This window comes from Dipteris shenzhenensis, chromosome 4, assembly GCF_047967505.1.
Source record: "Dipteris shenzhenensis isolate YYH24624 ecotype China chromosome 4, Dip_SZ_1.0, whole genome shotgun sequence".
Classification (NCBI taxonomy): domain Eukaryota; kingdom Viridiplantae; phylum Streptophyta; class Polypodiopsida; order Gleicheniales; family Dipteridaceae; genus Dipteris; species Dipteris shenzhenensis.
In genome coordinates this window covers 12460499-12602310 of record NC_141599.1, presented here as the reverse complement: position 1 = coordinate 12602310, position 141812 = coordinate 12460499, and the positions used below count along the sequence as shown (strand labels likewise).

At 44.4% G+C, this 141812-nt stretch overlaps 1 protein-coding gene across 1 annotated transcript; it reads right to left on the bottom strand.

The window, feature by feature from the left end:
- Nucleotides 1-33010: 33010 nt before the first annotated feature.
- Nucleotides 33011-123204, bottom strand: LOC147902470 (Pseudouridine synthase family protein). Its single transcript, XM_087373599.1, has 20 exons — nucleotides 122864-123204; nucleotides 92250-92328; nucleotides 91948-92157; nucleotides 91588-91838; nucleotides 91407-91479; nucleotides 91256-91312; nucleotides 85892-85971; nucleotides 85723-85785; nucleotides 85469-85556; nucleotides 85290-85392; nucleotides 81095-81198; nucleotides 80887-80960; nucleotides 80496-80560; nucleotides 42220-42395; nucleotides 41806-41873; nucleotides 34733-34793; nucleotides 34531-34568; nucleotides 34332-34400; nucleotides 33945-34230; nucleotides 33011-33587 (listed from the first exon to the last, which is right to left on the bottom strand). Exons 1-20 carry the CDS (start codon nucleotides 123142-123144, stop codon nucleotides 33549-33551), a joined length of 2265 nt encoding a protein of 754 aa, XP_087229725.1. The 5' UTR covers nucleotides 123145-123204; the 3' UTR covers nucleotides 33011-33548.
- Between the last annotated feature and the right edge of the window lie 18608 nt (nucleotides 123205-141812).

Sequence of the window (141812 nt, the reverse complement as noted above, 5' to 3'; positions counted from 1 at the left end):
GGATGTGGGCTACATGATGTAGAGATGTGGATCAAAAATATCCTCTAAGGAGAGATGTGGATCAGAGGATCCCACAGATGTTGACTATTCAAAGGGCACTCTCTATATGAGAGGAGGCCTATCCTGTATTGTTGATATAGCACATTGCAATAGATTGAGTATTGCCTACCGCATGTCTCTCTCATGGAGTATCTTCTATGATTTGATCCCCCTTGATCTTTTGCTAATTTCATGTTGCACTAAGAGAGCATGATCCGCACTTTCACATGGTATCAGAGCCTAGGTCTTGCTCTCATAGCTTAAGTTTTTAGTTCATTGTCTCTTCATCAAGATTGCTCATGTTCTCATTCTTAGAGATGAAAATCTTGAGAATGTGCTTCCTAGAGTGTTCTTATTGAGGTCTTGAGATAGAGAGGAGAACCACGACATGGCAAAGCATCTTGCAACAACAACGGGTTACATCAAGTGATCTCCCTTGATCCAAAGAAGCAATCGCGACACACAAGCAACACCAAGCAGAGAAAGGCTATTGTCGACGCTACCGAGCGTTGCAACTGTCAGTGAAGTAGATCTAGAATCGTCATCCATAATGGGCACAGGATAGCTGCTATGTAACCTTCATTCCTCGTTGCTGCCATGTTAGTATCTCCTGCTGTATTACCTCTAAGCGAAGGTCTGGAAGATGTAGAAGAGGAGGAAGAGAGAGAAACATCTAGTTAGTGAGGCTAAAGGAAAAGTCTTGCAGCTGAATGGTAGAGACTGTTGGTGAGGAGTATCCACCATAGCCACAGAATAGTTCGGTCAAAGCTCTTTTCATACTTGGCCGAAACGATTTGCATTTGTGTTCTATTTTTTCCAGCGGTTTCTCTGTTGGCTAGGAGTATCAAGCAAACTCATAAGCAACACCTTGTGGGAGCGATCTTCAAGGTACATCATTGAGCATCAGAGGAGAAGCATATAAGCAAGTGAGGGCAGAATGATAAACATGAAACTGGTGGTGGAGGTGCTACATGCATCGAACTTATCACCAAAGGATGGGGAAGGATCAACGAGTTCGTATGTGGAGGTGACCTTCAACTCGCAGAGGTTGAGGATGAAGAAAAATGATGGGATATCTCAAGGTGTATGCCCCAGGCACACCTAGGTTTCTATGTGTGTGTGCTAGAGGCATAGTTAGGTGCCCATAAGCACTGTTAGGTGGTGGTAGAAGCCACATAGGATGATTGAGAGAATCTAGGAGCAGATTGAGGAGATGATTGTGGAGCTCAGAGGTCATCAATGATGTCAGTGATCATGTAAGAGGTGCCTACTTAAGGAACTCACCTTTCTTCATTCCATAAGCAAGAATTCTCAGTTTGTGGTGGTAGAAGCCACATAGGATGATTGAGAGAATCTAGGAGCAGATTGAGGAGATGATTGTGGAGCTCAGAGGTCATCAATGATGTCAGTGATCATGTAAGAGGTGCCTACTTAAGGAACTCACCTTTCTTCATTCCATAAGCAAGAATTCTCAGTTTGTGTTCACTCCATGCTTTCCTTTTAGTTCACCAACATGGTATCAGAGCACTTTGATCCTCCTTGAGCCCACTTGTGCCACATCATCTTCTTCTTCACCATCTTCTTCTTCTTCATCTTCACCATTTCTTCCATTTTCTCCCAAATCTTGCTAAAGCTTGTTCTCCCTCGGTTCTCTGCCATTAGCTATACTAAAGACGAGGCTTTTAGTAGGTTCAAGGAATGGCATGTAATGGTCGAGAAAGAAACATGCCAAGAAAAATGCCGCAGAACCAAAGGATCCTAGAGACAAGAGAAATTGAGGCCGAGCAATTGACTATGTAGGATGCAGGTGCAAAACACCTTGATGATTAGACCAACAAAGAGCTAGTAATAGATGGAATAATAGAGCTTGTATATGCTTGCTGGTCATAGCTAACACCTTGTGACTTTGGTGTGCAATCTGAGATGCAGTTCTAAAGCAAATGGTGGCAAAGATATATGACTCCTTTGAAGGAAGTTTCGTGATGAGCATGTGTTAGCATTGGCTAAATCCCATATACTCACGGTGTACTAGTGTGGTTTTGTCTCACAAGATATCGATGGTTGATCATGCTGAGAAGTCAGATGGTGTCTTACTCTTGCATTGAGCTTGTGATAATTCTTGAAGTCAATGGTTTGCTGACCACATAGTTACTTCAAAGCTTAAGGCAGAGGCCTTTAGTTAAGTAGGTACTAGGTGCTAGCTACAAAGACCTCGGCTATGAGGATTTCCAGTGTGCTATGACATGAAAGCTTGACTCGATAGGAGCTCGTGGCAGATAGTATAGCTAATGAAGAAGAGATTGGGGATGATATACTTCTTGAAGACTAAAGACGAGGCTTTTAGTAGGTTCAAGGAATGGCATGTAATGGTCGAGAAAGAAACAGGAAGGAAGGTGAAGAAGTTGAGATCAGATAGAGGTGGAGAGTTCAAATCAACTGAATTCGAAAGTTACTGCAAAAGTCACGGAATCAAGAGGCAGAAACCCCTACCACATACATCACAGCAAAATGGAGTCGCAGAACGCAAGATGCGCGTCATCTGCAAAATGGGTCGGAGTATGATGAAAGGGAAAGATTTGCCAAAGACTTTCTAGGCTGAAGCATGTAACACTGCAGATTACATCCTAAATCGTAGCTACACGAAAGCTGTGAACGGGATGACTCCACTGCAAGCCTTTTTTGGTAAGAAACCTTTAGTTGCATATTTTAGAGTTTTTGGATGTGACTGTTTTGTGCATGTCCCTTTTGCTACCAGGACCAAATGGGAACCAAAGAGCTGGACGTATATTTTCTTGGGCTACAGTGAAGAGGTGAAGGGTTACCATCTCTATAACCCTATTACCAAGAAGGTAATTGTAAGTCACGATGTGGTCTTCTCACAACAACCGCATCAATTGGAGGAGGATGCTTCCTTCCCAGACAACCAGGACCAGGATATCCATCCAGTACCACCACCAATAGCAGACCGAACTCCCCCAATGGTGCTTGGGAGGATTCAAGACAAAGAAGATGAAGAAGAGCCTACAGAACCACAACGGCAATGGCTATTCTTGAAGTGGGTAAAGCAGCTTTTGGATGGTAGAGAACCTCCAGCCATTGAGGAGGAACCATCCGAACACCTCCGGTTTAAGAGATTAGAGGAGCAAAGAAGGGCCCAGGAACACTTGGTCAACTATGCTTTGATGACAGAAGTGATCAGTGCTGATGAACCCAAGTGTCTTGAAGAAGCATAGGGCGATGATAGGTGGATGGAGCTATGTAGTCAGAGTATGGCTCCATAATGAAGAACAACGCTTGGGACCTTGTGGACCGACCACCAAAACGCAAGGTAATTGGAACCAAGTGGGTGTACAAGACCAAGTACAAATCTGACAGCACGTTGGATAAGTACAAGGCTCAGCTTGTGGCAAAAGGATTTGCATAGGTACATGGTTTTGATTATCAAGATACTTTTGCTCCCACAGCTTGACTAACCACAATTCGCAGTGTTCTGTCTTTAGCTGCCTAGGGAAGTTGGCCCGTGTTTCAGATGGATGTGAAATCCGCCTTTGTGAATGGAGATCTCAAGGAGGAGATATACGTGGAACAACCACCAGGTTTTGAGATCCCCGGTTCAGAAGGTAAAGTCTGCAAACTGAAGAAGGCACTTTACGGGTTAAAACAAGCCCCACGAGCGTGGTACCAGTGAGTTGATGCCTACCTTCAGCAAAACGGGTTCAAGAGGAGCCCATCTGATACAAATTTGTATATCTTCAAAGAAGGAGGCAGGTGTATGATCGTGGTCCTTTATGTGGACGACCTTGTCATAAGAGGGAACCATGAAGAGGAGATCTCGCAGACGAAACATTTGCTAGGAAGAGAGTTTGAAATGACAGGTGCAATTCTGTTTGGGGATTGAAGTTTGGCAGGAGCCAAAATAGATCTTCATTTCACAGCTAAAGTATGCTAGAGAGATACTGAAGGCATTTGGCATGGCTGAGTGCAAGACAGTTGGTACCCTATGGAGGTTGACGCAAAGTTCTCAAATAAGGATTCTTCACCACTGGTGGACAAAGCGAAGTACAAAAGGCTTCTGGGCAGCTTGATTTACCTGTGCAACACACGGTCAGACATCAGTTTTACGACTGGTGTACTAAGCAGGTTTTCCAATAAGCCCCGGGAGAACCATTGAGGGCAGGGATGTAGGTGCTAAAATACATCAAAGGCACACTTGATTATGGCATCATCTATACCAAGGGCAACATCTTGACTGGATTCTGTGACTCGGATTGGGCAGGAGACGTGGACAGCATGAGATCAGTGACAGGACACTGTTTCTCACTTGGATCTGGAGTTTTGTCATGGGTCAGCAAGAAGCAACTTACAGTTGCTCTTTCTTCTATCGAGGCCGAGTACAAATCCGCATGCTTTGCTTCTTGCGATGCAGTGTGGTTGAGGAGGATTTTGGGGGACATGGGTGCAGTGCAGAACAAGCCTACGTAGTTATCATGTGACAATCAGAGTTGCATGGCGATTGCAAAGAACCCGATGTTCCACGCTCACACAAAACACATTGAGATTCAATATCACTTTGTACACGAGCTCATCATGGATGGAGAGGTCGACTTGGTGTATTGTCCAACTACAGAGAATGTTGTGGACATCTTCACGAAGGCTCTTGGAAGAGACTTGCTGGAGAGGCATCTTCATCAACTTGGCATTGGGCCGAAAAAGTAAGTTCACTTGCAGGTGGACATTGAGGGGGGGTGTTAGATATCAATGCTCCACTCTCATGTAACTATGTGGGAACCAGCTAACTCTACTTGTAAGCCCCCCATATGATGAGAAGGCATTTGAGTAGCTCGGTTATTCGGTAGGTCCTGGTTTGGACACCAGATGGGGGCCATGTGTGGCTTGATGGCTAGATGGGTTCAGATAGAGTTGGCACACTAACAACTAGGCTACATGCAAGTGTGGGAAGGCATCCCTTGATCGACCGCACTGCGGGTAGATGGAGCATTTCCCAGGGCAGCCCACTCTCGGGTTGTGGGGCCCATTTGGAGCCTCAGATGATCTCAGATGGCTCTGGGCCAAACGGAGACCGAAGGTTAGTTGCTCTGTTTTGCACACCGGTTCTATCGTATGGTCAGTGGCCTATTTCGAGACCGAACCCCAGTCGGCCATTTTGGGCGGACTGGGTCGGTCACCCAATTGAGCCTAACTAACTATGACTAGTGGCTATATAAGAGCAAGCTCGTGAAGCCCATTTCATCACTGGCTACAGCAACCTTGATTCCTTAGCATCCAGCCTCCGTCTTCTACTGTTTCCAGCACACCATCAAAGCTTCTTTCACAGGAGCGCACGGTTGGGAGGCAGCGCCATCTATTGTATCAGTTCTACAGTAATCAAATTTTTGATTCTCCATACTATCTTGTTTTCTCTCTTGCGTACGAGATCTTGTTATCTGTTGAGCATAGACATTGTATTATTTTCTTATAATTATATCAAAATCGAACCATTTAATCCAAATAATATAAGATGATAGACATCTTTAATTAAATTTTAAATCTAAAAACATGTTTACTTTTAATAAACCTCTTCTATGGCCATGAACTCCATATAACTACCTCTATGAATATCAAAATGAGATAAATTCAAGAATTGGACTAACATTGTATAAAAATATAGGATTTTTTAAAGACAATGCATTCCTTTAGGCTTATGGATAGCACACTATGTATAGCATGCATTTTGGAAACATGTATTGGTATGGAACTTATAGTTAAGGGCAACATTGTTACTTCTATGGAAGTACATTGGTATAAAACTCTTTCAACAAAAGTGTTCAAGGGAAAGTATGATTGGAAGATGCTCAAATAAAGGCAAAAATAAAATAAAAGTGAAATTCATCAATGTCTGGAAATGTTTAAACTGCAAGGTATAGAAATTCTTGTGTATGGATTTGAGCTAAATTTTTTTGGAAAAATAAAAAGGTTGAAGGACTTTCCTAGTTGAATAGAAGAGATTCTTCTCCTTTATAATTAGTTGTTTTCCAAATTGTAGGTTAGAATACTTTTTTTAATTCATAATATTGGACGTTTAAATGTGTATTAGAGTAAGATGCAACTAATTTTTTTCCCACAAAAGTAGTTATTATAAAAAGATGTTCTACATAAGATTGTGTATTTTGTCTCCATAGTTTGTGAAAAATGTATTTTAAAAAATCAAAAATGAAGTTGTATTATCGTTTGCATGATTTTATTGTCATTTTCTATTACTCCCTATGGATGTACTCTTTTGTCCCCATATGGGGCTGATGGGGCCTTCTATAGGCCTTGTTAGTTGTTGATCCATTTCGCTAATCCACTCCTTATGAGGTCCTTTTTAGTACCAAATTCCCCTAATGGCTAATGTCGAGCTTAACGTAGATCAAGCTGCCAATGCAATGCAAAAGCACAAGAGACGAGCAATAGACCAACAAGTTCTACACACACATCTACAGACAACACATGCAAAGCAATTAACCAATAGACAAACAACTTAATGGACACAATGTGGGATACACAACGTAGATAATAGAAACACACAATAACCCACCAAAACAAATCCAAAAAAACCAAGAACCTCGATCGACACACAGTGAAAGAAAAGCGAGAAAGAGCTACAAGTTACAACTACAAACAAACGGGATCAACTACAACTAAAGCTACAACTCCTCAAGCACAGGCAACACAACAGCAAAGGTAGATGTGATGTGAAAACACTCGGATAACACATCTATATATGGCACCATTGCCATCTCGTTTTCTTCTCCTCCTTCAAATGTATTCATCTCCACACTCTTCACAGCCCTTCATATAATTAGCTAGCCACGTGCAGGTTTTAGATAAGGTTAGAGTTAGGTCAACTGGCTACCATGTGTCAAATAGTCAACAATCATGTGCCAACCTACCACATCATTAGCAATAGATGTTATGTCACTAGGCTACAACCTTAGCAAGCATGTGGTAGTGGCACATTATCATTGCCAAATGATAGCCTAATAGTCAGCACATTGCCACATGGTACAAACACATGTAACATCATAACTTCTTGTTAAGCACAATCATTATTTTGCATGTGAACACATAGTCCACATATGCACCATGCTTCATAGGTACACCACTACATAGGCACATTTTTGTAAGTAGCATGTAAACACACACTACCATGTGATCACATCATGTGATCACATAATGCCACAGAATCATTTTAATCGTTCTTCTTGATCATTTCAACAAGGCATAACTTTTGATTGCATATGATCCCAAAAGGAAACATGAATGATTTTTTAGAAATATGTGCTCACACATCAAGAGCATTGTATGCAATTAGACATTGCCAATATTAAAAGAACTCAATTGGTAAATTGCTCATCTATTGAGAGGTTTAATGGGAAAGGGATACACTAGTGACTAGGCCAAGTACCCATTACAAAAAATTTAGACTCAAAAAGGGGCCCTATAAGAGAGCCCTTGGGCTAGTGACATGGAAGGATAAGGTGACTAAAACTGAGTAAAGTATTGGATAGTAGAGGGCAATAGACTATTGGAAATGGCTTGACTTTTCTATTTCTTTATTTAAAGGTCCAAAGTTTGATGCAATAGGATTCCGACTTGTTGCCTCCACTCTCTGATCACGTTTTTGAACAATAACCAAATTGAAAAACCTAGTCTCTCAACCAAACTTGTACCATTTGTCCTAAAACCATATTCTCCCATCCCAACTACCACATCCTTTCATTCTTTCTCATTCCTCTTTCCTCTCCCTCATTTCTGAGATCCATTTTGAAGTTCTCTTGCTCCAACCCTATTTTTAAATCTACTCCTTTCTTTTGAGGGAGAAGCTTTCCTCTCTGTTCTTCCTATCATGGGATGGAATCTCATGCCAAAATCTCATCATTTCCCTTCTTCACTTTATTTTCCTCCCATTTTACTCTCATTCTTGCAAAACTTTCAATATTTTTGAAGGAGATTCACTCTACCTTCTTCTTGCTCTATCTTGGCTACTTTTCATTCAAATCACATCACTTCTTCTCTGATCTAAGATTTTGTTGCGATATCAAATCATTTTCATAAAGAAATTTGAGGCAATCATTGTTCTGGATGAACCATGAATGATGCAAGGTGTTTCGAGCTTAGAAGGAGCTACTAAATGCGATTCTTTGAGAAAGATTGAAAAAAGATTGATTTTTAGGCTTAGTTGGCACTTATGATGAGATGGCATTTTCACCTAACCAAACTTAGCTAATTGAAGGCTAAATAAACTTAATCATGGTAGATTTTAATCTACGTTGGTTAAATAATCTAACCTAGGATTTAAAGCCTTGTAGGCTAAGGTTGCGGGAAGAAACGGTAGCAGAAATGCATCCTGAGGCGGCATAGACACATCGATCGTGAATTTGAGTCCTCGTCATTCTCGTCATTGAAGGACCCGGGCGTTGCAGAGTCTTTTGCATGCTGTGGGAGGATGGCTGTGTGGCGAGGTCATGTAGAGGTGCTTGGAGACCCATTCGATGCAGAGAGGCATCTAAGTCAAGAGGCCGTTGAGTCGTTTGTTTGGAGTAGCTTCTTAGTAGAGAGCCCATTGGCTCTGATAGGTTGATTGTTTGGTAGGTAGAGGCATGGCCTTTTGTGTAGTTGAGGGAGCCGTAGGAGCTTGCATTGATGAAACTGCAGTTCCTCCTTGGCTTTTGTTGTTGGTGAACTGAAAGCAAAGCATGGAGTGAACACAAACTATGAATTCTTGCTTATGGAATGAAGAAAGTTGAGGTCCTTAGTAGGCACCTCTTACATGATCACTGACATCACTAATGACCTCTGAGCTCCACAATCATCTCCTCAATCTGCTCCTAGATTCTCTCAATCATCCCATGTGGCTTCTACCACCACCAAACAGTGCTTATGGGCACCTAATTGTGCCTCTAGCACACACAGATAGAAACCAAGGTGTGCCTGGGGCATACACCTTGAGATATCCCATCATAAACCCCCTCAAAGGAATGCCTCAAGCTATGTCAAGGATACATCTAGTCTCATAGTTTCTCATGCCATCTCATGGTGGTCAAGGATAAATCTATGGCTAGGTTCTCATGCTAGCAAGGGGTTCCCAAGGGTGTGAAGTAAACAAAAGGGATACAAAAGACCTTCCAATGGTTATCTCCCCTGCATGTGCATGCACACAATGTCTGCAGAAGCTACCATTGGTGACTAGAGGTGTTTACAAAAAAACACAATACTTTATTTCATTCATTTTGGAGGACTATCCAGGCTGAGTACCTTGATTCAACAAAAAGAGAAATCTGGAGCATACATGGAGATGATTTAAAAAGCATATTCTTCATAGGATGCCTCATCTTGTGGAGGCACATCAACTAAAAGTAGATTGGCAGTTTCTGACTTTGAAGTTGCTTCCTTTTTGGCTCTACAAAACTTTTCATGGTGATTGTTTTTGCCACAGTGTTTGCATGGATTGATTTTGAAGCTATCTTTTGAGAGGTGATTAGTTTTCCCACAATGTTTGCAAGGTGAAAACTTGCCATTCTAGATTTTTATGGCATAGGCTGTGTCATTGCCTCTTCGGAGTACCATGTGCCTTTCTTCTTCTTGAAGAGTAGAAATAAGACCTTCAAAATTAGGATTAGGAAGATTTTTCAAAGTGGTAACAACATGATCATAATCTTCAGGCATACTCTTGAGCAACATTGCCATTGCATCATCTATAGTGATTGGAGAGTTGATAGAAGCAAGTTGAGTCATGAGGCTCCTCATGTAATTGACATGGGTAGCCAAAGGAGTGCCACTAACCATCTTTAATTCAAAGAAAGCAATCTTAAGTGACAATTTTGAGATGTGAGAGCTAGCACCAAAAATAATGTCAAGCTTCTGCCAAGCTTCTAAAGGAGACTCCAAATCAGAGATGTGATGAATATAGTCATCTCCTAAGGCAAGAGCAATGATGCCATAGGCTTTCTCCTCTCTAGCAGGATCTCTTGACGGGCGTGTCAGAGTTGAGGATTCTCCAGCATTGGAGGCTATTGAAGAAGAAGTTGAAGTTGGTTTGACAAGCCCCTAGAGGTTTTCCCTCATCAATGCAAACTTAACCTTCATCTGCGATGTGTGAAAGCCCTTACCATTGAACTTATCCATATTCATGATGGTAGCTATGAGAGGGTCTAACCTAGAATGGGCAGTGTCTAGTCTCTTACAAGGCTAGAAAGAGTTGAAGAGCTTCAAAAAACAAGCATTTAGAGTAGCAAAGGCTTGCAACCAAAATACATACTGCAAATCAATGATGCTTTCACTTGCATGCTTCATAGAGGTGACTAAATGAAAGTATTCCAAGCAAATCCAGGTATAGCAACTTAAAAGAAAGTTGTAGCCACAATTGTACTGATGCTTTTCAATACTTTAAAATATCAAAAATGCTAAAGTAGCATCTAATGTAGCATCAAACTCATAACCTTGTGAAAACTATCCAAAACAGAGGCCTGAACTTGGAGGGATTGTATCTCACTCTTCAAAGCAAAGAAAATAGGGCTTTTTGAGGCAAAAGAAAGCTCATATACCAGAGAGAAGATCCAGCATAGAGGTGGGGCGAAATGGCATGCTGTTTTGCCCAGGGGAGTTGTTGGAGGTTGAACCTATGTTTTGATGTTTTCTCCTTCGTTACTAAAAAAAATGGGCTACAAAGTGACTCAAAATGTTCGTCTTGAGGTCGCCCCTCTACTCCTAAGAGGGCTCGAGCAATGGTGCAGCAGGCAAGTTGTATTTTGCAACAGAAGAATGACGAAAAAATGCGTTGTTTAGAGAATGGCAACCAGCAAAGATGTCTTTTCTTCAATTTCTTATAGGTGGAAGTTTGCCCAAATGAGGGGTATCTCCAACAGGAAGGGCTTGGAGAATGGAAGAGAACCGAGAGAGAACAAGCTTTAGCAAGATTTGGGAGAAAATGGAAGAAATGGTGAAGATGAAGAAGAAGAAGATGGAGAAGAAGAAGATGATGTGGCACAAGTGGGCTCAAGGAGGATCAAAGTGCTCTGATACCATGTTGGTGAACTAAAAGGAAAGCATGGAGTGAACACAAACTGAGAATTCTTGCTTATGGAATGAAGAAAGGTGAGGTCCTTATGTAGGCACCTCTTACATGATCACTGACATCACTGATGACCTCTGAGCTCCACAATCATCTCCTCAATCTGCTCCTAGATTCTCTCAATCATCCTATGTGGCTTCTACCACCACTAACAGTGCTTATGGGCACCTAACTGTGCCTCTAGCACACACACATAGAAACTAAGGTGTGCCTGGGGCACACCTTGAGATATCCCATCATTTGTCTTCATCCTCAACCTCTGCGAGTCGAAGGTCACCTCCACATACAGACTCGCTGATCCTTCCCCATCCTTTGGTGATAAGTTCGTAGCACCTCCACCACCAATTTCGTGTTTGTCATTCTGCCCTCGCTTGCTTATATGCTTCTCCTCTGATGCTCAATGATGTACCTTGAAGATCGCTCCCACAAGGTGTTGCTTATGAGTTTGCTTGATACTCCTAGCCAGCAAAGAAACCTCTGGAAAAAATAGAACACAAATGCAAATCGTTTCGGCCAAGTATGAAAAGAGCTTTGACCGAACTATTCTGTGGCTATGGTGGATACTCCTCACCAACAGTCTCTACCATTCAGCTGCAAGACTTTTCCTTTAGCCTCACTAACTAGATGTTTCTCTCTCTTCCTCCTCTTCTACATCTTCCAGACCTTCGCTTAGAGGTTATACAGCAGGAGATACTAACATGGCAGCAGCGAGGAATGAAGGTTACATAGTAGCTATCTTGTGCCCATTATGGATGACGATTCTGGATCTACTTCACCGACAGCTGCAACGCTCAGTAGCATCGACAATAGCCTTTCTCCGCTTGGTGTTGCTTGTGTGTCGTGATTGCTTCTTTGGATCAAGGGAGATCACTTGATGTAACCCGTTGTTGTTGCAAGATGCTTTGCCATGTCATGGTTCTCCTCTCTATCTCAAAACCTCAATAAGAACACTCTAGGAAGCACATTCTCAAGATTTTCATCTCTAAGAACGAGAAGAACATGAACAATCCTGATGAAGAGACAATGAACTAAAAACTTAGGCTATGAGAGCAAGACCTAGGCTCTGATACCATGTGAAAGTGCGGATCTTGCTCTCTTAGTGCAACATGGAATTAGCAAAAGATCAATGGTTATCTCCCTTGCATGTGCATGCACACAATGTCTGTAGGAGGTACCATGGAGCAAAAACAGGTACACATGGCTTACATCATATGGTGACCATAGGTGTTTACAAAAAAACACAATACTTTATTTCATTCATTTTGGAGGACTATCCAGGCTGAGTACCTTGACTCAACAAAAAGAGAAATCTAGAGCATACATGGAGATGATTTAAAAAGCATATTCTTCATAGGATGCCTCATCTTGTGGAGGCACATCAACTGAAAGTAGATTGGCAGTTTCTAACTTTGAAGTTGCTTCCTTTTTGGCTCTACAAAACTTTTCATGGTGATTGTTTTTGCCAAAGTGTTTGCAAGGATTGATCTTGAAGCTGTCTTTTGAGAGGTGTTTAGTTTTCCCACAATGTTTGCAAGGTGAAAACTTGCCATTCTAGATTTTTATGGCATAGGCTGTGTCATTGCCTCTCCAAAGTACAATGCGCCTTTCTTCTTCTTGAAGAGCAGAAATAAGACCTTCAAAATTAGGATTAGGAAGATTTTTCAAAGTGGTAACAACATGATCATAATCTTCAGGCATACTCTTGAGCAACACTACCATTGCATCATCTGTAGTGATTGGAGAGTTGATAGAGGCAAGTTGAGTCATGAGGCTCCTCATGTAATTGACATGGGTAGACAAAGGAGTGCCACTAACCATCTTTAATTCAAAGAAAGCAATCTTAAGTGACAATTTTGAGATGTGAGAGCTAGCACCAAAAATAATGTCAAGCTTCTGCCAAGCTTATGAAGGAGACTCCAAATCAGAGATGTGATGAATATAGTCATCTCCTAAGCCAAGAGCAATGATGCCATAGGCTTTCTCCTCTCTAGCACGATCTCTTGCCAGGCGTGTCGGAGCTGAGGATTGTTGTCCAGCATTGGAGGCTGTTGAAGAAGAAGCTGAAGATGGTTTGACAAGCCCCCAGAGGTTTTCCCTCATCAATGCAAACTTAACCTTCATTTGCCATGTGTGAAAGACCTTACCATTGAACTTATCCATATTCAAGATGGTAGCCATGAGAGGGTCTAACCTAGAATGGGCAATGTCTACTCTCTTACAAGGCTAGAAAGAGTTGAAGAGCTTCAAAAAACAAGCATTTAGAGTAGCAAAGGCTTGCAACCAAAATCCATACTACAAATCAATGATGCTTTCACTTGCATGCTTCATAGAGGTGACTAAATGAAAGTATTCCAAGCAAATCCAGGTATAGCAACTTAAAAGAAAGTTGTAGCCACAGTTGCACTTATGCTTTTCAATACTTTAAAATCTTAGAAATGCTAAAGTAGCATCTAATGTAGCATCATACTCATAACGTTGTCAAAACTATCCAAAACAGAGGCCTGAACTTGGAGGGATTGTATCTCACTCTTCAAAGCAAAGAAAATAGGGCTTTTTGAGGCAAAAGAAAGCTCATATACCAAAGAAGATCCAGCATAGAGGTTGGGCAAAATGGTGTGCTGTTTAGGTTGAACCTATGTTTTGACGTTTTCTCCTTCGTTATTGAAACAAATGGGTTGCAAAGTGACTCAAAATGTTCGTCTTGAGGTCGCCCGTCTACTCCTAAGAGGGCTCGAGCAATGGTGTAGCAGGCAGGTTGTATTTTGCAACAGAAGAATGACAAAAAAATGCGCTGTTTGGAGAATGGCGACCCCTTCTACTGTAGTCATCGATCATCGTCATGAAGTAGTGGGAACCACCCAAAGCTTCTGTCTCCATCTTTCCACAGAGGTCCGTGTGAATGAGCTCTAGAGGAGCCTTTGCCCTACTAGCCTCTTTAGGAAAGGGATGCCGATGCTGCTTGCCCATCATGCAAGCTTCACATACATCGGGCAGATCTGAAATTTCTGGTAGGTCTGCAATCATTCCACTTTTATGCATCTCCTTCAAAGAACTAAGGTTTAAATGAACGAACCTCTCATGCCACAGCTTAGTGTTCTTCACATCTGCTTGAGCACTGAAAGCTGAGAGTTCATAAATGTTGTTGCACCATGTACCTTTACCAATGACCTTCCCTTGAAGATCCATAATCTGTGCACCATTCTTATCAAATTGAACTTTGAGGTCCTGATCCGTGATCGCGGAAATGGACAACAAGTTCCTCTTGATATCTGGCACATAAAGAACATCGGACAACTGTTTTACAACTCCATCTGACTTGAGAGCAATCATACCTTTTCCTTGTGCTAGACATTTTGCATCATTGCTGACTGCTACCAGGATGTCATTCCCTATCGACTGTAGAGAGGTATACCAATCCTTCCGAATGGTCATGTAGCACGATGCACCACTATCAATGATCCATGGTTCATCAGCAGGTACATGAATTGCCTCCGTGCAAATCTCCTCAATTGCGATGAACTGCTGTACTGGTACTGCCTGTGCGATGTTGCTGGACTCTTTCTTTACTCCATTCTTCTCATTTGCAATCTTCTTTCGGCACTCATTCTGCTTATGCCCTGCCTTGTTTCAATAGAAGCACTTGATCTTCTTCTTTCTTTTTTTATCATCAGAAGAAGATGGGTTACCAGAGTCCTTACCCTTACCTTTCTTTGATCCGGTCCAGAAAGCTGAATCTTCTCCAGTCCTCGTCTTTTGATGCATCTCCTCCTCCAGAAGCATCGCACTGAAATCCTCAAAGTTGAGGGGCGGATTTATGTTTTGCGTATTCAGCACTATAACAAGACCATCGTACTTTGGTGGGAGAATCTATATGTACCTTCGTGCTAGATTCTCGCTGGTGATGGTGATGCCAATCGCAGTCATCTGATCGCACAGATTCTTCACCCTGGTGATGAACTTCTCTATCGCTCAGACTCAGACTTCTTCTCGTTCGCGAGTTGAGTCTCCAGATTCTGAATCCGCATCTGATTCGTGGTCTCGTACTGATTTTTCAAGACTGTCCATGCCTCCTCCACTATGGTGACATGTTGAATTAATGCCATGATGGAATCACTAACACTGCAGACAATAGAACACAGCACATCTGCATTTCTTCTTGTCCACGCAAGAATCTCATCCGCAGTTGGTACTATCTGTTGTCCTGCATTGGCTGGATCCGGTCTCGCAACCGGCCTCACATCCACCCTAGTAGCAGTGTCCTAAAGCTCGTATGCGCTTAGGATGGTCTTCATTTAGAGCCGTCCAACTTTTCGCTTTCGCCAAACGGTGGGATTCGCAGTCTTGCGGGCTGTGCCATCTCTCACAATCTGCTCGCAAACAGAAGCACACTACCAAATCTTCTTGCTAGAGTCCAGGCTCTGATACCATGTAAGAAAATAATACAACGTTTGTGCTCAACAGATAACAGGATCTCGTACGCAAGAGAGAAAACAAGATAGTATGGAGAATCAAAAATTTGTTTACTGTAGAACTGATACAATAGATGGCGCTGCCTCCCAATCGTGCACTCCTGTGAAAGAAGCTTTGATGGCATGCTGGAAACAGTAGAAGATGGAGGCTGGATGCTAAGGAATCAGGGTTGCCATAGCCAGTGATGAAATGGGCTTCATATAGCCACCAGTCGTAGTCGATTAGGCTCAATTGGGTGACCGACCCAGTCCGCCCAAAATGGTCGACTAGGGGTCGGCGAAATAGGCCACCGACCATACGATAGAACTGGTGCGCAAAACAGAGCATCGGTTCCATTTGGCCCAGAGCCACATCCGGGATCATTTGAGGCTCCAAACGGGTCCTGCAACCTGAGAGAGGGCTACCCCGAGAAATGCTCCATCTACCCTTAGTGCGATCAGTCAAGGAATGCCTTCCCACACTTGCATGTAGCCTCGTTAGCAGTGTGCCAACTCTATCTGAAGTCGTCCAGCCATCAGGCCACACATGGCCCCCATCTGGTGTCCAAACCAGGACCTACCAGATAATCGAGCTACTCAAATGCCTTCTCCTCATATGGGGGGCTTACAAGTAGAGTTAGCTGGTTCTCGAGTAGTTACATGAGAGTGGAGCATTGATATCTAGCAATAATGAGTGAGATTTTAAGTTTATCAAAATTTTAAAATTTGATCTAGGCCATTATTCTAGGATTTGAAAATTCATGATTGATTGATACTTTCATTGACAGAGTGAAATTTGCATCCAAAAAATGGGGGAAAATGATGGTCCAAAAATGAGTGAAATCTCACTTTTTTCCAATGAAAGTTTCAGTGCTAAAAATTCCCGCCGATACTTTCGTGAAACAGACAAGGACAATCTTAAAATGAGTGAAATTTCACTTTTTTCCAATGAAAGTTTTAGTACTAAAAATTCCCATCGATTTAAATAAAATTGTCACAAAGTCCCATTGACGGAAAAATTTCTATCCGACAAAAAAAATCCATCGACGGAAATTTTTCCCATCATCAAAATCGAGATTCCGGAAACCAAGTGGATTCATAGAATCCACTTGGATGGAAAAAATTCCATCGATAGAAATTTCAACCCATCGACGAAAATCTCAATCCATTGACAAATTTTTTTCTTAATTTACGATTCCATAGTAATCTTGATTTTGATGATGGGAAAAATTATCCTTGATGGAGTTTTTCCATTGAATGGAATATGTTTTATGTTTTTGTCAATGAGACTTTTTGACAAAAAAAAATTCCATTCATAAAATTTCGATGAAATATTAGTGTGTCACGAAATTTGAGATTGCAGAATCCAAGTTCACATCATTGTTTCCAACAATAATTATTGTTGTTTTCATGATTTAAAATTTAACTAGTTGATGGCCTAGATCGAATAAAGTAAATTGATAAATCTCAAAACTTACTACTATCTAATTATTCACTATTAGGTCAAAATTGAACCATTTGTTCCAAATGATGATAGATTGTTTTACTCACTCATCTAAGATTTTACCATTTAGATAGTTTAGCTTATATCTAATTCTAGAGGCATCTTTAGTTTTAATAATCCTCTTCTACAAGCATGGAATACCTACACCTATTTATCTTAACATAAAACTATGCTCTAATTCAACTATTGGGATAAATTACAATGATTTAGATGAAATTACTTAATTTCTTATAGAAGATAAAGGATGTATTATACATTACATACTTATACATGAAATACTAGTAACTCTAAACATATTAGATCTTGTCATTGACTTGTTTTTTTATTTTTTTATTTTTGACATGGAAAGTGAATTTTTTTTAAAGTAATGTCTACATGTTTAAAAAAAGTTTGAAACTATATTTAGTCTACAAATTTTATGAAATTAGTTCTCTTTCATATCACAAAAATATTGTAAAATGGATGAATATTTAGGAGTAGCGAAATATCTAGATAACATGTTGCAAACGACAACTCATGACTCATTGTCATTTTTTATGACTCCGTGATTTATCTCCCTAGGCACTTGGTGGTTCCAAAAAGTGCACCTGCCTCTCCCACTTGGAGGGGCCCCCCACTTTAAAAAAGTTACCTCTCTTTACACCCCAAGGTGGTCACCATTCCCAAAAAGTATCTCACAGGTACCACTCATAAGAAAACATCAATATAAAAATGGAAGAGCCCCATAATTGTACAAAGTGCCCATCATCATCTTAATATAAGGTGTTGCAAACTATAAAATTATTATGGAAAGTAATTGACAAGCAAATGCCAATACATAATGGAGATTAAGGTAAAGGCTCTTTCTTTACTACCTTCACTTACCGGTTGAAGTGTAATCCCAGACTCACTAATGACACTTCTTTGTTTGCAATCATTGCCAAGGTATGATAATAAATCGTGCTTGCACTATCCTGCTTGGGTTGTGGTTTCTTTCAACTCTCTCACCTTAGAATCATATGCATATATCTACCAAAATGCCATAATATTTGTTTCGGTGTCCTTTCTTCTCTGATGTCACCCTAAAGGATTTTTGTCTTATTGACTTTGGTTGCTCTATAATCCCTGCACTCTTATTCTTGGTTGTGTTTGTTAGCACTGGCTCTCTTAGAGACAGTGCTTTAGGATTGAGTTGAGTGGGAGATTTGTGATAATTCTTAGTTTTTTATGAATTTTCATTAAGAATTCCTAATCTTAACTTGTACTAGTTCTAGATGGTTGTTGGCTTTTCAACTTTTAGCTTGTGTGTGCTATTGGTTTTTCAGCTTTTACCCCCTCCAACATGGCTATAAATCAATTCAGGGACTCCACTCTCCCTCCATGCTTGAGCTCTCCCTAGAACGATTTCCTTGGCTTCCTCTAGCTACAAGTCTTCAAGTCACTTCAAGCTGTTCGACCGCTCATCCAAGTCTCGCGTGCTCATTTGTGAGCAAGGTGCTAAAGCCGATTCGCCTATTAATTGCTACCGAAGCTGTTGCCTGGGAAAAAAATTTGCTATCCAGAAAGCCATCTGCCAAAAAAGCAAGTTTGCCTATAAAAAAAAATTCCATTTTCTTGTTGAAAGGGCTTTATGCCAGCCCCGGGGGGCCCACTAGGGTTTATCATATGGTACCACGTGAGTGTAAGGGAGGGGGGTTGTATAAGGGAAGGAAGGTACATTTTATAAGGTAAGGTCCCATAAAGAAGAGGTAGATAAGGGGAATTTTCATATATTTATTACACGCAGACGACGTCTCCTTATTACTACTAGTGAATCCCCCGTGATGCCAGCCAAACGGGCTTTATGCCTCCCTAACGAGCTTTATGCCTGCCGATGAAGAGATTGTTGTCTATTAGATCTATTTATAAAAATAAAGCCAAAAAAATCCTAGAAAGTTAACATCAAAACTTTATAGGTATCATTCGTAAAACCTTCAAGGAAAAATAACGTTGATTTACCTTTCGGTTTTAAATTATAGTTTTTTAATAAAAAAAAGGTAGTGACTTTGCAGTGAGTGTGAGAGCATGCAAAATAACTATAGAAACTTGGCAAAGCTTAATGGATCTTGTGAGTCCTCAAAGCGTTTCTTTTTTATTATAATTATTTCTTACTAAACAATCGATAGTGTTTAAAGACTCGTAAAACCCACAAGTTGGAGCCAAGTGCTCTCATGCATACATGCACCCTTGCTAATTTATGAAGCTAAAGACAACCAAAGATGCTGGTCCTCTTCTAGAATCATGTCTACTTCCCCCTTCGTATGGGTTTTACTTATGTTGCCCCATTTGTTAATGTAATCTCTTCAAGCCAATGACCTACAATCTAATCTACCATAGGGAGATTTTTGGTTCTCACATGTTTCTCCTTCTTGTCCTCTACATGGATTCATCAAAGTATGCTACAAAAAGTATGATCGGTTCACATTTGTGTTTTAGTAGATAGTTTTGTTTGTATGGCATCAAGCAAGCACGTTGGTATATCTGTTGTTGGATCTACATACGGTTTTTAACAGGACGTTGTACTATCAGCCTATTGTTATTGTTTCATTTTTCTCATGAACGTTATAAGATCTATAAGTGGAAAACTAAAGCACAAAGCTTGGTTTTCATGATCTATAGATGGTGATTATTTCATGCTCTATGCTAAAGCCTAATTTCTCTAACTTTTTGGGGCTTCACTTCACTTGTTCAATAAATTTAGTGCTGAATATGCTATAAGAAACCATTATGGGTTTCGGATTCACTTGTTTCAAATCCGGTCTAGCTTTTGTTCCGGTTTTAAGATTCACTTGCCCTAGTCACTTTTTTCAAGGTTTGGGTTCCTAGGGCACTTGATCTCGGTTCAACATTCTAGGTTTGGCTTACTTATGTATTACCTCTTGTATCTCATACCAAAGCATCAACTTGATCTTCCTCCCTATACTCTTGGATCCACTTCCTCATGACATTTGTTATGTTGTTGGGGGCACCCCAATTCACATACCATTAAGCATCGACTGGATGTATAATCATGTTACTTTGGACCTCTTCGTGTTCTGTACAACTTGCAAGATGTACCTGGGCCATGGGTAACCAACCATCAGGGATCATACATAAGTGGAGCTACTTGCCCGATTTGAAAAACTGTAACTAAGATCTGATTCATGAAAAACATAAAACATATCAGAACGAAGGACGTGTGGAGCACTACAAGACAAAGCACCCATAGACGCACACACAGACGCGTTTACTGAACTAAATAAAAAACTTACGGGCACGTCTATTTGCTCATCTATTTTCATGTCTGGAGACCTGCGTCTATCAGCACGTCTATATATTAGACACACGTGCGTATAGACGCACACTTAGATGCTTAAATAGATGCACTTATAAACGTGTTTATAGATGCAAATATAGATGCTTCTCGAACAGACAGACATGTATATAGACGCGTTTATAGATGCACTGATAGACGCGCTTTATTTTATTTTTTTTTAAATTTACAGAATGCTGTGTATGTTGTGTATGCTATATAGTTACAAGAATCCCATATCCACATTGTGTACTTCAATTCTTACAGCCAACTGCATTTTAATTACAATTCCAAATAAAACATTACAACTCCAAAATGCCATAAAATTGAAAGCTCAAAAAGTGCTTGTATATACATATAGCACGAAGCTAAGCCACGTCATGTGGCTTCAAGTACAAAAAATAAGGAAGCTAAGCCATGTCATGTGGCTTCAAGTACTATTAGCCGGAAAAGAAATCGAGACCAGAGGCTAGAGGCTAAGCATGGCGACGCTCGAGGGCCATAGAGAAAAGGAGACCATGAGGGCGAACCGTTGTCATAGGAGGTTAAGAGGAATTAGAAGTGGAGGGAAGGAAGAGGGAGATTATGACACAAGGGGAAAAGGAGAGGGGGAAGAGAAGCATGTACATGATTGGAGGAGGAGTGTAGAGATGGAGACATCAAGGGAAGAGAACCATACTTTGGATGAGAGGGAAATATCAAAATACTAGCTAGGTGGCTTTACAAGAATGAGCGTGTCTCATCAAGGAATAGCCCCCTCCTTTTATAGCCAAAAGAGGGGGTCTCTTCCCATTAATGTATCCTCCCACATGCATGGTGTGTGTGGAAAAGTCTCCCATGTGGGCTAGGCAGTTACGCACTCTCAATTGTGTGCGACAACCCTTTGCCTCAATTTTCCACATAAATCAAGCCCCATATCTCAAGTCTATGATACTCCCTTGGTCTCTTTCCAATTTTATAATATGTTCAAACCTCTAGGCGGACAAGTGGAGGGTTGGCACAAGGAATCTTGCCACCTCATCCTACTTTCCCCATTATTTGACTTGCTCTCTTGGACCTTCTATACCTCCCCCACATGGGCCTATCCCATATGGAGGGAATAACTCAATATAATATCCATCTCCACCTATATTGCTTCTCCCATGGACTTTGAGCCATATCTCACTAAATGCAGCCTAGGTGGAGGGGTGGCACATGGAGGAGCCATGCCACCTTACATTTTATAATATTACTATCATGGATTATGTACAACACACCTTATGGGTCCTCTTACATGGAAGAGTGGCACATGGTCATGCCCTGCCACCTCAACCTTGGGCCCTATGCACACCATATTTTATTATACTATTGCCACATATACAAACACACATACATATTAATGCCTTTTTTCTTAGACAATTTTATCCATAACAGTTCCCCCCCCCAGGCAGGGGATGCACAGCATTTCCATGCCTGGGTCCATCACGCACAAAGAAAGGCTTGAGGTAACGCTTGTTGATCACCTTCTTGCCATATGGTTCATGCAGCTCCTAAACTTGTACAGACCCATTGCTACATTCCTTGATGACTTTGTATGGACCAGTCCACAGTGGCAGAAACTTCTTATCCATTTGGTGGTCCAATTTGTTATCAAAGCATAGCACAACATCCCCCTTAGCTAAGTGTCTTTCCCATCCCTTGGGAATCTTAGCATCCAAGCGGGCCTTTTGTCGATTCTTTTGGATCTCTGTTTGGTGTAGTGCAAGGCATCGGGTTTCATCTACTTCTCGAGTTGTACCAATCTGGCCTCTACATGTTCATCTTCTATCATCCTCTGTTCCTGTGCCAATCTCAAGGCCGGAATCTCTATCTCTAGTGGTAAAACTGCCTCAGTACCATACACCAACTCAAAAGGAGTGTGACCTATGTTTTATGAGTGATGTTGTAAGCCCACACGGCTTCAGTGACCTTCTGATCCCATTTGGCTCCTGTTCCCTGTGGCCATTTTTCCCATGGTTTTACAAAGGAGGCCATTGGTACGCTCTGTTTGACCCATGGATGCTAGATAATAGATGCTAGAAGTGTGATGATCAATACCCATGCGATCCATGAGTAACTCCACTGCTTCATTTAAGAATGGGCTCCCATGGTCAGAGACTATCTCCATGGGTGTCCCAAACCTTGTGCAGATACGTTCAAATATGAAATTTGAAACTGCCTTGCCATTTGCAGTAGAGAGGGCGATAGCTTCAGCCCACTTAGTGACATACTGAGTGGCTACCAAAAGATACTTCTTTTTGCGGGCAGTCATGGGCAAGGGCCCGATAAAATCTATTCCCCACTTCTGAAACGGATGGATGGACATCACTGGGTGATGTTGCCCAGGACGCAAATCCTTCCTACCAAAGAATTGACATGGTTCATAGGTTGTGCAATACAAAGTGACATCCTTGAACAAGGTCGGCCAGTAGTATCCAACATGTAAAATCTTCTTAGCTGTATAGTCACTGGCATAATGGCCTCCACAAAATCCATCATGATAATGCTTCAATACCTTAGGCATTTCATATGCATCAATGGCCCGTCTTAGTACCCCATCCATGCCTTGATGGTACAACACTCCATCAAGGAGGGTGTAGCGCCTACTATCTCTGTGGATCTTCTTTCTCTCATAGCTAGTACTTTCTGAAGGAAAGGAGAAAGCAGTCAAAAACTTGTAGATACCACCATACCAAGGATCCCCAACTTCTATGGCTGCTACAAGGGTTACATCAAGGCACTCCTCTAAATCAATCAAAGCATTCTTCAAGTTGGAACAACCCCCTTTTACAATTTTGAAAGAAAAATCATATTCTTGTAGAACTGCCAACCATTTGGCCAACCGGCCCATGGGATTTGGTGATTGAAGAACCTGCTTTGCAAGACCAGTGCCAGTGAGTATAAAGAAGTACTTTCTAGCCACATAATGCTTAAATTTCTCAATGCAAAACACCAAAGACAAGGCATGCTTGTCAGCCTCTGAATAGTGTCGCTCAGTGTCGAGCGAGAAGAAAATCGAACGGGATACATGAACCGATCCTCCCCTTGCTGGAGAAGAATACCTGCCAGAGTGTGCTCACCAAACCCAGGATTGATATAGAAGGTCTTTGACTAGTCTGGATTGCATAGAATGGGTTCTGAAGCCAGAGCATTCTTGATTTGTGCAAACCCATGATCACAATCCTCATCCCAAGAGAAATCAACCCCATCTTTTAATAGCATAGTCATGGGTCATGTCAAAGCAGCATATTGATCAATGAAGCGGCGATAGTATCCTGCTAGATTGACAAATGAGCGTACCTGACGTTTGGTTGTAGGCGGGGAGAGCTTGAGGATGGCTTCTACCTTCTCGGGGTCAGGCTTGACGCCCTCGGATGAGACAACATGTCCCAATAACCTCCCTTGAGTGGCTCCAATGGTGCATTTCTCAGGGTTGAGACTGCCATTTGCATCATTGACCCTTTGGAAGGCCAATCTAACCTTCATGATGTGCTCCTTATGTGACGAGAATATACAGAAATCATCTAAAAACACCTCCAAGAAATCCCCCAAATAAGAAGCAAACACCATCTGCATAAATCTTTGAAAGGTAGCAGGAGCATTGGTGAGGCCAAATGGCATTACTTTGAATGCAAATGTCCCCCAGGGTGTGGCAAATGTGGTTTTAAGCACATCTTCCTCGGCAATTCTGATTTGATAAAACCCAGAGTAACCATCACAGAAAGTATACATCTCATGACCACTTACCTTCTCAAGAATGAGGTCTTGAAAGGGCAGAGGATGATGATACCTCTTGGTGGTGGCATTGAGTTTCTTATAGTCGATGCAGACCCGCCACTTGTTGTTTTTCTTTGGGGTGACTACCACTGGTGAAACCCATTCAGTATTGTGAACCGGAACAATAAACCCAGCCTCTACAAGCTTCTACAACTCTGAGTGCAAAGCATTGGTCTACAGGGGCCCTAATCTCCGATACTTCTGAGCCACAGGCTTTGCATCAAGCTTCAGCTCTATCTTGTGCTCTATGGCAGTCACATGGCGAAGGTGGTGGTAGCTACTTGCAAAGAGGTCAGGGAAATCTTTGAACATTTCTAGAAACTCATCTTTCTCACTTGGAGTGAGGTCTGGAGAAAGCATTGATTCGAGCTGTTGAGGACTAGCTGTTATCTTTTCTGCAGGTGGCAGGGTTGGAGACACCCCCATCATGTAAACTTCCTCCTCTGAGAATTCCTCCCCCCCGTTTGATTCTTCCATGGACTCAAACGCTGAGGATGAGAGAGTATCACTGTCATGCTCCTCTTCTTCTTCCGGTTCCATGGCACCAGGTTGCACCGGGATCTTCTCCTTGGAAGCACCAAAAGACATGTGTCCTGTCTTCCAATAGCTGACTGCATCACTCTTTCTCAACCATGGTCTCCCGAGTATGGCTGGGTAACTTCTGCCTGTATCTTCAATGTCCACTACATAGAAATTGACAGTGGTGGTCAACCCATTGACAGTGATGGGCAAATCCTCAATGACTCCCATGGTGGCGAGTCGTCGACCATCTGCTACCTTGATTCGAGTGGAGGAACGCCTTGTACATTTCAAATTCAATTTCTTCATGATTCGGGGCACCATGATATTACATGCAGCTCCCCCATCGACACACACATTTTTGACAAGGCAATTATCTATGATGACATCTACTGTATGTGGGTGCCGATAAATTTCTTCAGAGATAGAAGATACCTCTCGTACCTTTCCCTTTTTCTTGCTCTTCCTTGTTGAGAGACCTTACTGCAGCTCACGTCTCACCTTAGGGCTTAATGCTATTAGTTGAGGGAGTGTGATGCTCAAAGACCGATGAGCAAGATCCTGAACAACCGAATAATCCTCTTGCCCTGAGCCGATGGAAAAATCCGAGGGTGACCACTTACTCCTGCGAGATCTTTTAGTCTTCTTTGTTGGTGGGTCTGCCATCTCAGCATCTGAGGGCTCTGAGAAGGACACCTCCTTCCTGGGTGGCCCGGTCAACGGTTTGGAGAGGGGTCCGAGGTGGCACGACTTCTTTTCCCAAGGTCAAGGATCTCTACATCAGAATCCTCAGTGCCCGACTCACTTAGAAGATTCACCCTTGGAATATTGGGGCATTCTGTGCGATAATGACCCCTCTGGTGGCACTCGTAGCATACAACATTAGCACGGTCTCTTGGAGGGCGGTTGGCTTGATTTCTGATGCCCACCATCTCAAGCCGAAGATCATTCAGGGCCTTGGCTAGGTCATTGACTCTAGGTTCTGTTGCAGGGGGGGCCTCTTTAGCTGGAGGGGCCACGGGAGTAGAGAGGAGGGGGGCTCGTGGGCGAGGCTGGGGAAATCTTCGAGGCGGAGGGTGAGGATATACACCTTGTTGAGGGTAAGCATCTAAGGGTAGACCATACATTTGAGGTGGAGGTGGTGGATACATCCCTGATGAGGGGTGGGGGTATGCCCTTGAGTTAGACCCCCCAGGTTGTTGTTGCAAGAATTGAGGGGGTTGCAGAGGGATAATCATCTTCTTTGAAGCGGGGTCAGACTGAACTTTATCAAACTTTTGAGCAATCTCATGTGCTAGCACCATAGTTTCTGGATTCTCCCATTTAAGCTTGAGGCGGAATTCATCACTTGCTCCTGCTACAAGGTAGCCCAGCACCCGGCATTGTCCTCCTGCGTGGCAATTAAACGGTCCAGGAGCACGGCCGCTCGATCCACATATCGACGTGCCGTCTCACCTTCTGACTGGTTCAAGTTTTCCACCTACAGGTACACATTCTCCGACTCCTCTTCTTTGCCAAAATACTCAATCATCGTTGCTGTCAACCTTGGCCAGCTTTGGCGAACGTCTTCGGCTTGCTTCTCATACGACACTTGAGCCAAACCCTCTAGAAATGTGGGAAGAACCAACAGCCATCTGTCTTCAGTAAGAAAGTTGAGAGAAACACAACGGCGCTTGAAGGCCACAAGATACTCATTTGGATTTTCTTCCACCCGTCCACAAAACACAGGAATGTCAGCCATGCTTGGAAGATAGAAAAGAGAGGCTTATCTATGAACAAATAATAGAAAGAGGAAGTTTGAACTGAAAATCGAGTGAAGATACATCCACAAAGCACACATAGGCAGGGTAGCGTGTGACTGGTGTAGTGTGAAATACTACATGGGAAGAATCTTTAGCATAGAATAGCACATAGACAATCTTAAAAGGACCAACCCTCATGATATCACATCCATCTTTACAAGATGATCAAGGAGGGTCGAAGCACCATGAAAGAGACATAAGTACGCAATACTCAATCTATTGCAATGTGTTTTGTGAGTATATTTTCCAATTTCAATATGTTTGAGATTTACCTCTCTTCCCCTTTATTGTTTTGTGGAGGTTGTATTGCAAAGGTTTGGGATTGCGATAGCTCTCCTTCTCTACTATAAGGATTGTTATTTTGAAAAGAATATGGTACTTTTGGGTAAAAATATGGTTTCGAATGAAATCTTAATGTTGGTAGAATGGGTCTTGAACACGTCTTGTTTTCAACTCGATACTTGTATAGTTCATCAAAACAATACATGATAGGCCTCTTATATAGAGAGAGCCTTTAGAATAGTCAGACCATGTGGGATCCTCTCATCCACATCTCTCCTTGTGGATATCCTCAATCCACATCTCCACATCATGTAGTCCACATCCTAGGGTGGCTACTTTGATTCTTTCCTTAGCACATACCTTAGCCCTTTAATCTATGTGCTCATGGCACCATATCTCTCAACACCTCCCCTTGGTGCCATGATCCTTTGGCTACTACAAGGTGGTCAGATGTGAGTTACATTCCATCACCCCCCCTTAGTGCATGCATTGCTACTTAAGGTGGTCAAGTGTGGCTTTTACATGTCAATGCCTCCCCTGGGTGCTTTCATAGCTACTCTCAGGTGGTCAGGCTTGTTTTACAAGCACATGGGCTGAAGGTGGAAAGGATGTTGCTTCTCAATACATGTTGTCGATGTCGTTGTCTTCGTCACTTGATGTAGCTTGATGCATGATGCTTTGTTCTTCCATGTGCCTTAATGCTTTCTGTGTGGATGCCATGCTTTGTGCTATGGTCATCTCATGCACTTGTGCTTTTGGCATGCTTATGACATTCATGCGTTACTTTTCCATTTGTTGCAAAGGTCTTACCAATTAATTTCTTTCAATATTGTCAATGTCTAATTGCTAACAATGATTCTGATCTAACAAGCACGTAGAGCTCCGAAAGACAATCACTTTTTCTTTTTGGAGCGTGTCCAAATTCTTCATGGATTGGAAGTTATGGCTTGTCGAAGTTTTTATGAAGAAGAGGGCCTTTGATGATGTGGCATAGGGATTCATATGCTGAATTCCAAGCTGTGCTTGGCAGGGGCTATGTGCTTAGGTGGCACTTGCATTCTTATGTGGCACTCTGCCATGTGTCAATCTTTTAAGCCAAATGAGTTAACCCAAGGTTATCAAACTTTACTATGGTTCAAGTAACTGAACCTAGGCCCACTAACTGAACCACGCTAAACCATGGTTATCTTGTAATTTAACCACAGTTAAGTCCTATCTTGACACGTATTGATGAGGGAGTGTAGAGAGAGATAGACTCTGTGCAGAGATGTCAATACGGACAGAGATTGAAGTTGTTGTTGAGGCCATGGTGGTCAGGCGCGATTGAAGTTGTCGTACCTCCAAGGAAAGGACTTTTGAAAAGTCATAGCGTCCGAGTTACTTGGTTGGCTGTAGGGAGTTTGTGCGTTGTCGATGGAGGGAGTCGTTCATTGTTGTTGTTTGCTTCTGTCACTGAAGTCGCCACGTTTGGAGATGGAGGAGAGTTGCTGCCTTTTGTGTCAAGTCACCTCGTGTGCCGGTTGAAAGGCTTTCCAGAGGCTATAGCGTGGGCACCTTGGAGCGTGGGCATTGCACTGGTCTAGAGCTGGATGTCGTTGGAGCAGCGCCAGTTGATGCTGTCCCATTCATTGGTGCTCATGCTGAGGAACTAAGTAGAGCTACAAAGAGCATAGAAGGCAACCCAACAGTTTCGGCACTCTCTTCTTGTTGAAGCTAGTCGTTGCTGGCAGAGGTCGGCTCTAGAGAGGCTGGCTGGACGTTGATGCAGAGGATGGTTGCTGAATGAGCTAATTCGACGGGTCACGGGCAATGTTTGTTGCAGATTTTGAGGCTACATGCGCTGCTTTGGTTGGTGAGTCGATGCTGGAGGTTGCTGGAGGTTCGTCGTCTCTTGAAGGAAGCTCCTTTGTTGTTGGGAGCCGTGGAGGGATGGGGACTGCAGCTTCAGTTGTTGCTTGTGAACCTTAGTGTCGCTGGAGCTTACCTTCATTCTCCCTTGAGACTGTTGCCTTGGTTAATGAGGAGGGAGCTACCGGCAGGGACGATGGTAGAAAAGAGGAGAGCCAGGAGGCTGAGTGAGGTGGCAAGGAAACTTCTTCTTCGATGAAGAGAGAGGAGCCGAAGCTAGCTAATAAGGTCGTGGGAGGGGCAAACTTTGCTATGCAGCTTCTTGAAGATGTCTATCTCAAAGTGAACAGACTCTACATGAAAGAACCTCATTCATCAAAAACTCCACTCAGCAAAAACCTCTTGAAGAAACTCACACCACCTCTCAAAGGAAATGAGCTATCCATGGCTCTGATACCATGTTAAAGTGAAGGATCGAGCACTCCTAGTATAGATGCATGAAGAGCAAGATGATCAAGGAGGGTTGAAACACCATGAAAGAGATATAAGTACGCAATACTCAATTTATTGCAATGTGTTATCTCAACAATACATGATAAGCCTCTTATATAGAGAGAGCCTTTAGAATAGTCAAACCATGTGGGATCCTCTCATCCACATCTCTCCTTGTGGATATCCTCAATCCACATCTCCACATCATGTAGTCCACATCTTAAGGTGGCTACTTTGATTCTTTCCTTAGCACATACCTTAGCCCTTTAATCTATGTGCTCATGGCACCATATCTCTCAACACTCCACTGCTGCCCCTTAGGCCATGCTCAAAGAAGAAACCTCCTTGAGCTCTACGATGTCCTGTTTGAGCTCCTAGATGAGACTCCCATGCTGTTGTATAACAAGCATCTGTGCCTGGGTGAAATGAGCCTGCTCATGTGCAGCAACTCGGATCAACTCCACCTTATGTGCCCAAATGTTGTGTACTTCTATGAGAAGTTCTCCTTTTCCCATATTGTGATACTACTTCAAATCCTTTCTTTGTTTCTTTTTGCAGGTATGTGAAGCATCACAGTCCGGGGGTTGCGATCCCTCATGAGGACCCGCAAACCCATGCACCCAGCATCAGCCTTAGCCAAGTAGGAGCTACAAGCGAGGCGAAAGAGTGTGCAGGCAAGTGGTGAGGCTGAGTGTGAGGATGGATGAGAAGCTAAAATGAGAGCTGAGTGAGAGATACTGAGGGTCGAGTGGTGAGGCGAGGGCTGGTGAGCTGAGCTGAGTGGGGCAAGGACGAGAACGAGCTAAGTGGGTGAGAGATCAACTAAGGGTGAGGACGAGCTGAGTGGGTGAGAGATCAACTAAGGGTGAGGCTGCGCGGGGTGAGGGACGGCTGAGGTGAGGCTGAGAGAAAAGTAAAGGGACACATGAGGCGGGTGAGGGAGCGACTGAATGTGAGGCTGAGGAGACAGCTGAGACCAGGTGAGGCGACGCTGAGGAAAAGTGAGGAGATGTCTGAGGGTGACGCTGAATGCGAGTGAGGGGTTGATAAGGACGAGAATGAGAGCGCTTGCGAGCAGGTGAGGGGATGGCTGAGGAGTGGCTGAGGCGAGTGAGAGGCGAATTGAGGCACAGAAGGGGTGCAAATGGAGACACACAGAGATGCACGTGGAGACGCAACCAGATGAGCTACGGGTGAAATAGCAGTGAGCAGGAGAGGACGGAGCAACGAGCAAGAGGACGGATGATGTGTGAGCATGGGAGACGAAGCAGCAAGCAAGGAGGTAGACCAGCAAGCATGGCGAAGGAGCGACTGAGGACAAAGGAGCTGGACGAGACGAGGGAAGAGAGAGAGAGAGAGAGAGAGAAAGAGAGAGAGAGAGAGAGAGAGAGAGAGAGTTTATTAAAGTCTTCGAAAGATCGACGGGTCTATGAGACTGCGAGAATCCTAATACAAACAAACTTTGAGGGTGAAACTACTAAACGAGCATCCACACCAATGCAAAATGTAAAAAGCTAGTGCTAGGTACTACATAGTCATGTCAAAGTGATCGACTACACATCAGTATCATCATCATCGTCATCCTCATCAACATCATCATCAAGTCATCAAGGTGGATGGGACAATGGAAGCTTGAAATTAATGACAGAGTGATATCGACTGCTCGTGGGCATGGTCCTGTGCCGTCTCCTGGTCATAGCTCTACGTCTAACAAGGGCTACAATGACCCCTGTCTGCTCCTGTCTCCATGATCGAAGTAGACGCTCGCGGCAGTGTCTGATTGCCTCATGAATGAAAGCCGCCAAGCATCTTTATTCTAAATAGGAGAGAAATCGGAACAACACTCCAGAACTATCTTTGAAGAGGAAGTAGAAGCATCCTTGGACCTCATAGTATACTACGTACCTAAAAATGAAATGCTCTTCCGACCCGACCTCTTGTATGTCACATAACGTGCATATGCGCCTCTCCTAGGGTAGAACTCTGTCCTGCCACTCTCAATGCGCAATCTATGTGAAGAGACTCAAAACGATCTAATAGAGATCCTCAATGAGTGGGATAAGTGAATCTGCGTATATCCTAGTGGGTCAATGAAACCCTGCTTTGTCATATGTAAACACTGATCCATGTAGAAGCTGAGCTTCACTGGAAGCTCGCTCGATTCCAACCAAGTCCGAAATGTGTGTAACTGTAAAAGATCCTCATGGATGATCTAGTTGATCTCGTGTGAAAGGAGAGGAGAGAACGATGCGTCAATGCTATATTGGAGGGGAGGGAGTCTATCCATGTGGAGCCCCAGTCGCTCAAACCATCTCTCTATACGTGCATGCCAACATCTCTGGTCACCTGCTGTGCTCATAGTGTCATAGAAGAGAATAATGCCAACCATGATAATCTGCTACGCCCAAAATTGCAATCCTTGTATCCCCTGACTTGGTATAGGTAGGTGACCTGAAATACAACATCCAGTTGTAGTGAGGATGACCCAAACTCAATCTGAATGATCTGGTGAGAGACGAACAGTTTACCGTGAATCATCTTCTGATAGCATGAGAGCCTATAGTCGCTCCACACGAGCCCACTCTATATCTGACAGATCCGACCTCTAACAAGGGCTGCCATACATCCCCGCTGGATGAACCAAGGAGTCAAACAGCAATTCCTTGGTTTGCAGATCCTAAGAGTAGGAGCGGAAACAATGTCTCTTTAATCTGGCCGATGAAGCGTGCCTGCATCGCAGGTCTCACAATGAAAATAGATCTAAAGAAGACAACCCCAAGGTATGTATATGACGAAACAATCTCAACAAATGACTCATCAAATGTGAACTGCTCCCGATGTATAACGACTCGAGATGTACTGAAGATCATGACCTTGCTTTTACCAAGGTTGCTCACAAAAGGACTATAGTGCTTTACATTTATAAGATGCCTCAATCACATCATGAACCTTTCATTAGACAAGATCAACATATGTTTGTTAACCTTGAATGCACTAACATGTGCATAAGCTGAAATATAGTGCAAGATGCATCAATAGACCTGCATGTGTGTATTTAAGTAGTGACATAACTCAACTTGTAATAATTTGAACCAACAAGCATGTTTCATAAATATGATAGCATAGGCATAGCTAAATCTCTTATCAATTACATCTTGATACTCTTTAAATTTTACTTTTTATGTCCTAGAGCTACAGTGTCAAACCTCACATACCTTGCACAAAGAGACAATAGACCTAGAGAGTGTCAACACTCAAAGTATATATATATAGCCCATGAAAGAATGAAGTCAACACTCTTTGGGCATTGGGTTTAACTCACTTCTTGATACTCCTGCACTCACTCAAGTGACCATGCTCCCTTACACTCCCACCTCTGTACTAGCATGCCTAAACCGCGCAACCCCCCTCCTAAACTTTGCAATCCTCCTACTACTCTCTCTCGTCCTCTTCCTGCAATTGCATCCACCCATTTCCGTCTTGCAAACCCTCTCCCTCTTCACCGACACCATATCCCTCTCTTTCAACTCTCTCCGTCTCTTCTCCCAAATCTATTCCACTTCACAAACAACGATTTTCAAGTCCTCTAGAAGCCTCAAAACCCCTTTGATCCCTGTCTCCCAATCGCAGACCTACTCTTGCCCTTTCCTCGCAACCAAAAAGCTACTTTCTCAAACCCTGAATCCCTACTCCGAACTGCTCTTTTCAACCTTAGACTTCTAGGCCCAAATGCCCTCTAGATGGTCGAGGCATTTAATGCAACAAGGGTTACAAAAACATTGGTATCTCAAAAGAGAATAAGTGACAAGGGTTTTGAACACTAGATACATTCTTTCTGTAATTCATTCACTCCCAAGATACAAAAATCAGCTCTCTCTCCACTGACTGCAGTCACACGCAAGTTCTTTTTTACCAGCAAACTTCAAAGCTTCCTGTTCTGCACAGGTTTCTTGAAAAACGTGTCTAACAAGGTGAAAATATGGCACATTAAGAATTTATTATATCACATTGCATACCATGAATCAGAAACAATTTTAAGCTGCCGACTCCCAAACAATCTTTGGGAGCATAAAGAATTTCACATAACTTTGGGAGCACAAAGAATTTCACGTATCCTTTATCTGCATCTTACATTTTTAGAATGTGTATTAAGCACAAAAAATCCCTGGGATCTGAAGTGACTCTCAGAGGAATGGAAGTGAATGATTCTGTAACCTTTAGAATGCTTGTCGAGTTCTTGTGCACGCAACTGACCAAAAGGAGAATGCTTTTGTCGAATTCTTGTGAACGCAACTAACCAGAAAACACCACAGCATTGTTACCAAGCTTCTCTTGGCTTGTCCAAAGGCTCTGAGAGCTTGTCTGAATAAACCGTGCAATCAGACTTTGAAGCTTGCTAAGACAATTCTCCATTCAAAGTCTTGTGAAATGCTACCTGCCAAAACAATATGCTACAACACATCATGTTGCTGATGAAAAACAAATAGATCACATAGAATTATACAAAGTGCATAGTTTGGCATTCCTAAGGTTTATGGCACTGATACATGTATATGCACAGTTAATCAGAATTTAACAACAGAATCACAGAGCTTCAGGCTTCTTCACAAAAATTTATTCGATCAAACAATTACTGCCATAGGCTTTTTGTTTATTTTCTGGTCCCAAACAAGCATGTGACCACGTGACCTACTACTTGACATATTTGAACATTTGGGTCAATAAGCAATGCACAAATCAGCTTCTTCAAAACAGCATGTGAGGCATCACAGGAAAGTAGCACAGATCTTACCGATGATGAAATTTTCAAGAGTTCCCTTATTGCCATTGTTGCATAACATGAAGGAGGCAATGTGAATTTTAGCTGAACAGCAGTTTGACAGCCTGTAGCGTCACAGCTGGTCGCTTCTTCGTTCAACTTGCTTGTCATCTCTGCTGTAATAGTCTCTGTGCAGGTGCTTGTTGGTTTTTCTTCCTGCCAGGGCATAGACTCCTCTTTGCTCTTATTATGTTGGGTAACCCTCTCCCAGTCCGTCTCAGCTAAGGATTCACTTGAATCACCATATTTCAAAATATTCCTGCATAAGCAAATGAATAGTCAATGAAACTATGCAGTCAATTTATATAGGATCTGACAAATTCATATGATCACAGTACAAATAGTCCACAGATGAAGTACCATTCAAAACCAGTTGCAACCTGGATCAGCCGTCGGTATCCTCCAGGCAGGTGTAGAAATGAGAACTCTCTGAAACAAAGAACGAATCAAATGCCAATACAAATCAGAGTGTTGTGGTTGCAAAACTGTATCCCATTTATATACTTCTGACAGAAAAGCTGACCCTGCCCGTTCAACAACTAAAGGACAAGCCACTCACTTTACATTATGTGAGCACGTTCGTAACTCAACCAAATCCTGTTCAGAATCATAGGAGTTACAAATTGAATGTCACAGAAACTTCAACATACCATAAAGAGCATAAATATGAAGGCCTTAAATAACCACACATAATATTACAGATATAGTATAACACATTCACTCTGCCTTCACATTAAAAATAGTAAAATGGGAACTCGTACCTGTTTTGCCAGCTCTTCATAAACAAGAGCCACATCATTGGCTGGAAGTGAAGTCTTGAACCTGTATAATAAAAGCATCTTTAAAAAAGGAAGAGATAAAGCATCCAGTCCTCTTTTAAATGAAACGAGTTGAAGATCTTGCTACATATTTCATTCTGTTCAAGTTCATACAATGATCAGTTATTTAAAGTACCACCTTAATCAAGCCTTTTGAATAAAATCAAAAGTTAGCTCATTTCTCATGCTACTTTAAGCATTGAAATTCTGATAAAAACAAATTGATATAAACAGCTTATGTGCTGAATTCCCACACAAAGACTCCTTTGTTTTGTACTGCTTTAAGATTTGAAAGTCGTTACCAGTAAACTTTTAAAAGATCTAATGTGCTGGCTTTCCAACATGCATTCCATTTTGTTAGATAATAAATCTTTATATGCAGATAAAAAAAGGATACTGAAAATTTTGTATTATTTCTACAAGAGATGATAACAGAAAGAGGCCACTAAGGACCCTCACATTCCAATCCAACCAAAGCGACTTCTTAAAAAGAAAGCACAAGTGCCTCCTAACTAATTTGAGTAATAAAAAGTCAAGCTCCAGTTTTCAAGAAATTAAATTGTTCAAATATTAGAAAAGTTTAATAGACTTGGATGGGGATTCCTCTTTTTTAACATGTGATGAGGAAGGTTATGTTTGCCTTCGTGCAAATAATCAGGTTTTCAGGTTGACAAGAGAAAACAAAAGGCACAAAAGACTGCAATATGTAAAGCTGATAGGCTTTTTTGAAGAAAGTACAAGTAGTGAAAAATGCCCTTAGTGAAGTTGCAGGTGCAGTGGTAGATGAGATTAGAAGCAAGTTCCCACAAAATGACTTAATGGATGATCAAATATGTCTTATGCTATCAGCAAGTAAAATTGACTTATAGGGGCAATGCTTGCCCTCCAAAAAAACAAAACCAAACAAATAATCAGAATCTAATACGAAATTCCAGTTATGCGATCTTATAGCCATCCCTAGAACATAAGCAGGAATCATTTGAAAGGTAGTTTTTTATTATAATTCATTATCTCAATTTCCATTTGCACACGATCCAATCCATGCAATTGAGGATATGGGGAGAGGATCTGAAGAACCTACTCAAGTGGATGCCAGCCTTGACTTGAGCCTGTTAACTATTTGTGTTTCTTTATTTTCACTTAGATTTGTTCAAATTAGTGTCCTCACAGACCCATTGAGAAACGTCAAGGTCAGTCCATTTTTTATGCTAGCTAAAGTGAGCGTGTGCATAGATGATCTGCTCAATTGTAAGCATATGTGCCTAGTGCATCCGCCATGGCTTCTTGTTCATGCACTCAAAACTGAGCCTCCACGCCAATGGGAGTTGACTTAGAAGAGTACTCCATCAGGCCAACTGTGCTCCACAGGCAAGAAAGCTTCATGCATCTCTATGATTTTCCCCTTCAGGTCAGTTGACCCTCTGCCCTTTCAAATTTCTGCAATCAGCGGGAGAATGCAAGAATTTAAGAGAGAAAAAGTGCAAGGTTTACATTTTAAGCTGAAGGAATCAGAGCTTTAAGTGACAAAGTTGAGCAAACGATTCTCACAAGAAACCCAGCCTAAAGCTAACATATGGTCTTACCCATTGCTTGTGACTTCAAAAGCCCTTATTTTTGTCTTCAAATGTTTTGGTGTTTTGTTGTACAATTCGCCTCACGAAAGCTGGCTGTGCATTTTAATCTATACATCTAAACTGTTAGAATAAGTTATTCACACGATTTCATAGTAAATATAGTATTTGATACATTGCATGGATTAATTTAAACTAGTGTTCAATACCCTATTACAGTTGTAATACAAATAATACAAATAACAGAAAACAATGTTTACTTTGGCTGCATCTAAGTAGTCTTTCCTTGGCTCTCCTCCATCCTGGTAACATTGTGTTAGAATGCACAATGAGCCTGGAACTAATTGTTTTATGAGGACTAGAGGAGAGTCGCATGGAAGTGAAAAACAAGTATCTCAGCACCTCATGATACTGACTATGACACAAATGGACCCTTTCGGCTCTACGATTGAAAGGAGGGGCTTTGAGACTTGCATATACTACATCCTTCACTATAGAGTGTGGTGGGCAAGGAGTGTTGTGAGATAACGATCGATCAGAAAGCATACCACTACAATTGGTGGACATGCAATTCAGCAGAGTCCATAGATTACACACCCATCAGGTCAATATCAGTGGCAACGTATTGTATGGTGCAGATTTAGAACCAGACCACATACAAGCATGGGGCCTCATAGGATTTCTCTCTTCTTCTACCTACTTTCTCATGTAGTTCTTTTGGGTTGGCACCCAGCTCCACATGTCTACTTGCCGTTTGTGCTAGTTGTTCCAAGGAGATGAAAGCCCATGACACTGTGTCTAGGATTGCCAAGCATCTTACACAATAAGTGCTCTTCTCCTCAAATCTACACTGACTACTTCCTGGAGAATCCTTTAACCATGATGATGATGATGGTCACTCAAGGACATAGTCACTAGAGTACACATGTATAGGCCGGGGTGATGGTGTGCCTAACAAAACTTGCTCCCTGAGTCCATCTCCATTGAAGTGATAATAAGGTAGATGAGGCATGTAGTGAGTTTTCTTTAAGTGTCATGTTCACTTCATTACTATTGTACATTAAAGTGATTCCTTGTGCTATCCCAATGTGACTAGTAACTAGATGAATGGTCCATCCCCTACCAAGATGACCCACAACACTCCTCTGCCACAAGAGAAAATCCAGTGCCCTGTCCAACCCAGGGTCTCCCTCTACATCTAGCTATAAGTCTACCTCCTAGCCCAAGTCTATAGTGCATGGGGCAAGAAGCGGCGAGGGCTCCATGCATGAAAAGGATACTTAGAGGCACCCCTATCCTAGAAAGCTGCCCATACAAACTTGAGGGAACTGAGACTCTATGCAAACCATCACTCTAGGACTTGATGATGGCGGCATCTATATCCAACATGCTTGTACTTACCCCTCTCAAGTCGAGGGGGCTCTCGCGCGTGCCTCAAACTCTAAGGGAAGCTAACTCCATGTTCCAAATGATCTAACCAAGCCGTTGTCCCCCTGTGCCCACCCAATGTATGTACGACCCAGCATACATCCCTCCTGATCTCGAGCCTCCGGATGACAGAGTAGGGGCTAGCGCTCAGAATCCTCGCCATACTGTGGGCTGGTTCGAATGAGTCCAACCAAACGCTGCCACACCCTATGTAGCTCCTCATCAACATCGACCCCTTCCTTATGAGGGGAGCATCTCAAAAGATTCGACAATGATGAAACTACTGCCACTATCTTCCCTAGTATGGGGCGTGTTCCTAAGAAGCCTCGCCAAAGCAAGAGCTTCTAGAGCTCTGAACCTAGGGTAAGGCCACGAACTATGAGCTTGCCTAGCAAGGCTCTATTCTGCATCTCTAGATCGATGGTGCAAAACCTGGAATAGAATCATTGTCTACCTAGCAAGGCTCTATTCTGCATCTCTAGATCGATGGTGCAAAACCTGGAATAGAATCATTGTCTACCTAGCCAAGGCTCTATTCTGCATCTCTAGATAGATGATGCAAGTCCTGGGGCAGAATCATTGTCTACCAAGCAAAGCTAGCTTACACACTATGAGCTTGCCTAGCAAGGCTCTATTTTGTATCCAGATCGATGAGGCAAGTCTTGGGACATAATCATTGTCTACCAAGCAACCCTAGCTTTAGTATTCTAAATGCCATCTGATCTTGCTCGCAAGAAGCTATGCACCAAGCGCTTGAGCTGTCCCATGCATCATCTGTGAAAGCACGAACAAAAGGCTATGTTCCAGGCCATCAGGAGCACGTGATTCGCCACAAGGGTCCGCTTTGCTAAAAAGAGTTTGGCCGAGCTCCAATAAAGAAGCTTGTGCCGCACGATCTAGCACTAAGGCAATCTATTGCTCTGTTGAAATGTCGATGCCTACCTTATAACCCAGATGCCATTGCTGCCAGTGTTTGCAATGGTATTGAAGCTGGTAGACAAACACCTCCGTGGGAGACCCAATCACAAACTAGCATAAAAGAGAGCTAGTATACAAAACCTTAGCTCATAGGATTATGTGACACACTTTGGGGACATGGCCCCGAGTGCAAGTCTATACCACAATGCCAAATTCTCATTGTGTGTCCTAGTCTAGCAACCATGGCACTTTCCAAATCAAGGTCAAAGTACATCTCTCTTGCCTCATGTGCATGTGAAGCAATTTGGAATCATTGCCTCTTAGAGGATCTTGATGCAATACAAGAAAGTATTGCGATAACCTTTCATAGCACTAAAGTGTGATTTTCCTGGATGCACTCCTTTTGTTAGTCAAGCCTATGAAAATGATTTTCTTTTTTCTCAAAAACTCCGAATCGGATGTTCAGCATCTCATGCAGACCCTTGATTTATTTGGTCTTGCAATTGGGTTGAAAGCGAATCTTGCAGAGTCCAAAGTCCACCTTTGCATGAATGTGATTGGCACCGCAGTTTATGGCTTGGACTTGTGTTGACCTCTGATCACTTTGTGCAGCATCTGGGCTATCCCATTGGTTGGCATATTTCTTTAACACAAGAAAGACCTCGGGTGCTGCAAAAGTTTTTTCATAAGACAAACTATTGGAAGCTGTTTACATGGCCATTACATGTTCGTCTTCAGATAGTGCAGTCCATTATCATGTCCTATATGCAGTTAGTTTCACTTGCCACTTATATATTTAAAAATTTATATCCAAGGCTATGGAATGCCTTTCTCACACTAAACCTGACCACAAAGCGCTCCGTCTTCTCAAGTACGGTTATGTTTATGTGCCCAAAATGCATGGGCTTGAATATTTTAGACATTCACACTCATGTGATAGCTAGCAAGGCCATGGTTTTGCTTACTCTTTTCGAGCAGCGCCAGCCATGGACACTTATGATCTCGTGTCTGATTGCCTCACTTCATACTGATGCCTTTGGCCCTTGGATTCCAACTATATCAAATGTTGTTTTCACAGATCTACATGGTTGTATTCCTAGCTGTCCTTTTTCCACTCGTTTGCCCCATGATTGGCAGCATCTTATGGCACACCTACATTGGTCAAGCCGTCCTCCAGATCCTGGAAATATCCTCCACTTCCAGATCATTCATTGGAGCTGTGTTTTTGTTCCCCGTTAGCTCATCTGCAGCCTAGAAAGGCTTATTTTTGGCATCACTTGGGTGTCTCCACGGTGGCTGAGGTGATGGATGATTGGGGTCTCACACTTTCTTTACCACTGCTAAGAGACAATATTGTTACAGTTTGCATCACAGACCTATTTGGCATCTTCTCACTGCCATGCTGCAATTATCAGCCTGTCCCCTATCTTTTTACTACCCTTTCTCTGATCAATTGGAAGTTTGATCATGGTATCCCAAGCTATTCCCCTTTTTCCTTTGCCGATATTTTTGCCAAGAAAGCTTATCATCTTCTTCTCCCACAGCCGTGGATTCAAGAGCATGGGATTCATAGTTGGCATCTTGACAAACCTCTTGCCTCGTGGAAGGTTTGTCTCTGCCGTGTTTGGAACAACAAGATCCCTCTCAGACAAAGGCTTTTCTTCTGGCGTCGTTTGGTGGGCGCACTATCAGTGGGCTCTTTCTTTGGTTGCTAGGCGTATAGCTTCCTTGGCTTGCCCATCTTGTTCACATCCTAGGGAGATAGTCCTGCATCTGCTTTGGATTTGCTCAGCTGCAAGTGATGTACATCCTAGCCCGGGGACTTATCTTCATGCTCACTTTCCTGGCATCTTTTTGGGTAGGCATTTTTGGTTGTTAGGGCTTGTAGCTTTGGAGTCTCTAGCACAGTAGATGCTAGTAGAAGACACCATCACGATAAGGGGACAACCACTTCTCCTTCATGACAACCGACAAGGTGAACGGGCCAAACATGTTCGAGAATTACACATGCTACCGCAAGACAAAGCAAAGCCACACACCCACTTCACCATGGGCTGAACATCTCACAAGGAGAGATCGAGCTCATGAATCAAGGAGGTACGGGGAGCAGGCAAGGCCCATAGATCTTTTTGGTCTTCCATGGACGTTAATAGAGCTTTTGTTCTTCCTTTCCTTCTCAAGCCAATAACAGCCCAGAAGGTCTCCTTCCCTGATCGCACTTCTCTTTGGGATCTTCCAACCCGTCAACAACCCCCATGGCCTCCCGCCTTGACCATATTGCTCCAACAAGAACCCCCCCCCCCCCCCCGCTACCATAGGGGTGCTCACCAACATGGGAAAGCTTTGACCCTGCTCGCAAGCATTTCCATCCCGTTGGCACCCACCCATGTGGCTCCAAGCAGGGCAAGCAGGGGGACTTCAGCCACCCAATGCACCCCACCCTGTGCAGATTCAAATAGGGTGAACGATTAGCCACAGCAACTAGGGAGGCAGGGGTGGGCCAAGAGCTCTCAAACGTCTGAGGGCATTTGTGAACATTTGCAGCTGACTTGTAATCAGCACATTGACATATATATCTAATGAAGGAAGCTCTTGTATAGACCTGTATCTACATGATTACAAGCTCCTCTTGCAAAACCATACAGCTCTAATGATACGATAACATTTATGGTTTCAGGTTCTTAGATTGTGGATATATAGTAAAAACCAAACAATTTATTTTCCTATCTCAAAGAAGCTACACATGCCTTCAACTCTAAAGTTACACACTTAGGGAGTGGAGTGGCTCCCCGTTCTTCTCGGAGTCCTTCGCAAGGTTGCAGTGGCATTTTAGCCTCAACCTTGATTTTTTTTCTTGCTCTCTTATAGGAGCTTGATTTTGCCCTGCTAGAGTATAGGTTTGTTCATGTCTTGCATAATGTATCTCTCTTTTGAGCTTTGCTCTTGGATGTTTTTTTCATACTTATAGAAGTCTTTTCTTTGGGGGAAAAAAACAGTGGCACAGCATTCAACCACTGTAATTCTCACCGACACTAGAAACTTTTGGTTTAGTGTTATGAGGACCATTGCAATGTGCATCCGTATTAAATGCATGCTTACCCAGGTAAAGGCAGAACCACATCATTGATACTGAACTTTCCGCAAGCCGCATCTTCAGCTGTGACTTGCTGGAGGCCCAAAAGAAAACCAGAACAAAAGCAAAAAGGGAAGGCACTGTCAGTCGAATAAAACAGATTGTTATGTTTTGTTACAGGATCTTACACGGAAGCTTCTAATAACTTATAATAAAATCAAGAAGGAAGTATATGTTTCTTTATTACAAGCTTCCATACAAGATCCTTCAACAAAAAAATGGCCGGTGACAGTAATTAAGTAGAACGAAATCAAGAAGGAAGCACATTAAAAATTTTATTTTGTGTTTTTAAAAGAAGGAAGCACATGAAAGCTCTTTTTATATCTACAATAAGAAAAATAAAAGCCCCATTTACAAACCAGAAGGAGCTCCTGCACTACCTTGACATCTTCAAGCACATCTATCTGATACACATCATCATTAATGATATCTTCCCCATCAAGGGTCTCACTTAATCCACTGTTATCCTCAAAAAGAACTTCATCCCTGGTTGCTGGCATATCAATTTCCACATCCTTGCAAAGAACAAGGTCTCCTTCAACTACCTTATCAATGCCTGTGAACAACCACAATGCGGGAGCCATTGTTACAAAATGCTACAAATCGCAAGGTTCAAACTTACAAATTCATGGTGGACATTGAAGGGAAAAGGTGACCATTTCATTTTTCTTAAGATACTAGCCCATTGATAACAAAACACCGCCAATGGATTCAAAAAATATGACAAGGTAAATTAAGGGAAAAGCACAGACATGGATATCCATGGAGTGTTCTAAATGCTTGTGTGCTACTTCTGAATTTTGATCATTCTTTTTGCAAGAAAAGTACTTCATTAAGTATGAATAAAAAACCGCAGAGCAAGCTCAAGTGCGGGAGTACATCATGTCAAGCATGAGAAAAAAACAGCTCGATACTAGCTGAAATTGAAGTATCTGTGGGACTGTTTTATTTCTACTCTGTTTGATGGAGGGATGCTCACTTTTAGTAGCTGCTCTGAAATAGACTATGCAGTTTCACTCTAGGGTTGACAAAGCAATAAAAGGCTGCTGCCGTTGAGAGTTTCCAGCCTCTTCATCAAGTTCAAAGACAAGGTTCTCTCTATGACCCCGCTTCTGCCAACAGCACATGATCCTGATCTGTCCCTTGCCTCATCGCGGCCCTTGTCAGCCCGCGTCATTGCACCTTTGCTGCTCACGGAGCTGCTGCTCCAGCCCGTATGCATGGAGCTGTTCATGGGGCTCAAGCGCAGCCAGTGCACCTTGAGCAAGCGCTCACAGGCACCCTTTGCGCCTCACATTGCATTGCCTTGCGCCTAGGAGTGGCTCGTGGAGCAGCGTTGAGCATTGTGGGAGCGCTCTAGTTGGCACCTTGCAGACTCAGCAGCTGGTGGCCTTCCTCTCTCGCAGCAGCCCTTGGAAAGTCGCCTCACAGCCACCTATGACTGCAACTTAATGCAGCCCCATAGAGCTTGCCAGGATTCTCAGCCACAACTAGCCATTGGAGAGCCTAAACAAGGCTAGGAAGCACTTGGAGTAAAAGTCGCACATCCAGCTGTATGGCTTCATCAACAAACCAAGTAAAGCAAAGCAAATCAAGCCAACGTCATGACTAGAAAGGGGTGCGGTTGACACAAACAGAAATAATCAAACAAAAGAGGGATTCGAGGCAGCTTTGGGGATTGGTCTCAGCCAAAGAGTGCCGGAGGTCTTTCTTGAGCTTCTTTGCCTTGCTTAGGCTAGGCTGGAAGCTGCCCTTTGTTTCGAGGTATCCAAAGCAGCCTGTGGGCTTTTGGTAGGTTGGGGCAGCCTGCTGTGACCTTCGTTGCGACGGGTTATCCCTGCCTTAGGGTTTAGAGCTGCTTTCAGTTGTAGTGGAAGGTGCCTCAGATTACTGGTGAGGCTCATTTGGCGGCACAGCAACTCTCTTTTGCATTCATCTTTCCTTCTCCTTCTCGCAGCGGTGGTTCTTGTTTATCTTGGAGAGGTGTTCCTTGGTGGTGACCCTGGTCTAGCCAGAGGGGCTCTTATGGCAGCACCCTAGAATCCCATGGGCATTAAGGTTCTCCTCTCTCTGTGCCCTGAGCGTAGGCTGCTGTGGCGACTCTATGCTCAGCTCCCTATGCTCAGCTCTACGCTCCCTATGCTCAGCTCTATGCTCTCCCCTACACTCAGCCTCTACGCTCTCTCAGCCTACGCTCAGCCTCTATGCTCCCTACGCTCAGCCTATGCCTACGCCTCTCCTACGCTCAGCTCCCTACGCTCAGCCTACCCCTCTGCCTCTCCTACGCCTCAGCTCCCTATGCTCAGCCTCCCCTACGCTCTACGCCTCCCCTCCCTACGCTCAGCCTCCCCTCCCTACACCCCCTACGCTCAGCCTACCCCTCCACTCCGCTCAGCCTACCCCGCTCCGTTCAGCCTCCTCTCCTATGCTCTCCCTCTGCTCAGCCTACCCAGCCACCCCTTCCCTACGCTCAGCCTACCTAGCCACCCCCCTCTCTGCTCCTCCCGCTCCCGCTTCAGCCCCTCGCTGCTCCCCACCTTAGCCCCTTTTTTTTTTTTTAAATAAACCCAAAAAAAAAAAATCTCCTCGCCACCTTAGCCTCTCCTTCTCCACCTCCTCGCTGCCTCTCCACCTCAGGCTTCCACCCCGCCTCGCCACCACCTCGCACTGGGCGTGCCTGGTGCTCCCGCTCCCGGTCGGACACTAAGACCTGCAACCCAAAAAAAAATCAGTCCAAGAGAAATGGGGGACAAAGCCAAGAAAGACGACAACAACAACAACAAAAAAAAGCAAACCACACAACTGAAACTGGAGGATGTGAGCACATGTTACAACCGAAGTGGACTCGGGGTAGACACAGCAAGGCAAAGGCAGGACCCGCCTCAGCTTCTTCAGCCTCTATCTCTACCTCAACCTCAGCTCTCACTACAGTTTCGGTTTCAGTTTCAGTTTCAGCTCCAGCCTCAGCTCCCTCTATCTCTATCTCTACTTCGACTTCAGCCCCCGCTTCAGGCTCAGCTCCAGTTCCAGTCTCAGCTCCCTCTACATCTATGATCAGTGGTGACATACTCATGCCCATGGCGCCAGTTGTTCCCTTCCCCTCCTCTCCTGTTACAGCTCTCGCACCGCTTATGACCCCTACTTCGGAGGTGTCATACACTGTTCCGCATTACGCTTCACTCTCCCTCTCCCTCTCAGTCAGCCCACACTCCCACACCCCGTTGGGACTGCCTCATCCATTCCACTATCATCTCCGTTCCTCACCCAGTTCACCCAGTCACCGTCTAGTTTTCGGACTCAGTCCCACACTTTCATGCCACAGTCATCACAGTTTCAGCATGGACATGGGTGGGCTGATACACCAGAGGCCTGTGAGACCTTGCTCATCGAGATACATAGTTTTCGTGAGCGTGAGATTCAGCTGACTCGCTTCGCACAGGAGCAGGTCCGCTTCAACCAAGAGCAGAGCCGCATCATACAAGAGCAGGCTAGGGCTGTTCGAGAGCAAGCGGGTCTTATTCAGGGACTCAAACAGGATATCATGCAGCTCCGACAAGAGGTCACAACCATACACACTCTCCCAGGGAGTACCCCGGTGGTTGAGGCACAAATTGCAAGCATGCAATCTGCTATTGAGGAGACTTCCAAATGGGCTGACGTGGCCACACGAGAACCCGCAAGGGTATTTTCGGCTACCCTCATGGAGCAGCAGCAGAGAGCCAGTAAGGCTCTCAACATTAGGGTACACAGGATCCCACGCACTGAGGCTACACTGATGGTAGATGCGACTGCGTTCGTGGCTGCTACCTTGGGTGTGGCTGTAGGATAGAGAGGGCATGGCGGGGAGAGATCCCAACAGAGAGCAACCCCTGATCATACAGTTCCATGACACTCAGGCACGACTTTTAGCTCTGCGACGCAGGTCAGTCCTTCGAGATCAGCCAACAATCTTTATGGATAAGGACCTCACACCTCTACAAGTTGAGGAGAGGCACTCTTTGCAGCAGCAGCAGGATCAGGCCCGGAAGGAGGAAAAGTGGGTAGTGGTACGAGAGGAATGACTTCTTACAGGCCCCCGTAGGGCACTTGCCCCCTCCTCTACATAGGGAAGCAGGGTCTATGAGACTCAGATATCCGAGAACTTGTCTTGCACCATTTGGAACTATAATGGTACCTTATGGTCAGAACCATGGAACTTCTCGGAATCCTATACAGGCCACCACATAGTCTTTTATACAAAGACACATCAGAGTCCAAAGCGCCCTCTTCCAATAGTCAACGGATATACATGGGAGTCTGCCTATAGAGATGAGATGAGGGGTACAGGAGGAGTTCGAGGTTCATGTGGAGTTGTAGTCCTTTTCAAATCCACACTTCTGGAGACCATTTCAGTAGAGCAGAGAGATATATATTCCAAATTTCTTTGGATCCAGATTTGACACATGGACAGTCGGGATCTATTTGTCGCAGTTTGCTACGTCCCCCCTGAGACCTCCCACTTTGCCAGAGATATTCGAGGTGATGATGAGACATCCCCATTTGCTGCTCTTTATCAGTCAATCGTTGACTTCTCTAGCTGCAGAGAAGTCCTCCTAGTGGGGGACTTCAACACGAGGACAAGGACCCGTCAGGTACCACTTCTTGACTTCAGAGATGATTCCACTCTACTGCCAGATATTGACCTTGAGGAGGCAGGTATGCTACGGGTTTCGGCTGACAAGTGAGGTCCATTCTCATCTTATGGACAGACCCTATTAGACCTCGGCAGGATACATGATCTCATTATCTATAATGGTCTTGACAGATGGCCCGCTTCAGGTGGTTTCACATGCTTTCCACATGGGGGGGGCTCCAATGTTGTTGATTACATCATGGGATCCCTTGTCTTCACATCTCGCATTACTGACTTCACTATAGCACCTCTCCCTCCAGGGACTGATCATACATACCTTTTCTTCAGCATCTCCACTCCCCTTCGCATAGCACCTTCCACCCCACTCAGTTCTTACTCCACCCACCACGATATACGCTTTGATCGGGATCACTCACCTTCTTACTCTGGCCGTCTGTACATACTTCTCGCTTATATTAACTTCATACCGTGTTGCCCTTGTCACCCGTTCACTACACGACGCTGCCATTCACGCTTTCCCCCACACCACCCACTCCACCCGTCCACCACCCCCTAGAACCGTACCCTGTAATAGTTGGTATGATGATGAATGTAAGACTTTACACCGTCAACTTAGATTCAAAACCAAAAATAGTCTTCCGAGCGCACCAGATACGCTACGCAAATACCGTAGACTCATACAGAGGAAGAAACTAGACTTCGTTCGTCAGAACGAGGAGGAGCTACTGAACATTTTGTTTAGTAATAACTCTAAGGACTTCTGGCGAAGATTTCTAGAAGGACCGTCCCCTCTGCCACTCACTGACACTCAAATCTGGTTTGATTATGCACGCACACTTTATGACATCCCAAATCAGCCAGTCCCTATTCTCTCACATGCCTCACCCCACATCCTGCACCCTCTTCACTAGAGGAGGGGTAAAGGATGTCATAATGAAACTTCATAATGGCCGAGCGAAGGATCATGAGGGTTTATGCACTGAGTTCATTGCATATGGGATTAACCTCCTAGCCCCGATCTTAGCAAATCTTTTTAATGAAGCTGTTTGTTTGGGGTTTCCACACAGTTGGACCATTAACACTATCTCACCCATCCACAAGACAAGGGATCTCATGAGCCCGGAGAACTACAGGACCATTATGATTGGACATGTCATGTCCAAGATTTATGCATCAGTACTTCACTCTGAGGTTAGCAGACTTGCAGAGTGTCGAGGACTTGGAGCAACAGGACAGTCCGGATTCCAGCATGATCATGGAACCATGGACCACATTCTCACGCTCAGATGTATCATCGAGGAGGCAAGGTCAAGGAAGCAGAGGGTTTATTTTATTGTTGCTTTGTGGATTTTCACAAGGCATATGACACAGTTCCAAGAGCCCGCCTCGTACGACGCCTACAGGACTTGGGTTATGACCAGGAGATCATTTGGGCTGTCATGGCACTTTACGAGAGAGTTTCAAGCAGAGTTCGGGCAGGATCCGGGTGGACAGACGAGATCATGAGCACCATCAGGGTCAAACAAGGGTGTCCTTTGTCGCCTACTTTGTTTGGCCTCTACATTGACGAGCTTGAGACAATGATGCAAACACGGGAAGGTGTAGGTTGCTCTCTTGTGGACACACTGATCCAGATATTGCTCTACGCAGATGACGTGGCTCTCTTGTCTTCCTCAGCAGAGGGGCTCCAGAGACACCTAAACGCACTACAGTCCTTTTGTGAGTCTCATGATTTGAAATTCAACCTGGGTAAAACCGAGGTCATGATCTTTAATACATCTCGAGCCATCATGCGTCAGGAGTAATTCACATTTGACGGATCACCTGTTGAGATAGTTTCATCATACACTTATCTTGGGGTTATCTTCTCCGGACCCAGCTTTACTATGAGACCCGCAATGCAGGCACGCTTGAGCAAAGGGTATGCTTCATTGGCCAAACTAGAGAGGCAATGCTTCTGCTCGCACTTTCACGATCCACGCACCAAGGGGTTGCTTTTTGACTCCTTGGTTCACCCAGCAGGGATGTACAGCAGCCCTTGTTGGAGGCCAGACTTGTCGGATACAAAGTGGGCCCGTGTGGAGCGGCTACAAGTTCTCATGTTATCACTGATGATTCGTGGTAAGCCATCCGTTCCTCACCAGATCATTCAGGCTGAGTTTGGGTCACCCCCTTTACAGCTAGAGCTCGATCCTCCTTGGCCCGCATATGGTGTATCTTTTCCCGTGGTACCATGGTGGAGGACATGGACACGATGCATTGAGTACCCAGCTTCCCAGTGATGCTCCGCTTCCCGGGGCTCCCGAGAGAGTATCGAGCTATTCTCCCATCCATAGGTCAAGCTTTTGGCACTGTGCTGGAGTCTCCATCAAATACAGCACCATCGGTCATAGCGGATGACGGGGTCCCTAGACTTCAACTAGTGGTGGAGAGCCTAGAGTCTCTCCCAGAGGAGATCTACCTTGAGACACTAGATGGGAGGGAACTTGGACAACGAGTGGAGACCTCAAGGTTACCACATCAGTGCTTTCGTTTTTGTCTGATGGGACACGTGGCACAGGATTTTCCCAAAGGCGAGCGAGAGGTTTGTCCCCCCCCTCCGCAGGTGCACCCACGACAACAGAGTGCGCCACGTTCAAAGAGACCAAACAGACACGCTAACAGCAGCAACAGCATCCACAGAATCAACAACAGCAGTCCCAAACCCCTTGGATTGAGCCATCCAGAGGGAGGTGGACCAAAGTTGGAAAGAAAAAGAAAAAGCGAAGAAAATAGGGTGAACGCAATCGTAGGAGGAAAGCGAAGGCCAAGGAGAAGCTGTGTTCAGAGAGCAAGGCAGCTTCCTAGGCTCAGGGAGCACCCCCTCTGAACAACCACAAACAACCAAGGAGGATGAGGACTTCTTCGATCTACCAGACGATCCTCGGGTAATGGGAGCACAGGGCACGCATCCTCCGGCTCAGCAGATACAACGACAAGCTCTTCCGCAACCAGCCCCTCGCCACTGCCAGCTCGTCCCCCCCTCTCACCCCTCCTTTGTCCCCTCCCCCTCACCCTCCCCACCCTCCGCCTATGTCGCCCACTATAGCGACCATCAACACCCGTCCCCCTCCCCCCGATCCCCATCCTCTCACGCTCCACCCTCCGCTACTACGGTAGGCCCCTCCCCCTCACCCACTTCCATCGTCCCCAGTTCAACGGAGCGGGAGATGGCTCCCCCACCCACATGCAAAGGGAAAGCACGGCCTCCCCCCCCCCAAACTCTCCTCTCCAAGGCGGAGGCCTCTCTACAGCACACTAATCACTGTCCTCGACACAGCTTCCTCGACCACGTCAAGGAAGGGTGGACGGTTCTTTCAGCCATCGGGTCCAAGACCGCATCCTGGGCAGCCCCTATTGAGGGAGTTCTGGAGGCTGGGGCCCTAGAACTATCTTGAGGTTCCTGACGAGTATCCCTTGACTTTGGAGATGACTGTGCTGATTTTGCAGCCCCTCAAAGGGGGATCCATTGGTGTGGTTGGCTCACATACCCGTCCTTTTTGGGGACTCCACTTCGCCTTGACAAGAGAAACAGTGGACCCCGACTTTGTTCGATTCCATCCATGCCCCCACCCTATTTGATTGGGTCAGCCCCGTAAAGGACTCCCCCAAAGGGAGATTCACATATCAGACAGCCTTCTCCAAGACGAGGAGGTGTAGCAGGTAGTTGCAAAGACCTGGCAACAGCCAGCTGAGGAGCGCGATTGGCCTCCTAGGTAGCAGAGACGATACAAACTAAGTTGCCGTCCCAAGCCCTCAAGAGGAGATACGCCATTCAAGAGAGGGAGCAAGCCTTGCACCGGGATCTTGCTTCCATTGACTGCCAGAGAGAGCAAGATCCGGGTTCTCAGTGGCTCAGTGACAGATATGAGAGCGCAAAGCTTGACCTTGGGACTACGGAGGTACCACGAGCCGAGTTTGTGCACCACTCCTAACGGGCCCAATGGCTACAACAAGGAGATAGGATGACCAGGCAGTTCTTCTAGACCATGGGGCCCAGATCGACGGGGAACCAACTTCAACACTTGTGGGATAAGCAAGGGCGGATGCACACTAACCCATAAGAGATCATGGAGATGACCACGAACTTTTACTGAGAGTTATTCCAGTCTGAGGAGACTCCCACGGTCCTCTTAGTCAGAGAGGCAGTATGGAACCAGGTGCCAGCAGTGATTCCATTGAGGCTACGCAAGCAACTAGAGGCACCGTTCCTGAACTAGCAGCTGTGGGAGGCCCAGAAGGCCCTCCCTCCCAAAAGTGCCCTGGGAAGGACCGCCTAACTCCAACTTTCTTTCAGAGCTTCTTGAGACATGCCTGCTAGGAGATCTTCGGGTCCGGCTCACTTCCTCACTCATTGAGCTGAGGCTAGATTTGTTTGATTCCGAAGGGAGGTGACAAGTCGGTCATTCACCAATGCAGACCAAACACCCTTTTTAATACTGCATACAAGATCTTAGCTAAGGTATTGAGCTTGCAGTTATGCCCCCGACACACAAACTGTCTTTGTCCAAGAGCATAGCAACTTGGACAATATCTTCACCTTTTGGGGGGCCACAGATTGGGTGTTGCTAGTGATATCAAAACTCTTATGGAATCCATGTTTGTTGCTGGAGTGAGACTGGAGCATAAGTCTCATTACAAAATAGCAGCCCTGAAGGTGCTGAGTATGGAAAAAACCGATAAAGGTTGAAAGAAGAAAACCAACCTGTTCCAGAGAAACCCAGCTCACTGCCTAGGAAATCTCTGATACAAGGGCTAAGCTAACAACCAAGTGGGGGGACTATACAACCAGTGAATCCCTCGCACAGTGAATATGTAGAAAACTCCTGCAGGCCAAGCCTTGCAGAAACGTGCGCACCTCCAATAGTCGCCCTAGAGCCCGGGGTCCCACGCCCCCAGGTGGAGCGCAGGGTGTACATGATATCCTTCCAGATGGCGACCAAGGTAGCCAAGGGTGGACCAGGATGTTCACCCATCACCAGACTACAGTGAGCAACCCAAATGTTCCATGCCATGAAACTGGCTACTACCTCCCACACACTATTCTCCGGAGGCAAATGAGGATCTAGGCTGGCAGGATGAACCGCTTCATGGAGCTTTATCCTTTAAATGCTCTGACCCTATATCCGGTAAGCTGGAGAGACCTCATTAATATGGAACGTGTGACCTCCCTCAATCAACCAAGCCATCATCCCACGTGTAGTCCCTCTAAAGACTCTGCATGCGGGTTATAATCATGAGGGCTCCCATCCAGATCCTCACTACACTACCATAGCTCCAAAGGCAGTGAGGGATTGCATCTCCAGAACTCCAGCAGTGACACTGCCCCTCCACCTATATCTGGGAATAGACCTCCTACGACACCCTCTGGGCCACCCAATGCCTCACCCTCAAAGGGGTCCATGTCAAAGAGTCCATCTGAAGCCTCCTACCAATCAGTGTGGTATCAGAAAAGAAGCAACTTGTCCACCTACTCCGTAATGCCGACCCTGGAAGGCCATAACCACTCTCCCGGATCCCGCTGGACCTCCCTCAAAGACCTGCCTTCCCAAAGCCAAAGGCGCCATCTCTGCTCTAGAATGCTGGGAGGATCAATGTGCCACTCCTTCCCCAATCAGCTCACAACTTTGATCATCTACCAATGAATCTTGTCCAGACTCCCGTCCATCTCTAGGTCTCTCTTAGTGAGTGCCTGAAGTAAGCCTCCAGGGCCTACACGGAAGAAACCAGGCTGATTGCTACCTCAATGGATCATCGTTCTCAAGGGGACCCCAATCCAAGAAAACTGACCAACCATCTACTGTCCATCCATATGCGAAGTCCCCCCACCAAGACAAGGATGGCGAGGTCAATCTCCCTCATCCGCTGCCTTGCCCGTCGCATATGCTCTATGGCTCCATGCCTCACCTTTGCCTCCATGGGTAATCTACTCAATCTGTCAAAGGAGCAAGCCGGGCCGCTGTCCCATTGTGCCCATCCAATGTGAGTCCGTTGTCCTAAGCATAAGTCTGTCCTGATCCCTGATCTCCGGGTGCCAAACGAGGGGCTGCCGCTCAAACTCCTATCTGCAAAACGGGATTGAGCGCAGATGAGGCCACTTGCTAATCTCTGCCAAACCCTATGTAGGGTCCTCATCATGGGGAAACCCCTCCCCGTAAGGGGGGCCTCTGAGAATATCCATCTATGTGATTGCTGCCACTGCCCTCCAATGTGTGGGGTGTTCCTGAGAAGCCCTCGCTGTAAGAGGAGCTTCGCACCAGGGGTGAGGCCACGCACAACCAACTTGCCCAGGAGGGCTCTGCTCTGCATCTCTGAATCAATGATACCCAAGCCTCCCACTATCTGCTGCATGATCACCATCTACCAAGCGACAAAAAAGAAAAGAAAAGAAGCTAGGGGACAGCCTTGTCAGTGCGATGACAATGGCAATCCTGAGTGAGTGTGGTAGGTGGATCTGAGTGAACCTTGACAGGATAATGAAACCCTCCTCAGAGATGCATAAGCAATGGTCCCGATAAGAGACTGAGCTTCACAGGAAGCTCTGTCTGTGCCAACTAGGTCCTGAATGTGTGTAGCTGTAAAAGATCCTCTTGGATGATTGGGGTGAGCTCATTACCCCGAAATGGGACAAACAGAGCGTCAATGTTATACTAGAAGTGGCAACCTGTCTGTATGGAAACCCAGTCTCCCAAACCATTTGCATGTGTGTGCATACCAGCATCTCTAATCACTAATGCCATGGAAGAGACTGGGTCAAAGTACAGTTGACCATTTATTTGATCATAATTAAAGAGTTTTATATGTGTTAAATATGGTCAAAGAGTTATTTTCAATGGTCAAAGATACTTGACTCTAGTCAAGAAACCTGACTTCGGTCAAGGAGACTTGGTTTATTACCAAGAGGGTTAACTGCGGTTAACCAGAGAACCATAGAGCTGACTACGGTCAGAGAGTGTTGACTTCGGTCAACAAGACTTGGCATGCGCCAAGAGGGTTAACCCCGGTTAACCAAGATGTGCCAACTTCGGTTGGAGAGACTTGGCTATAATTAAGGCGCCTTGACCCTTGGTCAAAGCTCTTTAATTATAATCAAGAGTGTTGACTCCGGTCAACCAGAGAATATATATATTTATTTGAATATATATTTGTTTAGTGTGCACATGTGTTCAGTGGGGACGCCCACCGTGACTAGGATTAGTCCATAGTGTGTTATTTGCATGCAAAGCGCTAACAATTAATGGGTACCATGGTGGTGCGCTTTAATTAATTGTTGCAGGTACTAGGAAGGATTATTTTTCCTAAGCGTAATGGGAGCCTGACAAGCATCCAGGAGGCGGTTCGTGTGACCGAGAGCTTTGAAGACTCCAGAATGGCCCTTAGTTCCATGTAATAGAACTTAGTTTAGATTCTAGACAAGTGGCATGTTGCCAATTTGAATTGAGCTTGAAGCTCTTGTAATAAAGTGGATTTTTCACGTTTTGGGAAGGTAGGGAGAGAGAGAGAAGTTTTCAAAACAGCTCTACGCTGAACTTCGGTAACAGATTTTCTCTCATGAATAAAGACCTTTGGGGGGGTCCAGCCCGACGTTTTGTCCTGGGCCCTAGTGCATCTTCTGAGAGAGGGAGTGAGGGAGAGCTTATGAAAGCACAATTACTGTCTTTTTGAGTGTAATGGCTGTCTTTCACCAACGAGTCGGTTCCATTGGTATCAGAGCATAGGCTCATGGCCTTCTTAGGTTGTGACGATGCAGCAAGAGAGCAGAAGGAATCAACGTTGATTCACCAAGGGATAACCGTCATAGCGTAAATGCTGTGTGAGAAGCTCTCATCGCAAAGAGTGATGAAGCCACTGATGAAGATGTGGACCCGAGAGGTGCTAGTTGGTAGGCGTGGAGCTTCATGATAGAGACTAACGTGATGGGATAAGGACGCCTTTGATGGGGATTTCTCATTGGTGTCGTGGAATGCCAAACGATACGTCACGTGACGCTGTGAGTACAGGAGGATTTATATAATATGCTAAGGGTCGGTGATTTGGAAGGAGCGCTGCCTGTTAGCTGCGACAGAAGGGAATTGACGTGGAACGAGTTTGACGAAATCGTGGTCATTGCGTAGAGCCACGAACAAAAGCTTCGAGAAGAATTCACGACGGGATTCGAATGGTCGTCAGGCGAAGGTTTCCGACGGGGATATCACCTATGGTTGTTGTGAGCGTTGTGGAGGCATGGTGAAGGTAGGCAAAGCACGTGAGGCAGCGTAAAGTGATTATTCTGCACAGAGGTGCCTTCGCGTGTATTGACATCTCCACGCGGGTGCATGTTCGACGGACAAATTTCCAACGGAATTCCTAAGGTGTTGCGTGTATGCGTCACGGTGCTGAGCATACCCCACGCAAGTGACGCAAACCCCACGTAGAGTCACGGACGTGGTGAAGGAAGGCATGGCAATGACACGTAGATGATGACGTGGCACAAGCGTACGTGTGGCATGCACAGAGCTGACGTGGCAGGAAGCTGGGTCAACATTGACGTGGCATACACGTGGCAGGCTTATAGGTGCTGACATGGCAGTTACCTTGGTTCAGTTAATTCTGGTTAGTTAACTCTGGTCAGAGGTCTAGTTAACTTGATCCAACCAGACCATTCTGGTCACTGTAACCAGACTGTGACCAGTCCAGTTAGTCCAGTTGCAAACTGACCAGACCAGAACCAGTCAGTTTGGTTAGAGTAACTAGCCAGTTACTCCATCTGGTTAGTGTTCTTTAAAAAAAAAAAAGAACAGTTGCAGAGACTGTTTCTACTAGCACATTATGATGTAGTTTTGGGGATGCCTTGGTTTCACCGCAAGGCAGTGAAGTTGACTCTTCTTGAAAGAGTGCTGGAGTTTGTGCATAGGGGGAAAAATCAGCGTTTAATTGCTAGGAATAAAGGGGACACTATCCCCATTGTATCTGATGTTTCATGCGGTAAGGCAATAAAGTCTACAATTTCTGCGTACATGGTTTTTGTAAAAGAAAAAGAGAATGATATGCATGCTGAAATGAATGATGCAGACAAAGATAAGTTTCAGTTTCTTGTAAACTTTAAAGATTGCTTTTGTGATGTTTTGCCAGGGGAGTTACCCCCAGAGAGACCAGAAGATCATCAGATAGAGTTAATGCCTGGTAGTGAGCCACCAAACAGACCCCCTTATAGAGTCAGTGCGACTCAGAGAGAGGAGATTATGGCTCAGGTACAAGACTTGCTGTCCAAAGGGTTGATTCAGCCCAGCTCGTCTCCTTTTTGTTGCCCTGTACTGTTAGTACAGAAGAAAGATGGTTCATTCCGTATGTGCATCGATTATCGCGCACTAAACAAAATGACCATCAAGAATAGATTCCCTATTCCGCGCATTGATGATGTCCTGGATCAGTTAAATGGAGCTTCAGTTTTCAGCAAGATAGACTTAAAGAGTGGCTACCACCAAGTAAGGATACAGCCTCAGGATGTGCACAAGACAGCATTCCGCACTACATTCGGGTTGTATGAATACTTAGTGATGCCTTTTGGGTTGACAAATGCTCCAGCCACATTCAATAGAATGATGGATCGCATCTTCCAGAAGTACAGACATTTTACGGGTACTTTCTTTGATAATATCCTAGTTTTTTCTAAGACAGAAGAAGAGCACAGAGAACATCTTGCTATAGTGTTTCAAGAGCTGAGAAATCATCAGCTCTACGCAAACACCAAGAAAAGTGAATTCTTCTTGGAAGAAATCCACTATCTGGGGCATATAATATCCAAGAATGGGATACAAATGGATCCAGCGAAGATCCGTGCCATTCAGGAATGGCCAGAGCTGAAAAATGTGCATGAAGTTCGAAGCTTCTTAGGCCTGTGTTCTTACTACAGAAGGTTTATCAGACATTTTGCTGATATCGCAGCTCCATTACATGACCTTACTAAGAAAAATGCAGCCTTCACATGGGGATTATCACAAAAGAAAGCATTCAATACACTCAAGGAGAAGTTGACTACAGAGCCTATTCTGGTAGTCCCGGATCTTTATCAGTCTTTTGATGTTAATTGCGATGCTTGTGGAGAATGTGTTGGGGCTGCATTGCATCAGAATGGTCATGTAGTAGCCTATGAAAGCAGGTGACTTCGGGATGCAGAAAGATATCTAGGAATCTATGAGAAAGAGTTATTGGCTGTAATTCATGCCATTCATACATGGAAGCACTATCTTTTGGGTGCAGATTTTACTGTCAAGACAGATCACCAAAGTCTGAGATACTTTTTGACTCAGACCAAGCTTTCCGAGAAGCTTATGAAATGGGCAAATATGCTGTCAATGTATCATTTTCAGATTGTCCATACTCCAAGAATTCGGAACAGAGTGGCAGATGCCTTGTCCCGAAGACCCCAGGTCAATAATGTAACTATTGCTTATCATCAGCACCTGGAAGGCATGAGGGAGCAATATGCTCATGATCCTGATTTTGGTGAAATTTTACAGCAAATGCAAGAGGGGCAATCCACCAGTCACTATTCCCTGAAAGATGGGTATTTAATGAAAGATGATTGCCTATGCATCACCCAGGAGATGAGGAAAAAGATTTTGGGGGAATGCCATGCACCTCCCTATGCTGGACATAGAGGAATTACAGCAACAACTCTAACACTAGAGAGGTATTTCTTTTGGCCAGGAATACGGAAAGATATACATCAGTTTGTTACTGAATGCCTTACGTGTCAGAAAATGAAGTATGATAGACGGAAGGCACCTGGCCTACTTATGCCTCTCCCCGTGCCTCAGGCACCATGGGAAAGTATTACAATGGACTTTATTTTTTATTTACCGAGATCAAAGTCAAGGAATGATGGGATTTGGACTATCATTGATAGATTCAGCAAGCAAGCTCATTTCATTCCGGTTCGCAAAACCATAAAGGCAGATCATATGGCTAAGCTTTTCATGGCACAAATTTTTAAACATCACGGTATGCCTAAGTCCATTGTTAGTGATCGAGATCCCAGAATGACCAGTCTATTCTAGAGAGCTTTATTTGATAACATGGGGACGAATCTGAATTTTTCTTCTTCTTTCCATCCCTAGACAGATGGTCAAAGTGAAGTAGCAAATTCTACAATTTTGGATATGCTGAAATGCTACGTGGGTGACCAAAGTTCAGACTGGGAAAAGTACCTACCGTTAGTAGAGTTTGCTTACAATAATACAATACATAGCTCTACAGGGAAAGCCCCTTTTGAAGTCATATATGGAAAGGTGATTTTGCCACCTATATTGAGGACCAAAGATGAAATCTTTGCAGCTGATCAGTTTGTGAGAGACCTCCAGACAGCTTACAGCCAAGTTCGGACAGTAATTGAAAGGTCTCAAGAGAAACATAAAAGAGCTGCAGATAAGCATAGGAGACAATTAGATCTCAAGGAAGGGGATTGGGTACTTTTGAGGTTTGAAAAAGCTAGGCTCCGCAAGTTTAAAGGCAAACAGAAAGTGTATGCAAAGTTATCTCCCAGATACTATGGCCCTTTCAGGGTTACAGAAAGAATAAATGAGGTTGCATACAGATTAGCATTGCCAGAGCATTGGAGGATTCACAATGCATTCCATGTGAGTCTTCTAAAGAAATTTCAGGGACCAGCGCCTACAGAAACAGTATCAGAAGATCCACCAGAAGTGGATGAGCTGGAGGAAGTCCTTCAACCAGAGCAAATTGTGTACCATATTGTACGTAAAGGCCCTCAGGGTAAGGAGTTTTACAGGTATCTTGTAAAATTCAAGAATTATACAGCATTAGATGCCAAGTGGATGGACGAAGACATGTTATCCGATCATCCACAGCTTTTGGATGTTTACAAGGAAGCTTTTCAGTTGAGGTCAACTGAATAGAAGCCCAGGGGATGTCACCACAATGTAAATATCCTAAGTCAAAGTACAGTTGACCATTTATTTGATCATAATTAAAGAGTTTTATATGTGTTAAATATGGTCAAAGAGTTATTTTTAATGGTCAAAGGATTGACTATGGTCAAAGATACTTGACTCTAGTCAAGTAAACCTGACTTCGGTCAAGGAGACTTGGTTTATTACCAAGAGGGTTAACTGCGGTTAACCAGAGAACCATAGAGCTGACTACGGTCAGAGAGTGTTGACTTCGGTCAACAAGACTTGGCATGCGCCAAGAGGGTTAACCCCGGTTAACCAAGATGTGCCAACTTCGGTTGGAGAGACTTGGCTATAATTAAGGCGCCTTGACCCTTGGTCAAAGCTCTTTAATTATAATCAAGAGTGTTGACTCCGGTCAACCAGAGAATATATATATTTATTTGAATATATATTTGTTTAGATGTGCACATGTGTTCAGTGGGGACGCCCACCGTGACTAGGATTAGTCCATAGTGTGTTATTTGCATGCAAAGCGCTAACAATTAATGGGTACCATGGTGGTGCCCTTTAATTACTTGTTGCAGGTACTAGGAAGGATTATTTTTCCTAAGTGTAATGGGAGCCTGACAAGCATCCAGGAGGCGGTTCGTGTGACCGAGAGCTTTGAAGACTCCAGAATGGCCCTTAGTGGCATGTAATAGGACTTAGTTTAGATTCTAGACAAGTGGCATGTTGCCAATTTGAATTGAGCTTGAAGCTCTTGTAATAAAGTGGATTTTTCACGTTTTGGGAAGGTAGGGAGAGAGAGAGAAGTTTTCAAAACAGCTCTACGCTGAACTTCTGTAATAGATTTTCTCTCATGAATAAAGACCTTCGAGGGGGTCCAGCCCGACGTTTTGTCATGGGCCCTAGTGCATCTTCTGAGAGAGGGAGTGAGGGAGAGCTTATGAAAGCACAATTACTGTCTTTTTGAGTGGTAATGGCTGTCTTTCACCAACGAGTCGGTTCCACCCAAACTCAGCCTGAATTATCTAATGGGGAGCAGATGGCTTACTGCGAATCATCCGTGATAGCAAGAGAACTTGTTATCTCTCCGCTCAAGTCCACTCAATATCAAATAGGTCTGGCCCCCAGCAAGGGCTCCCATACATGCCAGCAGGTCGAACCAATAAGTCGAAAAGAAGAACCTTTGTTTGTGGATCCTGGAAATGCGAATGGAAACACTGTCTCTCCAGTCGGGCAAAAGAGTCATATCCTCTACTCAGGCGGGCCTGCATTGCCGGTCTCATTGTGAAGATAGGGCCAGAAAATAGAACCCCCCGGTACGTGTATGATGAGACAATCTCAACTGGTGACCCTCAAAAGTAAGCTGCTCTCTGTGTGCAGTTGCTCTGGAGGTGTTAAAGATCATGACCTTGGTTTTACCTAGGTTGACCTTCAAGTCATGGGACTCGCAAAAGGCCAGTAGTGCATCTAGGTGTCTCTGAAGCCACTCAGCGGACGAAGATAAGAGCATCATATCATCAGCATATAATAAAATCTAGAGCATGTAACCGGCAAGAATAAAATCTGGAGCATGTAACCGGCAAGAGAGGAACTAGCTATATCCTCTAATGCTCTAACCTATATCCAATAAGCTGGAGAGACCTCATCAATCTCGAACGTGTGACATCCCTTAGCCAACCACGCCACCATCCCGTAGGTGTAGTCCCTCTGAAGGCTCTGCATGCGAGTCATAATCCTAGGGCTCCCATCCAGATCCTCACTGCACCATGAAAGCTCTAGAGGCAATGAGGGATCGTCTCCAGAACTCCCGCAGAGCAGCAGTGACACTGCCCCTTCATCTGCATCTGCTCCAACCACGGGCCTATGGGCAAGCCTTCGTGGGCAGCTAGCCAAAAGAAGTAGCACATCTTCCTCGGCCACAAACTAGACCATAAATGCGTCCAAAAACTAGAATGGCCCTCTTGGGGCACCCTTTGGGCCACCCAATGGCTCTCCCTCGAAGAAGTCCAAGTCGAAGAGTCCATCTAAAGCCTCCTACCAATCCGTGAGGTATAGGAAAAGAAGGGCACCTATCACGAAGCTGTAAATATCCTAAAGTCAAAGTATTGAAATGACCATTTATTTGATCATAATTAAAGAGTTTTTCATTTGTGTTAATTATGGTGAAAGAGTTCTTTTAATGGTCAAACAATTGGCTACGGTCAAAGATACTTGACTTTGGTCAAGTAAGCTTGATTTCGGTCGGGGAGACTTAGTTTATTACCAAAAGGGTTAACTGCAGTTAGCTAGAGAACCACAGAGCTGACTACGGTCAGAGAGTGTTGAAGAGCAAGAGAGAGTGTTTGCAGTAAATAGTCTACGAGAGAAAAAAGCATGTTTACCAGTGTTTTACAGCACCTCATCCATGTGCTCCGTGAGGCCGACCCTGGAAGGCCATAACCACTCTCCTGGATCCCACTGGACCTCCCTCAAGGGCCTACCTTCCCAAAGACAAAGGCGCCATCTGGGGGCATCCTGCTCTAGAATGTTGGGAGGATCAATGTGCCACTCCTTCCCCAATCAGCCCACAACTCTGATCATCTACCAATGAATCCCGTCCAAACTCTCGTCCATCTCTGGGTCTCTCTCAAGGAGTACCTAAAGTAGGCCTCCAGGCCCTATACGAAAGAAACCAGCCTGCGTGCTTCCTCGCTAAATCATCATCCTCTACATAGTGCCCTCCAAGAGAGACCACTCCACCCTGTCGTAATCCTTTTCAAAATCCAAGAGAAGGATAGCCAAGGGTTGTGACTCCTCTCTAGCCCAATCCACAGCCTCCCAGAACGTGAAAATGTTGTACAGCGTGCTGCGCTTCTATACAAAGCCAATCTGTGTAGCATGGAAGATGTCGGTGAGATGAGGCTTCGCTAGGACACTTCTGGGTCGGAAGGGCCTCAAGTGCTTCCCAAAGCTTCTGATCAGTGAAAGGCTCCTCCAGTCTCCTACACAACTCCCTCGAGACTATTGTCGGAACATGGTCCCAAACTAACTCACGGGCCACAAGGCAAGCTAGAGTCAATCTCTCCGCCTAAAAGAGATGGCTATAGAAATCCGTGGTCTGCCCCCTAGAATCTATTGTTAATCAGTGTGCAAGATGCTAAGAGTGCTCTCAACAAAAGCAGAACGGAAGAAGGTGAGAGAGGGAGAGCCACACAAGTTTTTGGTGGATGCAAAACACCCGAATCTTCTATGTCATCCATATATACCCAACAGAGGGTACGCATAGCAGAAGACTAATAGTAATGCCCAGGAGCTCACACAGTGTGATGTGGGGTGTGGGATCGCAAACTTCTTAACTTATGTGCATAGATGTGCAAGCCAGTAAATAGACAATGCTCAGAAACAAATATAGAAGCAACTCTTACAGGATACAATACCAAAAAGGTTCTCCTACTAGATGTCAAGCACTTCTAGATCTCTGAGCCCGCATTCTCCACCTCGAGCATATGTAGACTCTCTGTCTAGATCCGTTCCACCTTGCTGTCCGGAAGCCAGCCTAGGTGGGCTGCCACTCTAGCTCAGTCTGCAGCTTCTCCTAGGTCACCTTGTCCTCTTGAATGTAGGCCTAAGGCTCCCCCTTTGCTGCTCCTGTCTACTGTCCTGAGGGCTTCTCCAAGTGATGATCACAACACCTTGCTGTCCTAGAAGACAGCCAAGGTCCAGCCTCTAGGGAACTCAGTCTGCAGCACACCTTCCACTCTCCTTCACCCCCAGTGTGAGGCCCAAGGAAGTGTCTTCTGGCTACTCCTATCTGCTCCTTTCCTACTGGATAGTTGGATATGAAATGAGGCCCAAGGCCTCTCCTTTTATATGGCTCAAGACCTCCTTGAACCAACCGACCAGCCAGCCCTAAATGGGCCGACTGGCTGGTCTGTTTGGGCTGACCAGTCTGCCCCCCCCCCCCCCCCAGTCTATAAAACCGACCTGGTTGGGGCTTTTCTTCAGACCCTATATAAGGGCCCTAGCCAGGCCCTTTTGGGCTGCTGCTAGGCTGCCCTTTTGTTGCTGCTGAAGACCCTCTTGCAGGCTTCATACCTGCCCACAAACCCCCGCCATGCAGCCGTACTGCAGCTGTACAGGTCCGCACACCTTGCTGATGTCATCGCACCTCCAAGGAACTACACAGACCCATACAGCCACGTGTCATCACCCGTACTTAGAGACACTGCTGTCCCGTACTGTTCCTTCAGGGATCCTCCTCTATTGGCTGTGAGATGCTGCCCATGTGGCAATCCCCTCCCTCTCTCTTCTCTGGGCATCTTCTGCCCTAGGTCTCCCTCCCCCACGCTCTCCTCATATGGGGGCTTACGGATGGGGAGGTGACCATTCCAACATATATGTGTTTGAGTATTGCACATGACCGGGGTTAAGGTACAATGGCCTTTAACCCCCACAACCTTCCACTTAAAGGCCAATGTGCCTTTAAGGAAGAACAACTAGTGGACATACTAGCCAATGCCCATCAATACACGAGGTAGACTCTTTGTCAGCATATCTGCAGGGTTATCATCTGCATGAACCTTTACAAACTCTATGCACTTGTCCTCAAGTACCTCCCTGATAAAATGATACTTGACCTCAATGTGTTTGGTCTTTGCATGAAAGCTGAATAGCACTCATGGCATGTCGATACACTTGTATGAATCCCCAAATCTCCCACTAGCTGATCAAGCCATATAGCCTCCTTGCAACCCTCTGTGGCTGCAACATACTCGACCTCTGTGGTAGACAAGCAAGGTAGTTTTGTACGCGAGACATCCATGACATGTTGGGGTAAAGGCACATTGCCACCCTTTAAAAGTTATGATCCCTATGACTGTCTTAATGAATCCCTAATCCTAATAAAACCTATGAGTTTGTGGTGTGGCTCAACACATTTTTACACACCCACACTTCTTGTGTCTCCCTCTCCTAACGTTCCACCTCCTCTCTTTCCCTCACAAGTGGTATCAGAGCCTTCCTCTCCCTCTCATTCCGGTCTACCCCTCCCTCTACCCCTTCCTCTCCCCTCGGGCCTCGTGCCCCCAGCAGCGAGCAGGGCAGTGGCGTCGCGCAGCAGGGCAGCAGCGCGCAGGAGCCGCCGCGCGCAGCATTTGCGCGAGCAACAGCAGCTAGCTGCTACCCGCCTACCGGCGGCCGCAGCCTATCAGGCGGGCGCAGCCAGCACGCGCAGCGCGCAGCACCGGCCACGCGCAACCAGGCTGCACAGGCAGCCGTACCGGAGCGACCAACCGCGACAGGTACAGCCAGCCGTACCGGCTGTACGGACGGCACGACAGCCAACCGTACCGGCTGTACGGACGCCGTGCCCTCGCAAGTACAAAAATTTCGATTTTTTTTTTTGGGATTCGTGCCCTCGCAGGTACAGGGTACAGCAGGTACCCTGCGCACGTACAGAAGGTACAACAGACACAGATTTGTTTTTGGGGAAGAAGGAAAAGAGTGAGAGCACTCTGCCCTTTTGCGTGGTACTTGCAAATACACGCAGGTACAAAAGTACAACGAGGTTTTTTTTTCTTGATGCATTTCCGAATTTTTCAGTTCTAAAACTGTGTGTTTGAGGTACAACAAGTACACTCGTGTCCCTCGTGCTTGAGGTGACTAGTGCCACAGTGTGTGGTGGTTGCACAGTTATTTTGTTTCGGGAAGGTCAGATGCCTTAATTTGCAAAGGGCTTTTATGCTTTTGCTGAGTGCAAATCTCAGTTTTCGGGTGACAATTTCAAAGGGCTTTTGCCTGGAAGTGTATGCAGTGTATGCCTTGAGGCAGTGTGGAGCCGGGGTGCCCACATTGGTCTCGTTTTCCGCAGTGTATCAGTGACATTTCTCTGCAGGTCACAATTTGTGTACGACACTTTGAAAATCTCAGTTGAGCCACGCTTGGCCAGGGCGCATCGAGTTTAATCGGTCCCTAACTGTCCATCGTTGACAGTGCTCAAAAGATCTTCTTTTCGGTGTTTGTACGTTGGGATCTGTGTTGCCACTGTGCACACAGGAAGTTTATGCATTACTTTGTCAGGTGAAAGTGCCAGGAGAGCGCTGTATTTTGTATGCTACCTCAGTGTTGAGGTGTTTTTTCACTTGGTACAGGTGTCAAATCAAGGGGCTTTTGCCCAGATTTTGCTTGTGAGCACTTGAGTTACTGTTTGAGAACTTCAGATGCCTTTTATCCCCTTGGTAGAAGGGTGATTGTTTGGGATTTGTCCCATACTTTGTTGCAGGTTTTGTGACAGGCTGAGGTGTTTGAAGCCTTTTTCAGTGGACAAAACAGTGTATGACAAGTGGTTTATGCATATAAAATCAGTGCAATACCTCATCTGAGGTGGGAGAAGTGATCAGGACATCAGTGTTTTGTGTTTCGTCAGATGATGATGCACTTGTAAAGCACTTGTGGAACAGCTGCAGCATTCTGTAGTTACTGTTTTATGCCTATTTGAGCACGGTACAGTGTGTCAGAAGGTACAGTGGCTGGAGGGAAAATTTTCTGTTTTGCTGCAGGATTTAAACAGCACTATTGTGAGTGCTCCTGGCTCTTGATAGAGCAGGTTTTCTGGATATCAGAATTTTATTTAGTCATTTTTTGACTTACAGGGAGTCAGGCACTTTGCTTGTCTGATATGGCATCAGGGGGAAGTGAATCCTCAATACTGAACATAAAGAAATTGGAAGGGGCACACAATTATGCATTATGGGCAGAACAGTGTTTGAATGTACTTCTGCTAAAGAAGATTTCTAAGCCCATAAGGATGAAGGGTGTCAAGCCATCTGGGATGGCAGATGATGAGTGGGAGGAGCTTGATTTGTCCGCAAGGGCAGCTATCATGCTTACTCTCACTGATTCTCTTGTGTTCAATGTTCAGGCAGAAAAGACCTCTTATGGCCTATGGCAGAGGCTAGAAGAGTTGTATGCCCAAAAGAGTTCAGCCAGTAAGGTTTATTGGTTGAAGAAGCTTGTCGACCTTCGCATGAAGGTACAGCTATGACCTCACACTTGAGTGAGTTCAATGCCATCTTTACACAGCTTATTGCACAGGGATTGAACCTTGATGAGGAGTTCAAGGCTACTTTCTTGTTGTGTACCCTCCCTGAGAGTTGGGACACTTTCAAGACCACTCTGTCAAATTCAAATGTCACTCTTATGTATGCTGATGTGGAGAGCTCTCTTCTCATGGAGGAGATGAGCAGGAAGAATAATGCGGGCAGCAAGTCTTCCAATGCTTTGCATGTACAGGAAAGAGGTAGGACTCAGCAGAAGGGGAGATCTGCTGGCAAGTCCAAATCCCGCAGTCATTCCCGTGGCAAAAAGGATATTGAATGCTTTTACTGTGGCAAGAAGGGACATGTGAAGTCTAAGTGCTTCAAGTTTATACGGGATCAGAAAGCCAAGAAGGCTGAGACAAAGGATGCAGGCAGTGGAAGCAAAGGCAAAGGCAAGGCCAAGGCAGATGACTTGGATGCAGTGAATGTTGCAGCAGAGGACAGTGACAGTAACAGACATGATGTATTATGTTCTTCTGCTGTAATTGCACATACATTGGTTGTTGATGGCCATGACATGCACACCTGGCTCTTGGATTCAGGTGCTTCTTTTCATGTTACGCCTCATAGGGAGTGGTTTACTTCCTACACAGGTACTCATGGAGTTGTTCACCTTGGGAACAACTATGCATGTCAGATTGCAGGGATTGGCAGTATACAGATAGTATTACCTGATGGACGCATATTTATGCTTGATGGTGTTCGCCATGTGCCGCAAATCAAGAAAAATCTGATTAGCACTGGCTTGTTGGATGACAGTGGTTATCACACCACATTTGGGGATTCCAAATGGGTAATTACTGATGGCCAGGTTGTAGTGGCTGAGGGTTATAAGAGTGATACCTTGTACCCTCTTTATGTTTCCAGTGTAGGTAATCATGTTGTTGCCATAACCGAGCTGCCAAAGGTTTCATTGTGGCATAGCCGGTTGGGACACATGTCCGTTAAAGGAATGCAAGAACTGTCACGTTTGGGTTATCTGCCGTCTCTTTCATTTTCAGATTTGCCTACTTGTGATCATTGCATTTTTGGAAAGCATTCTATGACTCCTCATAAGAGGAGAACTCCCCAGAATAGAGCACCGCTTGATCTAGTGCACACTGATTTGTGTGAGATGCCACAGCTATCACTAGGGGGTGCAAAGTATTTCATTACTTTTATTGATGATGCCACACGCAAAGTGTGGGTCTATTTCTTGAAGCATAAGAGCGATGCCTTAGATGCTTTCAAGAAGTTTGTCGCTCAGGTTGAGAATCAGACAGGACGCAGGTTGAAATGCCTCAGATCCGATAATGGGGGTGAGTATGTGTCACATGCTTTTGTAAAGCTATGCGAAGCCAAGGGCATTAAACAGGAACTCACAGCCCCTCATAATGCATCTCAAAATGGTGTAAGTGAGCGGATGAATCGAACTATTCAGGAGAAAGTTCGATGTATGTTGTCTTATGCTGCATTGCCCCATGGCTTTTGGGCAGAAGCCGTGCAAACAGCAGTTCACCTAATTAACAGGTCGCCGAACAAGGCTTTGGAGTTGAAAGTGCCAGAGGAGGTGTGGTCTGGCAAGCCACCTTCATATAAGCACTTACGTGTGTTTGGCTGCGAGTGCTTTGCTCATGCACGCAAAGAACTGCGCACCAAACTGGAGCCAAAGTCTTTCAGATGCATCTTCATGGGTTACGGTGACGAAGGTGAAATGGGGTACCGGTTATGGGATCCTGTCAAACGGAAGATTATACGCAGCAATGACGTCATCTTTAAAGAGGATAGTGTACACAAAGAACCCATGCAACCTGTGGAATACAGGAGGGTTGTTTATGATGATGTCGGACAGCAAAGAATGCCCATTAATATGCAGCAGCAGGCTGCTGTAGATAACCCTGTTCAAGAGGGTATACAGGCTGAAAATCAGCCAGACAATTTTGCCAATGATGCACCACTGGATATGCCAGCAAATGGCGCTGTAGGACAGCCAAATATGGTGGTACAGCCACCCGTCATGCATGACGAACAGGCTAGACAGCAGCCTATTACGGAACATTTTGTTAGGAGGAGCACCCGTGTACAAAGGCCTCCTGACAGGTTTGTTCCAAGAGCCAATAATGTGGCTGATTTTATCATGCTGACAGATTGTGGTGAGCCTTCCAGCTTCAGGGAAGCTATGGGAAGAACAGAGAAAAGGAAGTGGGAGAAAGCCATGCAGTCAGAAATGGACTCCTTACTTCATAATGATACATGGGACTTGGTGCAGCTACCTACAGGCAGAAAGGTTTTGCCATGCAAGTGGGTTTACAAAGTCAAAGTGGATTCAAATGCTTTACCGAGGTATAAGGCCAGATTGGTTGCCAAGGGATTTAAGCAGGAGAAGGGCATTGACTTTGATGAGATCTTTTCCCCTGTAGTCAAGATGACTACTTTGAGAGCAGTGTTAGCTCTTGTTGCTCATGAGGACATGGATTTATGTCAGATGGATGTGAAGACTGCTTTTCTTCACGGAGATCTCCATGATGAGATCTACATGAGTCAGCCAGAGGGATATGCTGTTAAAGGGAAAGACAACTTGTGTGTAAGCTCAAGAGGAGCTTGTATGGACTCAAGCAGGCGCCAAGAGAATGGTACAAGAAGTTTGATGCCTTGATGCAGTCCCAAGGGTATCATAGGTGTGAGACCGATCACTGCTTGTACACCAAATGGGCAAAGGATGGCAGTTTGATGCTACTCATTCTATATGTGGATGACATGCTGATTGCCAGCAAATCTCAGCAGGAGATTAGTGCTTTGAAGAAACAACTGCATAAGTCTTTTGACATGAAAGACTTGGGTGATGCAAACCATATTCTTGGTATGCGGATTATTCGTGACAGGTCTAAGGGACTTTTGTTTCTGTCACAGAAGGAGTACATTGACAAAGTACTGCAGAGGTTTAAAATGGAGGGGGGGAAGTCTATTAGTACCCCGTTGCCTCCTCATTTAAAACTCAGCAGTAAGGACAGCCCCAGATCAGATGATGATAAGGCTGAGATGGCCAAGGTTCCGTATGCATCTGCAGTTGGTTCTTTGATGTATGCCATGGTTGCCACTCGTCCGGATATTGCTTTTGCGGTGGGAGTCATCAGCAGGTATATGGCAAATCCAGGCAAGCGGCACTGGGAAGCAGTGAAAGGCGTCTTGAGGTATCTCAAGGGTACCAAAGACTTGTGCATATGCTATGGTAGGCAAGATGCATTGATGCATGGTTTTACAGATTCAGACTATGCAGGGAATGCTGATAACCGGAAGTCTACTACCGGTTATATTTTCACATTTGCAGGAGGTGCTATATCATGGGTGTCTCGGTTGCAGAAATGCATTGCACTGTCAACCACTGAAGCTGAATATGTTGCAGCCACTGAGGCTTGCAAGGAAGCAATATGGCTTACTCGGCTGGTGGGAGATTTGGGCATTACAGGAGATATGCCAGTTTTGCATTGTGATAGTCACAGTGCTATCATGTTGGCAAAGAATCCGGTCTTTCATCAGAAGACCAAGCACATAGATGTGAAATACCATTTCATCAGGGAGGTACTGGAAGACAAGCGGCTTGAGCTTGTGAAGGTGCATACTGATGATAATCCTGCAGATTTGCTCACTAAGAGCTTGCCTACAGAGCAGTTTGCACATTGTCGCCACATCATGGGATTAGGATGAGACCATTCTTATTTTATGGTCTTGTATACAGTAACTGTATATTGCTGTACTTTTTATTCTTTTCTCCCCTTTAGGCACATTGGCCTTTAGGTGGGAGGTTGTTGGGGTAAAGGCACATTGTCACCCTTTAAAAGTTATGACCCCTATGACTGTCTTAAGACAGTCATAGGGTGAATCCCTAATCCTATGAGTTTGTGGTGTGGTTCAACACATTTTTACACACCCACACTTCTTGTGTCTCCCTCTCCTAACGTTCCACCTCCTCTCTTTCCCTCACATGACACTGCACCACCTCCAAAGGTGAACACATAACCAGAAGTGGATCTCCTGCTATCCACATGCCTTGCATAGTCTGAATCTCTGTACCCAAGTACACTCATCTCTCCTCCGCCAAAGCAGATACACATCTCCTTGGTACCCTTCATGTATCGCATGATGCACTTAATTGCCTCCCAATGCCTCTTTCTTGGATTAGCCATATACCAGCTAATAACTCCCACTGCAAATACAATGTCCGGTCTAGTAGCTATCATAGCATACATAAGACTACCAACCGCTCATGCATAAGGAACCTTGGCCATCATAGCCCTCTCCTCATCTGATTTGGGACTGTCTGCCTGACTCATTTTCACATAGAGGTAATGGAGTACCTACTGCCTTCCCCCCCTCTATATTGAAACGCTGCAACACTTTTGTAACATACTCCTTTTGTGAAAGCCAAAGGAGTTTCCTACTTTGGTCACGCGTAATGCGCAAACCAAGAATATGACTTGAGGTCCCAAATCCTGCATGTCAAAGGCCTCATGCAGCTTGGCCTTCAATGCATCGAGCTCATAAGTGTCCTTGCTAGCCAATAGCATATCATCCACATAAAGTTCCAGGAGTATCAGGGTATTATCCTTAGCCCTTTTAGTGTAGAAGTAGTGATCAATATCACTTCTTCTAAAACCCTAGGACCGAATGAAAGCATCAAACTTTTAATACCATTCTCTAGGCGCTTGCTTAAGACCATAGAGACTCTTTTTCAACTTCCAAACCAAATTCTCTTTTGTCCTTTTCTTCAAATCCTTCCGACTGTACGATGTAAATTTTCTCATGCAAATCCCTATGCAAGAAAGCTATCTTGACATCCATCAGCATAAGCTCCATATCCTCCACTGCCACGAGTCCAAGTACGCATCTAAGTGTGGTCATTTTCACAACCGGAGAGAAGATCTCATCAAAGTCCACACCCTTCTCTTGCTTGAACTCTTTAGCAACCAAACGAGCCTTGTACTTAGACACATCATCACCTGTGACCTTCATCTTGTAGACCCACTTACATGGCAATGCTTTCCTTCCATGTGGCAAAGAAACCAAGTTCCAAGTCTTATTTTTCATGAGTGAATTCATCTCTGATTACATAGCATACTCCTACTTGGCGCTGATCCTCACGCATGATAGCTTCTCTGTAGCAAGAAGGCTCTCCGCAATCAATAAGCATCACATAGTCTGCCCCTGGAACAAATCTCTCAGGCGATTAGATACTCTAGATGATCTTCTCAAGGGTCTTTCAGCTCGCCGTGCCACCATCATATCAGCCACATTTGGCTCATCATTTCCACCAATAGATGATCCATCGTCTGCCCTTAATTGTGTACATATGGGAGTACCTAGGGGCACCATTTCTTGCACATTCGATGCATGGACAGCTTGTTGTCTATCAACATATGCGGGTGGATTCACATCCTAGAAAGTGATTCTTCTCATTTTCACATCCCTCATGAGTGTCTTATACATCTTCTCATTGAAGACTGCATCATGGCTTTATATGATCTTCTTTGCTTCTAAATCCCAAAGACAGAAGCCCATCTCTCTACTTTCACCATAACCCAAAAAGATGCATTTCCTAGACTTAAGTTCTAGCTTCTTTCAAAGCTCTTTTGGCACATGTACATATGCCTCACACCAAAATATACGCAAATAAGAGTAAGAGGACCTCTTGCCACTCCATGCCTCTTCAAGAATACCACTATCCAAACTCTTACTAGGTGATCTATTGATCACATGCACTGCAGTCTTCATTGCCTCAGCCCAAAAACCACCAGAAAGACTTGCATTGAAAAGCACACATTACAACCTTTCTTGAATGGTGCAGTTCATCTGTTCTGCAACTGAATTTCGCTCTGGAGTACGAAGGGACGTGAGATCCCCCTTGATCCCACGTGTATCACAGAAATGCTGAAAGTCGTGAGAGATCCTCTCCACCATTGTCAGTCCGTAGGCATTTAAGCATTCTACTTGACTGATTTTCAGCCAAAGCCAGCCATTTTTGAAATACTTGGAACACATCGCTCTTCCGAGCTATAGCATAAGCCCACACTTTCCTAGTTGCATCATCAATGAATGTCACATAGTATTCATACATCTGGATGCACCAAATCAAACCTTTCAAGCTCTTTCCTTCCCCTTCTTTTATGAGTTGATTTAGTTAGCTTCTCATAGAGACAATACTCAAAAAATTCAAAGTCGGAAAAACTTAAATGCCGTACATAACCCAAACAACATAAGAGTTTCATTCCTTTTTTGCTCATGTGCCTCAACTTGCGATGCCACAAAGAAGTACTTGGCTGCTCTGTTATTGCAACAACATGATTAAACACCCTTGATACATGTAAGGGATACAAAGTCCCACACTTGACACCCTTGGCCAAAACCATAGAGTCCTTCTGAATTTTTTAACTCTTGAAAGCCAAAAGTGGTCTGAAAACCAGTATCATCTAGCTGACCCGCTGAAATAAGACTCTTGATCCGCTTAGGAACATGTCTCACATTTTTCAAAACAAATGCAAACCCACATGCAAAAGAAAACTTTATGTCACCTGCTCCCACTATGTCACATGCATAGTTATTTTCAAGATGCACACAACCTGTCTTTCCACTGTCATAAGTGGAGAACCATTCCTTATGGGGAGTAACATGGAACGAAGCACCAAAATCCAAAATCCAATCTTGAAAATATGCATCATCTGAAGTGGTAGGCAAGTCTGCAAGTACCCTAGACATGAAGAGAATGTCATTGTCACTATTATCAGTAATGACTGCATTAATCTCCTCGATCTTCATTTTTCCCTTTTCCTCCCTTGGGACTCTCTTCCTTCATATGTACTCCAATTTGCATTCTTTTACTTATCCTTTTGCTCTCTTTTCAGCTTGTAGCAATCCTTTTTCATGTGGCCCTTCTTGCCACAGTGGTAACACTCAATGTTCCGTGCCCTGGATTTGCTACGAGAATTTCCTCTTTCTTGGGACTTTCCCCTGAATTGTGATCTGCCCCTTTGCACATTTAAGGTTGCATCATGCTTATTGCCATCCATAGACTTCCGTCTAATCTCCTCGACCAACAAGCTACCCACAATATCATCAAACTTCAAGACTCCACCAGGTGCAGAGTTACTGACAATTGTACGGAAGAAATCCCATGAGGATGACAATGAACACAAGAGAAATATTGCCTTAGTCTCCACATCAAAATTCATCTTCTGAGCTTGAAGCTGGCTGAAAATAATATTGAATTCATTCAAGTGAGAAGTAATGGAGACCCCTTCCGTCATTTGCAGCTCAAACCACCTCTTCATGAGGTAAACTTTACTAGAAGCAGTTTCCTTCTCATAAGTGGCACATAATTTCTTCCACAAATCTTCTGTAGTCTGCTCATTTACTACTTTGAAATAGACTAACTCTGCAAGATGAAGTCTAACATTAGACTTTACTAATGCATCCAACTCATTCCAATCATCCTCAGACATATCTGCAAGCTTAGCTCCAATCTCTGCCAAGGATTTCATCTGCTTCTTTTGAACAAGCACATCCCATATTTGTTCTTTCTACAAAGAAAAGTTTGTCTCATCAAACTTTTTAAAACTGAAAAACTCTTTTTCAAACATGGAAGAGGATGCCATGATGCAAATGAAACAAAATCCCAAATGCTAGTACCTGCAAGAGAGAAATCACACCAAATACAAGGTGCAACCAAATATGTATGCCAAAATGAAAGGTAATATCACCAAATCTCAAAGGCTCAAAGCATCAAAATGCATCTGACTCATGTGCATATACTATGCATCCATATGAGCAAATCTGGCCCAAAAGAAAATGCCAACTACAATGGCAATCCTAGTGCCAATAAGTGCCAAAATGCCTCAAGCATAAATGTTGTCCATGAGCATATGCATCAACAAAATCTTATCCAAGAGATCAGAGTACAACCTATGCATCCACTGCAATATGTCAAAGCTGTCTCTCACCATAAAATAGCATTTGTGTGCAAAACGTCCATCAATAAAGCATCCCACGAGACAATTTAAGCCTATCAGCGCAATGCATCCAAATGGCCTATAAAGCATCCACTGCAACCCAATGCAAACCATGAATAAGTGCACACGGCTCACACTGTAACCAAAGTGATCTGCATAAGATATATCCAAAAAACCATGGCCCCACGATAATGATCGCTATTGAAAATAAAACTTGGGATGCCTCAAAACATGGACATCACTGCATAATCGGACTAAGCAAGAAAATTTGCCCCTTTTTTGGTTGCGATTTCAAGCCACAAATTGGGGCTTTTGTGTTGGGAGAGCAATTTGGCAGGTTTCAGTTCACACTGCCTTTCTATGAGTGCTTTGAAGCGCTTTTGGCAGGTTTTGCCAGAGATTGAATGCTCTGACAGACTTCTGATAGAAACATTACACAGATTTGAGTTGCATTTTTAGCCAGTGTTTGGCTGAGTTTTTTGGGATTTGTGCACTCCATTCCCAGCAAGGGAATTCAGATTTGCATTTGCCGTATTTTCTTTCTCAGACATGGCCCAGCAAAATCAGAATGATTTCGGTTTCAGTGGTCTCTCGCAAGAGGACAAGCTGGATGGTACCAACTACTCCCTCTGGAGTTTTATGGTACGCAATATTCTGATTTCTCGTAATTTGTGGGACTATGTAAGTGGGGTTGAGTTCCGGCCAGCAAATGTGGCACCTAATACCGCTCCCCAACAAGGAGGAGGCAGAGGTCGTGCACAGGGTACACTTGCAGCACAAAGTTATTGGTGCAGTTATACCTACCACTCCAGAGCTAAAGAGATGGGATTCACGTGATGCTTTAGCTTTGTCATGTATTTCTCTTTCAGTGAAAAGATTCATCATTCCGCATATCCGGTCGTGTAAGACCTCAAAGGCAGCATGGGATCTTTTGGAGAGCATGTATGCAGCTCAGAATGATGCCAAGGTGTCTTTTTTGAAAAGAGAATTGTCTCATACACATATGGAAGAGAGTGACTCCATGTCAATGCACCTCATAAAGCTACAGGATTTACGAGAGCAGTTGCTGAATATTGATCAGATCATTCCTGATTCAGAGATGATTACCACTACTTTGAATTCTCTTCCTGAGTCTTATCTCAGCTTTCATACCTCGCTGAATTTGTCTTTGAGAGGGGGTGCAAATCCTCTCACTTTTCACAAGTTGATAGGACTTCTGCTGCAGGAAGAGCAGACCAGGAAAAACATGGCTTCACGAGCAGGTGAACATGCCATGCTCTCAAAATTCAAGCCTAAAGTAAAGGGACAGGCAAAGACTTCAGCAAATCAGCCTTCCAGTGGTTCAGGACAGCCTTCTCAAAAGGCTAAGGGTGATGCAGGTAAGCCCAAGAAGAAGGGAATATGTCATTACTGCAAAAAGCCAGGTCACTACATTGGAGAATGCAAGAAAAGGCTTGCAAAAGAAAAGAAAAACAGCTCCGGTATGGCTGTCTCAGATTCAGCTCCTCATGCATCTGACAATGAGCAAGCTACAACCAACTTTGTGGAGCACGACTATGCCTTCTTGTCTTGTATTTCAGACTCTCATTTGGCTGCTCGGGATAGTACAGCCACTTGTAATGATGACACTTATGCTTTTATGACATGCAGTTATGATTCTTCCAAGGATGCATCAGCTTTTAGTGTCAATGAGACACATAATACATGGTATTTTGACAGCAGTGCCTCAAAGCATATCACTTCCAAGAAGTGTCTCTTCACATCTCTGCATCCACCACCTGTTGGTAAAAAGGTCGTGCATTGGATGAATGCCATGCACGATGAGTTGCAGTCCGTTAAGAAAAATCAGACATGGAAAGTTGTCGATTTGCCACCAGGTAAACATGCCATAGGTACACGGTGGGTTTTCAAAGTTAAAAGAAAGCCCGATGGCACCATTGACAGGTACAAGGCAAGGCTGGTCGCAAAAGGATAAAGGGCATAGACTATGAGGAGACTTTTGCTCCCACATCCAGAATGACAACCATCCGGTCAGTCATAGCAATGGCTGCAAATTCTCAGGGGAATGTTCATCAATTGGACATAAAAACAGCCTTCCTTAATGGAGACTTGTTGGAAGAGGTTTATGTTAGACAACCTCCACGCTTTGAAATTACAGCAAATGCACTTCGGGTATGCAAGCTAAATAAAGCTTTATATGGGCTGAAACTGGCCCCTTGTGCACGGTATGCCAAGATTCATGCCTTTTTGACCAGCAAGGGGCTGCACGCACAATAGTCTTACTGAAAGCACCCTCTACATCAAGATGGATGGGAGGGAAATTTTAGTCATCCTTCTTTATGTTGATGACTTACTGCTCACAGGGTCCAATGAAGATAATATTGCAAATTTTAAAGCTGAATTGCATACCACTTTTGACATGTCAGATTTGGGGCTGCTACATTTTTATTTGGGGATCCAATTCACTCAAAAGCAAAGTGGCATCGGTATGTCTCAATCCAAGTATGTGCAAAAACTCTTGGACAGATTCAACAAGCAGGATTGTAAGCCCATAGCTACTCCCATGGAGCTGGGGCTGAAGCTTACAATGCATGAAGCAGGTGAATCATTTGATGTCACACTCTACAGTCAGGCTGTTGGATGCCTCATTTATCTCTGCAATACACAACCTGATATTCAGTTTGCAGTTTCTCAGGTGAGCAGATATATGCACAGCCCAAAGACTATGCATTGGCAGGCTGTAAAACGCATCTTCCATTATTTGCAAGGTACCAAGTCTTTTGGCTTGATGTTTCGCAGGGGGGGTGACTTGCAGATACATGCCTACAGTGACTCAAATTGGGCTGGAGATCATGACACTAGGCAGTCCACAAGTGGCAATTGTTTCTTTTTGGGCAAAGCTTGTATTTCTTGGTTGAGCAAGAAACAATCTACAGTGGCTACCTCTTCATGTGAAGCTGAGTACAAGGCAGCTTTCACAGCGACAGTTGAATGTGTTTGGCTGCGCCGTTTATTTGCTGATCTTCATCTTTCATTGGAGGGTCCTTCTCCAATTCTCACTGATAGTCAGAGTGCTATTGCAGTGGCAAAGAATCTTGTGTTTCATGCTCGCACGAAGCACATTGAGGTTCATTATCACTACGTCAAAGAGAAGTTGCATGCAGGAGAGATCAGCATGATCTATGTGTCAACACATGACAATGTTACAGACATTTTCACCAAAGCACTTCCACGTGAAAAGTTTGAGGCATTTCGCAGTGCCCTGAACTTATCTCCTTTTGGTGATTGATATTTTCCTTGTACATGACATTGGCACTGCAGGGGGGTGTTAGAAGTATTGCTATAATTTAGCAGTGACCAATGTAATATAATAAGTAGGTTAGGGGCACCTTTCCCTCACTTAGAGGTTTTTCCCCCTAACCACAATTAGTTCACTAACTATGGTTAGTGAAGTGATAAGGTTTTGTCACTTAGACAAAACCCATCACTCAGTTCAGTTGTAATACACTCATCTATTTGCAACTAAGCTTTCAGCTCTCACTCTCTCCTGCCTCTTGTTCTCTCATTTGCTCTCTCTCTCTCCCATTCTCACAGCAGTCCCACCATTGGATTTTTTAGAGGCCCTCCTCACAGGGAAGGGATCCCCACTGATAAGGAGCCTTTTCAAGGTATGGCAGAGACTAGCAAGAGGACTCGTACGAGCCAAAACTAGGCTGGTGGGGCGATTGGGCAAGGCCTGGTTGATAGATCCTCTCAGTATCCGGAACTAGGAAGCCCCCCACTAACGACTATGGCTTTGGGAGGGTCGACCTTTTAGGGAGGTGCAATGGAATCCAGGAGAGTGGTTTTTCCCGTCTTGAGTTGGCCATACAAAGAATGTGGAGGAGATTCCCTTCCTCTCTTACACAACTCAGATGGAGGCATCACCCTGGACCCTTTCGAGGGAGACACTGGGCAGCAAAGCAAGTATCTCAGAAGTTCAGCTCTCCTTTCTGGATGAGGCTCTAGTGGAGTCTACGACCGCAAAAGATCTGATACTGTTTCTGGTTGACAGCCCATGGGAGTTTACCCATAGCCCCTGGCTGGAGCAGATGTGGGTGGATGGACAATGTCACTCCTGCTTGGTGATAGCCTGAAAAGCCGCATCAAGCTGTAGGGGTGAGGCGCCGAACTCTGCTAGAATGATCTGGTGTGGTACCGATGGTTTGCTACGGATCATCCGAGCAAACGTCAGTATCTGCAGGCGCTCAACTCGAGCCCACTCTGTGTCTGAAAGGTCGACTCCCCACCAAGGGCTACCATACATGCCTGCTTGGCGGACCAAAGAATCAAAAAGGAGAGACTTGGTCCGCGGGTCCTGGAAGTGGGAGTGGTAGCACTGTCGCTCCAGCCTGGCAAGAGCGGCGTATCCCCGGCTGATCTTGGCCTGCATGGCCGGGCGCATCGTGAAGATCGGGCCTGAGAAGACAACGCCTAAGTATGTGTAGGAGTCAACTATCTCAACAGGGTCGCCGGCGAAGAGGAACTGCTCTCGGTGCATAGCGGGTCTGGAAGTGTTGAAGATCATCACCTTGGTTTTCCCAAGGTTGACCTTCAAGTCATGTGTATCACAGAAGGCCTGAAGTCCATCCAAGTGTCGCTGAAGACCAGAAACAGAATCCCTCCGGATCGTAGCCTGGATCAGAACCTCCACAGGGACTTCACATAGGGCATGGCGGCCTAGTTTACCAAGGGGGTCATGCCTTCCACATTGACGAGGTCTCCCCAGCTTACAAGATATACAAGCATAGTGTTTATCACATCGAGCTACATGAGGCGACCTCGCCAACCCGGCACGAACCTCTCTCGGCCCTAGAGGATGGGAGACAGTGGCCAGCATCACGGCATGGAACATATGGGTTGCAGGCTGCAGCCTAGTGATGGGGGGACATCAGGTCCCACAGTCAGCCACTCTAGTCGCTATTGGCAGGATATCATCTATACGCTATGCACTCCAACGGATTCTAGAGCGACCATGGAAAGGCAAGAGCAGTTATGCAAGGCACAGCCTGCAGGAGTTTTCTACATCATCACGTCACAAGAGATTCGCTGGTTTTTATGTCCCCCCCCCCCCTAAATTGTTAGCCCCTGTCCTTGAGACACCCTAGGCAGTGAGTTGGGTTCTCGAGAGGTGAGCCTTTGCCAAGGAAGAAGGGGTTTTCCTTTCCGGTGGGCAACTTTGGGACAGCCGACTTGTATTATTTCTTTGTTTCCAAGCATTAATAGTTCCTTTTTCTGTTTTTATTTTTTAAGGTAAAAATGGTCTTTGGGAGCTGTCGCCCTAGAAAATTCTCACTTTGCCAGTGCCTACTCTCTCTTTTTGAAACAGCCATCCCACAAAGAATTGAACAAGAAAAGGATGGACAAGTTCATTGGTCGGGCAACTTCTTCAGCACAGTTGTTTTTTATAGGTTATTTGTATTCTTTAAAACTAGAAGGTGAGACAATGGAGGTTTGAAGACTAGTTAGATTGATAGACAAGAGGTGATTGAGCATCCTATTCTTCAAACAATCAAGGTTGTTGGCTTCAGCGACGGGCACTCATACATGGATCCCCATTCTCCTCTAGTCATGGGTAATTCACGGCTGCCTCTAGCTGTATGGTGGCTGCCCTCTTTAGTACCTACCATGGGACCCAAGAGAACATAGATGAATTAATGCCATGTCTCTCCATAAGCCTTCTCCTTCTTCAACTACACAATTAGGAATTCTAGACACGGAAAGATACATAGCATGCATTGGTTACCTACGCAGAGAGCACAATGCAAGAGTTTTGGCATTCCGCTCTCCACGCAAACCACATTTGGAAACTGCTTTGGAGATTCTACCAAAGAGGCAAATTTTCATGTTCTTTTGGCTCTTCCAACTAGGTCGTCATCAAAAGAAGGCCAATATTTATGGAGGTGTCAACAAGGCTAAATTAATCAAAGAAAAACATGACACAAACTTATTTCATCGTTAATTGCAATACAAAGCACCTATCCTAAGACTAGGGAATGGGGAAAACCCCTCACCATCACATCATTCCTAAGGGGAGCGGGGAACAACTACTCTGCAACAAAACCAGCAAAACGTGTTATAGGCCAAAGCGGAAGCAGCCATCACGGCATGAAAATTACAGGAGAGTAGACTCATTGCAAGAGACAATTCAATCGAGCATGCCCTATAAAAAATGATAAATGCCCCTAATTATAAATGGCCACTCGTCCAAGGCCCCATTAAATGAGGAATAATCCCATGTGGCCACCTATCACTCAATTCCCAATCTCCCAAATCACCATAATGTGACTATAGGCCCATACATCATCCAACTTTTTACCATGTCTATTGTCATGCTTGATAGTATCCCATTTCTTCTTGCTGAAAGTTTTTCATTGAATGTTCATTGACTATTCTATTATGCTCCATAAAAATGGCTTTTCTACTTTGTCCTCACACCCAAAGAAAAGACACAAACGGAACAAATTGCAGCTTGAATGTTAGCTGCCTCATTTGCGATCATATGTGCTTACCATCATAAGAAGCAAGAAGGAAAGTTCCAGTCAACAGTACAGTCATAATTTTGAAGGACATAAGTTCTTAAAGCAAGTCCATGTCCTCATAAGACTAGGCTGTAGAAACTTGAGAATCCTGATGTAGCATCTAAAATGAAAATTGCAAGTATATTGCATAACCTCCTCGCATATAATTCATCTGCCCTAAAGAATCTAGATACAGTAAGATCCAAAGAAATCCAAATAATGCTTGATATCAAACATGTCAAATCAATTAAAGAGTACTTAAATGACTCTATGGTCTACACATTGAAGAATATGTGTACCATTATATTTAGTAAGAATGTATCTTTCATGTTTCCATGTTTGAAGCATGCTACCTCTTTCAACTTCTTGATGCTAGCTAGGATTTTTTTGTATACATCTCCAAACGGGATAGTAAGAACATCTTATTCACATCCAAAAATAGATCTTTCATATCACAAGCTTTACTTACCATACAATTGTAACCTTTTGCTTGCAGCATGATTCCATAAATAGCTTTGATAGCTATGTACAAACCTGAAGAACAGGGCAAAAGTAAAAACAATTCACCTCGTGGTACAAGTACCACCATGCCACAATGAACATACCATGCTTGAGAATGAAGTTTAAACAACCATAAGCTTTGCATCCTTACTGAATATATTGACACTTGCAACTACAAGCCAGAAATCATTTATCATAATTACTTCCTTACTATTTTTATGCCTCTTTTTTTACTTCCTATATGCAAGTATATACATGCATGTGCCTACGAGTGCACATGAGCGTGAGAGAAAGAGAGAGAGAGAGAGAGAGATATCAACTATCCGTCTGTATACAGAAAGCAACTTTCTGATACATACATCATCCGCATAGTTCTTGGAATGTTGTTGATAGCCTGTAAAAAATTGCCAGGATGCTTCCTCAAACCAGTCAACTGCCATAAAAGGAACACCAAAAGATTCAGTGCTATAAAGAAAGCTCTTCATACATACTGTATTATGTCTGGAAAAACATGAAACTATAAAGACGGATTGCAAATCTAGAAAATGTAATGAACTTCTTGCTTACAACTGCCCTTTCTGAGACGAATTGCCGAGGCATGCGTAACAATGCTCCGTCAGCATCCCTTGTTTTCAGAAAATACTCTCGAGCTTCTCTTATGTCTTCCCGCTGTGTAGCATATATTAAAGATTATCTTGAGCGAAATTTGTCAGTCCTTTCCCGAATCCAGTAGCTGTCAAGCAACATGACCCTCTCCACAAGTAGCTCAATTCCAAACATAGGCCCATACAGCTGAAACAGCTATAGCTGTAAGCTGCCAGAGGAAAAGCTGGATGAAATTTCCAAGCATCTAAAAATGATTCATGGTTGCTCTATAATCCTCAATTTCCATAGAGTGTTTTTCGTATAACAACACAAAAGAGTAAGGCTTGATTTTTAACATTCATACCCAATTCTGTTATGTCCCAGTTAGAACGTAGCATGACCTCGGATCATGGATGGTAGGTGACAGAATATGTAACTAAAGGATTGTTATGTTGTTATGAGAAATTGGTCAAAGATTTAGTTGTCAAGGTCTGTGATGATCAGGGTATGAGACAGCCAGAAGGCTTTAAGGCTCCCATGCACAATTTGATGGGTTAATTTGTTAATCATGCTCCCGGGGGTAAATGCCTAGGGGCAAGGGTATGGTCATTGAATTAATTGAAGACAAAAGGGACATTAATGATTGAATGCATGGGAGGGGGCTTAAGGCTTCACAAGCAACTAAATAAAGCAAGGATCTTTCTAGGGATTTGGGACACCTTCTGTACATGCTTCATGGAATGCTAATTATTGATTATGTTAAAGGTATATTGGCTCAAGCTGAGGCTTGACTGAGTGAAGAAAAGTTTCCGTCACCTATGGGCTTTGTTTGAGAGTGGAAAGACTTGCTCATTACATTTTGGTATCAAAGCGTATTGAATTTCGGACATTGTGCCTAGGATAGAATGTTAGCATTTGAACTAGCGTAGTACAACCTGTGGCTTCCTGGCCAAAAATTGATGATAGTTTGTCAAAATTCAACGCCGAGGTTCTCCGTTGAAGCTGTTTCATGTGCATCTTACTAGTGTTTTGTTAGTGACAGCAGGAATTGAATTGCAATTCAATCCTAATGCAAGCCTACGATGGCAAGCATGTTAATAGAGAGCAAATAGGCACTTGTCTATGTGCTTTGCTTGTGCTCTAACAAGCATCTGATCAATGTTTAAGTCAAACAATTCGACAATGGTCAAAGGAATCTATCACAATTTTGTGATGTAGATGATGCATCGGCTACTTGTTTTGAAATTAGCTGCCAATGACGTGACTATTAAATGTATCCCTCTACCCATCTATTTAGGTCATGACACACAGAGTAGTCTATGATTTGAGGTTAACAATGACAATAAAATTGAGGCGAGCTTCAATGGTTAATTGCAAAAAGGGAACCCACATTGTGAATGGCCACGTGTAGCTGGGGATTTTCAGCAACGTTTTCAAACCAAAGCATGAATTGCCTATTTTCACGTTTTGAATTGGCTTTATGTTGTTAGCAGTTTCAACTTTTAGTTATTGGAAGTTTTGAAGGCAGCATTTGAAGAGCATGAATTGATATACATACAGAGTGTTAGAAAAGAGAGAAAGAAAAGAGCAAGAGCAAAGGTCACTGAGGTTACGCACGAGAAATTGGACCAAGGAGCTTTCTCTTCCTTTTGAATTCAGTTGTGGCTAGAATTTTGTGAGTCCTTTGGTTCTTAAGCTACAGTTTTAGGTTTTTGCAGTTATTTGGATTGCATATATTTCCCCAATATAAGGAAAGGATGCTACTTTGGAATTGCGGTATTTACAGCTTTCAGATTTTGCGGTGATTTTCCTAGCATAGGGAAAATAGATCAATTTTTGGGTTTACTTAAGTCCTCCTTTTTAAATAAGAAATCAAACAAATCCACACAAGAAAAGTCAAACATAGGTGGATATGGAAGAGGATAACCACATAGAATGGAGGTGGAGAATGACACACCTCTCGTGTGTACCCCATAGCATGGGGTTTTCGACCAATATAGAACGTATTGTTCCATTTGAATGCTAGATTTGGAAATCTAGATGATGTTTGCAATGGTTAATGGCACAACCATTGCACGCTAATAAGAGGCAAGAAGACTTATGAAAATACATTCCCTCCCTGATTGGTAGAACCTCTAGTAAAAGGTAAAGGGATCATGGAGCCAGAGTCTAGCGTACATATAATGGAAACTAATATATTCAAACAGCCTAGCATAGCAAATTATAGGATGAGAAATACACAGGTAGAATGGCATATAGAAACTCGGAAATAACATTTGCCACTTGTGAAGTTCATGACAATATAACCATGATCCGAGAGGCCACGCACATGTTTACAAAAGCTACGGATAGGTGGTGGATGAAGTAGCAAAAAGATGATGCGATTCCAGTCACTTTAAAAAGCTTTAAACTGGAGTTAAAATAAAATTTCCCACTTGACGAACTTCAAGAGCGTGGGATGATTACTAGTATCTCAGGCAATAGGAATTTATCAATAGCACAATATACTTATGAAGTCTGGGAAATTGTAATGAAAATCCCTAAGCCCCACAATTCGTTCAAGTCCAAGATTATATATTTGGCTTAAAAATAAAAATGGAAGTCGGAGTTAGACACGCTAAAACATTAGGTGACACAATAGCGATTGCATTCCAAAGGAAATTTGTGAGAAACGGGAGCATACCACAAGCCAGTAATCAAGACACGCAAGCTAGGATAACAAGCAGTATTTCATATTCAAGTACCACCATAGGGGTGAAAAGAAAAGTATCCCCTATGGCAACTTGGGCTTGGTCAAAGTCCTCCTTGGCTCTAGAACAAAAAGAGAGAAAGAAAGAAGGACTGTGTTAATGCGTTCATCCACATTCCTCAAATCCGAAGAAGAAAAATCATACAAGCACTGCAATTGAAGCACATATGGGACGCCACCTCTTGCGAGGGCACAATTGCCTAGTCCAATCCACAAAGCAGTTAGCTACTACCACCTCAACACCACTAATAGAGCACGCGCCCCAATCAGCAATCCCTGCACGCACGCACAGTTATTCGCTTTAAATAGGTCTAGCAGCCGCCACGAAAAACAATCAATTGCATAGTTCTTTTTTTACAATTCGTCATACAGATTCCACATGTCATCACCGTAGTCGCACATAGGGTCGTCCCCTGCTCTGATACCATATTGCAAACAACCGACGTAGATCTAGATGGCACCACCAGGTTGCGTTGGGTGTGGGGGCCCCAATCCCCACCCCATAGTGCCGCATGCCTTCTCCACATCCAACAAAAGGAGCCGGCTGGGATGAAGGGGAGGGGTTCTTTCCCTCTTTATATCCAAGGTTCCCTGTATTGCCACTATGCATATGGGATTGCTATCCCCCAATTGTATACATGTCATCTAGGCGTGCCAAGAGCCTTCAATCCCTCCATTTTCCACTAACCGCATACATTTGCTAGGTGCCACGAAGGGGGTTCGGACCACACATAAGGATCGTAAGGCCCCATATTCCAACACATGATTACCTCTTTGCTAAACCCGGAGCAACAGGGTACTGAAACGTTGCTGATATGGAATTAATAAAGATGAAAGGGCAAGTTGCTAAGCATAACGTCATCGTGTTGCTTGACTCAGCATCAACACACAATGTTATTAACTCCACATTGGTAAAGAGACTCAAACTGAAAACCAGCCCATCTGATAATATGTACATCTGCACATTCCACTTATCACTCGTCACAATCTAGAATTTAGTTTATGAAAGGAGATCAACTACTACCAGCACCTCATAATAAGAAATCATAACAAAGGGCCTGAAAACGTGGCTATGGAAACAGTCAAATGACAACTCAAAAACGACCTGAAATATGGCTGATTTGATAAGACATGATAAACTTTAAAAAACTGTCTTTGACTTGAGGGATGGGACATGAAAGATAGGATCGGTAGTACTTAACATGGAAGTACTCAACATGAAAGATAGGATTGGTAGGATTGGTAGTACTTAACATGGAACCAGCTATTCAGTTTAAAAATCTACTTTGCCGACAAATATAATCTGGGTAGCTTACATAAGCAGAATATGTTACCAAGTAGGCTTTTTGCATTTTAATTTGGCTTGCACAGTTAAAATAAACCAGAATCTCTTATTTTTTCTTTAGGCAGCTCAGTAAAAAAGGATATCTCCATCTCGTGGCTGAAGAATCAAGTTTACAGCAGTCTCCCACTCTCCTCGAAGTAAGGCAGCTCCTATAGTAAATGTAGGCACCGCACTTGTTCCAAAGCGCTGTACAAGAATTAAAATGCAAGCAGTCATAAGCTATGGTAAATCCATACTAAGTGCACCAGATCAACCTGCATACCTGCAACCCGAAGTAGTTGATAAAGCCAGTTCTTCCAAGAGAATCAGCAGCTTCCTTGATGGCCACATCACTCTCTGCTACAACAGCACTAAGCAAGAGTAACTGTCTTTCAGATGGTTCACAGCCAAGGAAGGCACGATGCCTTGAAGCCATGATGGGAGGAGCTAGGCTCATTATATTTATAACAGAGGGGCATATACATAGGCTAAAAACTTGATTCGAACAAACAGGAAAAATATCTACATCTGCCTTACCGTAATGTTATGGTAAACCTGTTTCCTGAGAGTTGCCCAAGGACCAGTGCTTTATCAACATAGCTACATAAAGAAGTAAAACATTAGTAAACTATATTGCAAAAAAACCTTGTAAACATGAAGCTGCTATGTTAGCTCCAACAAAAGAGAATATCTTTAAGAAGCTCACCAGAAGTCGCCCACTTTAATGCCATATAATCGCTTGTTTAAAGCAGCAACTTTTGAAGCAGCCTGCTTGAAAACAGTGACCTGCAAAACAGGAAGCACTAGGTGAAAAGAGCACTAGGTGAAAAGACCATAACATGAATGCAATGCATAGATGCCAGATGACAATAACCGCCACAATAGCTACGTCACCTGAATGCTACTTAACAGAGTGCAGGACGATTACAAATATCAATTAGCGAGTTAAGTGTGGCCGTGTTTCCATTGGGGGGGAGGATGGAGTTTTTTAATAATTGTGGTGCCATGGAATACTAGAATGAGAGTGAGTGATAAAAGAGTGGTATGAAGAAGAGAGCAACAGTCTAGAGAGATGAGAAACGTCTAGAAGATAAGGATGAATTGTGGAGAGATAAGGATGAGGTAAGATAAGGAAGACACATGCAATCTTGAGACTATCTATATATGAAGCCTCTCATTGTATGATTGAAGACACTTTGGATAGATTGTGTCTCCCCTCATGGCTTGTTTTATATGGTTTGACCCTCCGTCATCTTTATGCTCATCGAGTGTTAGGCTAGGCTTAGCGGCAATCCTTTCCAAGATTTTGACATGGTATCAGAGCATAGGTTTTAGCTGAGCCTGGGTTGGTGAGGGATAGCAGTGTCCTTTTCTTACTTGTATTCTTCTTAGGAAGAGAGAGGGATAGGAATCTTAACCTACTCTCTGTGTGAGGTTCTGTGAGAGTTTCTGAGTTACTCGAATTTTTCTGCTCTTCTTTTGATCCAAGCTAGCAACAGCTTGAGGAGTCAAATGCACGCAGCATTCCCCATCAAAAAAGCCCGCAACAACGGCCCAACTTAGACAAAGACTACAAGCAGAGCAAAGACAACTGCACAAAGCAGTGCCAAACAAGCGGCAAACCGCGAGACGACCAAGCAAGCAAGCTACAAACAAAGCAACCTAACACATAAGACACGAGGCACAATAGCCCCAAGCAAAGATCCGTGACCAGACTCAAACTCAGGCAACCAGCATGACTCAGATGATTGGCAACAAAAGTAAAGCAGACTACCTACGGCAAGCAAACACGCAGGATGGACACCTACGACAAACAGCCACCGACGAGCACAACAACCGATGCGTACGCAGGAAGGCAACCAGACTAACCAACAACAACCAACACACGCTTCTAAAACAGCAGCGCAGACACAACACGAGCGCCTACGTGACTCCCACAACCTACCTATAACAAAAGGCACGCAACAAAACACAGAAGAAAAGCTACAGCACAATGGACGACAAAGAGGTTACCACGAAGGCAACCGCAAGTAGACAATGCCGACACGCAATGTCCAAACATAGCAAAACAATAGAGACTCGAGCATGTCTACAACAATGAATAGCAAGCAAAGCTAGACGCAACCGACAACAAAAAGAAAGCCTACTGCAAAGAAGACAGGGTGTCAACTCGTGCAGGGGAGCTGCTTAAAGAACAAACAACCCAAGCTCATAGCACTGAACGACCTACATCACCAACGCAATAGAGAAGGCAGATGACAAAGAGGAGCAACCAAAACGAGCAGCAGCTCGAACAAAAGGCACGAGCATGACTACAAACCTCCTCGTCCATCGCCATGCACCACAAACCACCATTTCCTACAACTTCACAAACCTTACCCTAGGCCACGTTGCAAATAGGGTTTAGGTTTCATCTCACACTTGGTTCTGATTTTGCCACGTGGCAAACCTCACCCAACAAACGGCTTGGTCAGTTTTTTGATACATGGCACAATTTGCTACGTCATCTCATCTGCACAGTCAACATTACTGCCACGTCAACAGTACACGTGGTCAATCCACGTTAGCAGTGCCACCTAAGCACATGGCACAATTTGGTTAGCACCATGTGAATGTCCAATGCCACATCATCCACAGTGCCACCTCATCATCCTTAGATAAAGTATGACTCAAAATTCAAATGAACATAACTTTAGATCCATAAAGAATTTTATAGTGGTGTAAAAAAGGAAGAATGATCGGCAACTCAAGCTCTACACTCTAAGCACAACATATTAGTATTACGGATTTTCTGAAGGCCTGAAAATGTGTAAGTGCCCAGAAGCACATAAGGAAGAAGGATATACCTTTGTAAGACTAGAATATATACAATCGTACATGTTGTCTTACAATCCCAAATTCTACAATGAAAATAAAACGAAAAACGAAAGAGAAGAAAATGAGCTAACAAGAAAAAATGAACAAAAGGTAGACATACCTAGCAAGCAAAGCAATGCTTATGTCGTCGTCAATGCCCAAGCATAAGCAGCTATACTAGGTTTCTAAAGACCCGTAGAGTCTCTTGGGCAAACCCGGTGCTGACTAAAATTTTACGCCAAATAAAGAAAAGGCAATCCATTGTAACGCCGATCGTAGGAGGAGCTCCCCGTCTGCTGCTGCCTGCCCAGCCCCCGCTCCCTAGCTGCCTGGCCGCGCAGGCCCCTTGGCAGCCCTCGCTCCCTGGCTGCCTGGCCGCGCAGGCCCCCTTGGCAGCCCCCGCTCCCTAGCTGCCTGGCCGCGCAGGCCACTTGGCAGCGCCCAGCTCACAGGTCACCTGCGCCCTGTTGCCTCGGCCGCGCAGGCCTTTGGCCCTACGCCCTGCTGCCTCGGTCGCGCAGGCCCCCTAGGCAGCGTCCTGCTTAGGTCGCCCCCCCACTTCAGCCTGAATTTCGCGCCCCCCCCTTCAGCGTGCTAATTGACCGCCCCTCCCTTGCTTCAGGTTAGGCAGTTTCAGGGCCCTCTCCGGGACTGTTCGACTCGTGTTCCGGGGAGCTGAGATCCTGGGCTGTTTCCAGGCATTGGCGGAGCTGTCTGCTTCAGCACTGAGCAACCTATTTGCATCTCACGCAGGCTGAAGATCGGAGCATTCTTTTTACAGGTTTCTTTGGGGTTTTACTTGTGGTTGGTTGCAAGTTCTTGGTGGGTATTTTCGGCAGAGGTAGCTCCTCCCCTCGGGACAGCATAAGCTGAGACAATGGAGGACACTAATGCCACTACCGTCGCCGAACCTGAGGAGATTGAAGTCACAGTTTCTTTTCCTCCTGACATTGTGCAGATGATTGAGGTAGCAGAGGAGGGTTTTCGTTCGACACACATCATTGGCTTTCTACCCGGTAGAGGCCAACAGTTACGTGATTGGGTGTACACCAGCATGGCCTCTTTGGGTGTCTCAGTTACGGTTTTCCGATTGCTTAGCAGAGGGTACTTTTCTTTTGGCCTTTAGTCTACAGAGCAGGCTCAAAGAGTACTTATGAGCTCACCGATTCAGTTTCAGAGCAGAGTCATCCATTTGTGGCCTTGGCGGAAGCACTTCAGTTCTACTTCCGCTGGACTGCGACAGGTCTCCTTTTGGATCCTTTTCCCTGGACAACCTGATGAGATCAGCTCTTGTCGCAGAGCTGTGGAGCATATGGCTAGTTTGGCAGGTACAGTCATCCCTTCAGGTGCTAGACTTTCCTATGCTCAGTCATTTACTGGCACAGGGGTTACAAGGGTCAAACTCATTTCAGATTTCCCCCCTCCTTGACCTTTGCCTACTTTGATTTCGTACTCCACTGGAGATGGGGTCCAGATGCAGAGCAGAGGGTTTTGTACGAGGGTCTTCCTGATCAGTGTCTTTTCTGTCGGAAGAGAGGTCACTTTATTAGGGATTGCCCCAGTCGTCAGCATCGATCAGAGACTCCGGATACATCTCATCCTCCGAGTGACCCAAAACCTACAGCTCAGCCTCCAGGGGTCTCTGAGCCTGCTTCGACTCATTCAGCAGAGCGAGAGGAGATTCCTTTGGGGGAGCCTCCAGTGAACTCATAGGACTTGGAGGTGCCTCCAGCAGAACAGATTTCACGGAGAGCTCAGAGGAGACGGAGACAGAGGGAGAGTCAGCAGTACGAGCAGCCTCCAGGGGTCTCTGAGCCTGCTTCGACTCATTCAGCAGAGCGAGAGGAGACTTTTTTGGGGGAGCCTCCAGCGAGCTCAGAGGACTTGGAGGTGCCTCCAGCGGAACAGCTTTCACGGAGAGCTCGAAGGAGACGGAGACAAAGGGAGAGTCAGCAGTACGAGCAGCCCCAGGTACAAGCTCACAGCTGGCAGAGAGTTGAGACACAAGTGCAAGAGACCCCGGAAAGGGGAGATACAGAGGACCATCCGCAAGCAGGTCTTGACACTGTGCAAGAGATGGCAGCTCAGGGAGTTGAGACACACGTGCAGGAGATCCCGGAAAGGGGAGATGCAGAGGACCATCCGCAGGCAGGGTTGCAGGAGACAGTAACTCAGGATACGCTATCGGCTGCCTATGGGCGTAGTCTTGTGCTGTCTCATGGTCACAGCTCTACATCTGACAAGTGTGATCATGACCCCTGTCGGTCGCGCTCCTACTTTGAACGAGGAGGGGATGTCCCCAAGCATGATTTGTGTGTCAACCCTTCGACTAAGCTATCATGTCACTAGATCTAGATCTCGATCATGTCTAGGGCCAGTGGAGTGGGAGCCCATATGGTCCAGCTACAATGCCTTTTATATCAAGGAATTCAGAGAGTGGTCCTTGTATTGGAATGTGGCCTTGGCGAACAGTGACCTAATTCATAACATGATAGCATAATTGTTGTTTGTATTCTTGTCTTATCTTATCTGTTTGCCTAACAGAGACTTCTATAAATGGATGAGGGGAGTGTAATGGCCCCTATTTATGGGGTAGGACAGACTTGAGCTAAGGAAACTGGGCTCATTGCTGGCTACCAATTTGGGTAACCCAACCACTACTTACCAGCCTGAACTGTGCTGCAGGCCGACAAGTCAAATGGCCAACCTACTCCTTAATTTAGCCAGACTTAGGTGGACAAATCTGGCCGCTAGTCGAGTCATATAGCAGGCCATTCCCTGCCTGTAAATAGCCCCGATGCTTGTCCAGCCCTCTATGGTTGGGCATATATTTGCCTATCTGACTGCCAGTATAATAGTCACTTGGCAGCCTAATAGTGGGCAGCCATGTGGCAGTCCATTTGGACCCATGAATGTGGGCTGCATGCAATGCAATCGTAGCATCAGGCTAAATGAATCCCACAAGGATTTCAAGATGGCAAGCCCCAATGCAATCGTCGTGTGACTTTACCAGGCCATCTCAACCCATACTTCGATAACTAAAACTGCCAGCCACACTCAAGCATTCTGCCTTAAAATCTTCCAAAGATGCATAAGTAATGTAGGTTATCAAACAAATTGTGTTGAAGAGAATCATTAAGTAGTGCCAAAAGAACTCGTTACGGTCCTATGATGAATTTATCATTTAGAAAAATTTAAGAAAAGCAACTCATACCCTTTGTGTTGTTATGGCTCGCTTATCTTTAGTCCCAGCTATACCAAAAGACTTTGGCTGCCATTAAAACCATGAGTTAATGTAAGTCCCATTAAAATAACAAGGCAAAATCATAACATTACAAAATATAAGCGAACGTATAGGAGAACACCTGCACACCAAGCATCCTTCCCAACACCATCAAAGCATCTTGAGTATCCTTGTTTTCCTTGTAAAGGTGAAACCTGAAAAATGCATTTTGCAAAGAGTATATAACGAAAAAAAATGTACTAAACATAGAGTAGATTGGAAAAGGCTCACAACAAAGATTGACCAAGGAGCAAAGGAATAACTGCAAAAATTTCCCCTGTTGGGTTGGCCAACTTTCGGCCCCCCTGCTATCAAAATCTTGACCATCATGCTTTGGACGTTTGTGTCTTTCCCATTTCCCCCGAGAATCTCTCATTCTCTTTCCACTGCTCCTTCCTCCACTTGAGTTGCTACTTAAAACCCGAACGCGGACACACTTACTCGCTGAGTCAGGCCCATCTATTGTATCCGTGACCAAAAACGGAAGTCTGCTTTTGAAAAAATTGTGAATTGCCTGGGTTGAATCCGGGAACTATTGTAAGAGCAAGGCCTCCTATAAATAATCGGGAGATCATATTCTAGCTCAAGCAAAACCACACTTTAAAACAACAAAGTGAACTTGCCGTTCGATGCTGTTTATCTGAATCTGGACCTAGCACTATAGGAGCACCTGCATCCTTTTCTTCCCCACATATCTTGCCCAAAAAGCCTTTCAAAAGCTCTGCATCATGATCCCCTGCAATTGCTTTGAAGGCCTCAATATATTTTTCCACATCCACACAATCTACTCCTTGGCCTTCCACCGCTTCACCATTATCTAGAGCATTCAACACCTACCAAGAAAGAAAGAGCTTTTGAAATTGGTAATCCCATCAGATGCAAAGAAACGAATGCCTCCAAAATCTGTCAAAAGAGCAGCACTCACCTCCTTGGATGCTTCCAAGCATGTTAAATGCACCACTTTTCCCTCTTGATCCACCTCATTCACTATGAAGTCAGAATACCTGTGACAAAGCACATACAATAATGATGAGAAACAAAAAATGCATGATCTTTACAGTACCTCCACCATAAACAAGATGATAGCAAGGGAGTTTCTTAGCACTAGATGCATGATCATTCCAATAGAAAGGGTGGAGCAAAAGATTATATAATCCAAAGAGAGGAGAAAGCTGTTAACGTGGAAGATCAAAAACATCTATGGGGCCAATGAGCAGCTTGTAGATAAATGGGAGTGCATGAAGCATTTCCATGAGAGAACAAAATTTTATTAAATTCTTCAAAAGACCTAAGCGTCTATGAGACTAAAACCCCAGATACAATGAGCTAAATGGGTGGAGCCAATACACCGGCATACAACCAAGACAAATACAAATACTAGATATCTAAGCCCATGGGGAGAAAGATAGATCTGCAATGTGGTGGTCCTGTGTATGCTGTTTGAGGAACCAAGTCAACTAGACGTCTGAGAATGGGCAGGAGGGTCTCGACAACAGAGGCTAAACCCATGATAGAGCACTGGCGTTAGTCAACTTCCGTAGTCCGCTATGGTCTCCTCGCAGTAGCTCTTTGTCAGACAAGTACCACAGTTGCCCTCGTTGGTTATGTCCCTAATCCGACGAACATGGAGGAAAGATCCCTAAGCCCCATTTGTACATCAACACGCTGGCAGGTCTCTTGTGTCTCTCGCTCTAGGTCTCGACAGCACCATCTCCCTAGGGTGCTAGTCCGCGCTTTTTGACTAGAAAAATCGGCGACTACCCTCTGAGACACCCTGCAGATGTCAATGCCATGTCATCGCCTCTTATTATGGGTCCCATGTGCTGGCTACTGCTTCGCCTTTTGCTGCTGCAGATCCATCCCAGCTCCAGGAACCTTCCATGTTCTTTGATGTGAGGTGCTGCCCATGTGGCAGCACCCTCTCTTCCTTTTCTCTTGGGCACATCCTGCCCTAGGTCTCCCTCCCCCACGCTATCCTAATATGGGGGTTTACAGATGGGGAGGTGACCTTTCCAACACCCCCTCTCACCAACACATCTCCGCCCATGCCAACACGTCGATGACAATGCTCCAGTAACCCCTTGGTAATAGTCCTCTGGAACATTTCGATGTCAAAATCTTTTCTTGGCTTTTCATGTCGAAATCTTTTCTTGGCTTTTCATCAAGTGGCTCCTGCTCAACCAGGCCTGGTTCTGTTTCCGCACACCATCCTAGTACACAGTTCCATCTCTGCTAGCACCTCCTAGCACCACCACTGCAATGAAGGAGGCCGGAGCTGAATTGGTGAAGCGCCAGAGATGGCAAGGAGGGGGAAAGAGAAGAGGGGAGACGAAGGGAAGAGAGAGAGATAGCAGGGAAAGGGGGTAGTGTTAGAAAATACCCAACAGAGGGTACACGCAGTGGAAGACTGATGGTGATGCCCACCAGCTCACACAGTGTGCGTGTGGGATGTGGAATCACAAACTTCTTTACTTAATGTGCGTCACATAGATGTGCAGACTCATCAATAGACAATGAACAGCCAGATAGAGAAACCACCAAAATATATATTTCCATCCAAAACTATGGACACAATACAAAAGAGATAGATCCACAGTCCCACCAATGGTTTGGTCCTTTGATCTAACCACAAGGTCCTTCTCCTATCTGCCGGCTATCTCTAGACTCGAGCCCGCGTGCTCCACCTTGAGCGTCTGTAGACTTTCCGTCCAGTGTGTTCTTCTCCACATTACTGCCTGTGAATCAGCCTAGGTGGGCAGCCCCTGCCAAGCCTTGTCTGCAGCACACAGGTCCCTGTTCCACTGCTCCAACCTGCTTGTGAATGGCTGCTCCAGAAGGTATGATGATCACAACACCTTGCTGCCCTAGAAGACAGCCAAGGTCCCAGCCCTTAGGGAACTCAGTCTGCAGCACTCCTTCAACTCTCCTTTACCTCCAAGATGAGGCCAAAGGGAATGCCTTCAGGCTGCTCCTGTCTGCTCCACTTCCTGCTAGATGTTGGATGAATAATGGGGCATGTAGCCCCTCCTTTTATAGGCCTAGGGGCCTGTCAAAAACCCGACCAATCTGTCCCAATCTGGGCCGACTAGACAGACCAGGTTGCCTGGCCCAACCAGCCCTTTAAGGGCTCACAAAACTAGGGCCCTTTGGCCTACACTTCTAGGGCTTTTGGCCCTCCAATCAAGGCAGGGGCCCAGCCTATATGTCATGTGCACGGATTGGCATCTGACGTGTACTAGGTACACAGAACTAGCTCAGGTTAGCCTGGGGAGGCTTAGAGCTAGGCAGGCTTGATTCTCGGGTTGAGTGGCAAGGGTACGAACTATTTATAGGTCTTCGCTATTTTTGGCGCTCGGGGCCCGAGTCTATAAAAGGGGCCCAGGGGGTTCAGTTCTCAGTGTGCAGTTGGGAGCAAGTCTCGTTCCCAGGTGCCAGGTCTGATCCTAGATTGAGTCGCGGACGTGCGCCTGCATCTTAGCGTAGCCCAAGGCCCAGTGGCAGATCCAGGGCTTCACAGCGCCACCTGGTGGTATGGGACACCAGGCTGGTTTGGATCTGATTGGGAGTTCGTGCCAGTAGCTCAGCTCGTGGCTCAGAGGGGACATCTTCTGATTCGGGATCACACCCCGTAGATGTCATGGTTGGGTGGTGAGCAGCCTGCTCAGATCTGACGTTGTCTGTGGTTTGCTTGCAGATCAGGGGTTTCAGGAGTGCTGGGGTGTGTCAGTTGGTATCAGAGCCAACTCTTGAGGTAGGAACTTCTGATGCGGGAATTTTTGACGAATTTTTCCTCCAGGTATGCCCAAAATTCGAAATCTGTTGCTGCGTTTTCTGCTGGGTACCTGGGTTAGCAGGGGTGGACAGATGTGAGGGAAAAGGTAGAAGAAAGGGAGGAGAGATTTCGAGATTCCTGAAGGATCTTGTGAGAGAAGGCTGTAGGAAGCTGGAGAGAGAGCAGAGTGTTGAGATTCAGCATCTCCAGGCGTGGCCAGCCGACCAGCCCCCATGCAGCAAGGGGGGCCAGAGGGGGTAGGCTGGCCGACCAGCTGGTCGGCCCAGTTGGCCTGACCGACCAGGCTGGTCGGTCCAGCCAAACTGGCCGACTCCCCCCCTTGGCCTGCCCTATAAAAGGGCCTCCTTCCCTTCATTTCCTCTATCACTTCTTGCAGCTCCTCAAGGCTCCAGCATACAGCCTGCTCCTGACCATCCCCTCAGAGCCCCCTCTCAGCTGCTCAGTTGGCTGCCCACACTCCCGCAGCAGATCTTGCCTCTTCAGGGCTCTTGCCTCCCCGCTCCAGGCCTCTGCCTCTTCGTTTCAGGCTTCTCCTGCCTCCGTGCTCTCAGGCTTCAGCTTTCTTGTGTTCCCCCCTTTTTCTCTGCTTCAGTTCAGCCTCTCCAGCAGCTCCTGTTTTCTATCTTATTCAAGATATCTTGTATTTCAGTTGCTGCCCTGGTTTAAGGGCTGATTTACAGCAGATCAGTGGTGGTACATTTTGTTATCTCTAGTGTTCTCTGTGTGGCTCTATAATTTCAGTGTTTGTTTGTTTGTCCTCGTCAGCAACTCTCCTTCCCACTGACTACAGAGCTTTCTTCTCCCCTCCCTATATTTTTTTTTTTTTGGTTTTTTAGTCCCCCCTCCCTATATATATTTTTTTTGGTTTTTGTCGTTCCGTACCGCGGGCTTTTAATAGCAGCCTACTGCTTCATCAAGAGCCTCTCCCCCCCTTCCTTCATCGCGCATCGGCCGTCTTCACCCGTACGACTTTATTCAGGGGTTTCTGGCAGAACTTATTGGCTCTTGATCTTTGGGTTCGATTGTTGAGATTGGCCCTGTTCTAGACCTTGATCTTTTCACCAGCCCCGTTCTCTTCAGCCCCTTGTTGCTGTCCATTCCCTGTTTTCAGTTATGGCTGATGAAACAAAGGATTCTACTCCGGATCTTCGCGTATCCCCTATGTCCAGTTTCTTTCAAGAGTCTGACAAGCCTATACGTATTCCCACTCTTCCTACATTTCCAGATGCTCGGCAGTTAGATGGGACCAATTATTCTCTTTGGAACATTCAGATGGCGTCTGTATTGGAATCTTATGATCTTGCTGAGTTTGTTGATCCCGGGATCCCTCGTCCGTCACCTGAGGAGGAGCCACATGCTTCTCTTATCTGGGATAAATTGAATGCTCGTGTACGCTCGTTCATCTTTCTCAATTGTCAACCAGGGGTTCTCAATCATATCAAGCATCTTACTTCTGCACGTGCTATTTGGGAATTTCTTGATGGCATGTATCTTCGCGTCACTCCCATGAAACGTATTTCCTTGGAAGTTCAGCTTTGTCGCCTCGATCCAACTACTTCTCCTTCCATACGGGACCACATCAACAAAATGCAGAGCATGCATCAGGACATCCTCCATGCAGGCAAGGCTATCTCCTCCGAAGATATGGCTATTCCTCTCTTATCTCATGTTATTACTGACAGTCGATATGCAGCATTCTATTCTTCTCTTATTACCTCTGGCCGCCTCAGCACCATCACTTGGGAGGAACTTGTCCCCATGATGATGGATCAGGAGGAACAGTTCACTAAAACCTCTGATGGTTCTTCTGAGGCTCTTGTGGCCCATCGTCCCAAATCACGATCCAAGAATGCCCCGTCCTCTGCCAATAACTCATCTCCTTCAGATCCCTCCAGTGACCGTCCTGCTCCCAAAGGTAATTGCAATCACTGTGGCACTCCTGGCCATTATTGGCGCAATTGTCCATACCGCAAACACAAACGAGCTGACGCACCTCTGGCCGCTGCGGCTGATGCTTCCCTTGCCCCTACTCCTGCATTTGTTCACCTTGAGCTCTTGAATTCGGTCCCCCTTCCTGCAGCAGAGTCATTGGCTCTCCATAGCTCCGATGCTCGTGAATGGATTGTTGATAGTGGGGCCTCTCGGCATATGACCCCCTCCTCCTCACTGCTCCAGGATCTCACTCCTCATTCTGGTCGTGTCTGCATCGGCGATAAGCACTCTATTCCTGTTCATTCAGAGGGCTCTCTTGATATTATTCCTGATGGCAAAGGGGGTAAACACTCTTCTCGTGTTCTTTATGTTCCGTCTCTCGGCTTTCATCTCCTTTCGGTTCATCAGATTTGTCAAAACAATATGAAAGTTGAGTTTAAAGCAGCCTCTGTCACCATCCGCGATCGTGCCACCGGACAGCCGGTTTGGACCGGCCATTCTACTAATGGTATCTACAAGCTTGTTGCCCTTCCCTCCCTTACAGGAACCTCTCTTGGTGACCTTTGGCATTATCGGTTTGGTCATTTACACATTGATGCTCTTCATCGTGCTTTCTGTGATCAGCTTGTCCTCGGCCTCCCTAACGTCGGCACTCGCCAAGGTCTCTGTCCCTCTTGCATATTAGGCAAACAACATCGCGAGCCGTTCGCTCATCATGCCTCTCGCCGTGCCACTGTTCCGCTTGGTCTTGTTCACCTCGACCTATGTGGCCCCATGCAGATTATGTCCCTTGGGGGAGCCTCGTACTACATGCTCCTTGTTGATGATTTCAGTCGCTACTCTTGGATCTATTTTCTTTCCCACAAGGATCTGGCTTTCAGTCGTTTCCAGACCTGGCTAGCCATGGTGGAAAAAGAATCCAATCACTCCCTCAAAATTCTTCGTGCTGATAAAGGTGGTGAATTCACCTCTCTCGAGTTTGATCGGTTCTTGAGTAGTCATGGTGTCAAACGGGAATTTGCCAACACAGGTACCCCTTCTAATAATGGTGTGGTTGAACGTAAACATCGTACCGGTGTTGAAATGGCTCGGACCATGCTCACTCACAGTCAACTCCCTCAGTCTCTTTGGGCCGAGGCCATGATGACTGCCATCCATACTCTTAACCGCTCTCCGACATCAGCAGTCCCAGGCATGACCCCTTATCAGGCTTACTATGGATCTAAGCCCGATGTTTCCCATTTTCGAGTATTTGGCTGTGATGCTTATGTTCATATTCCTAAATCTGATCGTGGAAAGCTTGATCCTAAATCCCACAAGCTCTTGTTCGTAGGCTACAACTCCGTCTCCACTGGCTATCGCCTCTATGATCCTCGTCGCCTCATTATCTCCGTGAGCAGGGATGTTCTTTTCGACGAGCAGGTCCTTCCGACATCCTCCGACTCTCCTCCTGTTCTTGGAGATCCGTCCGATGCCCCGGAGCCCTCTCTCCCTCCACCTGCCTCGTCCCCCGGTACATCACCTCCTATTCTCTCTCCTCCGCCTCCTTCTCCGGCTCCACCCTCGTCTGCTCCTCCTTTGGAACCCCGCTCGGTACGTGTTCCGCGATGGCTCATTGATACTCTCCGCTCCTCCGGTCTTGAGGATCCCTACTCCGAACCACCCCCTGATGATGAGCCTCGTCGCTCTCATCGCCATCTCCCACCGTCCTCTTCTGATCCCCTTCATGTCAATTATGCCCTTATGTCTCGCATCCTCGCCACTCGTGAGCCCACTACCGTTCCTCAGGCGCTGGCCCAGCCTCATTGGAAACAGGCTATGGAAGCGGAAATTCATGCTCTTCTTCGGAACCACACCTGGGACCTTGTCCCTCGTCCCTCACATCGTTCCGTCATTGGTGTCCGGTGGATTTTCAAAACAAAATACGCCTCTGATGGTTCTGTCGACAAGTATAAAGCTCGGCTGGTGGCTAAAGGCTATGCCCAACGACCCGGCATCGACTATGGGGAGACCTTTGCACCTACCGCCCGGAAGAGCACCATCCGCACGATCCTCGCTCTTGCCGCCCACCATCAGTGGCCCATCTTTCAAATGGACGTCAAATCTGCATTTTTGAATGGTGATCTTCATGAAGAGGTATATGTGGATTAGCCGCCCGGCTTCATTAATTCTCGTTCTCCTTTCATGGTCTGTCGCCTTCGCAAGGCTCTCTACGGTCTCAAGCAAGCTCCTCGGGCCTGGAATTAGCGTATTGATACCTTCTTCTGCCGCCAAGGACTTCTTCGCTCTCTGGCTGATCCCAATCTTTATCTTTTTCATGAAGGACAGCTTCATACCTTCATCATTCTTTATGTGGATGATTTAATCCTCACCGGGAGTCATACCAATCATATCCTTGCCATTAAAGTTGCTCTTCAAACTGAATTTGAGATGACGGATATGGGCCTTCTCCATTTTTTCTTGGGTCTTGAGATTTGGCAGACTAAGAGGGGGTATTCTGTCTCTCAGCAACGCTATGTTCAAGAGCTCCTCGAAACTTTCCACATGGCTGACTGTCGGCCCATCACCTCTCCCATGGATCCCAACGCTAAACTCTCTGCTTCTGGGTCCACTGCTTATCCTGATGCCTCCCTCTACCGCCAGCTTGTTGGATCTCTTCTTTGGCTACTTAACACTCGACTGGATCTCGGCTTCTCTGTCGGCACCCTCAGTACCTTCATGCAGACCCCTTCGCTTTCTCATTGGCGCTATCTTCAGGGGACCTCTACTTTCCGGCTCTTTTATGCTGCCGGTGGTTCCTCTCCTTCCCCGCTCACTCTCCGAGGTTGGAGTGACTCCGATTGGGCTGGCGACCCCGATTCTCGCCGCTCTACCACGGGCTATGTTTTCTCCTTTGGCTCTGCGGCTATCTCCTGGTCCAGTAAACGCCAACCCATGGTCACCCTATCTTCCACCGAGGCTGAGTATCAGGCTATGTGTAGTGCCACCTGTGAGGCTGTGTGGCTTCGGCGCCTTCTTCTCGATTGTGGTTTTCAGCAATCCACTTCTACCACACTTTTTTGTGACAATCAAAGCTGTATTGCCCTTGCTCGCAATCCGGTTTTTCATGCTCGGACAAAACACATTGAAATTCAGTACCACTACACGCGAGAGAAGGTTCTTGACGGTACCATTGTGCTCCTCTTCAGCACCACTTCCGACAATGTCGCCGACATATTTACCAAATCTGTTTCTCCTCCCCTTCTCCAACGTCATACCAGCTCTCTGGGTCTTGTGCCACACCCTGGAGCTGAGAGGGGGTGTTGAGATTCAGCATCTCCAGGCGTGGCCAGCCGACCAGCCCCCATGCAGCAAGGGGGGCTAGAGGGGGTAGGCTGGCCGACCAGCTGGTCGGCCCAGTTGGCCTGACCGACCAGGCTGGTCGGTCTAGCCAAACTGGCCGACTCCCCCCCTTGGCCTGCCCTATAAAAGGGCCTCCTTCCCTTCATTTCCTCTATCACTTCTTGCAGCTCCTCAAGGCTCCAGCATACAACCTGCTCCTGACCATCCCCTCAGAGCCCCCTCTCAGCTGCTCAGTTGGCTGCCCACACTCCCGCAGCAGATCTTGCCTCTTCAGGGCTCTTGCCTCCCCGCTCCAGGCCTCTGCCTCTTCGTTTCAGGCTTCTCCTGCCTCCGTGCTCTCAGGCTTCAGCTTTCTTGTGTTCCCCCCTTTTTCTCTGCTTCAGTTCAGCCTCTCCAGCAGCTCCTGTTTTCTATCTTATTCAAGATATCTTGTATTTCAGTTGCTGCCCTGGTTTAAGGGCTGATTTACAGCAGATCAGTGGTGGTACATTTTGTTATCTCTAGTGTTCTCTGTGTGGCTCTATAATTTCAGTTTGTTTGCATCTTCCGCTGCCATTTTAATACAGAGGAGTAGGAGAGAGAGGCGAAAAGGCTGCGAGGGAGACGGAGAGGTGACGCCTAGGCTGTACGGAACCAGGCGGGTGCAGGAAGAGGCGCTGGAGGGCAGCGAACAGGCTGTGAACAGCCTGCGTAGAGGGTGCTTTTTTTGAAAAAAGCACCCCCTCCAAAGCTGGGGGAGCTTGGCCTTCTTTGGGAGCAGGGCTTCCAAATAAGGCTGCCCTGCTCCCTATATAGATGGGGCAAGGTACCAGCCTACCCACAGCCTCGCCAAGTGCCTTGTAGTTGTGCCCTCGAGTCACGTGCCTGCCTGCGCCAGCCTGTTTCAGCCTGTCCGTACCTGCGCCAGCCCTGCAACAGCACCGTACAGCCTGCGCCAGCAGCCGTACGCTGCCTGCGTCAGCCATCGCCATCCGTACGGTACCTGCAGCTGCGAACCCTGCCTGCGTCAGCAACTCCTCCATCGCTCCTGTACCTGCTGATTGTACGGACGCCGTACAGCCACGTCAGCACCTGTACGGCCTCCGTCAGCACCTGTACGGCCTCCGTCAGCAGACCGTACAGCCACGTCAGCAGCACGATTGCCGCGGGATTTGGCACGTACATCCGGTAGCGGGTTCAGTGAGGTTTCGAGGATTCGTGGGCTTCCGATTCGCCAGTTTCCAGCAACTCTTTCCGTCAGCATCTCTTGGGACGGTTTTCCTCTGCTCCATTCACCTTTTCGCTTCGGTTCAGTCAGTTAATTCTCTCAGTTTATATTCAGATCAGATTTCAGTTATGTCTGATGCTGCAAATCTCGAGTTCACCATGGGAGAGCACGATTTGGATTACACCCCTGTGGGAGAGGAGGATCAGGGTCTCTATGATGACCTGATAACCAAAAAGGCCTTCAGTGAATTTACGACTGCTCTAGATGGCAAATTCGAGCAGGTCAATGCTAATCAAACGGGGTTGACACAGCAACTCCAGAGGATTCAAGCTACTCTCACCCTTCTGGCTAGCACTGTGCAGGCACTCACGCATGTGGATGCTATGGCTTCAGTGCTAGGCTCGAATATAACTCCAGACCCTTTTCCGGGTGACCTAAAGTCTAGAACGAAGGAAGTAGTTGACACATGGTTACACAAGTGGCAGGTACACTTCCAGTTCCACCCATACCCAGATGAGAAGAAGATCCAGCTTGCAGCGGGGTTCATGTCAGGTAAAGCATTGCTATGGTGGAAGGAACTCCAGCCTAAGCCCGATATATGGACAGATTTTGAAGGGGTCTTCAGGAAGGAGTTCCTGAAGAAGGAGGATGATTACGATATCATTGGCAAGCTCAAAGCCCTCGATATGTCAAAATTAAACTTGACCTTTGAAGTTTATCTTCAAAGATTTCGGGATCTGCAAACCAGGGCCACTAAGATGGATCCAGTGACCTTGTTAGGTTTCTTCGTGGATGGTTTGCCAGATTCATATAAGTTGCAGATAAAGAACAACAAATGCACAACGTTGCAGGAGGCCATGACTTATGCGCGCATATACGATGATACCATGGCCGGTGCCAAAGCAACCATAGTTTCCGACACGAGTGGAAAGAACAAACGCAAGTTCTTTCAGCATACGACTGGTACTGGGGAGACGAAGTCTACGGACAACGCCTCCAAGAAAAACTTGAATCCAACAAAGAATGGTAAAGCCCGTTTCCTTCGCACTTTGAGGCTCAAGAAAGAAGGACAATGCTTCTATTGCGAGGAGCGGGGCCACACAAAGAATGAGTGTCCCAAGCGCAAGAACCAAAAGTTGGTGCTTGGACCGAAGCTCCAGGCAGGTCCACGTACCGCAGCCAAGGGAGCGAACCAAGTCGCGATGACAGGTATTTCAGTAAATGTCATTACCTGTCCACTCTGTGTAATTGTACTTTCAATACTTCGTTGTTTGGTTCCCATGATCTTTTCCGAGTTTATGGAGAAGTTATGGACCAACAGGTTCACATTCTCTTTGATCCGGGCAGCTCTCACAACTTTGTCAATTATAAATTTGTGCAGAAGATGGGGCTGTCCACAGTACCTAGCGACCACACCTATGAGGTGCAGCTTCCAGCTGGGAAGCAGTTTTGGGATCGCAAGGTTGAAGCGCTTCCTATCCGGATTCAGGCCTACACGGGAGCTCTTACATGTTATGTTATGCATCTGGAACATGTAGACTTGTTGATCGGGATAGAGTGGTTTAAAACCCACAATATTCAAATCGGATGGACGGAGCACACGCTTTCTTTTGTAGATAAGGACACCCGATTTTGTGTTCAGTGTGATAAAATTCCCTCTTCTCAGGGACCTATTGTATCTGTGATGCAGCTTCGGAATATATTAAACAATTCTCATTTTGATGTCTATCAGTGTGTTTTGATTCCACTTTCTTCATTTGTTGTTTCTGTAATTAACAAAAATGAATTAAGTGTGTTTGAACACCGTGAATTGAGAATGTTGTTAGATAATTTTAAGGACGAATGAGTTAGCTATCCAGCTACAGGATTACTTGAATATGGGCTATATCCGCCCAAGTAAATCACCTTGGGATGCACCTCTCCTCTTAAGAAAGAAGAAGGATTCTTCCTGGAGAATGTGTATAGATTATAAACGATGAAATAAAGTCACAATTAAGAACCGCTATCCTTTACCTCGTTTCGATGATTTGATAGACCGTTTGGCCGGAGCGAAGTATTTCACTAAGATTGATTTGCGTATGGGTTATCATCAAATCCGTATCTATGCTAAACACATAGATAGGACCGCATTCCGGACTAGGTATGGTCATTACGAGTTCCTCGTATTACCTTTTGGTTTGACCAATGCTCCTGCTACTTTTCAGCAGATGATGAACGATTTGTTCACGGATTTTCTGGGCAAATTTGTTGTAGTGTTCTTAGATGACATCTTGGTATATAGTAAAACGCTTGAGGATCACATAGGACACCTCCGGGTTGTCTTAGTTGTTCTAAGACAGCATAAGCTCTATGCCAAGATGAGTAAATGTGACTTCTTTATGAAGGAGATCATTTACTTAGGACACAAGATTTCTTCTGAAGGAATTAGCATTGATCTGGATCGTATCCAGAAGGTTTTAGAATGGCCTATTCCTCAGATTGTGAAACAACTTCATTCTTTCCTAGGATTTACGGTATTTCTTCGGAAGTCTGTGCGTGATTATTCACATATCACCGCACCCCTGACAAACATATTGAAAGGTCGTGGACGCAGGTCTACCCAGCCGATCCCTTGGAATGCTGCAATGAACAACGCTTTTGAAACCTTGAAGTTTTCTATCAAGGAAGCACCCGTTCTTGCATTACCCGATCCTACCCGGCCTTATGTTTTAGAGGCCGATGCGAGTGATTATGCGATTGGGGCAGCTCTATTCCAAGAGGGCAGACCTGTAGCTTTCGAGAGTAAGAAGCTCTAGACAACACTCAATATCGTTGGCCCACACTTGAGAAGAAACTTTATGCTGTAGTGTATGCTCTTAAGGTTTGGAGACACTATTTGTATGGTTCGAAGTTCCTTGTATTGATTGATCATCAGTCAATTAAGTTCCTTGTATTGATTGATCATCAGTCAATTAAGTATGTGTGTGATGGATATGAATTGAGGGGAAGGAAAGCTAGATGGGCAGAATTAATGCAGGATTTTGATTTCGAAATACGTTATCGTAAGGGTTCCCTGAATAGTGTGGCGGATGCCTTAAGTCGAGTTAAGTTTGTAAATGCTTTGTCATTTACGGAAATATCATCAGACCTATTTCAATCCTTGAGAGGGCTATACGCAACTGATAGTCATTTCAGTTCTTATTGGCAGAGAGTCCAGGATGGGAGCTCCATGGTTTACCAGGACTCAGGGATTGTGCCACCTAGGATACAGGCGGCGGGAGGTCAGTGGATGATTAGGAACGGCTTGCTGTTCCGAAATGAAAAGATTTGTGTACCTGATGTTCTAGACCTTAAATCCAAGATTCTCTGGGAGTGTCATGATGCTCCTAGTGCTGGACATCCGGGTATACATAGGACTCTGTCTCTTGTGAAGCATACCTTTTATTGGCCTAAGATGCGTGCATTTATTGAGAACTATGTAGTAGGTTGCCGGGTTTGTCAGGTTACTAAGGCAGAACGCCTTAGAAGCGCGGGTTTATTACAGCCATTACAGATTCCAGGTAATAAATGGGAAAGTATTTCCATGGATTTTATTACTGGTTTGCCTCGAACGCGCAAGGATCATGACTCCATTTGGGTCATAGTCGACCGTTTGACAAAAATGGCTAGATTCTTACCTACTAGAACAACTATATCAGCTGTTCAGCTGGCTCACGAGTTTGTGGACCACTTGTTTAAGCTGTATGGTTTGCCATCTGACATAGTTAGTGACAGGGACTCAAAGTTTACAAGTAACTTCTGGACACTTGTATTTGAGAAGTTGGAAACTACTCTAAGTATGAGCTCCTCGGATCATGCACAATCTGATGGCAGTACAGAAAAGGTCAACCAGTTGGTTGAAGACATGCTTCGGGCATATGTATCTAAGAGACAGTCTTCATGGAAAGATTATCTACCTATGATTGAATTTGCTTACAATAGTGTAAAGCATTCTAGTACGGGTTACAGTCCTTTTATGCTTATGTACGGGTTTCAACCTAAGTCACCAGTTATGGTTGGATTAAAAGGCATTCAAAATGATGCTGCTAAGAACTTCTTGCTGGATATGCAGGAAATGTTGCAGTTTGCCAAGGAGTCTATTAGAAGTGCCCAAGATCGGGACAGATTTTATGCTAATAGACATCGTTCACCTAGAGAGTTCTCTGAAGGAACGATGGTATATTTACGAATTCCTAAGGAATCCAAGAGCCTAAGTATTGGTTTGGTTCCGAAATTATCCCCCAGATACTGTGGCCCATTCAAGGTCATTAAAAGAATTGGACCAGTGGCATATCGACTAGAATTGCCTCCTGATGTTAAAGTACATCCAGTCTTTCATGTCAGTAGACTGAAAGAAGTCTTGGGTGCAGATGATCAACTTTTTTCTCCTCATGGTAGTATAGAAGTTACAGATTTGACTTTTATTCCTCACGAACCTGAGTGTATTCTTGAATTTCGTGAAAGACAGATTCGTAATCGTTCTATCACGGAATACAAGATTAAGTGGAAGGATCGTGTTGAGGAGAATGCAACATGGGAGACATTACAAAACCTCCAAAGAACATTTCCGGGTTTTTTAGCGAACTCAAGAGTGAGTTCTTAGAGGAGGGGGAGTATGTCATGTGCACGGATTGGTATCTGACGTGTACTAGGTACACAGAACTAGCTCAGGTTAGCCTGGGGAGGCTTAGAGCTAGGCAGGCTTGATTCTCGGGTTGAGTGGCAAGGGTACGAACTATTTATAGGTCTTCGCTATTTTTGGCGCTCGGGGCCCGAGTCTATAAAAGGGGCCCAGGGGGTTCAGTTCTCAGTGTGCAGTTGGGAGCAAGTCTCATTCCCAGGTGCCAGGTCTGATCCTAGATTGAGTCGCGGACGCGCGCTTGCATCTTAGCGTAGCCCAAGGCCCAATGGCAGATCCAGGGCTTCACAGCGCCACCTGGTGGTATGGGACACCAGGCTGGTTTGGATCTGATTGGGAGTTCGTGCCAGTAGCTCAGCTCGTGGCTCGGAGGGGACATCTTCTGATTCGAGATCACATCCCGTAGATGTCATGGTTGGGTGGTGAGCAGCCTGCTCAGATCTGACGTTGTGTGTGGTTTGCTTGCAGATCAGGGGTTTCAGGAGTGCTGGGGCGTGTCACCTATATAAGGCATGCCACTGCCCACTGGCAGCCCCATTTGCTGCTCTACCAGGCCCCATGCAGCCCCGTACACCTGCGCTCATGACCTACCATGTCAACGCCTGTTTACCCTGTTCTCCTGATCTGCTACGTGTGCGTCTCAGTTCTGTACTATTCCGTACTATTGCTGACGTCAGCGCCATGCAGATCCATCCTAGCTCCGGGTACCTTCCATGTTCTTTGATGTGAGGTGCTGCCCATGTGGCAGTCCCCTCTCTTCTTTTCCTCTTGGGCACATCCTGCCCTAGGTCTCCCTCCCCCACTCTCTCCTCATTTGGGGGCTTACACATGGGGAGGTGACCTTTCCAACACCCCCTCTCACCGACACATCTCGGCCCAATGCCAACACGTCAATGAAGATGCTCCAGTAACTCCTGGTCGTAGTCCTCTGGAACCTTTCGGTGTCAAAATCTTTTCCTGGCTTTTCATCCAATGGCTCTTGCTCCAACAGGTCCGGTTCTGCTTCCGCACACCATCCTGGTATACAGGTCCATCTTTGGTAGCACCTCCTGGCACCACCTCCTTCAGTTACGTTCCTGCCTTCGAACTCGAGCAATCCAACCGTCACGATCTTCCAATCGTCCCCCTCATAATGAGTGAACAACCTGGAGTCTTCCAGGCACCATGCTCTGAGGGTATGTTTCAACCCGTCCTTCCTTTGGCAAGGTCTGCAACAAAAGTACATCTCCAGATAACCTGGACCTCGAACTTTAAACGCACCTGACTGAACCTGAGTCGCCCTCCTTCTCGCAAGGGCACAATCCTCCAGTCGTGGAAGTCGATTCCCAAGAGCTTCTGAATCAGGGTCGTCCTTCAGCAAGGTCCCTGCCTTCAGGCTCCCACACCTATGAGCCTCCGACTTGGGCTATGATACCATGTTAGAAAATACCCAACAGAGGGTACACGCAACGGAAGACTGATAGTAATGCCCAGGAGCTCACACAGTGTGCATGTGGGATGTGGAATCACAAACTTCTTTACTTAATGTGCGTCACATAGATGTGCAGACTCATCAATAGACAATGAACCAGCCAGATAGAGAAACCACCAAAATATATATTTCCGTCCAAAACTATGGACACAATACAAAAGAGATAGATCCAAAAGTCCCACCAATGGTGTGGTCCTCTGATCTAACCACAAGGTCCTTCTCCTATCTGCCGGCTATCTCTAGACTCGAGCCCGCGTGCTCCACCTTGAGCGTCTGTACACTTTCCGTCCAATGTGTTCTTCTCCACCTTACTGCCTGTGAATCAGCCTAGGTGGGCAGCCCCTGCCAAGCTTTGTCTACAGCACACAGGTCCCTGTTCCACTGCTCCAACCTGCTTGTGAATGGCTGCTCCAAAAGGTATGATGATCACAACACCTTGCTGCCCTAGAAGACAGCCAAGGTCCCAGCCCTTAGGGAACTCAGTCTGCAGCACTCCTTCAACTCTCCTTTACCTCCAAGATGAGGCCAAAGGGAATGCCTTCAGGCTGCTCCTGTCTACTCCACTTTCTACTAGATGTTGGATGAATAATGGGGCATGAAGCCCCTCCTTTTATAGGCCTAGGAGCCTGTCAAAAACCCGACCAATCTGTCCCAATCTGGGCCGACTGGACAGACCAGGTTGGCTCACCCAACCAGCCCTTTAAGGGCTCACAAAACTAGGGCCCTTTGGCCCACACTTCTAGGGCTTTTGGCCCTCCAATCAAGGCAGGGGCCCAGCCTATATAAGGCATGCCACTGCCCACTGGCAGCCCCATTTGCTGCTCTACCAGGCCCCATGCAGCCCCGTACACCTGCGCTCCTAACCTACCATGTCAGCGCCTGTTTACCCTGTTCTCCTGATCTGCCACGTGTGCGCCTCAGCTCTGTACTATTCTGTACTGTTGCTGATGTCAGCGCCATGCAGATCCATCCTAGCTCCGGGTACCTTCCATGTTCTTTGATGTGAGGTGCTGCCCATGTGGCAGTCCCCTCTCTTCTTTTCCTCTTGGGCACATCCTGCCCTAGGTCTCCCTCCCCCACGCTCTCCTCATTTGGGGGCTTACAGATGGGGGGGTGACCTTTCCAACACATAGAGGGAGAGGAAGAGAGAGAGAAGGAGTGAGGGGAAGAGAGATAGGGAGAGAGAGTGTAGGCAGCACGTAGGAGGAAGGAGGTGGAAGTAGATAGGATTAGATGTCACATCAAAAAGTACATAGTGATATAGTCCCTCCACATTTTCCACCTTGGCCCCGTTTCCCCTTCATTACAGCCATCGCTTCCCATATAATTTTGCCCTCAAAATTTCACAGCATGGCTGTCCAAAAAGTGCAGCAAACAGCAACTACTAATCAATCCGGTAGGAGATAGGGGTGGTCCTGGACAATGCTTTCTGGCTGCCATGAATTTTCATCCTCAGGGAGTCCCCACCACTTGATAAGATACTCCACGTAGGCCTTGTTTTGGAGTACATGGTCTCTGAAACCCACGATGCACTCCGGGACATAGAGGATAAGGCTCTCTTCATCCATAGGTGGCAACTCCGGAAGAACATGGACATGCTGTCCAACATGTGGTTTCAGCAAAGACACATGGAAAACATCATGAATCTTGGAGGTACTGGGTAGCTCCAACTGATATGCTACCTCTCCCACCTTGCGGATGATCTTGTAAGGACTGTAATACCTATGAGCAAGCTTTGTGTTGGTATTACCTTTCAGCGAGGCATGACGGTTCTTATGGAGACGCAAATGCACATAATACATAATCTCCCTCTTTGAAAGACAAATATCTCATGCGTTCATCCTCATATTTCTTCTGCTTGGCTTGGGCCAGCAATTAAAGAAGGCATCCCGGCCTTGCATTCGTACATTGCCTCGAACCGGCTCATGCCAATGGAGAGATGCTTGGTACTGTTGTAGCAAAATTCAGCAAGTGCCAACCATTTATCCCAAGACTTTTGAGAAAGTGCCTCAAATATTCCTCCACCCATTTGTTCACCCTTTCTAACAGTCCATCAGTCTCAAGATGGTAAGCAGTGCTAGGTGTGAGTAAAGTACCCACTGCTGTAGATATCTGCTGCCAAAAGTGACCCATAAATTTTGCATCTCTATCACTGACAATTTCCTAAAGGAAACCATGATGGTTGAAGACATGCTCAATGAATTGCTGAGCAACCTGTGATGCTGAATGCCGGGTCTTAGTGGGTATGAAATGGGTCTGTTTTGTCATTCTATCCACCACAACAAAGATGCTGTCCCATCCCCTGTCTGTAGAAGGCCTCTAGAAAGGGTAATGGCTGCAAGAGACCTGCGGGTAATTTGCTGTCCACTTTATTTTGTTGGCAAGGCAAGCATTCAGCCACGTATTTAACCACATCTCTCCACATGCCTTCCCAGGTAAAGCTCTGCTTAATTCTCTCATATGTTGTAGTGATACCCGCATGTCCAGCCATGGGAGAGGAGTGCATTTCTTGCAAAACAAACTGGCGGTATTTGGAGTCTAGCATTAAATAAATCATGTCTTGGCACCACAACAGCCCATTATGCAAATTTGAAATCCGGATGACACTCACTAGAAGGCTTCTGCAAATCTGAAAATATGGGAGCTGCCTTAGAATTCTGCATATACTCTTCCTAAATGCCATGAATCCACTCCTGATATATGGTAGAGATAGCAAACAAATTGCAAGCCCATATCCTGGACAAGGCATCTGCAACCACATTTTCCTTCCCTTTTCTGTACTCAATGTCAAAATCATGGGATTGGACTGCAGCCAACCACATCTTCTACTTATATGACAAATTTGGATGGGTGAGGAAGAATCTAAGTGTCCTATGATCTGTTTTCACCTTAATTTTACTTCCGTACAGATAGTGGTGCCATTTCTCGAAAGCATGCAAGATAGCCAACATCTCCTGATCATAAACATGGTAATTGAGTTCTTTTGCATCAAACTTCCTGCTTTCAAAGGCTATTACCTCATGTTCTTGCCTCAGAACAGCCCCCAGTCCTTTGCCACTGCCTCCACAATGAAAGGATGCGAAAAATCAGGGCATACCAAGACAGGTGCATGAGTGAGAGCAGGTCTTCAAAGCTGCGTTGTGCTTCCTTTGACCACCGAAAAGCATCTTTCTTCAAAGGTCAGTAAGAGGAGCTGCCCTCTTGGCAAATTTGTGAATAAAGCGTATGTAGAAGGAAGCGAGACCTAAGAATCCTCTCAACTGGGTGGGATTTTGTGGTTGTGACCAATCTTTGATGCATTTCACCTTTGCGAGATCCACCCGAATGCCACATCTACTCACAGTGTGCCCCAGGTACTCAACCTCCTTTGCATTTGCTGGCTTTTGCATAAAGCTGATGGATTCTCAAAATTTCCAGCACTTGCTTCGCATGCTTAATGTGCTCTTGTCTATCCTTGCAGTAAAATGAGGATATCATCAAAGAAAACCAGCACACATCTGAAAAGAAGTGGCTGCAATATCTTGTTCATCAGTGCCTGGAAGGTGGCTGGTGTATTAGTCAATCCAAAAGGCTGTTAGAATTATTATTATATTCTAGGCAGTGGCCAATGTAATGTAAAAAGCGGGTTAAGGGCACTTTTCCCTCTTAGAGGTTTTTCCCCCTAACCACAGTCTAATCTCTAACTACGGTTAGTGATTAGATAGGGTTTTGTCACTTAGACAAAACCCTCATCTCTTCCATTGTACTTCACTTCATTTCTGTACATTTTGGGAGTGACCTACGTTCAGCTCACTCTCCATTTTGCTCACTCTTGCTCTTGCTTCCCGTTTTCTCACATTCGGTATCAGAGCAGCTCTCCTTCCCAGATCTGCTCCCTGCTCCTAGCAGCTTCCGCTCTTTAGCTCCAACTACTTCCGTCCGTACAGTCCGTACGACTGTACGGATCCCGTACTTGCGTGTCAAGTCCGTATGTCCGTACAACTGCACCATTCGTCCATATGATCTTCATCACCAGCACATCTGCACCGCTGTACTATCGTACAAATTTCGTTGGCAGCCGTACAATCCGCATTCCATACATCTCCTCCAAGTCCGTACCAGCTGATGTACAGTCATACACCAACTGTTGCACAATCTATACACCTACGCCACTATTCCATAAAGGAACGCATGCATTCCGTACACTTATGTTGGAGTGCCGTACTGTTAGTGTACCTGTCCGTACTGTCAATGTGTACCTGTCCGTACACCCCGTTGTCAGTTCTGTCCGTGCATCCGTACAAGTGTACGGATTTCAACCGTACAGGCATCCGTACAGTTTGGAGCGTTATTAGTACCTTGAGCACTTTTCTTTGCAAGGGCATTTTGGAAGGCGCGCTTTTGACAGGCATTTGTCACATTTGTGCATTTGAGCCATAGTTTGGCTGTAAAATTTGGGGCTTTTGCAAGCAAAGTGCAAATTGTGCAACATTTGGGACTTTCAAACCATTTGCCCTCTTTTGTATGCAATTTCCCACAAGAAATTGGAGCTTTTGCATTTGGGTTGCAATTTTGCAAGTAAAAGAGCATTTTGGAAGTTTGCAAGCACCTGCAAACATACTCTCTAGTATCTCCCAAGCTGCATTTAATGTCTAGCATGACCGAATGTGAGGTATAATGAACCTCTTGATAAAGAGAGAAATCACTGATAGAGCTTGTGCATCTCTAGAATCCCATCTTTTATGCTCTGTTGTGGGAACTCCTGGAGCGGCAGCTCCAACTACTTGTGCTGCATTTTGACCTCTACCCCTGCCTCCAGCTGTAGGAGTGACATGTGTGGCCACTGAATCTCGTCTTGCTTCATCTCCATTGACATAATCCCAAAGATGTTTGCCAACCAAGATATTGCGAACCATGAAACTCCACAAGGAGTAGTTGGCGCCATGTAACATATCCTCCTATGTGAGGACTCCGAACACCTCATTGGGGAAATGATGCTTGAGTTTCCTTTCTGAAGCGAGAGCTTTCTCATACGCATATGGATGAGGGAGATTCCATGAATTTTCACCTCACAAAGCTTCAGGATTTGAGGAAGTAACTGCTGAATATTGATGAAGTCATTCCGGATTCATTGAGGGGGGGCAGCAATCCTCTCTCTTTTCATGAGTTGGTAGGACTTCTATTGCAGGAGAAGCAGACCGAAGAAATATGGCAACCCGGGCTGACGAGCATGCCATGCTTTCCAAGTTCAAACCCAAGGGAAAAGGGCAGCAAAAGCAACATGCCAATCAGCCCTCACATCAGCCTAAAGCTGATTCAGGACTGCCCTCTTATAAGGCTAAGGGTGATGCAGATAAGCAGAAAAAGAAGGGCATTTGTCACTACTGCAAGAAGCCAGGTCATTATATTGGAGGATGCAAGAAGCGCACAGCTGAAGAGAAGAAAAGGGATTCAAGTATGGCTGTGTCAAATGCATCAGCTCCTCATTCACATGATGGGGGAGATGTTACAGCCAACTTTGTGGAAGAGCACTATGCCTTTCTATCTTGCACTTCAGATTTTTCAGTAGGTAGTTCAGATGCTACAGCCACTAATGATGATGACCCTTACGCTTTTTTGACTTGCAGCTATGATCCTTCAAAGGATGCATGCTCTCTCAGTATCAATGAGACACTGAATACTTGGTATTTTGATAGTGGTGCTTCAAAGCACATCACTTCCAAGAAGAGTCTTTTTGCATCTCTGCATCCTCCACCTACCAAAAAGAAGGTGACGTGCAAATAATTCTTCCTATTCAGTGTGTGGACTGGAGGACATTATTCTCACATCCACTGATGACACAGATTTCAGAATTTCAGATGTTCCCTATGTACCAGGCATAAAGAAGAATTTGCTTTTAGTGTCCTCTCTTAATAGAGGAGGATTTCAGGTTGTATTTGATGATGCTAAGTGTGCAGTCAGAGACAAAGAGAATGACTATGCTTTGATGTTGTCTAGCACTTTGTATCGGGGTCTTTTTCAGCTTAATTTATATAAGAAAAGATCCGATCATGCATTTTCAGTAAGCACTCCCACTGCTGCGATGCAGAATGCGGAGTTATGGCATGCCAAGTATGGGCACATGAGCTATGGCAGCTTAATGACACTACAGAAGCATGATATGGTTGATGCATTGCCTCCATTAGAGTCACCTCCTCCTCATGCATGTGAGGGTTGCATCCTTGGTAAGATGCATAGATTTCCTTTCAAGAAGGATGGTGCAGTGAAAGCTACACGGAAATTACAGCTTATTCACACTGATGTCTACGGTCCCATGAGGACACCTGCTTTTGGGGGTTATCTTTATTATGTTACATTCATAGATGACTTCACAAACTACACTTGGGTCTATGGTCTCAAGGCAAAATCAGAAGTGTTTATGCATTCCAAACACTTTGTGGCTATGGTTGAGAGCTGAGCGGAAGAATCGCACTCTTATGGAGATGGATAGATGCATGCTTACCAGTAAGAAGTTGCCTCACAAGTTTTGGCTTGAAGGCCTCATGTGTGCCAACTATGTTTTGAATCGGGCTCCCACAAAGGCTTCGAAGACAATCACTCCCTATGAGGCATGGCATGGGAGAAAGCCTTCAGTAGACCATTTCAGAGTTTTTTGGTTGTGTTGCATATGCCCACGTGCATGTGGAGTTTCAACACAAGTTGTCAGATAAGGCACTTTAATGCATTTTTGTGGGGTATAGTTCACAAAGCAAAGGCTATCGTCCCTACAATCCTGCTTCACGCAAGATTTTTGTTAGTAGAGATGTTATATTTCCTGAAAATTCAGCACATACACATGCTGAATTTCAGATTTCAGCTTCTTCAGATGATGTTTCTGAGGGGATGCTTCCTATAGCATTTGGTACCCTCGCTGAGGTTCATGCTGAAAATCAGAATTTACAACCACCTCCTCCTAATCCACATGTCCCGATTCAGCCACCGGCTGATTTTGTACCTCCACAGGGTGTGGATGAAGTTGTCAGGCAAGAGATTCAAGAGATACACGCAGCCAAAACAGTCCCGAATTGGTTGCTGCTGACTCTCCGAGAGAGTAGGCTTGAGGCCCCATTGCCTAGCAGGACTCGTAGTGCAGTAAGGCACGCAGGGGGGGGGGGCTCTTTTAGTCGAGATAGCTTATGCGGGGATTCTTCTTGATGAAGAGGAGCCTAACTCTTTTGAAGAAGCAAAGGATAATGTGCATTGGATGCATGCCATGCACAATGAGTTGCAGTCCATAGAGAAAAATCAGACTTGGGATGTTGTGGATTTGCCACCAGGTAAGCATGCCATTGATACCAAGTGGGTTTTCAAGGTCAAAAGGAAGCCACATGGGTCTATTGATAGATACAAGGCAAGGCTAGTTGCCAAAGGCTATGCGCAGAAGAAGGGCATAGATTATAAGGAGACTTTTGCTCCTACATCCCGACCGTCAATTATTGCAATGGCTGCAAATTTTGTTTGGAATGTGGATTTGAACTTTCTAGCAATGCACTTCAAGTTTGCAAGCTTAACAAAGCTTTATATGGGCTGAAACAAACCCCACGTTCATGGTATGCCAAGATTCATGCCTTCTTGGCAAGTAAGGGGTTACATAATAGTCCCACGGAAAGCACCCTCTACATCAAGAAGGATGGGGGGGATATTTGGTCATCATTCTTTATGTAGATGACATGCTGCTCACAGGGTCTAATGAGGATATAATTGCAGATTTCAAAGCTGAGTTGAAAGCTGAATTTGACATGACAGATTTGGGCATGTTAAATTTTTATTTGGGGATCCAATTTATACAAGACAAGCGTGGCATCGTTATGTCTCAATCCAAGTATGTGTAGAAGCTTATGTGTAGAAGCTCTTGGATAGGTTCAACATGTATGATTGTAAGCCTATAGCCACTTCCATGGAACCAGGGCTGAAGCTTACTATGTATAATGCAGGTGAATCAGTGGATGTCACAATTTACAACCAGGCTGTTGGATGCCTCATCTACTTATGCAATACACGGACCGATATTCAGTATGCAGTATCTCAGGTAAGCAGATATATGCACAACCCAAAGACAACACATTGGCAGGCTGTAAAACGCATCTTCCGTTATTTGCAAGGCACAAAGTCTTTTGGCTTGATGTTTCCCAGGGGGGGTGACTTGCAAATGCATGCTTACAGTGATTCAGATTGGGCTGGAGACTATGATACCAAGCAGTCCACTAGTGGTAATTGTTTCTTTTTGGGCAAAGGTTGCATTTCTTTGCTGAGCAAGAAGCAATATACAGTGGCTACTTCCTCATGTGAAGCTGAGTACAGGGCAGCTTTCACAGTGACAGTTGTGTTTGGCTGCAACATTTGTTCACTGATCTTTGTCTCTTAATGGAGGCTCCTTCTCCAATTCTCACTAATAGTCAAAGTGCTAATGCTCGCATGAAGCACATTGAGATTCATTATCATTATGTCAGAGAGAAGTTGCATGCAAGGGAGATAAGTATGATCTATGTGTCAACACATGACAATGTTGCACACATCTTCACCAAAGCAGTTCCATGTGAGAAGTTTGAGGCATTTCACAGTGCCCTAAACTTATCTCCTTTTGGTGATTGATCACTACCTTGTACACCACATTGGCACTGCAGGGGGGTGTTAGAATTATTATTATATTCTAGGCAATGGCCAATGTAATGTAATAAGCGGGTTAGGGACACTTTTCCCTCTTAGAGGTTTTTATTCCTAACCACAGTCTAACCTCTAACTACGGTTAGTGATTAGATAGGGTTTTGTCACTTAGACAAAACCCTCATCTCTTTCATTGTACTTCACTTCATTTCGGTACATTTTGGGAGTGACCTACGTTCAGCTCACTCTCCATTTTGCTCACTCTTGCTCTTGCTTCCCGTTTTCTCACAAAGGCATCACCTTGAATTCATACAAGCCCCGTTCTATGCGGAAGGCCGTCTTGTGCTCATCTCCTTCTTTCACCCTGATTTAATGGTAACCAGACCTCAAATCTATCTTCGTGAAAAACTGAGCACCCTTGAGTTCATCCAACAGGTCATCTATCCTGAGTATTGGAAACCTATTCTTAATAGTGGCCTTATTTAGATCCCTATAATCAATGCACATGCGGTACGATCCATCCTTCTTCTTCACCAAAAGCACCGGAGAGGCAAAAGGAGGAGTGCTATGAGAGGTGAAGTTCTTCTCAAGCAATTCCCGCACCTTTACTGCCACTTCCTCCTGCTCAACCTTAGAGAGACAGTATGGGGCTTTGTTTATGGGCTTACTGCCAGGCTCTAGAGCAATGGCATGATCGGCATCCTCTTGGGAGGCAATTGGGATGGCATATCAGCAAACTCCGATAGCAACTACTGCAGAGAAACCGACACATTCAATAAGGGCATGCTCCTTCCTGAGCTCTTTGGCCAACTACCTTGCTGAAATGACCTGCAATTTAGGAGTGGCAATGCCATGCAATGCTACAGTTCTACCCTTGTGGACAAAGCTGAGTGATAGGACATTTAAATCCATGCTGATTTTTCCCAAAGATTTTAGCCAATCGCAACCCAGATAGGCATCTATTGGGCCCATATCCAGTGCCAAGAGATCCCCAGCAAAAGGACACTTAGGACTCCTAACCTAAAGATTGGTAAGACAGTTAGGACATTGACCTAAGGTAACCAAACTTGATCATTTAACCCTAGTTAGCACTAACCTAACCTAGCCCAACTAACTAAACCTAAACCCAACCAAACTAACCCAACCCATTGACTAGTTAGACCTAACCAAACCTAAACCACACCCTAACTACTAACCTAACCAACCAACTAACCCATTGTTAGCCTCACTTAGGTAGCGAACCATAGAGGCTAAGGTTTGTAGGGTGGCAGGATGGGCGCGGACGGCCGGCGCACAGTCGCGGACGAGCAGCTTCGGTGAAGCTACGCCAACAACGGAGATTCACTTCCAGCAGAGATTCGGGATCAATGTACTACTTGCTTGTTGCAAGGAAAGAGAAGCAAGTGCCAAGAGCGATGCTCTAATACCAATGCAATGAAGGAGGTCGGAGATGTATTGGTGAAGCACCAGAGATGGCAGGGAGGGGGAAAGAGGAGAGGGGAGACAAAGGGAAGAGAGAGATAGGAGGGAAAGGGGATAGAGGGAGAGGAAGAGGGAGAGGAGTGAGGGGAAGAGAGACAGGGAGAGAGAGTGTAGGCAACACGTAGGAGGAAGAAGGTGGAGTAGATAGGATTAGATGTCACATCAAAAAGTACATAGTAGGGGTGGATGGGAACTTATATAGTCCCTCCACATTTTCCACCTGAAGGCCTCTAACTTGGCTCCTTTTTCCCCTTCATTACAACCACCTTCAATCACGTTCCTGCCTTCGAACTCGAGCAACCCAAACGCCAAGATCTTCCAATGGCCCCCTCATAATGAGCAAACAAACTGCAGTCTGCCAGGCACCATGCTCTGAGGGTCTGTTTCAACCCGTCCTTCCTTTGGGAAGGTTCGCAACAAAAGAACCATCTCGAGAAATGAAATCCTAAGAATATTTCCAGATAACCTAAACCACGAACTCTCACTCAGCTCTCGAGCAGGTACTCTTTTGGCTTTAGTACACCTTGTCCATCACCTTCCAGCAATCTGTGTCCGAGATTTGAAGAAGCACCCACACTTCTCCTTCTGCCTTCGAAGAAGGCCCATTCTTTCCAATCTTGCATTACCTGAGACATATGAAGACCAGATTCTCTCCATAACATGCTATAAAGGCTTAAATTAAGAACATCAAGTACATACCAAACTGTCGTACTGCCTATGTGCTTGCTCTGAAAGGAAACCATGCACCTCATCGAGGCACATACCAATAACCTAAGCAGTCCTCTACTGTCCCCTTCAGAATTACAGCAATCATCTGAACGTGAAACCCTAGGGTACTCCATGGAATCCACCCTCGTGTCAGTATCAACAGCCACGCACTTGGAAGATACCAAGCACTCATGCTGTCCTTCACCTTCACAAAGGTTTCTGACTCTTCGTCGACCCACATCTCAATGTCAGACATCTTCACTGTGGCTTCTAGGTCGGCATATCTTACCTCAGTAACACATGGAGATGTCACCAAGAACAATTCTTCGACTACCACATTAGCTTTGGCTTTTGTGTCACCCTCTGAATCTGAGTTGTTTTTTTGATCCTCCTCCTTTCTGCAATCCTTCGCAAAATGGCCTGGATCACAATAGAAGCACTTCGTCTTCTGGTTCTTGAAAGTATCCTCGTCATCAGAGTCATCCTTCTTAAACTTGCCACCATTAGACTTGCCCTTCCCTTTGCCAACGTAACCCTTTGCCAGCAATGCCTTGTCATCGTTGTCATTGTTGTAGATCTTCTCTCTAGCTTCTTCCTGGAGCAGTAATGTACCCAACCTCAAAAGTCAGAGGTTTGGTCCTCTGTCTTGCTTTCTCAATCGTAACGAAGCTTTTGAAACTCCGAGGTAGCCTCCTCAGTACCAGCAAAGCCAACTAGCACAAGTCCACCTTCTGACCAACAGATGCTAGTTGATCCCTCACCATCTTGACCTTCGTCAAGTAGTCATGTACCGAATCTCCTTCATCCATATCCAAGTTGTAGAGCTGATGCTGAAGAAGCAAGATCCGGGATGTGTAATCTGTCTCTTATAGATCCTTCATAATGGCCCACGCCTCTACTGACGTGTCGGTCATCTACATGTAAGGAAGCACAGAGTCCGCCGAAGTTCCTATGATCAATGCCAAGGCGTGGGCATCTCTATCTTTCGAAGCTTCGAGCTCCTCTTCATCTACTCTTGTTGTCTACCATATCGTCCGGCTTCGCCTCGGCTCCCGTTGTCAATTTCCACAGTTTTTGAGCCACTAAATGACTCCGAATCTTCATCTTCCAAATAGGGTAATTTGTCCGAAAATTTCCCAGACTCTCCAAAGTTAGGGATTGTGAAAGAAAGAAATATGGGGGAGGAGGAAGGGAGAGAAGGGCTGAAGAGGCTTCTGACATCAACATCTCTGCTACTAAACCACACAGCAAAATCGAACAGACTCAACCTTCTATAGACCAAAATTCCTTACGCACCTAACTGTGAGCCTAAGTCACCCTCCTCCTCACAAGGGCACTGGCCTCCAGTCGTGGGAAGTCGACTCCCAAGAGCCTCTGAATCAGGGTCGTCCTTCAGCAAGGTCCTGCCTTCAAGCTCCCACACTTGTGAGTCTCCTAATTGGGCTCTGATACCATGTTAGAAATCGACCAATAGAGAGGGAATGCGCAGCAGAAGACTAATAGAATAGCCCATGAGCTCCCACAGTGTGTGTGGTGGTTGTAAAATCACAAACTTCTTTACTTAATGTGCATCACATAGATGTGCAAACTCATCAATAGACAATAATCCAGCCAAATATAGAAACCACCAAAACAATATATTTCCATCCAAAGCTATGGACACAATATAAAAGAGATAGATCCAAAGTCCCACCAAAGCATGATACTTTGATCTTACCACAAGGTACTTCTACCATCTCCCAGATATCTCTAGACTTGAGCCCGCGTGCTCCATCTCGAGCGTATGTAGACTCTTCATCTAGATCCTTCTACCTTACTGCCTGGGTACAGCCTAGGTAGGCAGCCTTCCAAGCTAGGTCTGCAGCTTCAAGGTTCTCTCCTTCACCTCCAATGATGAGGCCCAAGGAAGGTCTCTTTGGCTGCTCCAAACTACTGGGCATGTGCTGCTCCAATTGATGAATGTATGCCGCACAATGGCCTCCTTTTGTAGACCCAAGGCCTGCCCCCAAAAACCGACCAGCAGCCTCAATCTGGCCAACCAGGCTGCTGCAAAACCGCCCTAAAGGGCTCTCATAACAAGGGCCCCTGGCCCACAAAACTAGGGCTTTGGCCCTCATTTCAAGGGCAGTGGGCAGATGCCCTCCTATATATGCAGGGTCCAGCCCCCGTCTGCCCTACCATTTTCTAGGCATGGTAGGCTGGCTGGAACCAGCCCTATATCTGGCCAACCAGGCTGCTCGTAACCCCCGCCATGTTGCGCCTCTGCCAAGCCCTTCTCCAGCGCCGTACGGATCCGTACACCCTGCAGATGTCGGCACCATGTCATCACCTCCTATTCTGGGTCCCTTATGCTGGCTACTGCTTCGCCTTTTGCTGCTGCAGATCCATCCCAGCTCCAGGTACCTTCCATGTTCTTTGATGTGAGGTGCTGCCCATGTGGCAGCCCCCTCTCCTCCTTTTCTCTTGGGCACATCCTGCCCTAGGTCTCCCTCCCCCACTCTCTCCTCATATGGGGGCTTACACATGGGGAGGTGACCTTTCCAACAAGCACATCCCATTGTGAATGGACACGTCCTTTAGTAGCTTGCTTCAGTTCTTACTTCAAAAGGTTGATCCCATTATGCTAGAGCCCAAGCATGGGGTGGTGGTTTGGTAACTTCAACTAATGAAAACCTTTGACAACTTCAAAAGTAAGGCACTCCTCGTTTTCACTCCTTCCCACCATTTGCAATGGAAATGATTATCTTGCCATGTCCTTGATGTGCCTACAAGAAGCCAAGCACATCCAATGAACATTTGGACTTTTTGCGCATTTCTCAGCACATCCCATTCTACAATGTTCTTGACCAGGATTCAAACACCGGGATGTACCAGACATAATGAACCTTCTCTATGAAAAAGTTGAACTTCTTTGCATTGATCTATAATCAACTATCCTTCGAAAGCTGTAGGATCTATCTAAGATCATGCTCATACTGAGTGGGATCCTCAATGAAGATGAGAATCATCAAGAAAAAAGCGACACTTGCCGATAAGATTCTTGAAAACCCACATCATCATCTTATTTGATGTAGCGTGCCAACCTCTGAAACTAATACATGCATCATGGACCCATACTCCCTATTGACCCATTCCAAGACGAGAGACAAGAAACCCACTCTTTTTTCCTTTTTTGCTTGACTTGTTAAGTGCATGGTAATCCACATACATCCTGAACACATTGTTGGGAGAAACTAGACCTCGTAATTATGATGGCGCTGCAACATCATTGACATAAACAAATACAAATCCCCCTCTCACTCCCTCTTCCATAAGATGGCTGAAACCAAGGGTCTGATGTTACTAGATCTAAATCTGCTGGTAACCACTCTTCAATCTATATTGGAAAACGTTCATGCTTCTTTCAAGAGTTCCAAGGTGAGTCCATCGGGATGAGGTCATTAATGTCAACTTGTTGAGTGTGCAATAATCCACAACATCATGAAGGCGTTGTCCTCCTTTGTAGGGTCTAATGAAATCTACACTAAGCAACTCCTTGGTCATAGGAGAAACTGGTCCCGCAATCTAGCTCCCAAGGTGTCAATTCCTTGAGTAGACGTAACTTGAAGCATGCTAATCTCAACACATTGGCTTGTAAACAGGTCCCAACCTCTGTGCGAGAAGAAGCTCACATGCTCTCGCACCTCCATGCGAGAGGAAGTGAGCCATGCTCTCCTAGCCAATTTGACGTCTTCTTAGCTCTTGAAACCTACCAAGATCAGCTAGAACATGATGGAAAGGCGTGTGGTTCCCTTTCCCATGACCCTCAAGCTCATCTACTATGACCGAAATCACTTCAGCCAGAGGCTGGCTGTACTGGCCACGGTTGGTGCAACAAGTGTGGTCCCAAACAACTAAGTATAACTTCATTTTTGAAGCAAATGGCTATGAACGGTGGGTCATTCTCAAGGATAGTTATGAGATAGACAACTCGACAAGGACCTTGAACCTCCACAACCGGCTTGTTCTATCAAGATGGGACAGTGTGAAGAGGAGTTTCTTTGTCAGAAAACAAGGTGAAGAGGTAAAGGTGTCTCTGTCAAAAGGAGTTTCTTTGTCAGAAAACAAGATGACACGCTTTAACGTTTAGAGGGTCACAAGTCGTACATCAGATTCCATGGTACAACAACTCGTCTGAGTCTAAATGAGGAACTTTTTGAATGAAGGTTATACAAATCTTTCAATTTCAGGGACGATGAGTAGATAGGCATGAAGCAGGTATAAATGATGATGGATTGTTTTCTATGCTAATTGTGACTGCAACCCACTTCAATTTCCTCACTGACCTCTGTTTCAGAATGCCACGAAAACCAGGAGCGGAATTAGCGTAACACTTGATTCCCGCTTGGTCTTCTTCGACCATCTTTGACAAATCAGAACAAGGTAAGCAGCTCTCAAATCCTTCCGTGAAGGACCACAACCTTGCCGGGCTAGACAAAATGCCTAGGGAATCAACTGTATATCGAGCCTCCGAGCAAGATATTGAGTCAGAGAAAGCCTCCTTCGAGAAAAGGCGATACGCAACCGAAAAAAAACGTCTGCTATGGGCGAATATCTGTCTTCTCATGTGCTCTATAAAATCTTAAACCCTGAACCCTCAAGAATGGTGGGAACTCCTAACCTTTTCTTTATTCCTTTGAGCCTATTCATGCACTAGGGGTGTTTTCAAACCACCCTACCGTGTCTCTATCAAGGTTAACCAGGTTTTTGGCCCTACAAAGGTCCTATGGGGTTGTGTGTTAATCAAAGCCATTGTTTGGATTGTAGTTCATTTGTTAGTGTGGTGTAAGTGTGGTTTAGGCTTAGATTATGGCTTTAAAACATGGGTTAGGAATGCTTAGGGTTTTATGTTTTGTTGTCTTGTGGAGGTCATGAATGGCTTTGTCTTCTTCTTCAGAGATGTTAGTTGCGGCTTGGATCTCTCCTCTCCTCTCCCCTGCAGATCTTTGGCCTGTCTCTCCTCTCCTCGCGGTGGCCGCTCTTGTGTCCTCTCCTTTGTGCTATTCGTCTTCCTCTCTAGTGGCCTGGCGGTCTTCTCACCTCCTGTGCAATTCTCTGCTGCCTGGGGTCACCGATTTCTCTTACGACACGTTCTCTCTGATCCATCTACCGGTGCATGCGTCTCGCTGTCTTCTCACCTCCACTGTGATTCTCTCTTGTCTAGTCACCAATCTCTTTGACGGCACGTTCTCTCTGATCCGTCTATCAATGGATTCCGGCCTGTTGTGATGGATGTGGTGATGTGGGCGGATCTTGCACATCTAGACTGTTCTTTTGTGTATGGTTGTTGTTGTGCGCTGATCCTCTTCGCTTATTGCTCTATTGTTGATCTATTTCAACTCTTTCTTTTGTTGAAACATCTCTATATGCTCTATTTCCACTTCAGCTCCTGTATTTCTGCCATAGTTGTTGGCATTGTTTCCCTTGTGGTCTACCATTTTAAAAAATGTTGTAAGATTTACGCTATTGCTTGCTTGAATGGATATCTGTAGGAACCCCCCAACATTTCACCATTTAGATTGAATGAATTTGGAAGAGACAAAGAGTTGGATACTCACCTCCACTATGATTCTCTCTTGTCTAGTCACCAATCTCTTTGACGGCACGTTTTCTCTAATCCGTCTATCAATGGATTCCGGCCTGTTGTGATGGATGTGGTGATGTGCGTGGATCTTGCACGTCCAGATTGTTCTTTTGTGTATGGCTGTTGTTATGCGCTAATCCTCTTTGCTTATTGCTTTATTGTTGATCTATTTCAACTCTTTCTTTTGTTGAAACATCTCTATATGCTCTATTTCCACTTCAGCTCCTGTATTTCTGCCATAGTTATTGGCATTGTTTCCCTTGTGGTCTACCATTTTAAAAAATGTTGTAAAATTTACGCTATTGCTTGCTTGAATGGATATCTGTAGGAACCCCCCAACATTTCACCATTCAGATTGAATGAATTTGGAAGAGACAAAGAGTTGGTTACTCTTAATTGGAAGATGTATATTTCTTTTTGCAATTTCTAATATTATTTTAGACGTTTTCATTTGTTGATCATATTGACTATCTTGTTATTTATATTTTCAGTTGAGCATAAGCTGCAACTTAGACCTTGTAACTTTCATATGATGCAAAACCATGGAAGTTATAATAGATCATTAATTCATTAATAGCATATTCTATTTGGTTGCAGTTTCAAATCATTAATTTTTGTAGCAGTTTAGTAATTACCTTTTTTTTGGGACACTCGTTGTGCTTATTATTTTTTCCAATATGTAGAGTGTACGTAATGAAATTTATCATTTGTAAATACAATATAGCAGTTTAAGTAATAAGTTTGTGTATTTTTGAAGTTAAAACATGTCTTTGTAGAAAATATGAAAATGGTAGCATGCATTGACAGATAATCTTCAATTGACAATATTTATCTGTTGTTGTAACTTATTATGACAGAAAACTATCTCTTATGTACTGTGACTGAAGCGAAGGGATTTTTCAAACTACTTGTTTGACTGAAAACAGAAATATGTGAATGTTTAAATTTGAATAGTGTGGTTGAAAATCATGTTCTAACAATTTTAGTGTGTGTTTCATAAAAATCTAAAAGAGATATAATATGTGACCTTCAACCTAAAGTGCAACATATTGAAAAGAGTTGAAACTTATACTATTTTTGCAACCTTGATCCCAAAATTTCATCAATTGTGATAGCATCATGAAGGACATTAATTTGTATTGCAACGGTAATGCAATTTCATAATAAACTTTTACTTATTTATGGCTGTTGCTTTCTTTTGAATCGAGGTATTTGGTGGTGCGGATTCAAAAAGGAAGAATGTTCTCCCTCAAGAGACCTCCCCTTTAAACTCTAAGGTTGCTAGCCCATCATTGATTAATAGTGTCGCCTCCCTCCTAGCTTCTTCCCCTCCTCCAATTGCGTCTAACAAGAGTCCTGTCAAAAGATCTTTATTTCAATCCCCTAATTCACAAGAAAAGAAGCCAAAGATAGTGATTGTGAAGGAGGAATATTCCTCGTCCCAGCCTACTATTGACAAGGTGCCTTTTAGTAGAGAACTAGGTGAAAGAAGAAAAGAATGGAACTATAGTGAATGTTGTCCTAGTTCCTGACATTGACCTGACTTTGAAAAATGCCATTTTTGATGGAAAGGTTCTCAACAAATATGGTACATACATGCTCACCAATATGAATTATCCCAAATGTCTGAAAGTTGCCCTTGTAGCAGATAGAAAGGGCATAGGGTGTATAACTTTACACATCAAGGAGTTGTATTATAGTGATTTCATTAGATTTCTCAATGTTGGTGATTGCATCCGTGTGACCAGCTTTCTCAATGTTGGTAATTGCATCTGTGTGACCAACTATCTCAATGTTGGTGATTGCATCTGTGTGACCAGCTTTTCAGTTTGCACAAAAAATCCTACAAATGATGGGGGGGCCACTGACTATAGCATAGCCTTTGATCCTTCAACTCATATTGAGTGCACTCCTCCTTTTAGTGTTGTGTTTGAGATTTATCCCGAACAAACCATTGCAAAATTCAAGGAGAAGTGCATAAATCTAATCAACAAAGGTGAAGGCAACCAGCTCCCCTTAGCCACACTTGCTGTCATAGTCATACAACTTGGTGCTTCTTACAAGCAATGCGATGAGGTTATAGTGGGAGCCCCGAAGATCTTACCACAGTGAGGCTGTCTATTTTTCCATATTTGGATATATTTCATTAATACACTTTAGAACAAAGTAAATGCTAACCTCTTTTGGTTTATTTGCCATGTTTGTAGCTACTTTTTGGATGAATCGGTGTGCAAAATACATCAAGGTAGTTGTGAGATTTAAGGTTTTTAGTGAAGCTCAGTTTGTTCTCCACAATTTTGGTTCCAAGAAGAACAAACAACCTATTGCCTTGAACATGCTAGATATTACCATCATTGCACCAATAAAAGATCCCAATCTCACAATTTTCCTTCAAAGGGTTTTCAGCACACATATACAACACATTGGCTATTGGAACCAGGTCTTTCTTTTCAGCACACATATACAACACATTGGCTATGGGAACTAGGTCTTTGTTTTTAAATGTAGCTACAACATGTTGCTCTTGTATTATACTTTTTGTAAATGTTTAAATTGTTTACCCATTCAAATTTTGTTCAGGTCCTTGGCACTCTATCACTACTTGGTGTGAATGCTACTTTGTATGAGTCTGCATGTTCTCTTTGCACAAAGAGAATGTTGTCTCTTTTTATCCCAAGTGCAAGTTCCGAGGGTAATGGTCACATACAGTCATGTCATTGCTCGTTGTAGCATAGGTGTTCATAAGTATAGCAGAGGTCCTCAACCAAAGCTGCTCAATGAAAAGTACCTCCTTGAATACATACAGGCTCCATCTTCCTTTCGCACGCATCCCACATTTGATGCCGTACCCCGTCGCTACCGACGGGATGCCAATCATCATGATCTAGATAATGCAAATGCTCCTCACAATTGGCCCTTAATCAATAGAAACTCTAAAATCAAATGGACAAGCCAGGAAACACTCATCAGAGCCTTGGACAAACATGCATCAATTATGCAAAGTAGTTATGGACAAAACACTCAAGGAAAGTGCAAGATATAGTGAAGCCTTAGCAATCATCTTGGAGGTGTCCCTCACCATTGATGACCATTTGCCCAACCTCAGCTTCAATCCAAATCAATAGATAGATGCTTAAACAACAAGTCGCCTCTTTCAAAGGGCGATATCTCTTCAAGGGTGTTATGTGTATTTGTTTGAAGAAATGGCTGATACTGGATTCTTAAAAACTGAGCAAGCAATCTACAGTGTTCATGGATTACAAGGAAAAGATCGACAACAATCTCGCTCCATCTATCATCGCCGCCATCTTTACCATACTCATTAAGTAAAGACAACCGTAGCACAACATCATCTGCAGACTCAACCATAACCCAATGACGGGTAATCAAATTGGCCAGGGGAATTGTTAACCCTATGGCAACGAGGGCCAGAAGTGCAGTCTAGGACAACTATGAGAGCATTGTGTGTGTAGAGTAGCGGGAAAGCTCCGCTTGTAAGATCTTGAGCTTGAAAGATGGTATGATAAATCTGAAAGGATGAGGATAGCCAAAATCCTTTCTAGAAAAGATCCAATCATACTTGCAAAATCAGGATCTAGAGAGAGAAAGATTAAATTTATAGAGAGAAAGACTAAAAGCCCACACTTTCTGAGGTCCCTCCACTTTGTGTAGAAACCCAAAAGATCCCTCCACTTTGTGTAGAGACCCAAAAGATCCCCCCACTTTGTGTAGAGACCCAAAAGGTCCCCCCCAAAAGTGGAGGGACTCCTGTCCAAAAGGTCTCCTACAAAAGTGGTCCCACCACGGAGGTACCTACGAATTGTGTAGAGACCAACATGTATAAATATCTCTCAATTGAATGAAGCTCCCACTCTTTGGGGTTCAGTGTTCAAGCTAACTATTGTGTTCATGCGATTGGTCTCCATTGTGTCCATGCTCTCTTACACTATCGTGTTTTAGCATGTCCTTACCCTTGCACTCTCTACCCTTGTACTCCCTCCTCCTCCTCCCTCCCTCCTCCTCCTCTTCCTCCTCCTCCTCCCTCATCCTTCTGCTCTATCTCCTCCTCCCCCCTCCTCCCTCATCCTTCTCCTCCATCTCCTCCTCCCCCCTCCTCCTCCCCCTCCCTCCTCCTCCTCCCCCTTCTCCTCGTTCCATCTCCTTCTCATTTCTCCTCCTTCCTCCCTCCTCCTCCTCCTCCTCCTCTCTCCTCTTCCTCCTCCTTCCTCCTTCCCTCATCTTGCCTCCTCCTCTTCCTCATCCTCCCTTCTCCTCCTCCTCCCTCCTCCTCCTACTTCCTCCTCCTCCTCCTTCCTCCCTCCTCCTTAGCCCTTACCCCTCGAATCCGCAAAGGAGACTAGCTCTCCATTCCTCAACCTTGGACTCCTCCTAAACCCTAGAGCCATCCAACTTTCCACTTTCGCCACACGGTGGGATTCATAGTCTTGCAGGCTAGGCCATCTCTCACAATCTACTCGCAAACAGAAACACACTACCAAATCTTCTTGCTAGAGTCCAGGCTCTGATACCATGTAGGAAAATAATATGTCTATGCTCAACAGATAACAGGATCTCGTATGCAAGAGAGAAAACAAGATAGTATGGAGAATAAAAAATTTGATTACTATAGAACTGATACAATAGATGGTGCTGCCTCCCAACCATGCACTCTTGTGAAAGAAGCTTCGATGGCATGCTGGAAACAATAGAAGACGGAGGTTGGATGCTAAGGAATCAGGGTTTCTGTAGCCAGTGATGAAATGGGCTTCATGGGCTCGAAGTCTTGGCCACAAGAAGAATAACTTGAGGTCTTCAATCATGTCAGGATCGACCCTCAAAAGTAGATGCATTTATTTGCTCATCAGTATCACTTTCCAAAACCACTAGCCATCAATCCTAATGATGAAGAGGTGCACTCTAGCATGGGAAAGCTCGAGCCAAAAGTATTTTTAAAGTTAACAGTTTGATCTAGAGAAATTGATGTTGCAAGATTTGGGCAGAATGAGGAAAAATGGGAGAGATATGGAAGAAGGTTGAAGAAGATGATGAGGAGGAGTCTAAAAGCTCAAGGAGGATCATGGCTCTAATACCAAATGTTGGAACATGGGGGAGAATAGATGCATTGTGGGCAAGAGGAGTGAGAACACAAAAGATGTAGCCATGGGTGTTCTATTCATTGTGAGAGGGAAGTCCCTCTTTTATAGAAATGGAGAGAGGGTGGCCTAAATCAACGGCACCTCTCCTACATCAAAGGAGGTAACTCCTAAATTATAGGAACTCCACAATCATGGGGGCCTTTGTATTACATCATGACTTATGTCATGGTCTAGACACCTCATAGCACTAGGTGTGCTTCTACTGCACACGCACACACACACACACACACACACACATATTAAAGCTCTATTGTTGGGCTCATTTGTGTTGATAAAATGGAATTCACGTGAAGATTTGTATAATGGTAAGGACAAGCATATGAAAGAAGCTAGTTGTGCACTCATTTGTTGAGCATGTAAGAAAGCATTTCCTAATTTTCTCATTCAGTTTTGTGTATCTGCACCATCTTGCAAACATTCCTTCATTGTATCTTGCAAGTTCTTTGTTGTTGTATTGTCCAATTTTGTGATGTAAGATGTGCAATACGATGCAGAACCGTAAGGATCCATGATATATTGTATGTCAATATTTAACTGCCACAAATATGATATCTTCTTGTTAAAAGCATTTGTAAAGATGTCTTTTGGATGTCTTTTTAGAAACAATGTTGGCTTCTTCAATTGAAATCTAATTGATAATATGTATGTGTCTATATCCATGCCTTGTTCTTGTATCCATTCCTCAGTTGATGTCGTGGTGCTTGAGGAAATGTTGTTTAAACTATTTTGCACCTTTTGAAAATTTTATTTGTGTATTGTCATATTATGGCTTTCCAAGGGTAACAACAACATAGTTTTATGCAAGGGTGGTTTTGGGTAGTTAAAACGGCATTTTGAGTTTTTTTTTAAAGAGCATGTGGATGTGTGCTTATGTGTTTGAATATCTCTCATGTTGTTGTTGAGAAGGTCTCTATCACAACATATGTACTTGCCAATGAAGGTACAAACACATTCGTCATTGTTTTTGTTAAATATTGGAGCATCATCAATCCAAATTAACCAATGCTCATGTTGGCTTCCCCTGCTTTGGAACTCTATTACAAAGAAATAATCTTTAATATTGCCTACTATTCCATTATCTTTTTTCATTGTGTTGATCATTTGATCAAGCCTGTGATTGTAGTACCTTGCACAGACTATTGGGTTCTCTCTAATTAGACATTGCACGTTGCTTCTGTTTCATTATTGGGATGTTGGAAGTTTGTGTTGTAGTTTGCTTTTAGGCAACTCACAAGAGGGTACCATAGGCGTTCTTCACAAGAGAATGTAATAAAAGATGTAGGTGGTCCCAATTGGCACATCATTGCAAATGATTCCTTTTGGAGTTTCTCTTTGTAATCCGAAGATGTTCTTAAAGACTCAAAATCTTGGTATCCTATGTTTGATTTAAGAATTCTTTCAATGTTAGTGTTTCCTGTAACATCCCTTCCAGTGAGATGTTTAGTTTAAAAAGTTCCTTTGCGTAGTCTAACCCAAATGGATTGCATCACTTGTTTGAGGCCTTGGCTTGTACAGGCTTAAATAGACAAGATTGGATGGAAAGCGATAGTGTTTGCTGGATGCCCTTTTGCCTGCTTTCTTGTGCTCTTTCATTTATCTTCTGTTCACCCTGCTTTTCTTAGTTGCTAAGTCTTTTCTTAAGTAGAGACACATTATGGAATATGAATCCCAAGCTCCTAAACAACACTCACCTTCTCGACATATCACTCTTGACATGTTGGTGACTCTTCTTTCAAGGTTAGTACAGTCGAATGTCCATGTAGCAAACTTGGCGGCGCATCTCACATCGCATCAAGCATCCAAGATTAGCCATGATTTCAGAGTTCGACCCAAAACCTTATATGGGTTCAAGTGAGGATGATTTACTTGAAGAAGAGATTGGGGATGTTTTGGCTAAACTTTAAAGACTTGTGTGTAAGTTCCCATTTTAAAATGTCCATGTATGTCAATTTTTTGTTACCAATTTCCCTTAGAGCTCCAAAGAATAGTGTTGGGAAGTTCAATTCCTCACTATGCTTATCATGGAATAGACCTAGTGGTTTTTGATTCTGACATGGTGCAACAAAGTGAATTGTGTCTTGGTAATCTATTACTTGCTTTGAGGAGATAAAATTGTGAATTAATGTATCTATTTCTATGTCATTTTCTTCTAAATTTTCTCCTTCTTGGTTTTCACTCTCATTTTCATACTCTTTTGGTTGATTTAACATGTTCATGTGGTTGTACCATTCCATATTTAAGACAATGTTGTTGGTTTTATATAAGGAAGTGTTAATTAATTTGTACATTGCACCCATTAAAATATTAGGTCGTACGTGTCCAATCATAAATGAAGATTTGTATTCCATTTTCTTTTTAATTCCAATTAGTATGTTTGCCTCCTCATCAATGAAGCACGGTAAAATATTTTGTATTTTTGTAGTGTCTTCCATAACATTCACTACACTACCCTTTACTCCTAATTGACCATCAAAAGATAGTTCCCTTATTTGTGTGAATGTTATACATGGGACTTTCCTCAATATCATTCAAAATAGACACCTCTACTATTTCTTTGTTAACTTTAATGTGGTCAGGTGTGAAATATTTCAAAAGTTTATTGATTGAAATAAATTTACGACACTCCTTACAAATTCGATAAAACTTTGTTTGAAATTGGAAGTCATTTTCTTCACGATTGTGTTGTATCCAATTGAAGATATCCTTTTTCAAAAAGATAGTTTGTTTCTTGAAAAACATACATTCACAAGAGTAACATTGGAAACAAGGAGTAGCCTTTATTGATTTAGATATTTAATAATGAATTTTGAAGGGTTACCAAACAAAGCACTATACTCATCCTTGTCTATATTTTCATCAACAATTATGTTTCTTTTTCTTTTGGAAGATCCTCTTTTTTATGTTTGCCCATTTGTTTGTTCATTTACTAGAGAATTTGACACAAGTTCAATATTTTCTGCTTCTTTGCCTTCATATCCCACACTTGCTTGAACAACATTCAAGTCTCTAACTTTAGCTATAATTATATGCAAAGACATCTTAGTTGTAGGATACATATCTTGGAAAGATTTGCCTATGTCCCTCAAACTATGCTTTGGATCCTTCAAGACTGTATTTGTTAATGAAGACACGTCCAAAATTTCTTCTTATTAAATGCCTTGCTGAATGTGCATGGAAATACAAACATTTGTGGATAGTGAATAATAAGTTGAAGTACATTTTGTTTTACATTAGAACTATTCATGTACTTTTGATAATCTATCTTGTTGTTGTTATGATAAATCTCAATTTAGTTGAAAATTTCTACAACAGATTTGTAAAGCATGCTATCCAAAGGAGATAGATACATTGAATTATCTTGAAGTAATTTCAAGTAATCTTGCAAGGTTTTAGTGCCCGGGTACAAGTACTGAAACAATGTACTTTCATTTTTTATTTTTTGACAATCTGCTGGATTGTTTACTTCAGCTATGATCTTTGTTATCATTCTTTTAATGACAACATCTCTAATTATATTACTTGTTACATGATAATTTAGAGAATGACTTAAGCACTTGAAAATGCACTTGTTTTTTGGATAAACTTTAAAGAAAGGGTAAATCAATTCAAAATCCTTACATGATGTAGAAACTTCCATATTGAGACTCAAATCTATATGTACAATTCGGTTAAATAGTGCATTAATTCAAATTCTTTGTTAATCTGAAATGGAACTAATTTGAATCTTCAATCTATGAGAATCTGTTATGTTTTTGAATGACAGAAAATCATTTGACTATGATGAATAAAATCACAGTTTAAAAAACTCTTCATGCATCTAGACTTGGAGTGCTCGATCCTTCACTTTAACATGGAGAACTAGATAGCGACCATGAAGTTAGCCATAGCATAGACGTCCAAATGGGTAGTGAAACGGGAACTTGCAAAGGCAATTGTTTAGGCTACCCTTTTGGAGCAGCAGCGGGGGGCCACTAAGGCTCTCAATATCAGAGTTCGAGGGATCCCGTAGTGGATAGAGATCTCATCGATGGACGATGCGGCCACCTTTGTTGCGACCACACTAGGGGCTCCTGATTATGCTATTGTGGGAGCATGACGAGTGGGGAGAGCTCAACTCAAGCACGCTTGGCAGGTTTGTGTCATAGATTGACCCTACGGGATCACCCCTCACTCTTTCTCCCTCCATTCCTAGCTACAACACCTCTTGGAGCTTCTCTCCACCTTCAATTGCACCCTCTATACCTTCCCTCCCTCTCCCTCTCTCTCCCTCCAAGCTGTAGTTTCAGGTCCACTCTTGCTATTGTGACCTCCGTACAAGCATGGTGAGGAGACCATACATGTCCTCTGTGTCCCATAGGTGCAAAAATGGACTGGGTGAAGGGGTGCCTTGCACCTACAGCTTGAATGATTGGATAGTCATGAGAGGATCAGCCAAGTACCTTAAAGGAGTAGGAAAAACAATAGCCAAGAAAACTATTATTCACCATGTTTGCCGAGCAACTCCAAGTCATACAGCCAATTGTGAAGCATGTCCTCCTTGTATCTATTATCCTCCCTCTTCTTCAGGTTTGGTTTTGCCAGGAGGTCATCCAACATTGTTCTCAAATAGAACATGAACATTCCAAAGTCTTTTGAGTATGCCATAGATTTGCAATAGGTGGATCTGTGTATAGAGTTTTTGGGCTAGATTTCATAGTGAGCTCTTAGTTGTGTCTGCACTACACTTAAATAGGGAGAGAGTTCATACAACCTAAAATGTCCACCTCCCATCATTTGGCTGAGGTGGGTATTATTCTTTGTCAATGTGTTGGAACTCTAGAAAAGATATGCAAAGATAATATGCAAGCAATGACTTCCATACATGGAAGTTCAAAAAAGAATAAAAAATACATGGGGTGGTATCATAAGAATCTATGTGAGGACTTGCAATTACTCACTTGCCAGTTACCACCATCGGGCTTGCATGATCAATAGAGTGCAGTTAATTATCAGTCACCGAGCTTGCATGCTCAGTAGAGTGCAGTTAATTACTAGCAATCATCAGGCTTGCATGCTCAGTAGAGTGTAGGTAATTACGATAGCTAATTACCAAGACGGTGTCACAAGAATCTATGTAAACTCCTAAACAAATGAATTGTAAACGAATCCTAAATCCTGAATGAATGAATTGTATATGACATTCATGAGGTGTGTAGTAGAGTTCATTGAGCCCGGTCTTCTCATTCTTCTTTCATACGACCTAACATGTCCACCTCTCATCATTCAACTGAGTTGGATAGTCTTCTATGTCAGCGTGTTGGAACTCTAGCAAAGATACACAAAGATAATGTGTGAGTAAAGTAATACTAGCAAAAATAGAAGCAAACCACCACACTGGTGGTACTTAATGTCCTAGTGTGCAACCAAACACCATGTTTGCAAACACTTATCCTGTATTAGAGGGGTGGTCAACCCCTAAAAACTACCCAAGTAATATGTATCCAAGATTTACCCTTATACATTTTGAATTTGTTTCACTCAAAATGAAAAAGTGGTTATGAGGTTGAAGTCAAAACAAAAAAAAAGACGGGTGAAAATAAAAAAACAGAGTAGCCAAAGCTCTAAGAGATCAAGTGTGCGATCCATGAAGAACTTTTTTAATTCACGCAAGGCTTTCAGGCCAATGGCACAACATAGAGCATAGTGGGAGCCTTCCGCAATATACTTTGCAATAAACTGTGGGTCCTTATAATATGGAAGGCCTTCCCACAGTTCCTCCTGCAATCAACCCATCCTCAAAATGACAATCTCGGGTCAATGTTGTGGAACACAAAGTACCTCCTCCAATCAATCAATCTCTTGTACGACAATCTTGGGTCACTGAGAAACAAATTGCAAAATGACTATATCTTTTGCAGGACAATAGGTTGGAGAAATGTTGTTGCTACCGTGGCTTTCCATCTATGTTCCTTTGTTGTTCCTTCAAACACTTATTTTATTAATTTTGGACTTGTCAATGTCCAATTTCATTTTTACATACACTTTTGGACTAGTTTTTGGATAAAATTTAAGAAAAAACCCACTCTTCAAAGCACATATGAAAACATAAAAACAAGCAATTTTTAGATATTTTTAAAGGAGATGAAATAAAAATTATAAAATTTAATGTGACAAATAAGTTACACCAAAAGATAAGATTTAGAAGTTGTAAAATCTCGTCATATTTACAATGGTGTTAACAAACACCTTTAAAAGTTACAATATTAAGTAAACTCTCACAATATTTATAATGGTTTTACAAACACCAAAAGTTACAATAAGTCTCTCATTGAAAGGCATTAATATTTGCCACTGATATCCTAGATTCAACCCATTCAAGGGCTGAGACCATCTCATCATGATCGATGGAGTTAAAACTACAGAAGAGAAGTAAGGAATTATAAAATTTCTCCTATATAGCACTTTCTTGATTCCGTATGGCTTATGCTTCCTGGGGTGGAAATCTCCCATACCGAGCCACACGCAACGTAACCTCACTTAGATAGTCTGTTAGCTCTCTCCTATATGAAAGTAACCTATGTATTTCGCAAGTAGACCTACTTATTCTCTCTCCTCCTTCTCTAGGCACTTTTGAGCAGCAAATTCCTCCTTTTTGTCTTGGGTTAATGGAGATCGCTGTCTCTTTCTCTACTCTCTGTTCACCTCATTCTCAGTAATCCAATCTTTGTTGGTGCTAATGGCTTCCTCCACAGAATTGATGACTTCAGAAAGATCCATGAAGCTTTAAGCTACGAGAATATGGACCACATGAACAAGAGATAGTGAGGGAGTAAGCCGAGATGGAAGAAGAGTTTGAGAGTAAGGCTATGAGATGAGTGCAAGAATGATAATGGGAGTAGACTTGAGTTCTAGAGTAAGGCTACGGGCAAGATGGAAGGAGTAAGATTGAGGAGAGGAGGAAGGTAATGAGAGCAAAGTGGAAGAAGTGTTTGGCTGTAGGACTGCAAGCAAGATGGAAGGAGTAAGCTTGAGGAGAGGACGAAGGTAATGAGAGCAAAGTGGAAGAAGTGTTTGAATGTAAAGCTGCAGCAGAGATGTAGAAGACGAATGACTAGAGAAGGATATATAGAACTACAGACTCATAATGTGAGATAAAATATTAAGAATAAAGAATTGGGAGAGGTTGAGATGTCGCTAAGATGATAGTTGGAGAATGCTAGACTACTAGAATATTACTCTGCTAGACTACCAGATTGTGTGAAGAAACAGATGCAAGACCATAATGCGAGACATGTGAGACTATAGATTTTGAGTACATTGAAATCTATAAAATAAAGTGATGGAACACAAGAATGATATAATTATTAGATTCTTATCATGAGATATTTATATATAATAAGTTAGACTTACAGATGCAAGACCGTAATGCAAGACATATGATTTTAAGTACATTGAAATCTATAAAATAAAGTGATGGAACACAAGTCTAATGATATAATTATTAGATTCTCATCACAAGATATCTATTGTATATAATAAGTTAGACTTTGAATAAAGTGAACCCGATTAAATAAATTTAGAGAGGTGAGTTGTCGATTGAGTGAAGTAAAAGATGCAAGATCGTAATGTGAGAGACATATGAGAGGATAGATTTTGAATACATTTAAATCTATGAAATAAAGTAATTGAAGACAAGAATAATATAGTTATCACACTTATTGTTTTGAGTCACAAATTCTCATCAAGTGTATCCATGATAAATATCCCTTATGTATCCATGAGAGAATGCCCCTTATGTATTCACGTATAATCAAATAATAATACAAATGGAATAAATACTATAAGTAAATATCCTAATGTATTGTAACATTTAATATAACTTAAAAAAACACCATCATTAGTCAACAAAAACAAGGTAAAAATATTCAAGGACTTATGTTTCTTACGTCATCTAGATGCTTTACAATGGAATAGAGTCTGATGAATCCTCTTGAGGCTGTGATGCTCTAAGAATACATTGAGTCTCTACTTCTTGTGTAGATGGTGTACAATGAGTTTCTACTTCTGGTGCAATTTGTAACAAGCCTGGTAGGGCTGAGCTCGAGATAGACTTAATCTCTTCCTCCGCTAGATTTGATGCTGTAGATGCACATTGAGTCTCTACTTCTTGTCTACTTCTTGTGTAGGAAGAATGCATTGAGACTCTAATTTAGGTGGAGACTGTAATGCTTTTTCTATGAACTCATTCTCTTCTTCCTTTGCAAGTTGCAACTCTGCTTGAGGCTCTGATACACAAGGAGACTGAATTGTCTCTTGTTTTTCTTTGGCTCCCTTGGGTCCTTCATTAATATCATGTTGTTTCCTAATGGTAGCAGTTAGATCGTGAACATTCTTAGCCATAAAATATTGTAGCTCTAGCTTTGCATATTCTTCTATTGAGACATGTTCAAAAATTTCATGGAGGAACAACATGAAGTTATAGGACACTCTCCACCCACTGCTAAACCTGTCTTTCTATGCAATGAGCTAAGAAATTTCTCTTGGCATCCTTTAGATGTCGTTTTGAATCATCCACTAAATGTTGTCCTTCTTGATGTGAGGGAACTTGTTTTCCAAGGAACTTAGTGAATTCCATGTCAAAATGTTGAGGCTCCAACAAAGGGATGGATTGACTAGAATCTCCTTTGACTGGCCAATATGCCCTTTGATGGATTATCAAATTTGAAACAAGTGGTTAATCAAATCTTGAAAAATCTTTCTAGCATAGTCTATATCTAAGGTCCTGCTATTGGTGAATATGCTTGCTTTCACCACCGATGAAGTATGTACAATGTAAGTCTTCTAGCTCCATATGTATCTTGGATCCTCATCTATCAATGTCTCATTCAAGCTAAGATTTAGGTTCTTCATTGAAAAGATTTATGCTTCTGAATCTGAGTCCATTTCAAGACCCTCTGCATCCTCTTCGTGTTCTTCCTCTTCTCTTCGCCCTTTCTTTGTAGATGAACGACCTATTTTTTGAGTACTTGTAGCTATCATAGGACTTGGAACTATAGCTCGTGAAGTACTCGCCTTTTGCATTTGACGTCAAGGTTTATTTTTTAGGGGCTCTATCTGAATTGCTCTAGATTAACCTACTTCTTCTTCTTCTATTGTCTCCACTTCATGTATACTCAAGGGCTGCACTTGTTCTGTTATCCCGTCAACTTCATGCGTTATACATCTAAGTGAGTAATACCATGAACGAGAGATGCATGTGCATGTCCCGTCTCATCTGATGCATGTCGTGTCTCAGCCAATTCAATTCCTATCTCAGATATAGATCCCTTGTAAGCGTCCACGTGTACATGACCCTCATCCAACACTACATGTTCTGTAACATCCACTCCAGTTCCTATCTCATTTGTATGACCCTGAACTAGGTCTACATGGCGTGATATGCTTAGGTTGTGAGTTTCAAAAAGAAAATTACAATTGAGACAAAAAATTTAAAAAATGAGACAATATTTTTATTTACAAAAACTAATTTACTTACAACTCATAAGAATTTAACATTCACATTAATAAGAAGTTAAAATCTCAATAAATTTAAATTTGACTTCATGAAAAATAATGAAAACTAAAAATTAAAATTGATTGCAGACCTTAAACCCTAACCCCAAACCCTTAACCCTAAACCCTAACCCCTAACCCCTAAACCCTAATCTTGGCCTTCTAAAGCCAAACCCTTAAACCCTAAACCACACAAGCCCCCAAACCATAAACCCTAATCTCTCAACCCAAACCTAAACCTGTAAACCCTAAACCCTAACCTCAAAATCCTAAACCCTAAACCCAAACCCCTAAACCCTAAACCCTAACCCATAAACCCTAAACCCTACACCCTAAACCAAAACCCCCAAAATCCTAAACCTTAAACCCTAATCTCCAAACCCTAAACCCTAACACCTAACCCAAAAATCTAAACCCTAACCCCCAAACCCATCCTAAACCCAAACCTTAACCCCCAAACCCTAAACCCTAACCCTTAAACCCTAAACTCTAATCCCTAAACCAAAACCCCCAAACCCTAAACCCTAAACCCAAACCCCAAAACCCTAAATCCTAACCCCTAAACCCTCATCTTGGCCTTCTAAACCCTAAACCCTAAACCTAAAATCCAAAACCCTAACTTCTAAACCCTAAACCCAAACCCTCAACCCTAAACCCTAATCCCCAAACCCTAAACCCTAATGCCCAAAACCTAAACCCTGAACCCTAAACCCCTAATCCCTAAACCCGCAATCCCCAAACCTTAAACCCAAACCCCAAATCCTAAACCTTAAAACCTAACTCCTAAGTCAAACCCTTTTTAAATTCAAATTAACTTTACTTAAAACTAATAAATTCACATTAATAAGAACTTTCATTTTGACAAAGTAAATTCTTATTATTCTAAACTCAATTTTTATTTGTTTGAATCACAAAATGCAAAATTTAAATAAATTAAAATTTAACTTTATGAAAAATATGAAAATTTAAACGTAAAATTTAGAAAATAAGGATTCCCCTCCCCCTCCCTCATCCTCCATGCTTGCTCCTCCTCCCCCCTCCCTCCTGCTCCTCCCTCCTTTCTCCCTCCTTCTCCATGCCTACTCCTCCTCGCCTTCCACACCTGCTGGTCCACCCCCCTTCCCTCGTCTTCAACTACTGGTCTACGTGCTTTTGCAGGGTTTCGGCCTCGCTTCTCTAGAGCCATGTTCACATTTGTATGCACATAAAACCCCAAAGGAGGAAGAAGACACTTGTTTTTGAGAAGCAAATACGGGTGAAGACAAAGAAGATGAAAAGGTGGCCACTTCGGGTTTAAATAATTGATAATGTCTCTATTATCACTGAAGGCCCTAAGAATATTATTAAGCAAGAGTCCTCAAGCTATACAAACTCCTTAAGTACTTTGAGTTGATATCTTGCATATAGCTTTCTCCTTGAGAGAAATTCTACCAAATTAATCTTTTCTCATTAAACAAATCTCTATCTAATCTCTCTAAGTCATCCACCTTGAGTCTCCTTTTTATGCCGTAAGTGCCCCTTGTTTGTAGTACAGGGGTGCTCGGGGGATGACGAGGGTGCTCAGGTGCACAGGGCATCGAGATGACGTGAGAGATCGAGGGGCAGCATCACTGGGGGGCGCAAGGCATTGGGATGATGGGGGTGTGACGAGGGTCAGGACTGACAAGGGAGATCAGGGGGCATCGCCGGGGGCATGGCAACATTTGGGTGTGTAGGGCATCAGGATGATGGGGGTGCTCGAGGGGTGCCACGAGGTCTCGACTCAATCCAAGAGCTCGAGGCACCATCATGGGACAAGGGGCATGGCAACATTCGGGTGTGTAGGGCATCAGGGTGCCCGAGGGCACCACGCAGCCTTGAACTGACTCGAGAGCTTGTGGCACCATCGTGGGACAGGGGGTTAGTGGGATGGTGCAAGTGCTCGAGGCATCGATTGCACTTGGGGGTTGAGACAGTGCGGGTGCTCAAGGCATCGAGGGGCGCCATGGGGTGACGAGATGGTGCAGGTGTTTGGGGGCACGATGGGGGACGAGATGGTGTGGGTGCTCATAGTGTCGAGAGGTTGGGGTGCCACGAGTGCGTGGGGCATCAGTGGTGTGATAGGGGATGGGACGGTGTGGGTGCATGGGACATCACATCGAGGGTGCGACGAGGGGTCAGGATGTTGGAGAGAGAGAGAGAGAGAGAGAGAGAGAGAGAGAGAGAGAGAGAGGGGGGGGGAGAGGTAGGGAGAGATTGCCATTGCCACAGCAGTGAGAGTGAGAGAGAGAGAGAGAGAGAGAGAGAGAGAGAGAGAGAGAGAGAGAGAGAGGCAAGGGAGAGGAGAGGAGGTGCAACAACGCACAAGAGAGAGGGAAGGGAGAGAGAGAGAGGCGAGACAGAGAGAGGGAGAGAGAGAGAGAGAGAGGAAAGGGAGAGGAGAGGAGAGGAGGAAATCGCATTGCCGCAGCAGTGCACAAGAGAGAGAAGGGAGAGAGGCAAGAGAGAGGGACAAACAGAGAGAGGGGCAAGGGAGATAACAAGAGGCACGGGGTAGGGTTTAGGGTTTAGGGTTAGGATTTATGAGTAGGAGGTCTAGGATTAGGATTTAGGGTTTAGGAATTCGGGGTTAGGGTTTAGGGGTTTAGGTTTAGGGTTTTGGGATTAGGGATTAGGGGTTAGGGTTTACAGATTAGGATTTGGGTTTAGGGTCTAGGGTTTATGGTTTAGGGATTAGGGGTTAGAGGTGAGGGGTTAGGGTTTAGGGTTTAGGGGTTAGGGGTTAGGGTATAGAATTTACGGTTTTGGGGGCTAGGATTATGATTTAGGGTTTAGGGATTAGGGGTTAGGGTTTAGGCTTTCGCAATAATCGGTCCCTCAATGACCCAAGATTATTGTACTTGAGATTGATCACTTGGAGGAGGAACATAGTGTTTTGGCAATGTTGACCTGAGAGTGTCATTCGTAAGATGGATCTATTTCAGG

Excerpts from the sequence above, each read along its gene's own strand:
- LOC147902470 (XM_087373599.1), bottom strand. The coding sequence starts at position 123,144 with ATGAGAAGACAGATATTCGCCCATAGCAGACGTTTTTTTTCGGTTGCG. Across the intron at positions 91,480-91,587 it reads CAACAGGGGAAATTTTTGCA|GTTTCACCTTTACAAGGAAA; the intron begins GTTATTCCTTTG and ends TGCATTTTTCAG. Across the intron at positions 42,396-80,495 it reads CAAAAGGTTACAATTGTATG|GCATTGATAAGGTAGTTGAA; the intron begins GTAAGTAAAGCT and ends GGTTGTTCACAG.